Consider the following 116,220-nt stretch of genomic DNA (forward strand, 5'->3'; position numbering starts at 1 on the left):
CATCCTGTCCCTGCTAGGACTGCTCTCATCCTTACAGCCCGCTTGATGGTAGTATAATATGGCATTTGTCCCTTTCCTTTGATCTGGGTAGGAGGGGGCCTTGTAGACACAGTATTTCTCATCTAAAAACTGTGCCTGGAACTGGAGATCCTCCTTGTTCTGACTTTCCTCGAATGCTGGAAATTTCTGCCTGAGAAGACCCTGTTTCTTTCCAAGGATTTTCCCCAAGACTAGCATGTGCCCCTGGAACTTCAGGATCCTGAAAACCCATAAGGTCAGCTCTATTTTCATCTGAACTTGGGCTTCACACAGAATCTGGTACTGACTTGGGTTTTTGCAGTCATCTTCCCTGCCCCTTGGCTTTTTTTCTGGAGCTGAAAATAGCTCCTTATGTTTTATTCCCATTTTCATTTTGGAAGGACCCTCTCCGTGTTGTGGCAGGACTGGTGGAGTCTTGCTCATAAGGAGCACGGGTAATTCACTGGCTTGGGCGGGTGGGCTCTTCCCTCCGACTTGGAGATCCTCCAATCGTTTCTGTACCCGCAACATGCTCTCCCGCTTTGGGGCCCCTAGTGTTCTCTCGGTCATAGCAGATGCATTCTTTTTCTAGCTCTTTCTTGCAGCCTGAAGTTTCCCATGCTCCTCTTGGCACAGGCCACTCTCTCTGGCCTCCCTATTAAAGACAAGCACGTAGGAAGGTGTTGGGTCTCCACTGGCCCCACTCTGGCATAATACTCAGAGACCCAGAAGTCAAGCTGCCTGAGGCTAGGCACAATGCAATCAAACAGGACTGGGCTTGTTCACGGGTTCTGTGTCCAATGTTACCAGGAAGGTGATCTTTAAAGCATAGCTATCTTGTGTCTGGATCTTGTGCACTCAACATGCTCAGTGATGTGGGGCATTCCTTGGTTTCTGAAGCCCCTAGGCCCCTTCGATGCCCATCTACCGAATCACAATTTTCCAGGTCACTAGTTCTCACAAAGTCTCCTGATAGTGGTTGAGAAGCAAGGGGCTATTTGGACTTGACTATTTCCCTGGTCTCTTTGATCTCTGACACTAATTTTAAAAATGTAAAGTCACGAATCTTGTACTGCAGTAATTTATTTAAAAGAAAGATTTATCAAATGTCAGGCACATCACCACCATAGTCCTGGAAGCCATCCGTTACTCCATGCAAAGTAACCAAGTCTTGGTCAAGAATCTACACTGTTTCCATTGATCTGAAGAAGTCTTGGTTGTTGCTCAAGTTTTCTTTTCTTTTTTTTTTTAAAGATTTTATTTATTTATTTGACAGACATAGAGACAGCCAGTGAGAGAGGGAACACAAGCAGGGGGAGTGGGAGAGGAAGAAGCAGGCTCCCAGCAGAGGAGCCTGACGTGGGGCTCGATCCCGTAACGCAGGGATCATGCCCTGAGCTGAAGGCAGACGCCCAACCGCTGTGCCACCCAGGCGCCCCTGCTCAAGTTTTCTTTCAAAGATTTGAGAGATTTACTTCTGGCACATACCATGTGCTACATACAGTTGCCCTCCCAGTGGCCAGGTATTGTTACAGTGGAGGTCTTAAAATCAGGAGGAGACATCTCATTCCACTGGCAGCATTCATTTTCTCACTCAATTCACTAACTCACTCAATAAACATTTGTTGAGGGAGGGAAGGAGCTATTCAGAAAAAGATATATGGGAAAAGATGCATGGCAGCTCTCACTTCCACAGGATTTATCCCACTCCTTTCTGTGGGAGCTGGTTGCCCAGTGTGTATACCTTGGTACCTTATTTTGTTTTCTTTTGCTTGAATTCTTGTTTTTCAGCAACTTTGTTCCTCTATGATTGAGGATAAGAATCCATATAACTAAAACAAATGTTTATTGAAGCCCAGTAGAAATGCCTGTTGCCAGGAATACAACTAGGAATAACACAAAGGCCTCACCACTGGAGAAACAGTAGTATGGTGAGGAGACAGAAAAATAACCCCACAATTACGTGGGATACATGTTATTCCCCACAGGGAGGTGTACCGAGTGTTAAGACAACCCTAAAGTTCTCTTTTTCTAAGCAAATAATCAATCCAAAAGAAAGGTGCCAATTAATAACATGTTCAGGAAACAGATTAAGGGAGAACACAGGCCTCAAGTTTCACCAGATTTTTCAAGGGACAACATGTCACTTCTGAAATATAGATGAAGTAAGACCACACGTTTTTACAGTCAAAAAACCTGGTTTGGAATCCTGACTCACTACTTACTAGCTAGAGGAATTCAGTGAGTGAATTAATCTCTTTGAGCCTGAGTTTCCTCATCCATGAAATAGAAACAGTAATTCTTAATTCACAGGATTTTTTGCAAAGGTTAAATTAAATAGGATAATAAATGAATTTTGTAGAGAGCTTCCCACAGAGTCGTTCCGTAAATGATAACTATTATCCCTCTTCAGACTAAGAGGAAGTCTTATAAGACAAACCTGGTTTGGATGCTGATTTGCGTGGACTTTCTGTCTCTTGATTTTTCCAGTTAGGAAATACTGAGCTAAACCAACACGATTTCCTACCTCTATATCTGGCTTTAGGAGACATAGCTAAACTCTAAAGCACATTTTGTGCGATCTAGTCAAGCAGCTGGACCTAGACGTGTTAACTGCGGTGAGGTAGGCTTAATTAGGAAGTCTAGGACTAGGAAACTGTGCGTGCCCTTTTGAAGAAAGAGCAGTAGGTTGAGAAGTGGGAAGAACCAGCCAGAGAATGGACTAAACTGAGGCCATCGGAAGAAGTCTAGACAAGAAGGTGGCATTTGAAATCCAAAAACGGATTAACAAATAACCCATGACCTTAATATTCAGGGTGGATAACTGACTTCAGGAAGATGCAACGGGAGGAGCTGAACGTTCAGCCATGTGCGCAGATAAAGCTCTTGGATACAGGGACCTAAGGGCAGGCAATGTTCTGAGATCCAGGCAGTTTAGAGGATGACATGCCCCTGGAGCTCAGGAGCGAAGCCTCAGTTTGAGGAGGGGTTTGGGAACTTATTAAAAAAAAAAAAATCTTGGAGAATTGGGGTACCAGATAGCTTACAAGCCAGGGTTTCAAACATAGGAGAACAAAGCATTAATGTAACTACTGGCACTGATTCTAGCAACCTTGGCACTACTAACATTTTGGATTGGATAATACTTTCCTGGGGTGGGGGGGAGGGTGGTGGCTGCCATATGCAGTGTAAAATGTTTAGCATAGGCCCTGACTTCTCCCTGCTAGATGCCATTAGTATCCTTTCTCCAAGCTGTGACAATCTAAAATGTCTCTGGTCATTGCCAGGTGTCCCAGTGCAGGGAGGGTGAGAAGATGGGAAGGGGAACATTGCCCTCAGTTGGGAACCACTGGGTTAGATCATGCCTAATAAGAAAGTGCTGCTCCAACTGGTGGAGTCTGGGGTGAGAGGGTCTCAGGGATAATTTGATCCAGAAGAAGTAACAACTGGTGGTGGCCCACTAAGACAGGGTAGCGAGCAGTCTGCCCAGATCCCTGTCCCTGCTACCATTTCTGTGCAGCCTGTCCTGCCTTCATTCCCCTTCTTTTGTCGGAGTAGGCAGTTAGTTGGGTTCTAACAGGATGCCTGGAGGCTGGCAGCAAGGAAGTCATGGCCAGCTCTCAGGAAAGTCAGAGGCCTGTCTGGGAAGCATTCCACAGGAAGCTGGATCAAACCGGACAGGCCCAAGATGCCGTAACAGGAAACCCCTCACCAAATTAGGGAGAAGAAACACAAAATCCTGTTTCCAAGAAATCCTCATCCCAAGTAATGAATGTTCCATGCTCTAGTTAAGAACTGACAATAAAAGATAGAAACCCAAATCCCAGGGTATGCGACCTTTGGGAGTGGGCTGAGTCAAGGGCTCAGGGTCTCCCAAGTTCACTCAGCAACACTCTCAGCATGATTTTGCCTCCAAAGTACTGCCTGCGGGCTTCTGGAATTTCTTTGTTCCACATGCTTGGAAAGCCAAAGTATCAGAGACAGCCCCTCCCTGCCATCAGTGTGGTTTCCAGTGTGAGACCCAGCAGTGGGAGAGTAGATTTCAGCAGCTGTAGACAACTAGGCAGTGTGGTCTTGGTCTCAGGAACAAAGCTGAAAGCAAGAATAGAGCATACGACCTCGAGGCAATATAAAAATAACAGAACTATTAGAGGAAATACCTCTAAAATAATTTGTTGTTAATATTCAATATCTCCAGAGCATCTTCACCACAGAATGAAGGAGTCTGTAATCCTCTGGACTCTGAAATGTTGAAAGGGAGTATTTCAATCCCTACTTCTGTAACACAGAAAGAACCTGACACATCCGTACACCACCCCTGCTCCCTTTGCTGCTTGAAGCATTCTGGGAGCTACTAGGAGTGGAGGCCGTCTTTCAGGGGTGACTGCTGCTTCTGCTTCTTCATGGCAGAGCTGTTTCTGTGCCACGCGCACTCAGGTGTGCTCCGGTAGGTGACTGATACAATGACTTAGGGAACGTCTAGCTAAGAGAAGGTTCCTAGTGAAGATGGCTGGTTTGCTAAAAACCTGTTCCTTCACTCGCACTACATTGTTACTGCCCTTCCACACAACAAGGGACAAACTGATGTACCAAGTATAAAATATGTTCTAAAGCACTTACAACAAAGACAGAAAACAAATGTTTAAAAATAGTTTTGAAGGGGCACCTGGCTGGCTCAGTCAGAAGGGCATGTGACTTGATCTCTGGGGGTTTTTTTTGGTTTTTTTTTTTTTTGTTTTTTTAAGGGTTTTTTAAATTTATTTGACAGAGAGAGAAAGAGAGAGCATAAGCAGGGGTAGTGGCAGGCGGAGGGAGAGGGGCAAGCAGGCTCCCCACTGAGTAGGGAGCCCGACATGGGGCTCAATCCCAGGACCTTGTGGTCATGATGTAAACAAAGGCAGACGCTTAACTGACTGATCCACCCAGGCGCCCGGACCTCAGGGTTGCTAAGTTTGTGCGCACATCAGGTATAGAAATAACCTAAAAATGAAAATAAAATAAAAATAAATTTAAAAAATAAAAATAAAAAAACCTTATCTTTAAAAAAATTTGGAGAGTAACCATAAGAAGCATATAAACAACTTATTCTTACATCTAGGAGGAACACTGTGTTTAAAATAGTAAATTATAGGTTCTCCACTCATAATTTGTCTTTTGTAATCATTTCTTTATTCTGTAAAGAAAGCATGTGTTCTTTAGTCAGCATGTAATTTAGACCAGCCAGCAAGTTATAATTTTTAATTCTGAAAATTAAAGTTTAAGGGATTCTTTGAGAATATGTTTTAAGAGATACAAAGACAGCATGTACCAAGAGGCATTAAAGACTAATCATTTCTGGACTTGGTAAAATTCTTAGAAAAGGAAGATTGTAAAACTGAATTTGTTTCAGGAAAAGTAATTCAGAGACAGAGAATTAATGATGATAAAGGAAAAGACTAAATAGAGTGAGACTAACTAAACTAAATTGAAAATTTAATTCATAACCACTATTAATTATGAATTTAACACAGTTTTAATCTCTAAACATAAAGTTTAAATTATAAATAATACTTAGAATATAAGTACTGATAAAAAGTGGGTAAGAAAGCACTTTATAAACGCATTTGCAACAAAATTTCATATTAACTCATCCAACTAGCAGATCTCTGATATAATTTCCTCAACATATTTGCCCATGTTCTGTACCATGTGAACTTCTTACCCTGACCACATAAACCAATCACCTTTGACCATAGAAGTTGGAATCAGGGGTGTCTCCTGCTCCAAGGACAGTCAATCTGTATTCTTTTCAGTGACCTAGGAGGTGGTCTGGCAAAAAGCATAGCAAAAGTGGAATACAGCATTTATACTCTATTTGCCAAACTACTTAGATTCTTTACCTTAAGAAATTTGAATGTAACACATAAAGAGAAAGTATGTAGTGGGTAGGGTAGAGAAACAAGTTAAATAGACATGGAGAATGAAGAAAAGCAGCAGATGCCATGAGGAAGCTGAAGCTATGAGAGAACGGGATGCTGGTGACCTATGGAATCCGGAATGAGGCAGCAGGGGCCGCCTGGGTGGCTCAGTCGGTTAGGGATCTGCCTGAGGCTCAGGTCCTGATCCCAGGGTCCTAGGTTTGAGCCCCGAGTTGGGCTCCCTGCTCCGTGGGGAGCCTGCTTCTCCCTCTCCCTCTGCTGCTCCCCCCGCTTGTGCTTTCTCTCTCTCTCTCTGTCAAATAAATTTAAAAAGTCTTAAAAAAAAAAAGAGTGAGGCAACTGGTTGGTAGAAGCAGAAGAAATCTTAGCAGAGACATGGAGTAGATGTGTCTTGGTAGCATTTCAGCATCAGATGCGGGAGAGAAGGAAGCAACACACATCTGCTGCTGAGATTCATCAAGAAGTTATGGATGCCAAAGGGCTTTCTAGTTTCCAAACTGCATTCTAGGCTCTGTGAAGCTAAGCTTTTCCAGTATTCTCATAGCGCTCAGCCTTGTGGCTGGAATTCCTTAGTCTCTTATTTTCACAAGCCCTACTGCTTGAGGTAGCTAAAAGAATCTAATTAGTACACCATGTAAAGGAGTTTGGACTTTAATCTGAAAACATTAGAAAATCATAAAAGGGCTTCATACTTCCATTTTAGAAAGAGGACTCTGGGACTAGAGTGGAAAATAAATTAAAAATGGAATAGAGGTAGGGATTGTACATTGGAAACTGTTATTTTAAACCATTGAGGGATGCCTGTCTGGCTCAGTTGGTTAAGCGTCCCACTCTTGGTTTTGGCTCAGGTAATGATCTTAGGGTCATGAGATTGAGCCCCAAGTGGGCTCTGCACCCAGGTCAGAGTCTGCTTGAGATTTCCCCCTTCCTTTCCCTCCCCACTCCGCCCCTTCCCCCACTCATGCACACACGCACTCGCTCTCAAAATAAATAAATAAATAAAATATTTAAACTGGTGAGAGATGATGATTGCCTGAGAATGGAGAAAATGGGTGAATTGAAAGTTACAAAGGGGGATGAATGAACAGAATTTGATTCAGCTTAGATGTAGTAGATGAGGGAGCAGTAAGAGTCAAGTTCGATTCTTAGTTTCCTGATCTGGGAAACCAGACCAGAAACAGATGGATAGTGGCAGCCAATGTCTTTCAATGAGAAAGGTAAAGTATGAAGAGGACCAACTCCCTTTTGGGGAGAAATGTAGGTACCAATGAGACTTCCAGGTAAGGATGTCTAATAAGCTTCATGTCTGGATCTCACACAAGAACTCTGGAGTTACAGGTTTGTGTATAAGAGCTTGATAATCATGATTTTCAGAGATATTCCAGTAACTTTCTTGTTTTATTCCCATAGCACTAAATTCAGGAATGTACTTGGGCATAGCCTAGAGAAGCTAAGATTAAAGGGTTTTTTCATGTCTGAGTATCTTCTGTAGTGCACCTCAGCTATGATGTCGTGTATTACATAACTCTTGACACTGATGAGCTGCCTTGCCTAAGTGGGATGGTCCCTAGAGAACACTGTGTATAGCACCAGTCTAGCTTTACATATATTAGGGTAGGACCAGAAGTGGAAGTGAAGCTTCTAGAAGTCTGTTATTATGTATTCCAGAATGTCTGAATATTTGGAAGACTTAGAAGCTTGCATTTTCATCTCTTAGCTAATATTACAACCTCATTCCTGTTGTAGTATTTCTATTAATCTGGACATTCTATTGTTATTTGTCACTATGGGGGTTATACAGGGTATTATCAATGGGTTGGTAGTAATTGAAACCATAGGTGTGCATACTAAGATCACTCCAGGAGAATAAATTAAGAAGAAAAGAGAGCAAAAAATAGAATTCTGGAAAATACTAATCTCTAAGGAGTAGGTAGAAGAGAGAAAAGTCCCAGAGGAGAGTAAGTGACTGATGGTGAAATCTGAGGGATTGAACAACTAGAAAGGTAAATTGGGTAATATTTGGATTTCACCATTAACTGAGACAGATGTTTCAGAATGACATTAGGCACGTTTTCTTGTTACACATGAATATATGCTCATTACTTATTTAAAATACATTTTCTAAAAGATTCACAAAAAAGGTTGAGAAAAAGGCCTGGGTTTCCTAGTTTTCAACTAGGATGTTAAACCTTGTTGATAATTAAGTCTATTTAGAATTTAATAAAAGATAGTGTGAGTGATATCACAGAAGAACTACATATATATATATAAAATATATAGAGACCATATATATCATCTATTTATATATTCTGTAATATAATAGACCATATATAAATGGTCTATTTAAAAATATTGACTTATTGGGTGGCTCCATGGCACAATGGATAGTTCATTAGACTTCTAAAACATTGGCTTACTTCGTAATGTGTGCCAAGCATTGTGCATTACCTGAAACATCTCATTATATACTAGAAATGCCTCATGAGGAAGGCACTCGGATTTCCTTCTTTTAAAGATGTGGAAACTGGGGCACCTGGGTGGCTCAGTCAGTTAGGCGTTTGACTCTTGATTTCAGCTCAGGTCATGATCTCAGGGCTGTGAGATCGAGTTCCTGCATCGGGCTGAGCAGTCAGTCTGCTTGAGATTCCCTCCCTTTCTCTCTGCCTCTCCCGCATTCTCTCTCTCTCTCTCTCTCTCTCCTTTTTTCTCTTTCAAATAAATAAATAAATAAATAAGTCTTAAAAAAATAAAGGTGTGGAAACTGAAGATTAAAGAGATTAATTTTCTAGAGTCATCCAAGTAGTAACTAACAGGGCTGACATTCAAATGTAAAGTCTTTTGACTTCAGAACCTGAAGCCTAACTACTACCTAATAATGCTATGAAAGCATTACTCAAGGTAATAAGAGGTTAAATTGAGCAGGCATTTATTAATGTAATTTTCAATGAAGACAGTTTATGCAGCTATAGAAGACCATTTCACACTTACACCCACATTTATAGATATACCACAATTTTGACAGTACTTCCTGAGAGACTTGGTACATTAGTATGTATTTGAATAATTTTTGCTACTAAAAGAGAAATGATTGTTTTTCAGAATGCTAACTCCTGTGTTTAGCCGATTTCTTAACTTGTAGAATCAAAAATGATTTTTACTCCTGCTAACTTTGGTTTTGGCATAAAGCCATGCACTGTTTCTTTGGCAGTACAATCTCCCTGGGCATATGTACATAGAAAACTATTTGTTTTTGTTTTTTAAAAGAAATTTACAGAATACTGGTTATAGATAATTGTTACACCTTAAGAAAATTTTGGCTTTTCAAATCATAAATATTATTTTAAATTAATGAATTCCAATTGCATTTCCTCAATTGTATATATATGTGTATATATATATATAGTTTTAAAGATTTTATTTATTTATTTGACAGAGAGAGAGACAGGCAGCGAGAGAGGGAACACGAACAGGGGGAGTGGGAGAGGAAGAACCAGGCTCCCAGCGGAGCAGGGAGCCGGATGGGGGGCTGGAGGGGAGGTAGGGNCGGGTGGGGGTGGGGGGGCTCGACACCAGAACTCTAGGATCAGGCCCTGAGCCACCTAGGCGCCCCTCCCTCAATTATATATAACAGAGATATAAAGGACTCTAAGAAAGATGATTTTGAATCAATCATGCCAAAGTTACTAATAAAAAAAATGAAATTTCAAAAGAAAAACTGGCCACATAGGGAAAGGCACTGGGCAGAAGCTTGATGGTAGATTATGAGCCAAGATCATTTTTTTTTTTTTTTTTGGGGTCGGNTTTTTTTTTTTGAGGTCGGTGGAGGGAAGGGATAATTGGGTGTTGGGCATTAGGAAGAGCACTTGAGGTAATGAGCACTGGGTATCATATGCAAATGATGAATCACTAAATTCTACCCTTGAAACTAGTAATACAGTGTATGTTAACTAAGATGAATTAAAATAAAGAATTAAAACAAGGGGCTCAGTGGGTTGGGGGTCTGCCTTCTCTTGGGTCAGATTCCAGCATCCTGGGATCGAGTCTCGGTTGGGCTTCTTGCTCAGTGGGGAGTCGGCTTCTCCCTCTGCCTGCAGTTCTGCCTGCTTGTGTGCGCGTGCTCTCTCTCTCTGACAAATAAATAAGTAAATAAATATAAATCGTTTAAAAAAGAATTAAAGACTTAAAACAAGAGTATCATTTTTAAAAGCTCCCCAAGACCTCAAGAATGTCTGCCGCATGTTCTACCTAAGCTTTTTTTTTTTTCTAAATTCACAGCTTTAATACATAAAGCTTATACTATAGAAGCTGTCAAATTTCCCAAAGTTGTGTAATAGGCACAAATGATCCAAACTACTTTTTTTTTTTTTTAAAGATTTTTATTTGTTTATTCGACAGAGATAGAGACAGCCAGCGAGAGAGGGAACACAAGCAGGGGGAGTGGGAGAGGAAGAAGCAGGCTCATAGCAGAGGAGCCTGATGTGGGGCTCCATCCCATAAAGCCGGGATCACGCCCTGAGCCGAAGGCAGAAGCTTAACCGCTGTGCCACCCAGGCGCCCCCAAACTACTGTTCTGAGAGCTTACTAACGTCACCTGCTACCTTCATTCATCCTCGCTTCACTTCTCAGATGGAAAAAAGAAATTAGTTTACAAAGTGTTGCGGCGCAAGGCCTTGTTTCACAGCCAAACCTTGCTGCCCACTGACAATCTCACAGTCCACTGTCCTTCCTACTGCAAAGATGTCATCAGCTCGGTTGTCTGAAGGTGTTCATTTCTTCATCTACCCCTACCCTAGTTCAGGCTTTCCCTCTACCTTTCTCTGCTTCCTACTCAGTAGCTGCAAGATGTCTTGGGCAAAAGCATACTGAACTGGATCTTCGGAGAAGCAGATGATTTTTCTGTTTACTTTTGCCTCACATTTATTTGCTACCTAATGAAGACTTTTATATCGGTTTCTTGTTTGAGCATCAAAACTGTTTTTAGTAGGGCATTCATTCATTCATGTATTTATTGATCATCGGCAATGTGCCAACAACTGTTCTAAGTGCTGGAGATACAGCTTGGAACAGAACAGAGGTTAAGAAAAAAAGCCCCAATGCTTCTGAAACTCCTTTTAGCCCGGAGACTTGTGGTAAAAGGGGCGGGGCAGATCTCGCAGCGCCTGGCAGGTGAAAGGAGGAATTCTTTTACTTTGGGCGAAATGGAAAGACAGTGGAGGTTTTGAAACAAAGGGTAGTTTTATCTTCCATTTTCCAGATCAGGGAAATAAATGACTACGCAGTAATCACCTGTATGCTTCGTACAACTCTGTGGAGGAACTGCAATTTAGGTACTCAGGAGGGAAAAAAATTAACAGGAGGTAGGCGTTGACTTGGTGCCCCTAGCCCAGAGATTCGAGGGGGCAGAAATGAAGAGGGCAAGACAGATGAAGATTAAGCCAAAAGGAAGCAAATTGTTTACACCGAAATACAATTTAGCTCAAACATACGCCAAGAGATAGGCCAAGAGATACATGGCTTCGTTCAGACAGCAGTCACCCTAAAAAAGCAAATTTAGACGAGGCAAACAGTGGCCCAAGTAGAGCTGGGGAACGGGGCTTCTCCCGGAACTCGGCCTGCCCCGAACGTGACCACGCCCCCGGCCCCGCCCCGCCTGAGGCTCACCGCCCCAGTTGGTCGCGGCGGGGGCGGTGGCCGCGGTGCCCGGAAGTGCGGCTGACGTGTCCCGGCCGCGCTCGGAATTGTGGGCGACTCGGCTAATGGCGTCGGCGAGTCTGGAGGGCTTGGGGAGCCAGCGCTGAAGCTTTTTGCCAGGTCGGCTGGTGACGAACTGTGTGGCCGGACCCCGTGGTAGCGGGAGGGACCTGCCCGCCTTGTGGGCTCCTCGGCCAGAGCCAGCGGAGCCTAGGGGGGCGGGGCGACTGCGGGGCGCGGGGTGGGGGGGTCGCCTCGGATAGGAGCCGCGAGAATTGCGAGGAGGCTGCGGGGGGCGCTCGGGTACGCTCCGGGTTCGCAGCCCAGGCCCGGCCGAGCCCCGCGGAGCGCAGAGGCGGGCTGCCGAAGGGCCAGAGACGCCAGGAGGGAGCTGCCTGTCGCCCGGAGGAGCTGACAGTGCCGGAGTTCGTTTGCGCCGCTCAGATACTGGATTGTAGTTTGGTGGATCATGTCCGGCACCAACAGCCCCGAGGCGGTGAAGAAGCTCCTGGAGAATATGCAGAGCGATTTACGGGCCTTGTCTCTGGAATGCAAGAAGAAATTCCCACCTGTCAAAGAGGTAAGCTTTGGGCGGTGTCAGGAGAAGGTACGGTGAGCCCGTCCTGTTTATCAGACCCAGTCCTTCACTCCCAAACTCCTGTCCTAATTTTCATTTGGCCCTCACCTTTCCAGATTTACGAGTCGGTGGGTTGTACCACAGGCGCGTTTTATAGGTTCCTTTGAAGACGACTGGGGCGCTTTGATTTTCTCTACTCTGTCCTCAGCATTTGGGAATGAACTTCGCGGAGTGAGCCGAATCAGCTAATTCAGCTGGATGTATCTTTTTCTAGCCTTTTCTGGCCTTTTTCAAACTTGAAACTAGCCAAGCCTGAATTGAAAAACTTATGTTTGTTGCTTCTGAAAACTGTTATCCATCGTTGTGGTAAAATCTCTGCTCCTCACGTTTATAGTATGTATCACTTAGTGGGAAGTAGTTTTCCTTCTTGTCTTGTGTCATGCCACTTAACTTTTGTGTCCATACTATGAAGTATGAGTAAATTGTGCAGTCTCTTAACTTATGACAAATATTGAAGGCCCACAATTATCATGTTAAGCCTTGTTATCAACAATACTGTAATGGGACGTTTGGGTTTAGGGTTAAATTCAGTACACCTTGGCATATATCAATGCCTATTAACCTCTTCAAGCTTCAGCTTTCTTTCATATGTAAAAAGGGTTAAAGGGTGGATTTATTAGATTATGACTGGAAAGTTGTCAGAGCAAAAAGGGTGTTATTAAAGAGGCTTCGATTAATAATATATATAAATTCTCCAAATATTTCCTAAATTGAAAATTTTAACTTAATCACTATTGACCTTTTCTCTTAAGATGTCATTTTCTCTTAAGCTTTTTAAAATCCCATCTCATTTTCCTTTCTTATACCTGAAATATTTCAGTGATATTTTTGTAAAAGCAATTATTTTTATTCCTATTTAATGTAGTTTGGTATACCAGCAATTTCATTTACTATTTAGGATTCACTGAAAGTTCACTAAGGAATTTTGGAATGTTTTCATGTTGATTTAAATGTTTTGCCTTTACTATTATAAAGGTTTTGTAATTAAATCTTATCCAGTAAAGTTTGGATTTTAGGCTTCCAGGGAACCTTAACTTTTCTGTAAGTGCTTTTGGTCTCCTCAGTCTTCAACAAACTCCATTTAGTATTTCTTTAATAAAGTAAGCAAATATTACCCAATGGTGGGAACCTGATGTGCCACTTTTGGAAAGATGACTCATAATACGTTTTATTTCAGATACTCAATAGCTTGTGATACAGATTTTCATTATTTTCTCTATATCCTTTTCTGTTGAAAGTTAAAATAAATAATTTTAAAGAATTAAGGAGTTTTAAAGAATTTTAAAGAATCAGGCTGTTCTGATTTTAGGAGAAATGCTCGTTTATAAAATGTTAAATCCATTTTATAATTTTAACAGTAATTTATAGAACTGACTGTTCCCAGCTCTTATAATTTATGTAGAGAATGGGATTTCTCTTATTACACATAAAGGGCTTTGTGGACTTGCTTGAGAATTTAATAATAATTACATTTTTTTTTTTTGAAAATGCATTCAGAATTCCAAACAGGTAACTTAGAAAATTTTAGAACTCAGTCCATCTAATCTAGGAACTTTCAATAAAGCTCATTAGCTTTTTTACTTGAACATAGGCCAAAGAGATACTTAGTGATTGCACCTACTCTTTGAGGTAATGGCAAAAATAATTCTTGGTGTGATAATCCCTGATACATAATTTCCTGTATAGTACCTACTCCATAAGAATTTGTTGAATGTAAGAACTTTGACTCCTTAACCAGTGGAACTTCTAATATACTTAGGGGCCCACTTTAGGAATTGGAAAATGATCATTACTATGTCACAAGTTTAAAACAAGAATGAAGTAGTTAGTCTAAGAATGATTCTTTAGGATGGACCCTTGACTTTTAAGAAATATTTTGGTTAAATTAAATTTTTCCTGGTAAATTAATAGTGCCAAATTTTGGCTTTTGTTCGCTGGGACCTGGTACGTTTTTATTTTATTTATTTTGGGAATGGGTAGAGGATGGTGCTTGGTAGACCTTAAGGCAAAGCCTTTCTCAGCATAAGAAGGTTTTCCATCTCTATACTGGTTTTCCTAGTTAACACTCTCCCAATATCTTCACAGTTATTAATTGAAAAATACTTATTTTGAACTACTTATAAGGATACTCAAGAACTCAATGCAGTACAGCGGTGATTGCATATGTGCTTTGGAAGGGGTGTCTCCTTCCCCAGTACCTTTTAAACAAGGTAGAATGAAGTGATAACCTTTTATATTTAGTCTTTAAGTTTCTAGTAATTTCTACTTTTTTTGATCATGGTGCTTACAGAAGAAAAGAGTATTGGTAAAGGATAGTGCCTTATTTATTCATTGAGAAAGATTTTATTTACTTATTTGTCAGAGAGAGAGAGAGCACGCACACACAAGCAGGGGGAGTGGCAGGCAGGGGAAGAAGCAGGCTCCCTGCCGAACAAGGGGCCTGATGCAGGACTCCATCCCAGGACCCTGGGATCAGGACCCAAACTGAAGGCAGACACTTAACAGACTGAGCCACCCAGATGTCCCTTATTTATTGATATTCTTATCTTTGGATTTTCTACATGGTTTTCTCCATCTTGGTTTTTTCATTTATAAATCTATCCTTTGCATATTAACTTGTTTTAATAGAGCTATAACTTCATTGTCATTTTATAATTAAAGTAGTAATTCAATAATAACAACAATACATTCCTTCTGCTTGTATTCCTGCTTATTTTTCTTAGTCCTTAAATATAAATCTTAATGCTTCAGCACTGTAAGTTTTTTAGCACAAGTGTGCTAGCTAATTTGTTGTGGAATATTTGTATGAAAAATGTTTTCTTTGCTTTAAAAATGACTTTAAAGCTTTGTAAAATCATTTCTGTATAATTGAAATTCAGTGCCTTCAGAGGGAGTAATCTCTGAAGTTTTATGTTTATGTATTTAATGAATAAAACATTCTGTTTGCAAACATTACTCTGGAAACAAATGAGGGGGATCTAACTGAGATTGGAAGTATGGTCAGAGAGAATTTGTAATTCTTGAGTTGAGCCTTAATAGGATGAGCAGAAGCTAGCCAGCAGAAGAAGGGGAGAGGGTCATTCCAGGCAGAGGAAATAGCATATGTTTATATTTCATGTCAAATAAATTTCATGCTGAAATTTAATGGGAGCCATTAAAGCTTTTTAAGAGAGGGAATTATATGATAAATTCATATTTAGTAACATTTTCTTTCTTTTTTAAAAAGATTTTATTTATTTATTTGAGAGAGAGGGAAAGAGAGAACACAAGCAGGGGGAGTGGGAGAAGCAGGCTCCCCTCTGAGCAGGGAGCCCGACGTGGGGCTCAATCCCAGGACCCCGGTACCATGACCTGAACTGAAGGCAGATGCTTAACTGACTGAGCCACCCATGCGCCCCTTAGTAACATTTTCATAACAGTATTGGTGGGAAGAATTAGAGGGGACTGAGATTGAGGCAAAGAGAGCAAATTTAAAAAATGATGATTGCCTGCATGAAGGTAGCAGTAGAGGAAGACAGAAGGTTATGGTGGGCATGTGTGAAAGAGAGAGCATGGATTAAAAAGAGACTTAACAGGTAAAGAGAATTACCAGGGCATGGTGACCTTCTGTAAAACGTAGAGAGAGAAATCTGTGATCCCTCCCAGGTTCTGGCTTGGGAAACTGGATAGATCGCTAAGAGAAGGAACATAAGAGTGGGCAATGTTTTTGGGTAAAATGAGTAGTCCTGAATATAATAAGTTTAAGATTTATATGTGACATCCATGTGGAACTGACCAGTAGGAGTTTGAAAATGATGGTTTGGTTCTCAAGGGGAAGGTCTAGAATTTCAGATTGAGAAGTATCAGTTTACACATGATAGTAGAAACCATAGGAGTAGATAAAAAGAGTCTGGAAGAGTGACAGAGGAAGGGAAAAAGAAAAAATGAATTTGAATGTGATAAATTTGAATGAGGGACATTGTGGGGAGATAGGAAGTTGTGGACAGTTTGGCCTATGACCTCTATTCTTGGTAAGGTAGGAAACAAGCTTATTGCTAGGAGTAATTAGTGATGAGAGGAGTGATGGGTAGAAAGTTTGAGGGGAGCAGTGGATCACTTTGGAGAAGTGGAGGAGAAATTGACTTGGGACACTGAAGAGTCTTGGCAGAAAAAGTGTTTGAAATGATGATAGATGGTGAGATCTTTGTTGTATTCCTAAAGAAGGAAATCCAACAAAACTTTGATTGGAAGAAGGTGGAAGGGTTAAGGTACTAGGAGCACCAATCTAATCAAACAGCAGTAGAGCTGAGGAGTGGGAGAGCTAGAAGGATATTGGATTTCAGATTGCCAAGTTAGGCTGCCCTAGAGGATGATGAAGTCCAAGGAATGGGTGGTAGAAGAGGAAGGGAATGAAGATCATTTGAGTTGAGGTGGTCAGAATTAGGGTTTTGAATGGATTTTTTTCTCTCCTTTTTAAAGACGTGGAATCAGTAAAGGTGTAAATAATAAAAAAGTGCAAGTAGTCTTCCAATGCCATGTACTTTGTTTTGTTTCCTCTTGTGTATTTGGGCTTGATAAGAGTTAGTTGGCAGGGATTTTTGCCTTAAAAAGCAAAAGCTCCTGTAGTGAGTTCCTCAGTGCCCAGTGTTTTCATGTGTTAGCTTGGTGAGAGAGATGCCTTTTACTTACCATGACAGGTAGGGAGAAGATCTCATTTTCAGGACCTTTCGACAGTGAAGAATGAGGGCTGGATAATGTTTGTATGCTTAATTGGAGCTGTTTTGGTTTAGTATTTTATAAGGTACTGTAGTTCTTTTTTTCTGTTGATGTTGGTTGGACAAATTTACTCATGACACAACCAGTTGTATTCTTTCTTTCATAAGCGTAATAGAATAAGTTGATATTTTATATACTGATTTAAAAAAACTTGCTAACCCCAGTCACATAAATGTGACGTTATGGTAAGGAGTTAGAAATCATTTTGGTCAAGGCTTACTTTCCTATATAATGCAGTTTTAGATAATTGTGTTAGGCGAGTGGCCTTTGGCCTTTCTTTCTTTTCTTTTTCTCTTTTCTCCTTTGTCTCTGCTCTATGACTTTATTTTTTTTATTTTTATATTTATTTATTTACTTATTTACTTATTTACCTACTTATTTATTTATTTATTTTTAAAGATTTTATTTATTCATTCGACAGAGAGAGAGACAGCCAGCGAGGGAGGGAACACAAGCAGGGGGAGTGGGAGAGGAAGAAGCAGACTGCCAGTGGAAGAGCCTGACGTGGGGCTCGATCCCAGAACGCCGGGATCACGCCCTGAGTCGAAGGCAGACGTTTAGTGACTGAGCCACCCAGGCGCCCCTTTCTATGACTTTATTCCAGAAAATTTACATTAGACTCCTAAGGTCTCATTAAATTCATTTTCTTCTGATAAATGGTTTAGATGTTAACTTCAAGATTAATATAAGCAGAGACATTTCCACTAGGACTTCTAGGAAAATTTTCTAGATTACTGCAGTATTCTAAGGGTGTTTTACAGGGAGAGTTCTTTAAAAAGCTTTTGGTTAGTCTATAATATGTTTTAGACATTTATGAAAGTACCATAACCAATGAAATTTATTGTTAAAGTATAAAACATTATTTTTGACTAAGTTTTTGATCATTGTATTTTTACTTTTGTGAAGAAAATGAATGAGAACAAAGATCAGTGAAAACATATTTTAATCAAATGTATTGATTATCTTATCACCGTTCTTTGGCGATACAGAAGAATAAAAGACATTGTTGTGGCTTATAAACCAAAAAGAAAGACATAATTCAAAAATGGAATTATTTTCTTTTTTTCTTTTATATAAGTAGAGCTTATTTTCAGTCATGTTCAAAACATTGGGTTTTGCTATCACTCTTACAATTTAATAGGAATTTGTTAGTGTCCTAAGTGTTAAAGCATGGTAGGAAATACAAAAATGAATGAGAGACTGCTTTTATATTTGTGAAGTTAACTCAGTGTTGAGTAAAATATTGTCTTTTCATTAGGCTGGGTAGGGACTTTGCATCCATTGATTCTGTTGCAAAATGCTATTTTAATTTTACAGATCAGGAAATTCCATTTTTTTCTTGGTTCAGTAACATGCCTAAGTTAGTAAAGTTAGAAAGTGGAAGAACTGGGATGTGAATCCCTGTGCATCCATCTGCAACTCCTCTCCGTTATATCATACTGCAAAATGCCTTTTAAACATACTTAACTTGTTTTTATCATTGTTCGCATTCCTCTTCGTTGCTTCATTATTTGTTACTATTCATCATTCTTTCCATGTTGCAGTTCTCTCAGTTTGAAGTTTGTAGTACTCTACTTTCCTGTTTCTCCTGGCTCTTTCAATATTCTTCTCCTTTTGTTTTTAAGTGTATCCCAAGTTCTGTTTCCAGGCCTCTTCTTCATGCTCATCCCTTAGCACTGGCATCTCCTTACTCCCCTGCTGCTGGCCTTACCCCAATAGTGATGACTCTGATGTCTACTGCATGGACTCTGCTGTCTTTACTGAGCATAGACCTGTGATTCCAGCTGTCCGTCGAGCACATCTACCAGAATATCTTTCCCACATGTGAAATAGGACTTCTTGTAATTGAACTTATTTATCTCAAAACCTGCCCTTTCCCCTCATTTCATTTGTTCTGTTGGTGGCATTTATCACTGTTGCTTACCTTAGTCACATTTGGCCATCATCTCCCTCCTGCTGTCTTTATTCACTGTCACCTGTTCCTTCTCACTCTGTAATTTCCAATATACCTCTTCTTTTTTCTCTTTTATCAGCTTATTATTTTAGTTCCAGGTTTCAAATGCCTGGCCTTTCATATGCATTAATGGCAGAAAAGATAAACCATTCTACATGTAACCACTAGCTTAATATACTTAAGCAGCTCAGAAACCCTCAGTGGCTACTCTATACTTAAAGGACCCGTTAGCATAGCGTTTAAGACCCTCCTTGATTGTCTTGAGCTTCCTTTCTAGCGTCATCACCCTCAACTTTTCTTCATACACCTTCATACTTCAGCTGAGGTGTATTACCTGCTATTTATTCTCCAAATACGTGCTCCTGCTTCCCTCTTCCATGTTTCTGAGGTTCCTTTTGCGGACCCAGTGTCACCTTCTCCTATCTTTTTAAAATTAAAATCCTGCCTTTCGTTTATTCCCATTTTAAATGTTGCTTATCCATTTTTTGCATGAATGAATCAACTTTACAGATAATTTTCTTTTTTCTTTTAAAGATTTATTTATTAGAGAGAGAGAGCGCGTGCACATATGGGGTGGGGGGAGGGTCAGAGGGAGAGAGCCAGAGAGAGAATCTCAAGCAGAGTTTGCGCTGAGTACGGAGCCTGATGCAGGGCTTGATCCCACCACCGTGAGACACGACCCTGAGATCACACCTGAGCTGAAACCAAGAGTTGGATGTCCAACTGACTGTGCCACCCAGGTGCCCCCAGATAATTTTCTGATTTCTTTTCTCATTCCCTTCATTTCTTCATGAAATAGTTTTTGAGTACCTGCTGGGTGCCATGTACCAGTCGTTGCTAGAGCAAAAACCGTTAGGCTCCTGCTCAGGATTGTCAAGCTAATATGTTTTCCTCTGTTTTCTTAACTTTCATTTAAACTTATTTTATAAGTTATTTCCTTATAACTCTTACATTTTACCTTCTGTTATAGTTATTTTAGGGGTTTTTTTTGGTCTTGTTTTTTTGTCTAAATAGCACCTTAAGGGTAAGTTTTGCATCTTGTTTACAACTTTATACTTTATACTTATCTATGACACAGATATGGATAGACTATTAATTTATCTCGGAATCAAAATAGTGTCTGGCAAATTCGAATCTTTTACTGACATCTGGTATCTAGCATGCTATAGGACTGATTTTGGAAACTGTTAAGATCAGACTAGGTAGAATTCAGAGTCAAGACAAATGACATCGGTATTTATGGTGGTTCAGTTAGACCAATTTTTGTTGATGCTGAAGCAGAAAGAAATATTGAATTTGAACATATAGGGGGTACAGAGAGTCATAGTGAAGAGGAAAAGAGCTTGAAAATGATGGTAGAAGTAATCTCAGTGATGACAGAGTGGCTCTGTAAGAACTTTACCCAACAGAGTTTGAGATAGGATGTGTGAGTATAACAAAGTATGTATAATGATTTCAGTTTCCTTGAATTTTTGTTTGTTTTTCTTTACCCAGATTTTTATTGTAAGTCAGCTATGGTTTGTACCTCTTCAAAGTATACGTGGAATCAGACCACTTCTTATTGTCTCAATCACTATCACCTTGGTTATGATCTTTTGCATACCATCATCTTTTGCGTACATTATTGCAGTCATCTTCTCGATTTTGCTGCATATTGTACTCACCTGAAGATTTGAAAAAATACTGATGCCTAGCTCCCATTGGCATTCTTTGGAATGTGTTGCAACCTGGGCATCAGGATTTTTTTAAGCCTTTGGTGTTTCTGATACGCATTGACTCAAATAATTAGAAAATCAGTCATCTTTCCCTGAAGAATTTTATTTTGACTATATTTCTGCTTGTAGCCGCTTTCATTTAATTTGGGACATTTCTATTTCTTAAAGTTGTAGAAGTAAGTCCTAGTGTGTAAGGCTTCTTAGTTGTGAGCAATGAAAGCTGACTCTGGCTGATTTAGCAGAAATGAAGTTTACTGATATATATTGAGTGGCTCACATAATTGGTAGAGCCAGCTTTAGAGAAAGTGCAGAAACAAAGGGAAGCTAAACAGCTAGAACCTGCTGTTGTCTGCTGAGCAAGTGACTGGATAGCTGAGATGGCACTGGCCCCTCTGCTGCTGTTACTGCCCTTGGAAAGTAGGTGTTGTCTCTATTGCTGTCATCAGAAAGAATTTTCTCTTGTCTCTGCTTTTCTTTGTCATTAGCCTCCATATTCAAAATCCCTGCTACTAGATGTGTCTGTTTGGATTAGAATCTGGCATTTTCAATTTTTAAGTGGAAAATAAGCTCTATCTTGCATCAAAACTCATGAAGTTGGGAAATCTCCAGACACAGGCAAGGGCTTCACATGCTTGGAAATCAACAAAATGACAAAAGGTCATGTGCTATACATAGTATAGCCTACACTGTGGTATTTATTTTATGCATATGTCCAGTGCTCCTCAAACTAAGAACCCATAGGACACTGGTGTTTTTCCACAATTATTTATTTTTTTTTAAAGATTTTATTTATTTATTTGACAGAGATAGAGACAGCCAGTGACAGAAGGAACACAAGCAGGGGGAGTGGGAGAGGAAGAAGCAGGCTCATAGTGGAGGAGCCTGATGGGCTCGATCCCATAATGCCGGGATCACGCCCTGAGCCGAAGGCAGACGCTTAACCGCTGTGCCACCCAGGCACACCTTTCCACAATTATTTTTAAACCTTTAGAACCTGCTATCACTTGTTCCTTAGCAAGCAGTAAGAGATAACAAAATAAATGAGCATGTAGCAAGCAAATTAATAGGAAAACTTAGACGTATAACTTACAAATATATATTATTTTTGGAAGTGTGGAGACCAGTATAAGTATAAAATAGGCATGTTTCTTGATAGTGAAAATGCTCTGAGTTTCTGTGGTGGAAGTTATATATCAATGTTATATGTCAGCACTGTCCAATAGAAATATAATGTGGACCATAAATGCAATCCATATGTGTAATTTTAAATTGCATTAAAAATAAAAAGAAATAGGCATTTAATTTTAAAAGTATATAGTTTAACCCTATATATTCAAAATATTGTTTCAAATTTAATCAATGTAAATATTTAAGGGATAGTTTACATTTCCTTCTCATACTAAGTCTTCAAAACCTAGTGTTTATTTTATACTTAGAGTACAGCTCAATTCAGACTAACCTCATATAGAATGCTGAATAGTGAGCGACATGTAAATGGCTACTGTATTGGACAGCGCAGTTCTGTGGCTTTATGTAAAATGCTGTATAACTTCCAAATGCTGCCAGCTAAATGTACTTTTGATGCAGTGTTTTAGGTGCCTTATGAAAATCTAAAGGGTGTTTAAAAAAATGTAAACTTAAAGTAATGACAAAGTTCTTGATTATTCATTCTCTTTGAATCCAAAACAGTTTTACTTGATTTTTCAGTGTTTTGCAATTTTTTTTAATGGTGGGGATGGAGATATGAAATGGGGAGGAGAAACCTAGCTTTTTTCATTAGGCTTTGTTTTTGTTTATTATTTTTATATTTTATGAGCATTTCAATTGATGAGGGATTAGATGTGCCTTAGGCAGAGAAAGGCAACATGCTGCAGGGCTGAGTTTGCATGTGAATAATAAAGTGAATCATATTTTACTACATTTAATGTTTATGGCACTACTAGACTTTAGTTTCTGAAGTTTTGAAAATAAAAAAAGATAATAGTGATCATATATGGTTTCTTTCCCTAGATAATTCATGTTGATAGTAAGTTTTATGTTCTAATTATTTTTATTCTTGCAGGCTGCTGAATCAGGAATAATAAAAGTTAAAACAATAGCTGCACGAAACACCGAAATTTTGGCAGGTAATTTTTTGCTTAAAAATTCAACAATTAATGAAAATTTCACTAATAATAAAAGTAGAATCTTTAAAAAACAGAAAACAGCCGTCAGTTTTCTGTAGCATCTCCTTCATGCCCTAGCATGCTGTATATAATGATAAAGAACTTGTAAAAGTCCTTAACTTGAACTAATTGGGTTTGCCAAGGGTGAATGTTATAAAATTCTCTGAAATCAGAAAGGTTAAAACTACTAACTTCTTACAGGCAAGGATTTGCATTCTCCTCCACATCTTGTCTATCACCTAGGACATACCTTACACATAAAAGGCATTCAATTAATATTTGTTGTGCTGAATGGAATGAAAGATTGTTTCTCAGTCCACCTTCCAAAATCTATTTTATCTTTATATATAATATAAACAGGTGATAGTGTAGTATTATAAATTTAGTAGTACTATATGAGTTTTGAATCCTAGGATTAAGATAGTATGGCCATGAAGAAAGAATGGGAGTGGGGTGCAGAAAAGAAAAAAATGTTTTCTTACATTTTCTTGATTGAACCTGGTTTTCAAGGAGGAATTTCAGGAGTTCCTCTTTGGCACTCTTTTTGATACTCAGTCTACTTCTTTCTTTTCTTTGGTGCCTTTTGTTCTTGCCTCTGTAATGAACATGGAAAAGGAAACTGGCATTTTCTAGCATTTGTTACATGTGAGACATTTGTGCCACTCTAATATAAAGACAACTTTGTGGGGAAGTATTTTTATTTTATAGTAGAGCATGTTGAGATGCAAAGAGATAAAGTTACTTGATTAAGATCACATGATAAGTGGTGGAACTAGATTTAAATCCAGGGCTGTTCAGAGCCCATGTTCTTCCCACTACAGTATGCTGCCATGGTATTGTGAGGTTTCCACACTAGCTACTCCCTCCCAAGGGTTTATAGTTAACCATTGCTTGCTTCACTGATCCTTCAGTCTGCATTTCCAGTTCCAGTGGTGCTATTGCTCTCAGTTGGTTATCGGAGAAAAGCAGTCCTGTTAAGTTAATTGACATAAAATCCAAATAGTGAAGAATCTCTCTCTCATAAATCTCTTTACCTTTTTAAAAGTGATACCAGAAAATCCCTAATTGGTGGACTCTCAAAGAGTATTACAAAATGAAGACTTTTGGGGGCAGTTTTACAGGTGGAAGGTGGATTTCACTTGGGCTTATTGGGCTTTGCTGGACATTTGCCCTTAGGGTGAGCTCTCCTGTGTTGCATCTGTTTCTCACAGCTTCTTCTCTGATTTTGAACAATCTGTTGAAACTCTAAATAGTTTTATAACATTATTCACAGCACTGAATAATACTCTGTGCATTTTGAGAAGGGGTATAGTAAGTGGTGGGTAAAGGCAAAGGTAGGTATGGTTGGATTGGGAGGGTGGGCTAGTGGGTTTTGGAGATGCATGTTGGGTGGATTAGCTACTGTGAGGAAACTAATGTTTAAAGATAAATTGTGAGCTGGATGTTTTTAAGTTAGCTAATCGTAATAGAATATCATTACAAATACTAACTTTTGCTACTATAATTGCTGATATCATGGTAAGTCCTTAGTTACTCACCAGCAATAGAAGTTTTCATTGGGTCTGTAGCTGATGGAAGATTTTTTTTAAAGAGACTGATTTCTTCAGAGGATCACTGTCTGGTGCTGAGTTCTATACCAAAGTAAAATGTCTGATTGGTTAATCTTAAGAACGAGTAAGAAAAATTTTGTCTCCGTCAGTGAGTTTAATGTATAGGTGGGCTGTTCATTTTAATTCAGTTAGCTTTATTCAAATCATACTAGAACTAATCTTTATGCACATACAATTACTAGTTCATGCTTTAAGATCCAAGTCATGGATAGTGTCCAGAGCCATGTACTCGAGGAGCTATGTTAGCACTTAAACTGTTTCCTAGCATTTTTTACCAAGTACCGATAGCAGTTGATACTTTAAAATCTATAGCTTTTTAGACCGCTGTCACCTTGAAAGTCAAAGGCTCTCAAGAACAAAGAAAAATACATAGTTTCTAAACTACTTAGAGTACAGTTGATACTAAGAAAAATTTATAGTTAACTTTTTAAAATTTTTAATTTCATGAGAAGTATTTACTTTTCCTTAGTTCTAGAAACTGTAGGTTACTAGTTTTGTGCTATAATGGATGTTAAAGATACCAAACAATGGAGGAGTTGCAAATGAAATGGGATATTGAATTCTCAGATATCTCTACATATTCAGAAAATGTAAAGGGTTGCCATGAAAATCAGAACCCTTAATTAGCATTAACTAGTCTGACCAGTGATATTCAGCATAGGTTTCTAGCCAGCTTTAGTTTTCTTAGATTTATTTTCCAAGGGAAGGTTATTTACATTGCAGAATAAATCTTTGCTTTACATCTCCCCTTCTTTTAAGCATCCTCCTTTAATGCTTATTTTTCTTTGTTTTCACTGCTGTCATGAATGCTGACATAAGTGGGAATGCTATGCCAGGTAATGTCAGCATCGATTCAGATATACAGATCATTATTTCAAAATTTCCTTTTTCTTTAAAGATAAAACTCTGCAAATGAGACATAGCAACATCAAGTTTTTCATTTACAAGGGCAGATGCCTTAATCTTACACTTGACTACCATATATTACAAAATGTTTTTATTAAGCCAGCTTATAGTATACTTGAGGTTGACTGAGAAGACTTGTGTTATACAAAAATTACATAAACAGAAGATCTGCTTTTTGAATATTTGAAACAAGGAAACCAGTGAAGTTGTAATATCTTAAAATTGTGTATTTAACCCATACGCAAAACCACAATGGTTACATCTACCTTTGGCTGCTTTCAGCTACTGTCAGTATACATATAGAATTTTCACATAGATGATCATTATGTATGATTTATGTTCTTTTCTCACAGTCCCTCACCTTTTTCATATCTACATGGTCTTATTACTAAAAGGTCTTCAAGTAGCTATGAGTAAATATACTTTGGAATTATTTTCTGATGTTAAAAGGTAATTTATCTGCTGATTTTATTTAGTATTGTCTATCTTATCAATACATATGCTTGTGATATTTTACAAACATCTGTAGAATATATCATAAATACATTCTTAAGGAAATAATTATGTAAGAATCACTAGGAGAGATGCAAAGATGAGTAGTGTAACTCACCTATAATCTACATGGAAATATAAGAAGTATACTTGAAAATACATATGTATGCCTGCTGTTCGTTTTGTTTAGTTTACCTGCTTTTCCATTTGCCTTTTGAAGTGCTTTGCCAGAAATTTTCTCTTCTAGAGAACATACTCACCTGAAGTCAGGACCAATATCTTACTCTTCCTTATATTGCTAGTAGTTAGCATGTTACATAGGAAATAGTAAGCCCTCATTAAATGTAGGCTAATAGTGAGTGAGTCACTCCAAAATGCAAGTAAGTCTCTTAGTGCTGCCTCTCCTGTGTTTTTCTACTTCCCAGTCTTTACTGTAATTTTACATGTTATGGTGATTCAGGTAGATGAGTTTTGTCATGCCTAGTTCATATTGGCCAGGTAACAGAGTAATGAAGGAAACAGACCCTAAATGAGAATTTTAGTACTGTGGTAAATGCCAAGATGGAAATGTAGACAGGCTTATTATTAATAGGAGCATGGAGAAGGCACCCAACTCAGCCTGGGAATCTGAAGCTGAGTCTCAAAGCTTAAAAAGGAGTTAGCCAGGCAAATAAGGTGTAGAAGTGGAAAGTAAAGCAGATCACTTGAATATATGAAGTATAAAACAGTTTGGTCTATTTGGATACACTATTCAAGTATTGCCATTGTGTGACTTCCTGAGCTGCTTGATGGAAGAATTTGAATCAGGGCAGTGGCACACATTCATTTTAATGTTTTTATGTAAACTATTCTTTTTTTTTTTTTTTTTAAAGATTTTATTTATTTGTTTGACAGAGATAGAGACAGCCAGTGAGAGAGGGAACACAAGCAGGGGGAGTGGGAGAGGAAGAAGCAGGCTCCCAGCAGAGGAGCCTGACGTGGGGCTCGATCCCATAACGCCGGGATCACGCCCTGAGCCGAAGGCAGACGCTTAACCGCTGTGCCACCCAGGCGCCCCTATGTAAACTATTCTGACAGCAGTGTGGAAGGTATATTTCAGTATACCATCAGTAACTGTACTGATTGTAGAGGTCTGTTGGTAGCCTAGTTCTATAATCCAGGCTAAATGACCAAGGGGGCTGTAACTACTTCCATGCTTACAAGTTAACCTAGTGGGCCAGAGATTGCATAGTTTCTCTACAACATAATGTGTTCTTATTTATTTATTCTTTTTTTTCCTTGGATTTTTAAAAACTTTTTAAACTTTTAATTTGTATTCTTATATCATCAAGTACTTTCCATTGATGCTGTCTTTTCTAATTTTTTAAAATTGCTTCATAATATTATAGCAAGTGATTGTAGCTTATTTAACTTATTTGTACCTTTATGTTAGACATGTTTCAGTATTTGGAATTACTTTTTTAATATAAATTTCTAGAAATGAAATTACTAAATCAAATGTATGAACATGGTCTTGGAATTTGTCACCATAGTGCTTTCTGAAAAGATAAAAGTTTATGCCTTTACCAGCAGTATGTGAGTGTATTTTTATAACATCCTTGCCTGATTATTATTTAAAAAAATCTTTTTGGGAATTGAACAAATGACTTCTTATTTTAATTGACATTTGTCTTCAATGTTGAACATTTTCCTCCAAATATATTATTTCCTTTTTTCATTTTACGTTTATTTCTTTGAGTTTTTTGTTTTCTTATCAAATTATTTGAGCTGTTTCTATAGGAGAAGTTTTTGACTTCCCATCATGTTTATATTTTCTACAAGTAATTTACCTTTTAATTTTTTATCTAGATGTTTTTAATTTTTACATAATCTAACTTTTTTATTTGTTGTGTTGCACTTAGGGAGCCCTTCTCCTTCCACATGGTAGATAGTCGTTCTTATTTTCTTTTAGGTTTAATTTTTTTCTTAATTAATAATATGTAGAGTGACATGAAGACCTAGATTTTTTTCTTTTGCAAAATTACTAACCGATTGTACTAGCATCATTTGTTGAATAATCCTTCCTTTTCATATAATGTGCTTTTAATATGAAACTGTCCATATTTTATTTGTCCTCCTATTCTTGAGTCACTTAAAGTATTTTCAGATCTTTTGAACCATTAAAATATTTTTTAATGTTGTTAGAAATGTCAGTCTTTTTCATAATTAAATTTTAAAGGGTTTTGAGGATAGCAGTCATGTCTACATCACATTTTATTTCTTTCACAAGAATTACAATTTGTTATTTAATGACCATTAAAATTCACCATAATGAAACTTTTATTAACCCCCATTAATGTGATTCATAGTGGGGTATCCTAGTTTAATTCTTTCTTTCCAGGATAAAAACTACAATTATGCAGTGAAACTGCTCAGAGCAAGGAAACCCCTAGGATATGGGGACCTGCTGGACCTCTTCCAGGTGTGTGAAAGTGTATCATTTGCTCTCACAGTTATAAAATTTGGAAATAAAATATACTTATCAGACATAGTGTTATTCTATTAAAGAAGTTATATTTATTAAAGAACTTAGGTAAAACATAAACTTTTTTTTTCTGACCCCCTAAAAGCCTGTCTTTATATTTTAAAGGAAATTGAAAGAGTTTTGATTAAAAAGAGTTGACCTTTTTCTCCTTTTCCTGGGATGATTTTTAAAAATGATTAGAGCAAAGTGTCTTTATTGCTCTACAGCTTTTTCCTCAATATGATTTCTAAAGTCTAAGCCCATAGAAAGGTTTTTATATAAAGCTACATTTAAATAGCATGTCATTAAAGTTATTGTATATAAAGAGAGAGCACCTGTCTCTCAGAAGAGCAAGATTAATTTCTGTTTAAAACTACTGTCACTTTTAAAAGAAGAAAAAACCTAACTTTTTTTTTTGTGATGATCTGTCTTATGCATTGTGATCTGGATATGGTAGTTGTTTTCGTTTTCACACTATGCTTCAAAAGACAACAGATCAATAGGTTGTATCTTTTTTGTTATTGATTATTCTGGATAACATAGTCCTTTTTGATTGTTTTATTCTTATGTAAACTGGGAGAAAAAGAAAATGGGAAGGAGGCAAGAGAGAGATGTTTGATTCCTTTGCGTTACATTAAAATAAAATTTATAAACATTATTATTTATTAATTTTTTATTAAGTGGGCTCCAGTGCAGGGACTGAACTTACTCCCCTGAGATCTAGAGTTGGACATTTAACCTACTGAGCCATGTTGATGCCCTTAAAAATTATTTTTAATACTATTTTAATTTATCCTGACTTGAGACACCTGGGTAACTGTGACTGACCTGTATACAACATTTCATTGAAATTCACCTTATTTTATTCATTCTTAGCTGCACAGATTTTTCACGTTTTAGTATTCCTTAAATTGATGGCATCTTAGAATCATTGTGGGCCAGGTAGTATGGAGGTGTCTTTTTTGGTGGATATTGTTTCGTGAACTTGTTTATAGTTATTCATATTATTATTTCATCATTTGAGTTATGTGCATTGTTGATATCCCAGAAGTTTGACTCCTATTTAAAATGTCACCCTAATTGTACAGAAATTTTCTGTTGACAATTTATAGTAAGGTCAGAAAAGCACCAGCATCAATATGTGTGGAATGGGTGACATTGGCTTAGAAGGTGATCTCAGATACAATAATGAAGTACTCTTTTAAGAAATGAGGCATCCAAACAATCTGGTTATAAAATGGGCAGAAGATCTATATAGACATTTTTCCAAAGAAGACATACAGATGGCCAACAGGTATATGAAAAAATGCTCGACATCATTAATCATCAGGGAAATGCACACAAAATTTCACAATGAGATATCACCTTATAGCTGTCACAATAGCTGTTATCAAAGAGACAAGAGATAACTAATGGCCTTGATGGATGAAATTATGAAGAACAATTCTAAGTGATTAGAAAGTATTATATCATAGTTTGACAGAATTAATTGGCACCGATTTTTCTTTGTGATACTCGAGTGTGTCTTGAAGTCATTGTCATTAGAGATTCAAGAAAGTACATTTTTTTTCCTTCTATAAAGACAGTTTCTTTTCTTCATTTATCTGAAGACTTTAGGCAGACAGCATTACAGGTCATTGGTTCCCCTTGGATACTTTTAATGGTTTTAACTTCAATGTGCATTAAGTGCTGTTTACGTTAAAGAGTGGCAGCATAAAGTTGTGGGAAGAATAGCAAACCAGGAGTTAGAAGACCTATTTTAAAAATCTGGCTTTACCACTTACTTACTGTGCACTTGAGCCAAATCAGGCTCTATAAACTCTCTGATTATTGTGATACTCAAATGAGAAACGTTAACATGATAAAAATGATAAATGCATCTTGTTACTATTAGAAACTTTTTGTTTACCTGAACAGCATTTAATGACTAGGCATGTTCAGCAGAGTTAGGGGTAGCCTCATACTTCAGAGATTCTGACAGGATTGAATATGGTAGCATATTTACTGCCTCAGAATATTATTTTTTTTAGCTTTAGTGTCCTTTTTAACCATTTATATAAATGTTTCGAAACATTGTTATGGAAAATTTGTGACTCTGGGTTTGAATAGAAACTTTTATGCTTAAGAAAGCAAGGAAGTAAGGCAAGGAGCCCTTTTGGAAACACTGGTCTTTGCCAGTCATATTTGCCATCTCTTAGCTGTGTTAAATCAGTAATTTATGCTGGCATACTGAGGGACTTCGCAGAGTATGCCATAGGAGATTATGGGCTTTATTTAGCATAACTATAAAGGGAGCTTTGAGAGAAGAAAGGTGGGGATTTAAATGATGAAATTAATGTTAACACTGGTTTTACATTTTTAATGGTGACTGTGGATGACTTTCTAAAAATTTCTTTTGAAAAACATGTTAAAACTTATATATATATATATATGTCTTAATTACAAGTCTTAACCTCAAAAAATAATTGATGGATGTAGTACCTTTGAAAACCATATGCCGAACACATAAGTTCTCTTTCCTTGAAATTCCATGTTACCTATTTAAATTCCCTGAGGATGACACACCTGTCTTATTCATATTTGTATAGCCATTAAATAAGTGTATACTGATTTAATTTCATTTCGTAAATTTAAATAGGTATTATTCAGTTTGTGCATTTTCTAACTCTTTACATTTTTGTTCCTACTTTAAAACTTATGAAAGAATTGGCTTGGTGGGAGGAGTTAAATTAAGATTTGGAATTACAGCATGTGCATCCAATTAACTTAAAGTAATGCTTTAGTAATAAGAGGAATAATGTTATTGTTTTTAATGAGTTTATTTCTTGAAGAAATTAGGGCTGTATAAATTCACAGCATGTAATGAAATTTTAAGTATCTTCTGAACATTAAGAAGGGTGACGGGGATGATGTATATACTATTTTTAATTACTGTCTCCTGCTCTAGAATATTAATTCTTTTTCATATTTCCCCTTCTGCACTGTTGAAGAAATAGAGTGCTTCTCTGAAGCAGGGTAGAACTTCTGAGAAGTTGTCCTTTTTTTTTTTTTTTTTTTTTTTAAATTTTTTTTTTTTTTTTTNTTATTTGACAGAGAGAGAGACAGCCAGAGAGGAAAGGGAACACAAGGAGGGGGAGTGGGAGAGGAAGAAGCAGGCTCCCAGCGGAGAAGCCTGATGCGGGGCTCAATCCCAGAATCCTGGGATCACACCCTGAGCCGAAGGCAGACGCTTAATGACTGAGCCACCTAGGCACCCCTGAGAAGTTGTCCTTAAAGAGTTTATAGCAGGAGATGGAGGAAAACCAAAAGACAGTCCTAGGAGAAAAGCATGGGAGAGCTGTAGCTAAGGGGGTGGTTTAGATACGGAGTCTGTAGTATGTATCTAAAGTATTAACTCTTACTGCTTGATTTCTATTTTAGTATTTACATAAAGTGGTTTTTATTAAGATTGTTAATACTAGTTATAAATATATAAATGTATTTCTGCTTGTGAATTAGATTTAATAATTTATCTTATATGTGTTCTAAATACAGCTTTGAAAGAGAACAGCTCAGAGGTTGTTCAGCCGTTTCTAATGGGCTGTGGAACCAAGGAGCCAAAGATTACTCAGCTATGTTTGGCCGCCATTCAGAGACTCATGTCACATGAAGTCGTGTCTGAGGTAATGTGAAGATTTTATCTCAATTGTGCAACCTAAGAATCAAATCAGGAGTTTTTATTAGGGGAGAATGAAGCATAACTGATAATTTAATGTAAAACAATTTATGTGCTTGAAGGACATGGCTTAATTTTAAAAGATGACCGAATTTTCTCACCATTAAAGCCTCATGAATAATAAATAAAGATGAAGTGCATTTTGTCGTGTCATGATTAGGAAGTCACTGTTCAGTAATACAGATCAGTGTCATTGAAGAGAATATAATTTTTTTTAAAAAGGAAAAACGATTTTCCTAGATTATTTGAAGTGATAATTTGTTGTTCGTTAATTTAAATGAATCGTTTGTATCTAACCTTACTATGTTAAAACAAGGAAGAACATTTCATCACTATGAATCTGCATCCTGTTTTCAAATGTAATCCTTAACTTTGTACTCCATAAGTTACTTTAATAGAAGTGATATATTCTTTTGCCTTTAATATAACATTCTAAACAATGTCAAATTTAATTGACTTTATAAATGTGTTGTTAATTTGAGTTGCATTTTGTTTTTTGTATACACATTATAAATGGAATAATACATGAAACATTAGCAGTCTCAGTTAATTTGCATAGGCCTATAAAGGTCCAAATGACATATACCCATATTGTAGAAATGATCTTTGATTTTTGACTAGGTATCTCAGCTGCATGCAGCAATTTGCATATATTCAGATGGTATATTTTAAAGAAATTTATTTTTTTGAGAAGAAAATTCATTAGCTGTGAATCTCAAATTAGTTGAGAGATGTGTTTTGATCTATAGATCTAGAAACATGGGTTTTGTTATTATGATCAAGAGATTCTCTCCAGGTGGGGTAATATTTGTACATCTTTTTTTCTATCTAGGGACCTAATCATATTTTATTTGCTGACAATAATTCAGATAATTATTTTACAGACTGCAGCTGGAAATATAATTAATATGCTTTGGCAGCTGATGGAAAACAGTCTTGAAGAACTTAAGCTACTTCAAACAGTTCTTGTTCTTTTAACAACCAATACAGTAGTTCATGATGAGTCACTCTCTAAGGTAGGAAACCTGTTGTCAAAGTTCATAAGTGCTTTGAGACAGTATTTGAATAAGCTTGCTGAAAGAGGAAAGCCTGGTACTGTTTGTACCAAAAGCAACTTCCTTGTAGCTGTCATGATAATGGACATTGCACGTTAAAAACCACTGGTGCCTTATTTTCCCCAGATTAGACTTGAAATCAGGTTAAGGTAATTGAGCAGAGCCTGTTGGGAATAGCTAACAGGCTTAGTCATGAATAGGAAATGAAAAGAGAAAACTAGCAGAAAAATAGGAATAGAGAGAATAAAATATGTTTGCAGGTATCCGTATTCTCCTCATTGCATTGCGTATTCCTGTGAAAGCTCTTCCTTTCCACCTTTTAAAAGTAATTTTACACGTATGTGATATGTAAGCCAGAGAGTTTAAATCTCTTTCTTAAGTAGTTGGAAAACTGACCTTTTGGCATTTATACTAGATAAAGCTGCATGTATGGTAGGGGTTTCTCATTTCTTCCGCATTCCTACACTCTTTGGAACATGTTAACAGCTGTTCTGTTATTTATTTCACTCTTTAAAAAGTTTTTTTTTTTAACTATGAAATATTTCTAAAGAACAAAGTACAGAGAGTAATATGAAGAACAATCATTAGTTAATGGTTTATTTAAGAAATTTGTTGGACTGTCAGTAATAGTTGTTACAATTTGCATACCTTTAATGATGGGTGGCCAATAAAGTAGAAAAGTAGACTGTCACATTAAGCTGTATATATGCTTTCTAGAGAGTATATCTTTTTTAGTTATTCATTGATGTTCTTAGGTCATAATGAGATTTTACTCAGTTGCAAATAGCTTATTCTTTTAAGCTACCTGCTTTATAAAATATTTTATGTGTTCTTGTGTATTCTTTTGTATGTCCTCCCTTTTGGTTTCTAGCTATCAAATTATTGTTCTGATACAATATATATAAGAGTTTATAAAATGCTGTCATTTAACCTACCAAAGCAGTAAGAACTGATTATAGCTTAAAATTAAATGTAGGGCTTGCTTAGTATGTTGGTTAATTTGGAAATGTAATATTTTAGGATAAAAAGTGAAGTATAGAGAAATAATACAAAATTGAGTAATATGAAAGCTTCTACATAACATATGCCTTTATGTTGAAATTTAAACAGTAATGTTGGTATCAAAAGCCTGTTTCCTTTAAAATTTTAATGTAATTAATATGATAAGGCATAGAATTTAGACTACCATTATGTTTTTCTCCAAGCATCGCTTCTTTTAAAACTAAAACTTTTAGAAAAGCATGTAGGAGAAAATTTTTGTGACCTTGGGGTAGAGATTTCTTAGGTAGATAAAAAATCTCTGAACCATAGAAGAAGCCACAGTATGGGGAAAATATTCATAAATATCTCACAAAGAACTTTTATCTAGAATGTTTAAAAAACTTTTACAACTCATTCATAAGATAATCACCCAAGACAAAAAAACGGACACATTTTTTTTAAAGATTTATTTCTTTATTTAAGAAAGAGAGTGAGTGAGTGGGTAGAGGGGCAAAGGGAAAGAATCTCAAGCAGACTCCTCATTGATTGTGGAGCTGGATGCAGGGCTCGATCTCACGACCCTGAAATCATGACCTGAGTGGAAATCAAGAGTCGGACGCTTAACCAACTGAGCCACCCCGGCACCCCTGCACAAATTTTTTTATAGACCCTTCACAAAATAAGATGGCTAATGAATACATGGAAAGTGGCTCAGCATCATTAGTTATCAGGGAAAAGCAAATTAAAACCACAAAGAGGTATCATTACACATCCATTAGAGTAGCTAAAATTGAAAAAGACCAACCGTATCAAGTATTGTTGATGATGTGGGAAAGAGCCGAATTCATACATACTGCTGGTAGGAGGATAAAATTGTAAAATCACTTTGGAGAACTAGCATTTTCTTAAAAAGTTTAACCTATACTTACTGTGTGATCCAGCCTTTTTCACTTCTAGTTATTTATCCAAGGTAAATGAAAACACATGTCTTTTTAAAGATTTGTATATGATCACGGCAGCTTTATTCACAATGGCTAAAAACTGGAAGCAACTCAAATATCCATCAGCAGATGAATGGATAAGCAAAAGATTTGGTATACCTACACTGTGAAATACTATTCAGGAATCAAAAAGTACAAACTACTGATTCAAAGAACGACATGGATGAATTTTAAAGATATTACAAGTAAAAGAAATCAGACACAAAAACAGTGCATACTGACTGATGAAACACTATTTGAGGAAAATGCCAGCATGTCTGTAGTGAAAAAGACAAGATGGTGGTTGCCTGGAGCCAAGGGTGAAGGAAAAAATGGAGTGCAGAAGAACACAGAAGACTTTTAGGGTGATGAAACTGCCTTGTATCTCGATTGTGCCAGGGGTTTCATGGGTGAATGTAACTATGCGCACTCATCAAGTTAAATACCTTGAAGAGATACGGTTTATTGTATATAAATTACACCTTAACCTGAAGTTGATTTTTAAAAAGAAAGAAGGACTCCTTTTAAAAAATTATAATTTTATTCATTTATATGCTTAGCATTTTTATATATTATTTCTCCAGATGACTTAGTGATATAACAAACTTTGAGTACTTGTTATTTGCAAAACAAGTCATTCTGGGGAAATAAAGCACAATGCTTATTTGAGAGAGAAAGAGAGACAGTGACAGTGAAAGAGAGCAGGAGCAAGGAGGAGAGGGAGGAGCAGACTCCCGCTGAGCAGGAAGCCCAACCTGGGGCCTGATCCCAGGACCCTGGGGTCATGACCTGAGCTGAAGGCAGACGCTTAACCAACGGAGCCACCCAGGTGCCCCATCACAACACATTTTTACATACATATAAAAGAGCCAAGTTATGAAAGGCGTATTTCACATTATCTTACCTAATCTTATGTGGCTGTATATTTACAGACTTTGAATTATTTCACAGTCCAAGGATTTTAGTGGTTTTATTGTATAAGAGGGTAGGACTTCTAGTATCTGTGATTGGAACAGCCAAACATGATTTACTTAGTTTTGGATTACATCAAATAAAATAGTTATTCTGTTCTTCAGTCCTGTTTCACTAAATGAAAATTGTTTTTTTAGGCCATTGTTCTTTGTTTTCGACTACACTTCACAAAAGATAATATTACAAATAATACAGCTGCTGCTACCGTGCGACAAGTTGTTACTGTTGTTTTTGAGAGGATGGTTGCTGAAGATGAACGACACAGAGGTAGAGTGATAAAAGTGGTTTCCTTTTCACAATGTGTGGTTCTTCTATCCATGATTTCTCTTTTGATTTTCGGTCTTTGCTCTGTGAACTTAGGCTGCCTAAAAACTAGGATACTTTAAAAAATATATTTATTTTACCAATATTATGATATTAACAGTGGCAGTTCAAAAAACTAAATCTCCAACAGTGTTATCACCCCAAGAATAAACTCTTTATTTTCCATGTGTATTTCTAATTATGTGTAATTTCATGTTTTATATCAAATATTGATTGCATTATATGTAGTTTTAGCCAAACATTACATTATGTGAATTTTTCATGTTATTCTTTTTTTTTTGTAATTTAAATTTTATTTATTTATTTTTTTTAAAAGATTTTATTTATTTATTTGACAGAGATAGAGACAGCCAGCGAGAGAGGGAACACAAGCAGGGGGAGAGGGAGAGGAAGAAGCAGGCTCATAGCGGAGGAGCCCGATGTGGGGCTTGATCCCAGAATGCCGGGATCACGCCCTGGGCCGATGGCAGACGCTTTAACTGCTGTGCCACCCAGGCGCCCCTAAATTTTATTTATTTTTAATAAAAATTTTATTTATTTATTTGAGAGAGGGAGAGAGCGAGCAAGCGAGCACCAGCGGGGGAAGGGAGAGGGAGAAGCTGAGTCTTGCTGAGCAGGGAGCCCAGGACCCTGGGATCATGACCTGAGCTGAAGGCAGACACTTAACTGACTGAGCCACCCAGGCGCCCTGTAATTTAAATTTTGCCGAATGTACTATGTTTTGTGACTATTCTACAGTTTAATGAACTAGTTTCCTGTTGGACACTTACATTGTGTTTAGTATTTTAGCACTTTTTTGTGTGTCCTCCTACATATTTTTTCATTTGAATTACTTCTTTAAATTTCCAAGAGTAGGTTTCCCTCACATGAATTTTTGTCTGTGCCTATTAGCATGTGTTGATGAAGGATATTTATGTAATGTAAACATTAGTCTTTTCATATTTTTATCCAATACCTTTATTGTAATTTTAAACATCTTTTTCTTTGTCATTTTAAAAAATTTTCTAAAAACTTAGAAACATGTAAGAGAGCTGAAGATACTGTCTCTGTTGTAGTTTTTAAAGTTGGTAACTTTTAACTATAGAAATTATGTTTTATTCATTTGTTATTATATGAAAAGTAAATTATTCCCCATGAGTAGTTGAAAAGATCATAAGGTGCTACCATCATGAGCAACCTATCTGCTTTATGTACTCAAGAAGCAAAAGATAAAAGTATCTTTCCCTTTTACATAGGGAAAATCCCTACGTAATCCCCCCACCTCCAACTCTTAATGTTATGCTGTCATTTCGTTTGAGGTTCTTTTGGTATTACTGATAAAAAATGGCAATACTAGTAAGTAATGGTAATGCTGCCTATTCTAATAATTTCTTTACTTTTTCTGAAGTTAACCATTGGTCAGTTTTACCCATCAGTTTCAGGCATTCTTAATCTGTTGGTTTATTAGACTATTTCCACTTTGGAGTATTGGTTTTTCTGCTTTTTTCCCAGGGTAAATGCAGGTTGAATTCTAGAGTTTGAAATACTAAGGAATTAAAGTTAGAGGATAAAACAGGGCAGTTCTTCAGTTTGGATGGGTTATATATTCATAACTTCAGTGTGATTCCTGGATTGGTAGTTTTAGCTGTGTGTCTCTAAAGACCAGTATCTCATTTAATGCTTTCTAATAAGGTGGAAATACTTAGAACCTCATTTTTTTCCCAAGTAATCATTAAGTCAACATTTATTCAAAACAGGCTGTCATAAATTACAGAAAATGATATTAGTATTCAAAGAAATGCTGAGTTGGGAAGCAATTTTCTAGCTGACAGTCACTCAATACCTATAACTGACATAGTAATTGTGGTAGATCAAGTAGTTAATTCTTTTGTTTATGCTGAGATGATCCAGGAATTAACCATGTGGTAAACTTTTATATATTTGATATTTAAAGGCACATTCAAAGATTATGTGAATTTCAAATACATAAAGGGATTGGGGAATGGGAGACTGGGAAAATCAAATATATGGATAAAGATGCTAAGCTTATTAAAGTGACGTAAGATAGTAATGGGTAGTTTTTATGGCATTTTATATAAAAATAAATTCTTAATGTTTTTTCTCATTTTGGAGGTGTAGTTCTGAGCCTACATTTAAAGTTTATAATTTCACAAACAAGTATTTATTTTAAATAGTATATGTGATTTATTACAAGTCATTATAAACCCCTAAAACCCATCTTACTTTGATTGCAGGTATTACAGAACAACCAGTACTGGTTCAAGGAAATAGTAACAGAAGATCTGTCAGCACGCTCAAACCTTGTGCTAAAGATGCATATATGCTTTTCCAGGTATTTCAGTTGATAAAAATAATTTTTACTACAGAATATAGTTTTGTGTGAATTTTTGATTTTGGAATTTTATATCTGATTTGATTTTTCAAGTATCGGTTTTTTAAATTGTCAAATTTTAAGTGTCAAAAGTTATATTTCAAAAATGTTCTAAAACATTAAAGAGCATCTATAGCTAAGGAACATGATAAAATATTACATTTCACTTTAAGGAGGTAAAATGAATTAAGCCTAGAACCAGAAAAAAGGGCATATTAGGAATGACTAGTAAAAATAATTCCTTTAACATAAAAATTTAACTAATAAGCCTTTGGTCTACTTTATATAATTTAATATACAAATACCTGATGTTTATGTTACTCGTCATGAATATATCTTTTAAGTAAAATAAAATTTATCTGCACTGAAAATTTTGTTAGTTTTTTATTAAAGGGTTATTTTAAGTGCTTTTTACATTAAAAGACTATTAATCATTTATCTGTGCACCTTATATATTGTCAATATAGTTATATGAGTCTTTAAAAGTTTACTTATATAATCAAGTATATAGTTTTTCAGAATTGAATTACCAGTGCTAAGGAGTAAAAACAACTATATAAGAAGAGATAACTTTTAAAAATTTTAGAAATTTTGAAAAGCACATGTCATTCCAGGATGTGAATGTTTTATTTATTTTTTATTTATTTTTTGACTTATTTTCCCAGGACCTTTGTCAGTTGGTTAATGCTGATGCCCCTTACTGGCTAGTAGGCATGACAGAAATGACTCGAACATTTGGCCTTGAATTACTTGAGTCAGTCCTGAATGATTTTCCACAGGTCTTTTTACAAGTAAGCCATTTGTGGTATCTTGCAACAAAATTAATCATAATTTTTTTACAGATATTTTTCAAGAAAGTAACATGTATTCTCCCACGTTGGGGGATTGAAAGAATTACAGCTTTAGACTTTAGACATGTGATATTTAGTATTATCTTACATTATTGTGGTGCCCTAACACTGAAATTTTAACATTAGAAGAAATCCCTAGAGACCATCTAGTGAGGCATTTCCCAACATGGGGGATGTGTGAGGGAAATTTGGTATGTGAGCTGTTTTTTATAATACTTAAAAACTGAAAAATTGTTACTTATTTTTACTTGTTTATATGTAGCTATGTGCTTTTGGAAAAAAGAAGTAGTCAACGGTTAATAAATTTAACTTTCAATACAAAATATTTCAACATAGACAGTTAATAGAGGGAAAATTAAGAAAGAATCCAAACTTCTAATTTAACGTGCAAGAAGCTAAAGTCTAAAATTGATTCAGTGATTTACATAGGGTTCCTTAGTTATTAGCAGATCTTGAACTAAAATTTAGATCTTTTTACTACTAACCTAGTTCCTTTCCCTACCATATTGCTTCCCTAAACCATCTATTTTATCCTCACTCTCACTTACAAAATGTGTGAATCATATGCCACAATAGTAGAGGAACCTTTAGCCCAGAAATTGGAACTGAAATTTTTATTATATGGTTGATAATTTGGGGGCATGGAGATCACAATGACTAATGAAAATAGTTTGAATAGAGTTGGGATGGTTCCTGGTGGTTATGAAGGAAGCCAATTGTAGTCAGTTGAGTGGTGAGGGGGAAGAAGTGGATAGATAAAACTTAAGAATTGTCTGTAATATTTATCAGTTAACCAATATATAAATTAGTGAAGCATAAAAATGTACATTTGTAGTCAAAGGAACTAACTGTAGATAAGTGAATAGAATTTCAGATAGTCAACTCTTAAGATGCCATTTTGGGGGCAAAGAATTAGAAAGTATGTAATTAAAGTGCATATAAAAGTCTGGAAGAGGGGCGCCTGGGTAGCGCAGTCGTTAAGCGTCTGCCTTCGGCTCAGGGCGTGATCCCGGTGTTCCGGGATCGAGCCCCACATCGGGCTCATCCGCTGGGAGCCTGCTTCTTCCTCTCCCACTCCCCCTGCTGTGTTCCCTCTCTCGCTGGCTGTCTCTGTCACATAAATAAAAATAAAATCTTTAAAAAAAAAAAAAAAAAAGTCTGGAAGAATGTACATTTGGAAGTTAGAGATGATAAAATAACTTATCTCCAGGAAGTGAGATTAGGCAAGGCTTTTATTTTTTATCTTTTCACTTACTGATATTTTCTCATTTTTTTCCTCTAATGAATCTGATTTTTATAAAGAGACATTTAAAAAATCCTGATTTTGAGCAAATAAATTCAGAGCAAATAAATTTCTCTGTGCCTTTTTTTCCTTTTCTGTAAGATTAAAGGATTAGATTGATTTTTATGATTTTTATCTTATTCTCAGCCTCAGTGATATTTGGATGATTAAAAGAACAAAATAATGTATATTTGAAGTTAGACATTAAATATACACTGGACTTCATACTATCAGTAAAATGGGGCACTTTTGGCTAAGACAGGCAGGGAATTAACAGTTAAGGAAGGTATAATGTGCATAATATGCCATGACTATGAGTAAAATTTAAGAATCCTTTGCAAGATTTACCAGACTTCAAAATAATTACGCAGGGCACCTGGCTGGCTTAGTTGAGGAGCATGTGACTCTTGATCTTGGGGTCATGAGTTTAAGTGCCATGGTGGGTGTAGAGATTGAAGAGACAAAAACTTTAAAAAAATAAAGTAATTATACTTATTTGTCATTGAGTGTTTTTAAAAATCAGTTGTGTTCTGTTCATGCAATTTAAGTAGAACAAAATAATAAGTTAATTATTAAATCTTCTATGCATGAATGGAATTGTTATCTTGGCAAAGTAAAATTAATGAATTATATAACATTTTATTTATCTGGTGTTCTCTCAGCTGCCTATTTTAAATGCTTTAGCTGTTTGAATTTTTGTAATCTGGCTTCTTTATTCTGTTCTTTATGTTTTTAATTGCTGGTGTCCTACCAAAATCACAATTCCTAATAATAGACCACTTAATTTCAAATCATTAAATGTTCCTTTTTAAATTAGATTCTTTTTAAGACTTTTTGAAATATTGGTGATCATTTTGATCTTACACTCTGAAAGAGCAGCACTAATTTCAGAGTTGTGTGTAAACTCTAGAATAATAAGCTAAACGTATAATAAAGCTAAATTATTCATACTGATTATTAGTAAGTTTTATTTGCTAGTAAGACTGTGTTTTAAAAGTATTAAGTACAAACTAAGTTAATTCTTTCTTTCTTTTTTTTTTTAATCCTTGCAAATAGCACCAAGAGTTTAGTTTCCTTCTCAAAGAAAGGGTATGTCCTCTTGTGATAAAACTCTTTTCTCCAAATATAAAGTTCAGACAAGGTTCCAGCTCTTCATCTTCTCCGGCACCAGTTGAAAAACCGTATTTTCCTATCTGCATGCGTTTGCTGAGAGTAGTATCTGTTCTGATTAAGCAGTTTTACAGCCTTTTGGTAAGTGCTAATTTCATGTGTGTTTGCATGTGGAATCACATGTAGTGCTCTTTTTAAATGATGATTTGTTTTAATGCATTCAGCTTTTTTGCTTCAGAATTTCTTTTATAGTAGTTATAAACACGCTGAGTGAGCTAAAAGAGAATACAGACAGTTAAATGAAATCAAGAAAGTGGTGTATGAACAAAATGAGAATATCAATAAAGAGATAGAAACTATAAAGAAAGATAAAACAAAAATCTAAAGCAGAAGAATACAGTAACTGAATTGAAAAACTCACTAGAGGGGATCAACAGTAGACTAGGTCAGTAGACTAGAAGAAAGAATAAACAAACTTGAAGACAAGTCATTTACAATTTCCAGGTCAGGGGAGCAAAAAAAAAAAAAAAGAAGAGCCTCTAAGGGACTTAGGGCATACCATCCAGCAGACCAAGATAAACATGTCTAGTAAAAATGCACTGGGTTACACTCACACTCATAACACCTCAGACATCAGACATATGGATTTTTTCCCCCACATCGACCAGTTCTCTGACAGCCACATAGTCTACATTTCAATTCAGTTCTGACACTAACCAGAATTAGCACAGACCCTGAAGTTAAGGACTCTCGCAAGTAGTAGGTTACCCGCTTAACCAGAAATTCTAACTTGGCTCTATATGGGAAGTTCCCACAACCTCCTCTTTGGGTTTGATAATTTACTAAAGAACCTAGGAAAAAACGGTTTACTTATTATTGCCTGTTTATTACAAAGGATATTTTAAAGGATACCACTGAACAGGCAGATGAAGAGATTCATAGAACAAGGTATGGAAAAGTCCCAAGAGCAGGCAGGAGCTTCTGTCCCCATGAAGTTGGGGTGTGCAACTCTCTTGGCATGTATATGTGTTCACCAACCTGGAAGCTCCCTAAACTCTGTACTTAAGGATTTTTATAGTGTTTTCATCATGTGGGCATGATTGATTATTAACTCAGTTTCTACCACTCTCCCTTCAGTGAATGAGGGGTGGGGGCTGAAAGTCTCAAGCTTCTAATTATGGTGGTTTTTTCTGGTCTCCAGCCCCTGTCCTGCAATCCAACAAGAATTGCCTTATTAGAATGGGAAGATACTATTCACATAGGAAATTCCAAGAGACTTAGGAGCTCTGTGTCAGATGCTCCTATCACTCAGGAAATTATGAGGATTTTAGGAGCTCTGTGGCAGAAACCAGGAGCAGAGACCAATGTATATATTTCTTATTACTTCACAATACATTATGGGAGTCTCAAATGAGGAAAGAAAGGGGCAGAGAGCTCTCATGATTTATTTACTTATTTGAGAGAGATAGAGCATGCAAGCTGGAGGAGGGGCAGAGGGAGAGAGAGAATCTCAAACAGATCTGCACCAAGCACAGTTGTGGATCCTGACATGGGGCTCATTCTCACAACCCTGATATCATGATCTGAGCCAAAATGAAGAGTCAGATGCTTACTGACTGAACCAACGAGGCGCCCCAAAGATTTTATATATTTTTTGCAAATCTCTTTAATGTCTGGCTTAATAGAAGATAGCTAGATTTTCATATCTTCTGTTTTCATTCTGTTGTGGTAATGTTGTTTTGGTTGAAGCATATGAAGAAAATCTGGCTTCTCAAAGTTATGTAGTTGGAAAAGGTAGAATTATCTTCATGGGTATTAATATTATCTCAATGGTGGATATTCTTTGATACTGCACCAAACTGGACTAGTGACGGTTTAAAGGTGTAGGATCTGAAACCTTAGTAATGACATTTACATACTGTGTTACATTTAAATTCATTGATTCATCTTTTGCTCTGATTGTAATTTTTATCTATACACGATTTTGTAATATGTATTTTAGTTTTGCGGATATTACAAATGTTAACACTTCATACAATACCAAAAATGGTGTATGTTAATCACTAACTATTTATCAGATAAATCTCCTGTTATTAAGAAGTTGTCAAGGTCACAGTGGTAGATAAATAATACTAATTTTTGTTTGACAGCTTGAATCTTATCATTGGCAACAAATACCGTCATTTGTTTCCCTTAAAGCGACAAGCTTACTTTGTTCATTTTTTTTTTTTAAGATTTTATTTATTTATTTGACAGAAAGATAGCCTGCGAGAGAGGGAACACAGCAGGGGAGTGGGAGAGGAAGAAGCAGGCTCCCAGCAGAGGAGCCCGATGTGGGACTCGATCGGAACGCCGGGATCACGCCCTGAGCCGAAGGCAGACGCTAAACGACTGCGCTACCCAGGCGCCCTACTTTGTTCATTTTTGCCAAAGTGTCTGCAATATACACAAGCCTAAATAGTCATAGTTTACCATTTGCTCTTTTGGTTAAAATGGTGTTCCATAGGGGATATAAGTGATTAGATCAGCCCCGAACTGTGCTTTTCCTCCAGACAACCATTGTACTTTGATACATAGCAAAAGTGCTTCATATGTATTCTCATTTCGTCACACAGAAAATTAAAAAAGACATGCACTTATAGGTCAGACTTAAGAAAATCAATAATTTAATTTTATTTTTTATTTATGCTATTTTTTTTTCTTTGTAGTTCTTCAGTGAAACAGACNCTACCGATCATCCTAGTTCTTATGTTCCATAGATGAGAGAAATCATATGATAATTGTCTTTCTCTGCTTGACTTATTTCACTTAGCATTATCTCCTCCAGTGCCGTCCATGTTGCAGCAAATGTTGAGAATTCGTTCTTTCTGATAGCTGAGTAATATTCCATTGTATATATGGACCACAGCTTCTTAATCCAGTCATCTGTTGAAGGGCATCTCGGCTCCTTCCATGATTTGGCTATTGTGGACAATGCAGCTATGAACATTTGGGGTGCATATGGCCCTTCTCTTTACTACGTCTGTATCTTTGGGGTAAACACCCAGTAGTGCAATGGCTGGGTCATATAGTGCCTTGATTCTTGATAAAGCTGTTTTACCCACCATTGCTTTTGTACCGTCAGTACAAATGTCAATGCACTGAAAATGGCAAGTAATATTTTACATTATTATAAAAATAATTGTGACCTCACTTTGACCCCACTTTGGGGAATCATTGAACTAGAGAATCTGTTCTCCCCCAGTATTCATCAGCTTTTCTTGTTCTGTCAAGTAGCTCAGGGGTGAAGACAACTGATACTCAAAGGTTAGTTCTGTTAATATATCTAGAGTGATTAGAGGAAACTGGAATGCCCCAGTCATTCAGAAAGAGTTATAATAAAGCTAGTATACTATATTCTTTCTCTTTTTTATCATCTGAACTAGGTGCTTCTCTGTCCTCTGAATCATTAGGCTTTGTTCCCAGATATCTTTTTAAGGAAGATATGTTTAAGGAATTTATGAAACTTAGTTATAAGTGGCCAGTGTATCTCTCTTCTGCCTTTGACTCACTGCTTTTAAAAAGGAAGGAATGGGGCTAAATTGACTTAATCCTACCTAATTTTCTACTTCACATACATGTTCCAACAAAGGATCTTAGCACTAACAAATCCGTTAGCTATAAGGTTGTTAACTGTTACCAGGCCTTGAGAAGTAGACTCCTGCATTTAAATATTCTATCAGACTTTCTTTATTGTGTCCTAAGCTAACAGTTATCTTATGTACATAATCCATCAGAAATCCATGTGATACTGTGATTAGAATTTCTACTGGGATGACTTTGATTAATCTTAAGCATCAGTTGTCTCTTGACTACTGTGCATTACCAAAAGACTGTAGGAATTCAGAAACATTCATCACTCTGCATGCTTATAATGGAGTTCATGAAGTATCTTCATGCCACAAGGAATTGGACTTAGGCCATAGATACCAATCTTAATACCTGTTTCCCTATGAGTTCGACCTCTTGGGGAAAAGGCTTAACAGATTCACAGCAGGCGCCTTCCATTGAGAACAATGCAATGCCCTCAACATGAGTTCTGTGATCAGACATTCACACTTGGCAGGGAGGGAGGAATGGAGAACAAAGTTCCAGACCTCAGGAGAGAGGCTCTCCTTTACCGAAATCACAAGGTTTTAGTGCCTACAGTATAAATTTATTGTTTGATTTGTGCTCTAATCTCTCTCCCAGAGGAGAGAAAATGATATACTCTTCAAGGCAAGTTTTATAACAATATTTCCTTTGGTTGTGATATAATATAAAGTGATTTAAAGCCTTTGTTTTCTGGCCTCAAAACCTAGCCGATGAGCCTTCAGTTCTACCACATTTATATTTCACTTTCATTCTAAAGTAGGTAGTGTACATTTGGAGGACCCACTAATGTTAAAACTCTGTAGTAGATAAAACTTGTGCAGTGAGTCACCAGCATGATTCTTTTTCAGTTCTTTACTAAAAGGACCATTTGTTTAGAAAAAATAATGTGCTCTGCATTTGCATGGCATTTTATCATGTTTGGGAGATGTTTTTATTCTTACAGTTTTCTCATTTGATTTCTCAAAGATGTAGATACTTTTATACTTTATTTATAAGAAGGTTGTGTAGCTTGGCATCCACTCAGTTGGTGGATAAAGAAGCTGAGCCTATCTGATTTCTGATCTAGTGCTTTTCAACTGTCTCATGATTAGGACAGTGCTAAGCCTCTGTTTTATGACTTCCCCAATCATAGCAGTCCACGAGTAACGTTTTTAATTACCCCTCCTGCTTTATCCTCATGATTATGTTCTAATTTTAAGCATTCAGTTAACAGTACTGAAAGGCATTAGAGAATACCAGCTGCTAAGACTTTGGGCAACATCCTGAGGGCTGCTATGTTCCTGAAATTTCTTGCCCCATATGATGCTCGCTTATTTCAGGGTACCCCCAGATAACTCGTCCAATAGTGTGTCGCAGTTGGTGTAAAAGGAGGCTTCCGTTTGGCCTAGTAATCACAATGTGAGGTTCTTAGCTCCCAGAGGTCCTGCTGTGTCCTCAGTTAGTGTACAACGGAAGCAATCCATTAACCTTTGAAAAACCTGGTTATTTTTTCTGGTCGTTTATGCATTTATCAGGCATTTAATACATAATGTTGAGAATGTGCTTCAAACATTTTTATTTACAAAGAGCTTGCAGAGATGATGGTTTATATTAATAATAATGGTAATGATAACTAATACTTATAAAGTGAAACTATGTACCAGGCCTTGTTCTAAGTACTTTATGTATCTTATACCTGTCAACTGCTGCAGATTCCTTTTTGTTTTCCTACTAGAAAATTTATATTAAACGTGCTTAGGCTTATTGCAGCTTTCTGTTTAAGCAGCAAAAGAACATATAGAAAAACTTGTGGTATTATTGAAGAGTAGAGCATATATCCTATCAGCAGTTTACATGATATATGCTACCTGCGAGGAATGAGGATTGTGTGATGGTGCATAGTGCTTTCTAAAGAATAAGGGTAGGGGCGCCTGGGTGGCTCAGCCATTAAGAGTCTGACTTCGGCTCAGGTCATGATCCCAGGGTCCTGGGATTGAGCCCCGCATCGGGCTCCCTGCTTGGTGGGAAGCCTAGTTCTCCCTCTCCCACTCCCCTTGCTTGTGTTTCCTCTCTTGCTGTCTCTGTCAGTCAAATAAATAAATAAAATCTTAAAAAAAAAAGAATAAAGGTAAAAGATTAACCATATTAGCAGATCACTAGTGTGTTTTCAGGGATGTAGAGAGACACTGATTATTTTTACTCTTAGTTTTTCCTATGTAACTGTTTTTCCCTTCTTTTTCTGTACTCCCCGTTAAGAATTTTAATTTATTTAAAATTGGAAGCTTTTATTGTTTTATCCATAACACTAAGAAAAAGATTGTAATTTATAAATTCTCATCTTAGATTTAAAGAAATATTATTAAAAAATCTTTTTAGGTAACTGAATGTGAGATATTTCTGTCACTTCTGGTGAAATTTCTGGATGCAGATAAACCACAGTGGTTACGAGCTGTTGCAGTAGAATCAATACACAGACTGTGTGTGCAGCCTCAGCTCTTAAGGTAAAATCTCAGCAATATTTTGTTAAATAGATAGGTTAATGTTCGCTAGTAGGAAGAGCTTAAATATTTATGCCCAAATATTAGTGATTTCTAAACAAAGAAAATTGTGTATTATATGTATAAGGAGGGGTAGTGGTGTGAGTGTGGAAAACAATCGAGAGGTGGGCAAAAAAATATGGGTAGTAATTGCCATCAATCCAAATTTATTGGTTAACATGGCCAAGATGATCTTTTTAATAACATTGGGCTCAGTCTGAAACTTTGTACTAACTTAGTAAAATCATCAGGCGTGATGTTTTAAGTATAGCAGTCAGAGTGGTACATCAACATTACTTGCTATAAAAAATGTTTAAAATTTTTAATATATTGAAATGTTTTTCTCAGAAACATTTAAAATTATTTTACAGGTCATTTTGTCAGTCCTATGATATGAAACAGCATTCTACCAAGGTTTTTCGTGATATTGTGAATGCCCTGGGATCTTTTATACAGTCCTTGTTTCTTGTCCCTCCTACTGGAAATCCTGCTACAACAAACCAAGCTGGTAAAGGCTAATTCATATTTTGTTTTTTTTATATTCTGCCATGATTTACTGTATTCACTATTCTGAGAGGATATTTTATAGAAATTTTGTGACTGGAAAAATCTGGATTACCTTAATGCATTTGGAGTAAAGACTTGACTTAAAGAATATTCAGTCTCATTGAGGCAGCTATGTTTATTTCTTTCCAGAATATGTTTCCTTCTCTGGTATACTTTCAGTTTCTCTAATCACATAAGAGTTTAGATGCTTATCTTCATTTTAGAAGAATCTTCATTTGGGGGTGCCTGGGTGACTCAGTTAAGTGTCTGCCTTTGGCTCAGGTCATGGTCCCAGAATGCCTGCTTGTGCTTTCTCTGTCTCTCAAATAAATAAAAAAATCTTAAAAAAAAGGGGGGGGGAGGATCTTCATTTTGTGCCTCTCCTTAAAAAATCCGGTTCACCACCTTAGGAGATTGTTAATTAGTCTCTTTTAACAAAATAGGTAAACTTGATTTAAGCTTGTTTGGAAATCAGCGTATGGCTTCTTATTTCTCTTTGCCTTCTTTATATTTATCTTCCACTTTTTACTATCTGATTAATGGTTTCTTCTTTATTTTCACCTCTGATAAAAAATGGTCTAACAAAAGATATAAAGTTTGTCAGTAGTTTTACTTACTAGTTCCTTTTTTATAAAAAAGGAAATGGTATTCTGGGGATATAGAGTCTCTAATAGCCAAAGCAGGATTAATAAACTTCATTTATTCGTGTAGTAGCCATTCTTTTTTTTTTTTTTTAAAGATTTTATTTATTTATTTGACAGAGAGAGACAGCCAGCGAGAGAGGGAACACAAGCAGGGGGAGTGGGAGAGGAAGAAGCAGGCTCCTAGCAGAGGAGCCTGATGTGGGGCTCGATCCCAGAACGCTGGGATCACGCCCTGAGCCGAAGGCAGACGCTTAACGACTGCGCCACCCTGGCACCCCATGTAGTATCCATTCTTATAGAACAAAATTTTTTTAGTTGAACCAAATGTTTGTATATTACGGATTTGTAATTAACTAGTAAATTGGGTATCTTTGCTTTCTTCCCCTTATCTAATAGGAAACAATAACTCAGGTGGCTCCGTCTCAGCACCAGCTAACTCAGGAATGTTGGGGATTGGCGGAGGTGTTACTTTGCTACCAGCATTTGAATATAGAGGAACTTGGATACCTATCTTGACTATAACAGTACAAGGCAGTGCAAAAGCCACCTAGTAAGTAGTTAGTAGCTTTATTTTGTGATGAATGATGCCATTGGGATTATTTTATCCTAAAATGTTTCTGTATCATACTTTGAATGTTTTAAACCTAGAAATTCCAATTCAATTTAGAACTAATTCAATTCTAATTCAATTTAGAACTAATTTTCTCTTGTCATATGTTGAGAATTTTATGTAGGATAGTTTTTGTTTGTTTTCTTTTGTACTATTTGTTGATGTGTTAATGTTAACAGTATTGTGAAACAAAATGTGGCTTCTTGATCTGAGAACCTATTTAGATGTTGTATATGGCTTTTTAATTTAAGTATATGACTTCAGACTTAGGTCTTCTAATACTAACTGAGTTACCAGCAGCAAATTAGTTAACCTTTTTTAAAATCTCAGTTTCTTCACCTATAAAATAAGAGTAGTGATATATGTACCTTTCAGGATTCTATAGGTGAGAAAAGTTATTTTAACTGTGTAGCTAATTACGTTTTTAGAGTTTAACACACTCAAGTTTAATTAACTTAAAGTGTTTAATGGATTCCATATGTGTTATTTTTATTTTCATTAGCCATTTCAGTTTAACAAATAAATATTTGGCAGGTATTGTTGATTTTTTCTTAAGTCAGAGTGAACTACAGTGCTACAGAGGTAAAGCAATCAATCCTACATGGATTTAACACTACTGTATTACTGTGAGGCAACTAATACATTTTGAATGCTTGGCATGTATAATTAAAACACTATCCTGATGACAGTAAATCAGAACTCAAAGTGTGAAGCAGAGTCTCTGACTAGTTTATTTGTTGTTTGTTCGTTTAAATTTGAGTATAGTTGACACACATTACATAAGTTTCAGGTATACAATACAACATAGTGATTTGACAAGTTTATACATTATGTTGTGTTCACCACAAGTGTAGCTGCCATCTGTCCTTTTACATCACTGTAACAATATCATTGACTATATTCCTTATGCTGTGCCTTTTATTCCTGTCACTTACTCATTCCATTACTAGAGGTGTGTCTCCCACTCCCCTTCACCCATGTGCGCAATCCCTACTTGCTGACTAGTTTAAATGATAAATTTATATGGTATGTCAGTCTGCATAGTATAATCATGATATCTTGCTATGCAGCTTTTTTTTTGCTTAAAATTATGAGAGTATAGAATCATAGAGGACTGAAATATTTAACTAAAATTCATTGTTATTCTTAGTCATTTAAAAGATATTAAAGTTACCTAGTCTCATAATAAGCTTTTGCTTGCTACAGAGGCTAGTGACTCAAGTATACTAGAGTATCAAATTTAAAAGAAATCGGATTTCTAGCACTGAAGAGACAATAATCTCATTCATTTCCTTACCTCATTTTATAAATTGAAAAAACCCCAACATAGAACTAGTTGCCCTCATTAAACTTACATTTTAGTGAGTGAGGTAGTCAATAAGTGTTCAGATAAACATATAATATCACCTTGGGTAATGGTTAATTCTTTGAAGAAAAAACAAATTAAAGGGATAGAGAGTGACCAAAATAAAGATGAGGACAGGAATGATTTTTGAGGAAATAAGATGAGCAAATACATAATTAACAGCAAGAGAGTGAAGATGTGTGTCTAAGGAAGAAGAATTAAAACAAATAAATGACAAGAGAGTAAATACTTGGCAAAGTTGTACAAATTACTTTTTATTAATAAAATGGAAGTCTGAAACCAATTGTTTATTGATAATTTAACCCTTACCAATTAAGAGAGTTGGATTTTAACTAGTTCTGCTACTAAATAATATGATTATGAGTACAGCGCATTATTTCACTTGAAGGCAATGTTAGGACTAAATCTCTAAAGGAACATCTAGTTTTTGTTTTTTTTTTTTTAGTATTATACACACTGAGATTACTCACCTCTGAAATCAAAAATGGCCAGAAAATATTGGGTTTTGTTTTGCACATGGATTAGTATTTTTCCATTGAAGCCTCCCTGTTGAATTGGCATCTTTTATTCATTTGTTGTGAGATTCACTGTCAAGTTATCTTCACTATTTTCAGTATCAAGCACATTATTTCACTTGAAGGCGTACATGTAAATCTTGATTGTATATTCTGTTCTTTTATTGATTTTTAAGTATATAATCATTTGAATACTTAAGTAATGTACAGACAAGTGGTTTTGACGTAAGTATTGTTTACATATTCTTTCTGATTAATTACACTATGGCTGCTTTCAAAGTTGGGCTTGTGACAGTTTTGCAACTTTACCTTAAATTTAAAAATATTTAAATAAATGGGTTACATTTTATCTAAAACTGGAATTTGTGTACAGTTCTAATAAAATAGCCCTGAAATATTGAGGTAAGGAGGTGTGGGCTTTGTTTTAGGTTGTGGTGTAAATAAAAATAAGCATAAATCACCTTTTTCTCTTAACTATTCTAGCACTTAAGGCCTTTACCATAGCATTTGGGGATTAGAGTTTGGGATATTTAGGATTATTTTCTTTGTTTTAGATGCATTTTCTCAGTAGAGCATTTGTTCTTTGAGAATAGAGATTTGTCTGAAAAAATGCTTAGCACTCATAGGCTCAATGTGTGGCTCAAAAAGGCTCATTGGCTTGGCAACGATTAAACCCATAAACTTTACCTCCTTGTTTGAGCTTAGATCTTTTTGATCAGTAATATAAATATATTTTTATTGATTACCTAAATTTTAAAATCCTCGGAGCTGGCACATACTAGGGGTTAAATTGATAGGCTTTAGAGTCAGACTGTGTTAAGAACTGTTGATGGATAATTGTGTCACTTTAGTTCTTAGTTTCATCCTATCTCTATCTCTTAGGGGGTTTGTGAGGAGTTAAACAAGACAGTGTACATAAAAAAATCCCTTAGAGTCCCAGGCCAGGAGTTATTGCACAAAAAATGATAGCTGTTCATAGGTGTTGTTATTGTTTATTCTGAGTTTTGCATTTCTTTACAAATTACCTACCTCTAGTCTTGATTATCATTCAGCAACTTTTAGAATTTGAGGTTGGAAATCTCTTTTATTAGCTTATTGTAATCTTTAATGATTTCACTTTTGTTTTTGAGATGTAATCCACATATCATAAAACTCAGCCTTCCACAGTATACATTTTTTGGTTTTACTGTATTCAGAAGCTATGTAACAATAAGCACCTTTACTTCAAGGCCTTTTTCATCATCCCAGAAAGAAACCCATACTCATTATTAGTCATTTCCCAGTCTCCCTTTCCCGTTCCCCTAGCAACCACTGATCTATTTTGCATTTCTACTAATTTGCCATTCTGGATATTTCATATAAATGTAATCATACAATAAATACTCTTTTGTTTAAGCTTCTTTGACTCAGCATGTTTTGAAGATTCATCTGTGTTGTAGGATATGTCAGTACTTCATTTCTTTTTATGGCTAAATAACATTCCAGTATGGATGTACTGTATTTTGTTTATCCATCAATTGATGGGTATTTGGATTGCTTCCACTTTTTGGCTTTTAGAGATAATGCTGCTATGAGCATTTATGTACAACTTTTTTCTTAGACATATGTTTTCATTTCTCATGGATATATATACCTAGGAGTAGAATTGTTGAGTCATATATTACTCTATATTTAACTTTGTGAAGAGCTGCTAAACTATTTTCCCAACTGACTGTATCATTTTATAGTCCCACTGACAGTGTATGGGAGTTCAAATTTCTCCATATCCTCAGCAGTACTTGTTACTGTCTATTGATTATTGTTACAGTCTTTTGATTATAGCCATCCTAGTGGACATTAAGTGTTATCTTACCATATTTCAATTTGCATTTCTCTAAATACTGATGGCGTTGAGTATATCATTCATGTGCTTATTGCCTATTTATATATCATCTTGGGAGAAATGTCTTTTCAGATCCTTTGCTTCTTTTTAATTGAGTTATCTTTTTATTATTTTGTTCTCAGTGTTCTTATATATTCTGGATCTTTAGTTCCTTATCAGATACATGATTTGCAAAAATTTTCTATTCTGTGGATTGTCTTTCGTTTTCTTAATAGTGGCCTTTGAAGCACAATAGTTTTTAATGTTGATGAATTCAGTTTATCTATTTTTTCCTTTGTTTCTTGTGCTTTTGATATCCTATCTAATAAATCACACTACCTAATGTGAGGTCATGAAGATTTTTTGCCCATGTTTTCTTCTAAGAGTTTTTAGTTTAGCTCTTACATTTAGGTCATTGATTAATTTTGAGTTAATTTTTGTATGTGATATGAGGTAAAGATCATCATTCATTTACATGTGAATATCCAGTTATTCCAGTACCACCAGTTCTTTTTCCATTGAATTATCTTGACAGATTTCAATTTTAAGGAATTTAAAACCATAACTCCTTATTTGCCGTGATTTAAGACAAAAGATTTGTTATCTTTCCTTTTGCAAACTTTGTTCTAACTATGGGGTAGAAACCTCTAAAATTTGAGTTTGACATATTGATGCTCTGAGTATTATTCTAACCCGTTGGCAGATTGTGTCTGAGATGATAGCTAAGCTGGGTATTTCACAGTAATACTTTCTCAGTGTGAAAATATCTTCGTTTATAGGATTGATTTGATTTTATAGTACCTTATTTTGAAAGCACCGGAGTCAGAGTTTGGGAAATTTTATAATCCATTTAGTCTTACTCTATTTTATATGTAAGCCTTTATTTCTCTAATACCAACAATTAAAATATTGGCACATTTAGGGGGAGAGCCAAAAAGTACACTATTAAAATAATTAGTTATGACAGTGGTCGGGTCTTAATTTTTCTAATCAGTTTCTTAGAATACTGAGAAGGGATCCCTCTTCCAAATGAAACAAACTCAGTAATGTCCATTCACTTTTTCTATTCTGTTGCTCCTGTTGCTCTTAATTTCTGTGAACTACAAATACTTTTATATATTTTCATCATCTTGGCTTTTAATTAGCGTTCTGATTTTTTTCTTAATTTCAGCCTTGAGATGTTGGACAAAGTTGAGCCCCCAACTATACCAGAAGGTTATGCTATGTCTGTGGCGTTCCATTGTTTGCTTGATCTTGTACGTGGAATCACTAGTATGATCGAAGGAGAGTTAGGAGAGGTTGAAACAGAATGTCAGACTACTACAGAAGCAGCTTCTTCACCAACACAGTCATCAGAACAGCAAGACTTACAGTCAACATCAGACCAAATGGATAAGGAAATAGGTATATTGACGTCTGTATTTTTAATTTTTATTTTGAAATAATTTGAAATTTACAGAAAAGTTACAGAAATACTCAAGTTCCCGTATATCCTTCACCCTGATTTCCCAATTGTTAACACTACCCTATTTGTGTTATTCAGATACATCACTATACTTTTCTCCTGAACTATTTGAGAATAAATTGCAGACATGATGCCCCACTTCCACTTAATACTTCAGTGTTTTCTTAAAAATAAGGACAGTTTCCTAATATAACTACGGTACAATCCCATCATAAATTTAGCATCAACCCAGTATTATCTTATCTCAGACCTCATTCAAATTTTACCATTTGCCCAGGTGATGTCTTTTATGTTCTGGGATCACATGTTGAATTTAGTTTGATATTGCTATACTGTCCTTAAATCTAGAACACTTCTTTGGTTTTTTCTTATATGACCTTGACATTTTTGAAGAGTACAGGCTAGTCAGTTTAGGTTTGTCTCTTTTTTCCTTATAACTAGATTCAGCTTACTCATTTTTGCTAGGGCTACCATAGAAATATTGCTGTGTCAAACTTAGTCTGTCAACACAGCAGGAGCATACAATTATCAGTATGTCTCATTATTGGTAATGTTAATTTTTATAATTTGGTTAATGTGATGTCTGGCTGGTTTCTTCAGTGTAAGAAGAATTATGAACTTTTTGTGAAGAAATATTTTGAGACCTCTGCTGTAAAAGAGAGCTTTCCCTTCTCTCCCATTTATTTTTTTTTAAATTTACTCATTTATATTAGTATGGATTCTTGGATTTCTATTTTATTTGAAAGGTTACAATATGATTATCATTATTTGGTTTAACACTCAGATTGTTCCTGATATGGCCAGTGGGACCCCTTTCAAACTGGCCACTGTTTTCTGAGCACTTTCTCACTATCTCACACAGCAAAATATTCGCAGCTCATCTTGGATCTTTCTTGCCAAGCCCAGTTATTTTTCTAAGGGGCCCTCGCTCCTTTTAGTTTAGTATTTAGAAACTAACACATGTGCACTAGTGTGCTTCTTACTACTTGAAAAGGAAATACGCACACACAAACACAAGCACACATCTCTTTACATTTTAAAAATGTTTGTCTAAAAATGTCTAAATGAGGTTTCTCCAGGTCAATACCACAAGGCTTATTTTTAACTTTCCATGTTTGCAATTACCTTCTCCAAAAGTGAGAATTGGTCCCAGTTTATTCAGTGGATTTACTCATTTGCTCGATTCCCAGTGTATAGAAATCAGTCTCTTGGCTGAACAGCTTGTTCACTGGTCACAGAGGCTAGAAGTTTGGCCCAATGAAGGGGAAAGGGAATAGGAACTGGTATTACACATACACACACACAGACACACAGACACACACACACACACACACACACACACACACAGATAACAGTTGATTTGTGTACTGAAAGATCCTACCATTGATATTTTAAAACAACTTAAAGACCTGAATTCTGAAACTGGTTTGGTTTTTAAGTTTTCATTTTTTCAAATGTATTTTAAATATTAGAGCTTTAGTATTTAATAATTGAGTTCATAGAATATGTAATGTATTGTGAAATGACTAGGAAGGTTTTAGAATGAGGTATTGTCAAATATTGTGCTATCCATAATGATCATGAAGTATTGTATGTTTTTGTCCTTTAAGTTAGTAGAGCTGTTTGGGAAGAAATGGTGAATGCCTGCTGGTGTGGTTTACTTGCTGCTCTCTCACTCCTCCTTGATGCCAGGTATTAAGTCTTTATAATTTTTTTATTCCGCGTGTCAGTTAATAAGAAACAAACTTTAAATATTGACTTAAATTGGTCCTAAAATTATATCTTAATGTTAGCTTTTTATATATATTGAACATTATTCTTTTTTTGCCACCTCCCCCTCCTTCATCTTGTTCTTGCCCTGCTCCCCACCAGAATAGTTGTCATGATGTTTTAATGGAAAATACAATCCTAAAATTAAAGAATGCCTTTTTCACTTCAAGCCTTATCGCTACTTCTACAGTGATGATAATTATCAATCTCTGGTTTTTTTCCCGTAATGACAGGATTTACTGATTTTAAAATGCTTGATATTTAAGTTAAATGAGTGCATTACCATTTTCTTCAATAATGAATATATGTATTATATATTGCTTTTACCCAGTTAAGATTTTCAGGTATTATGTTGATTAGCTAAAATCCCTTCTTAAATATATTGGTTTTGATAATATTTTTGTATAGCTTTTCTTACAACTTCACTGAATACCTAATTCCATGTCATGTTTGCAGTATAATTAAACATAAATTAATCATATTAAATAAAATACTTTATCTTTTCAGCACAGATGAAGCTGCCACCGAGAATATTTTAAAAGCTGAATTGACTATGGCTGCTCTTTGTGGAAGACTGGGCCTTGTAACTTCAAGAGACGCCTTTATAACTGCAATATGCAAAGGTTCCCTGCCTCCCCATTATGCTCTTACTGTACTGAATACCACCACTGCAGCCACACTTTCCAACAAATGTAAGACTTTAGCTTATTCACAGTTTTTTTCATCTAGTGGAGTGACATGGTGTAGAGAAAAGATTGTAGAAATTCTGAGTTCAAACCTCTGCTGTTTCACTCACTGACTCTGTGACCTCAGTGAGAAGTTAATGACTTAGAGTTACAATTACTTCTGTTTCTTTAAAACAATGGGGGTTTTAAATACCAATGTTAAGTAAGGAGTTAATAAAATAATACCAATTTTAAACAATAATTGTGAAGATAGAAGAAAATAAATCTGGAAGTCTTTTGTAAACTATATCACACTGTCGAAATCGTGGTTTTTATTTTTTTTAATGGAACTAGTAGAACAATAATGCTTGCAACCACTTAGATTAACATTGTTTTTTTCCTTGTCGAATACTTTGAAAACACTCAAGTTTGTTACATGTAATATAAATATGTTTCAATATGATATTTAGTTTTCAAACTGAAAATGTGAAAATTGGCCTCTAACTAGAAAAGTTTACTGAGAATGCATGTTAAAATACTTAGTGTGTCCTAATTCTGTTTTGCTTGTGAAAAAGTCTGCCGATGTTTTATAATTTTAAAAAGTTATATAGAAAATTACTTTACTTGGAATTTGTTTAACTCATCTTGGTTTTTTGTTTTTTGTTTTTTTTAAAGATTTTATTTATTCACTCGACAGAGATAGAGACAGCCAGCGAGAGAGGAAACACAAGCAGGGGGAGTGGGAGAGGAAGAAGCAGGCTCATAGTGGAGGAGCCCGATGTGGGGCTCGATCCCATAACGCCGGGATCACGCCCTGAGCCGAAGGCAGACGCTTAACCGCTGTGCCACCCAGGCGCCCCTCATCTTGGTTTTTATACCTCCTGAGTTTTAAAAATGTTTGCATATAGATAATAGATAACTATATAAGTGTCATGGTTGAACTTAGTGTAATCAAATTAGTGTTTTAAAATACAACATTACTGGGGTGCGTGGGTGGCTCAGATGGTTAACATATGCCTTCGGCTCAATTTGTGATCTCAGGGTCCTGGGATTGAGCCCTGCATTGGGCTCCATGCTCAGTGGGGAGTCTGCTTCTCTTTCTCCCTTCTCTCTCTCCCTTCTGTCTCTCTGCCTCCCCCATCCCCTGCTCTTGTGCACACACTCTCTCTCTCTAATGAATAAAAAAGACAATATAAAACAAAATAAAATAATAACATTACTTTGAATGCAGTGTGAGAAGTATATCTTAATTATTTAAGCTTTCCTTTGTGTTCTAGCATATTCCATTCAGGGCCAAAGTGTTATGATGATAAGTCCATCAAGTGAATCTCACCAGCAAGTTGTGGCAGTGGGTCAGCCTCTGGCAGTCCAGCCTCAGGGAACAGTAATGGTAAAGCACTTTTCTTACCTTGGTTACCAACTAACTATCCAGCATACCTTTTGTACCTTTCTTTTTGTGTTTGCCAAATTTATCATTATAGTTACTTGCTTTTTTTTTCCTGGATGATTGATACCTTAGCAGTTGACACTATCATAAGCAATTATGATAACACAACTTTTTTTCCCCTGGAAAGTAATTTATTTCAATCATCTTTTTAGTAGTAACTATTACAGCAGTTTAGTTCCAACCAAGGATCATGGCTATAATATATATCTTACAGATATATTCTGAAATAATGTAATTAGGATAAAAATGGTTTACATGGCTTCCTTTTGATATAGAACAACTCTGGGACATTTGATTTCTACAAAATGTTAATTCAGAGGAATCAGAAAAAAAGGAAAGTGTAAATCATGATCTGCCATTTCTTCTTGTGGTATTCTTAAAACATTATTTTCCAGTGAATTACCAGCAGTAAGGACCAAATTAAAAGAAATATGTTCTCCATGATGATAATAATGATGATAATGATGGCAACTAATATTTATTGAATTTTGTTTTACCTGATTTAATGCCCTCAGCTCTTTACATTCTAAAGAAATGAAATGATGGGTAGAGAGGTTAATTTGACTAAGGCTGTGGTAGTTCCATGACTTGAACTCAGCCATTGTGACTCCAGGCCAATGTCAAACTGTCCTTTATGCAGTGTTTCTTAATATTTGTTTGCAGGTAGATTTTCAAAATCACGATGTAAACCAATATGACATGCCCATTTATCTATACCTCTTTAAACGCTTTTGTTTAAAAAAAGTAATATCTGTAAGCTTTTATATTATTTGTTAAAGGTAAAGTAAAATCAAGTCTGTAAGCTTTTATATTATTTGTTAAAGGTAAAGTAAAGTCAATTCTGTAAGCTTTTATATTATTTGTTAAAACTCCTTACTTAACCTTCCCCATCTGGAATCTCTATATAATATATGTATATATATGATAACAAAACTTTGAAGCAAATTAATTTGTTCTATACAAAACCACCCAAACCCATTTACTTAATACTTTTTTTTTATTTCAAAAAATACTTGAATATGATAATGCTGCTTTACAAGAATGTATAACAGTTCTTACAATTATATCTTTTTAAAAATATATATAGCTCACTTCCAAAAATATCCAGTGTATGAGGACTTTACTTAACTTGGCACACTGCCATGGAGCTGTTCTTGGAACATCATGGCAACTTGTCTTGGCAACTCTACAGGTATGTTGTAGGCTCTGTGTCAGAGGTCAGTGTTGTTTTTATAGCTAAGTGCTAACAATTAAATTAAGCAATGCCTATTGGTGCTCTGGGCAGGCCTAAAGAATAGGCAGTAAGTTTGAAGAAAGAAAAGTTAGAAAGGAAGAAAGTCATGGCTTATATTTTACAAGGGATGGAATGCTTCTCTTAATGGCCTAAGTTCTACATCCTATGCTTGGTGTAAGAAGTATTTTATATGAATAGTAATAACTAACTTAAATTTAGTTATTGGAAACCTATTTCTGACTTTAATTTTAATCACTACTGATTTTTAATTTTAGTTATTAGAATTTTTATAATTTTATAAATTTCTTTATTTTTTTTCCTTTAATTTTACAGCATCTTGTGTGGATTCTGGGATTAAAGCCTAGTAGTGGTGGTGCCTTGAAACCTGGGAGAGCTGTAGAAGGACCCAGTACAGTAAGCTCTATTTAGTTTTACTCAATTTGTGCCTCCTGAAATGTTGTTATGTTACATTTAATTGTATTCTTTTCTTAGGTTCTAACAACAGCAGTGATGACAGATTTACCAGTGATTTCCAATATACTTTCAAGATTGTTTGAAAGCTCACAGTAAGAATCAGATTTTAAAACTGATAGAAATATTATTAGTGTATATTTTAGATCAGAATGTTTTATTTCTTCATTTTCATTATAGGTATCTTGATGACGTATCATTGCATCATTTAATAAATGCACTTTGCTCCTTATCCCTAGAAGCAATGGATATGGCCTATGGAAATAATAAGGTGTGATATTCTATCTTTCTGTTTTAAATATGGTACATTATTGAGTTAAATAAGGTGTACACTCATTATGATCTTAGTATTTTAGTAGAGGGACTAATGCTTACCTTGCAGGCTATCTCAACTCTATTGAGCTTTTACCATTCAAGGTTGCTATTTGTTGAAGGGGGAGTGAAGAAGACATGATGTGGTTTGTGATATGTCTAATAAGTATTATAATTTTAAACTGTGTCTAATTCTCTTGGGTACTGAGTATTTTAAGAAACATTTTGATAAAGAATAAAGGCAATACCACATTTCCATAAAATGTCGCAATAATATTTGTAATTACAATTTATGATTGGGGCAATACAGGATTTAAATCAAGCAATATGTATATGTCTCAGTTTCTCTTGCCTTCATTGGGATGGAAAATAGGGAGCTAATAATTTCTTTCTAAAGGTAATGATTCTCCCTACCTTGAAAATTAAATTTTTGCTTTGCTCATTGACTGAATGAATAGAGCAATACTTTTGAATATTGACATTCAAGAACATTTCTTTCTGTATTCAAAATACCATTTCTATTATACTTGGTAAGCACAGGAATATATGAACTTATTTATATTTTAGAAATTATTTAAAATGTTGGGGCACTGGGTGGCTCAGTCGGTTGAGCATCTGCCTTTGGCTCAGGTCATGATCCTGGAGTCCCAGGATGAAGCCCCACAGTGGGCTCCCTGCTCAGCGGGGAGTCTGCTTCTCCCTCTGTCCCTCACCCTGCTCGTGTTCTCATTCTCTCCATCTCTCTCTCAAATAAATGAATAAAATCTTAAAAAATAAAATGCTTTCTGTGTTTTAAAATAAGTATAGTGTGACCATTTACAAATAAGTGAAGATACCCAGAACACGATTAAAAAGCAGAGAATGCAGCTTTATAACTTGTTTAACATATACCTGTAAGATCCAAAATTATGTTGTTTGCCTAGACCTAAATTATAATTTATACTGTGGATTGTCATCTGTAAGACTGATTTAAAGATTAACTAATAAGGTCTTATTAGGTAGAAGCTTTGTATATTATCGCACATAGCTAGAGAATTACCTAAACATGCAGGTGTTTGAAAATATGTATTATAGTTTACTCCAAGTTAAGGCAAAAATAATACAAAATATAGTGAAGTAATCAATTTCTTGATATCTTTAATAATCCTACATCTTTAAGATTAACTCTTAACACACAAATATATTTTTAATTGAGTACCTTAATGAAATCTGAGCAAGCTTCCATGGTAATATCTTGAGAACTTATGTATTCACTCAGTAACCACAGTATGTTTACTATGTACATGATACTGTGCTAGGAAATACAAAGGAAATACAAGATTTTTACTTTCAAACAGCATTAAACTGTTTGGCTCATGGTTAAGTGGTAAAGTGGTATAAAAGTTTAAATAAAGTCATAGGTACTAAGTGATGTGAGACTTATTTTCTGAATCCTTAGTGTCCTGTTATGGAAGATGTTTTTAGCACATATTTCTCCTAAAAGAATTAAGATTAATTAAGATGAATTAGTTTGTGATTGGAGTTGAATATTGAAGGAATGGTATAATTCAGGTTTGTGGAAATGAAAAGAGAAAATTGTTACAAGAAGTCAAGAACAATGAGAATTGAGAAGAAATAGGAAATTTGGTTATTATTAGTTTATAGTTAACCTGGAAGAATACAATTTCAAGAGAGTGGTAGGAGCAGATGTGATATTTTAGGTAGGCTTAGAGGGAACAATTATTGAGAATAGGGATGCACTGGAATGGAGATTATGTTCTTGAGAATGTGTTCTCATTTCTCTGTTATTGGATTTAATTTTGTAAAGTTTAGTGGTATATGTGGAACAGAAATAAAAGTTTATAAAAATATTCAAGTTTAAAAAATTTTTAAATGGAAGCATAAAACAGTTTATTGTTCAGTTATGCTTTCTATAAAAATTACTGTAAAGTATGCTGATGTTGAAATAAGTAGAAACTTGTACAATTCATTGTTAAAAAATGCTTTATCAATGTCAACTCTTCTGAATGAGTTAAATATTTTAGGGATTAAAGATGTATCTATCAGTGCCCTTAATTGTGGCTGTAAAGTGACCAGTCATCTCATTTTTGGTCCTCATTTCAGAAATTTGTGCTAATGTGTTGAGGAAGTAGCTTATGGTAAAGTTTGCAAATTCTTCCCTACAAGAAGGTGGGGTTGATGATACTTGTGCATATTACCAAGCTCAGTATAACAACAACAAAAATTAAAAAGCAGCTGTTCATAGTTTACTATATGTCAGGCACTTACATTATTTTATTTAATCATTGAAAACAACTTGGTGAGGTTTGGTGGTAGTATCCTCTTTTTTACAGATGAAATATGAAAATAGAGAGCTTAACTAATCTGCCTGGGATCGCCTATTTGGTAAATGTTAGACCTTGGATTTGAACCCACATGAATATCATTCTAGAGCTTGATTCTTAACCACGTCACTAGTGGCTCTAACTTTTGTGTGCATCAAAGTCTGCTGTAGAGTTTTTTCGATTACGCATCTGCCTTTGGCTCAGGTCATGATTCCAGAGTCCTGGGATCGAGCCCTGCATCAGGCTCCCTGCTCAGCTCAGGGGAGTCTGCTTCTCCCTCTCCCTCTGCCCCTGCTCATGTGCTCTCTCTTTCTTTCTTGCTCACTTGCTCACTCACTCAAATAAATAAGATCTTAAAAAAGTCTGGTGTTGAGTTTTTTAAAAATATAAATGCCAGGACCACATTCTAGGCTTCCTGAATAAGAATTTTTGGTTATGAGGCATGGACATCTGTACAGTCTTTCAGATGCCACATGATTCCTGTGTACATCTTGGTGACAATAAGCAGAAGGAAGAGGAGGAAGTAATACTAGGCAACATTTATGGGGACTTACTATATGCCAGATACTTTCTAACATATGGTTGTTTCTGTATATTTTTATCTCCATTTCATAGATTAAAAAACTTTAGTAGAAGTAGTAACTTACTCAGTGTTACATAGCTATTAAGTGGTAGAATTAAAATGAAATCCTAGGCAGTTAGAGGCAGTTCACAGGTATCATGCTGTTTTTACAATGATTCATTTTTCTACCACACAGATTTTTAAGGTACCCACAGCATTAGCACATGCAGGAAGGGTCAGCCTGACCATATTTGTCTCAAAACAATACTGGTTCCCTTTCTGGTTGGTGAAATGCCAGCAACTGAAGAGAGGGGTTTGTCTTCTATTTCTGCTACTTTTCTGTTAGTGTCTAAACTGACAGCTCTGATATCTGCCATATTCCTGACTTCATACTTCTTTCCCCTTCTTTCTGTTGTCCTCTTTCTGCTTTTTTCATACTTCCTGACATTCACACATAAAACCTGGACATTTGAAGACTACAGTAATAAGAATATATATTAGCCTGGGCTGCCATAACAAATTACCACGGACTGAGTGGTTTAAACCACAGAAATGTATTTTTTCATGATTCTGGAGGCTGCAAGTCTGAGATCTAGATGCCAGCATGGTGGTTCTAGTGAGGGCTGTCTTCCTGGATTGAAAGATAGCTGCCTTCTCAGTGTGTCCTCATGTGGTGGGGCAGGAGTGCTCAAGAGCACACTAGCAGGTTCTCAGGTGTCTCTTCTTTTAAGACACTAATCCTGTCTTACCAGAGTTTCACCCTTATGACGTCATTTAACCTAATTACCCCTTATAAGCCTTATCTCCAGATACCATCAACTTCGGGGGGGGGGTGGTGGTTAGGGTTTCAACATAGGAATTTTAAGGGGACACAGTTTAGTCTGTGGCAGAATGCATCTTTCCTTCTGGTCAGAAGACTAGCCATTCTGTGTGTCTGTAATAAGTTTTGAATTTTTCACTATTACCTCATGAAACCATTCTCTTCCTAACCAAATTTTCCAATTAGAAGCTCTTCTGGATACTTGAGGGTGGGCAGAAAGGCTTGTCCCATGATAACTGAGGTTCTGTTAAAATTGGTGCTAACTTTATACTAATTAGATATTAATTGTAGTCATGCTTTTCAGAGTATTGTCAGTTTTATTTACATTTGAGGTAATAAAAATTCTTATAATAGCAAAATGCAATATGTTTTCTCTCTAGGAACCATCTCTTTTTGCTGTTGCCAAATTGTTAGAAACGGGTCTAGTTAACATGCACCGAATAGAAATTCTTTGGAGACCTCTAACTGGCCATCTACTTGAGGTAACTTCTTTTTCTTAAATACCGTGTTTACTTTTTATGAAGAATAAAGACATACACATTGAACTAATGATTCTGGATAACCTTATGAAAAATCAGCATTGCCATTCTTTCCCTTGTACTTATATCCGTATAATTTATCAAGGACTAAAGTTTTATAATAAGTGTTTTGGTGAAGAAATAGGTTGGTTTTTTGGGCTGGCAGTGGGTGATACATCAATGCAATCTCTGAAGGCTTCTGCAGCTGTTAGTTTGGGACCTCTTTCTTTTGTTATGCAGTCTCTTGATCAACCTCAGTTTCAGTGAGTTCTGAAACTTCAAGGCAGTTGGGGCTGAGAGTTAGTAGTAAACACCATGTCTTTACGGCCTCTCCTGTGATTCTGAGATAGCTCTTCTGCAAAGGGAAAAAGTCTGTTTGATATCACTAATTATAGATAGTACCAGGGAATTTCATCTGAATTTGTATACTCTTGTGTCGAGGTTGGAATGATTGGTAATAATTAGCTACTTCTTAGTAACAGCTGCTTCTGTCAGTATACATGTTTATGTGTACTTTAGGTTTAGGTTACCAGGATCATTTTGTATTATTTGAGTAAGCTGGGAAAGGTATTATTCTTAATAAGAAGAACAAATGTGCTTGTCCTTTTCTTTATTTTTTCCATTTTATTGGAATCACTTTTATGAATTATTAAAGGATATGTGCAGATTTCTTTATCATGGACCCTCTCACCAAATAGCACAAAAATAAGTTTTTAAGATTTTAACACAGTATTTGATTATGAGGATAGGCCTAAATTAGGAACCTTGGTGTCAGCTTGCTTCTTTTGTTTACTCTGATGACACAGTTTACTTTTATGACATCCTTTTGTTTCTCTGACTTGTTTAGTTTCATCTTTTATCTTGTGTCTCTCTATTGCTTCCTTTGCCCCTTATACAGAAGGTAAGCTAACTTACATTTTAGATGTAATTTTTCAGTCAGCCCTTATTGATGAACATTTGATGTAATTTTTAAAATGTGAAAGAACAGGGGTGCCTGGGTGGCTCAATCGGTTAAGTGTCTGCCTTCGGCTCAGGTCATGATCCCAGGGCCCTGGGATCAAGCTCCCTGCATTGAGCTCCCTGCTTAGCAGGGAGCCTGCTTCTCCCTCTCCCTCTGCCCTTCCCACTGCTTGGGCTTTGTCTTTCTCTCTCTCTCAAATAAATAAATAAAATCTTTAAAAAAAAATAAAGTGCGAAAGAACAGAAAATGTAATGTTTTAATTTTTCTTTTCTCAAATTAATGTGTGATACATAGCTTAAGTATACAAATTAAATATTTAGTTTTTGTTCAATGTTTCATCTTCAGGTTTGCCAGCATCCAAACTCTCGAATGAGAGAATGGGGAGCAGAAGCTTTAACTTCACTTATTAAAGCAGGATTAACATTTAACCATGATCCTCCACTTTCACAAAACCAGGTAAAAAAAAATTTTTTTTAAAGTAATTCTTAATATAAAATCATCCTCTCCTGTATGTAATTTTTTCTTAATTTATCAAACGGATGATATTCTGAGAATGGGTTTTGTTGCCTAATATTCTTTTTTATATGTAGGCCATGGATATCTTATAGAAGGTTGATATGTCTGGATTTTTAGGATTGTCTTTATTAAAAATTGTAGCAACTTCTTGTGAATGATATGGAATTAAAGCTACTAAATTACCTAGAACTAGTTTCCCAGTGTGGAAGTTTTCCTCTTCATTCACTGCTGAAGCTTTATTTGAAACCCTACTTTATTAGCCTCCTTGCTTTGGTCCTTAACTGTCTGTACTTTTTTCTCTAATTATCCTTACATGGGGAGAAAACAAGTGGTCGAAGAGACAACTACAATAAAATAGATTTTTATTTTTAAATACTTTTGAAAGTTATTTTATTCTTCCAGAGTTTATTTTTGAGTCCCTTGTCCTGACTTCTGTAACCATTCACATATATCTTACACAGTTTTTTAAAAGTCCACCAAAGTTACATTGTTTGAAGATTGAGTAGGAATGAGGCATTTAATAGGCATTTCCATTGCCTTCATTATCTTACTGTATTGTAATTGTATTACTTATTGAGTATGTACGATGTGCCAACTAGTGTATTAGCTCTTGGCATAGAATGATAAAGAAGACAGAAAAGATGTATGTTCTTATAGAATTTAATGAATTTTTTCTACAGAATTTTAGTGATTTCGTATTTTTTCCTCTAAGTTTTTTGAAAAGAAAACCCTGCTCCATATCCTTAACGTTCAGCTTAATACCTGGCACATAGTGAAAGCTAAAACGTTTTTTCAGTCAGCAAACCAAATAAGTGAGTCCTTGAAGAGAAAAAAGTTAAAAATGAAGCAAGTGCTTTCAGATACTGAAAGGACCAGAACAGAGTGCTTTTTTTTTTTTTTTAACTCCGACGGTTTCCAGTAGTTTTATACCATCTTTTTTTTTTTAAGATTTTATTTATTTATTCGACAGAGATAGAGACAGCCAGCGAGAGAGGGAACACAAGCAGGGGGAGTGGGAGAGGAAGAAGCAGGCTCATAGCGGAAGAGCCTGATGTGGGGCTCGATCCCATAACGCCGGGATCACGCCCTGAGCCTAAGGCAGACGCCTAACCGCTGTGCCACCCAGGCGCCCCTCCAGTAGTTTTATACCGTCTTTGTTAATGTCTACCATACTTAATTTTTAGGAGTATTAAGAATTTTAAATTTAAATACTCATGATATATATTAACAGAGTAAATGAAAGTTGATTTTGGAAATTGGGGATTGTTTTCCTCTCTCCAAATATAGCTAGATTTAAATAGATATATTTTCTTTAGTGAGATTACTTTCATATAGGTCTTTAATTAGTATCTTTTTTTTAAAAAAAAGTTTTAAATTATTTTTTGCTTGGGGTCTTTAATTAGTGTCTTTTGATATAGGATCACTCTCCATTTAATCCAAAATCTTGACATGTTGAAGACTGGTTTTTATTTTCTCTTATTTTAAAAAAAGAGGACAAAATAAACCTCTGGTGATAACAGTTAGAGAATCATATTCAGTGTTTTAGTTTTAGAAAAGTTTCTAATACTATTATAGTCTGAGTGGAGGTGAATTTCAATTTAAAAAGCAACAGTAAAGCCTTCTGTCTTTTTGAGCCTCTCTTCCTAATTAGTTTCTTGCCCTCTTTTCAGAGGCTGCAATTGCTTTTACTGAACCCATTAAAGGAGATGTCCAGTATTAACCATCCAGATATCCGACTCAAGCAATTAGAATGTGTGTTGCAGATTCTTCAGAGTCAGGGAGACAGTCTTGGGCCTGGATGGCCATTAGTGCTTGGAGTCATGGGAGCAATCAGAAATGATCAAGGGTAAGTGTTTAAAATTAACATCCAAAAAGTAATAAAGAGGGATTTCATCCTAAAATTTTGCAGAAGTGGTAATTTTTTATGTATGCCCTTCCTGGCTAAGATCTAGAATTGTTTTTCTTAATCCTACCCCCAGTGACTTTAGTGAATTATCAGGGCTCACCGTTGTTTTGGAAGGATAGAAAAATTGCTGTTTACTTGACATTTGACATTTGTACAAGACTTCAGGGTTGTTTATAGGGCAAATGCACCAAGCTAACAAATTTTGTAACACATCCAAAGATTGGGTTTTGTATTATTAAAATAAGCATTGGTAAGATGTGAATTAACACTTAGGACTTAATTCTCAGCATATATTGGGAAATCTAAGAAGTTGCTTTTAAGAGACTTTTAAAAATTTGTTCATTTATTTTGTGCCTTGTATATTCTAAATACTATGCTTGCTAGTTACTCTGATTATACAGGTAAATGGCTCTTGCTCTAAAAGTAGAATCTCAGGGAAAAGGAATAAGCTCTGTAAGTGGAATCCTAATGAGAATAGTCTGTTATGCCACAAAAGAATAGGATTCCAGTGGTAGGGGCCTATGTCCCTGGAGGAGGGCAGAGCCAAAATTATGAAGGACCTTACATGCTTTTATAAACTATTTGGATTTATCTTCAGTACATTTGAGAGGCATTTTAGGAGTTTTAAGCAGAGTAGCGGTGTGATCTGATGTGCATCTCAGATATATCACTGTGGCAGCATCATGGGGGGTGGATGGGAAATGAGAGAACCTGCAGTGTTCTCTAGAAATAGAGAGTAAGAATGATGATTGGAGCTACTTAGCAGATTGATTATGGGTGTGAAGGATGATACAGGAAATAGAATAAGGAATGACTCCCATATTTCTAATTTAGGCAGGTTAATGAATGATGGTATTATTAACTAAGTAGTAAATACTGAAGGAAGAGCAAAGTGGACTTACTTAGTTTAAGGTAGAACATTGCAGTGGAGAGGTCTATCAAATGTTTGCATGTATTTGTCTCATTCTGCAGCAGAACTCATACTATCTTGTATGATGACTGGTTGAGTTTTATATGATTGAGATGCTTGGACTATTATGGAAAATTAATTTTTCTCATTTATTTGTAGTAATCTTCTTAAATACTACAAAATACTGAGATGATTAAAGTGGAAAGAGATCTGCCATAGCTTAAATCAAGCTTAAATTTCTTCTTCTAGTCTGCAATGCAGTTATAAAATAGGGCTTCATTGTGGGATGAAATTAATTAGTACATGTAAAACAGGAAGTGCATGATATAGCAAACAGTCAATAAGTTTTAGCTATTGGGGCTCCTGGGGGCGGGCTCGGTCATTTGGGCATCTCTTTTTTTTTTTTTTTTTTAAAGATTTTATTTATTTATTCGACAGAGNAGAGACAGCCAGCGAGAGAGGGAACACAAGCAGGGGGAGTGGGAGAGGAAGAAGCAGGCTCATAGCAGAAGAGCCTGATGTGGGGCTCGATCCCATAACGCCGGGATCACGCCCTGAGCTGAAGGCAGACGCTTAACCGCTGTGCCACCCAGGCGCCCCTGGGCATCTGACTCTTGATTTCCGCTTGGTTTGGGGTCTCAGGGTCGTGAGATCGAGCCCTGCATCAGCATGGAGTTTGNGACAGAGATAGAGACAGCCAGCGAGAGAGGGAACACAAGCAGGGGGAGTGGGAGAGGAAGAAGCAGGCTCATAGCAGAGGAGCCTGATGTGGGGCTCGATCCCATAACGCCGGGATCACGCCCTGAGCTGAAGGCAGACGCTTAACCGCTGTGCCACCCAGGCGCCCCTGGGCATCTGACTCTTGATTTCCGCTTGGTTTGGGGTCTCAGGGTCGTGAGATCGAGCCCTGCATCAGCATGGAGTTTGCTTGTACTTCTCCCTCCCCTTGCTTGCGTGCTTTCTCTCTCTCCCTTTTTCCTCTCTCTCAAATAAGTAAATAAAAATAAGAAAAAATAAAAAAATAAGTGTTAGCTGTTATAATTTATTTTCATTATTATTTTCACCACTAGAATTAGAATTGTGGATATAGTGGTGAGAAAGTAGCTATAGGCAATTTCCTTTTGTCATTAATGTCTAAATTGTATTTGGCTAGTCGATACAAAATTCTTCTTTGTTTTTATTTGTTAATTTGTTCAAGTATCTGTTTCTCTTTTACATTTATGTAAATATTGAAATACCATATGACCTGTATTAGGGAAGATTTTCTTTTTTTTTTTTTTTTTTTTTTTTAAAGATTTTTTATTTATTTATTCGACAGAGAGAGAGACAGCCAGCGAGAGAGGGAACACAAGCAGGGGGAGTGGGAGAGGAAGAAGCAGGCTCATAGCAGAAGAGCCTGATGTGGGGGCTCGATCCCATAACGCCGGGATCACGCCCTGAGCTGAAGGCAGACGCTTAACCGCTGTGCCACCCAGGCGCCCCTAGGGAAGATTTTCTTGTTCAATTTTTAAAATAGAATTTAACTTGGTTAAAATTATTGTAAGGTGTGTGTTTTTACTTGTATTTCTTTTAAATGAATGAGTATAATTTTTTTTTTCGTTTTTTTCAGAGAATCCTTGATACGAACTGCATTCCAGTGTCTTCAGTTGGTCGTGACAGATTTTCTACCAACAATGCCTTGCACGTGCCTGCAGATTGTTGTAGATGTTGCAGGTAGCTTTGGACTTCATAACCAAGAACTTAATATTAGTTTGACTTCAATAGGTTTATTGGTAAGTATTATTGCCTTTCTGGTGATCATATAATTTAGAAATCACTGGTATGCTGTTAAGAATGAATGCTAAGAGAAAAGGCTTTTGGCTTTAGAGGGGTTGTTTAAATGACTTTTAATTACTGAACTTCTATTTTGCATGAAGGGTTAAATGACATAATTTAAGAATTACTTCATTAATAACAGACTATTTGGAATAATTTTGATATATCGAGCTGAAATTTAGCCTTAAAAGGTTTGTCATGAGAGGATTTAGTAAACAGGTAATAGTACATACAAGGAAAGTATTCAGTTGACACTAGTGTAAAGATTAACTGACTTTTAATATTGTTTCAGTAGCAACATTTCCATATACTACTTATTTAGTAAATAAAGCTCCAATAAAAAGGTTTACTGTATACACAGGGCTTTGCTATATACACAGTCCTATAGTTTATCAGCACTGCTTTATTAGCAATTAGAAGGCAATATGTTAATGGAAGAGCTTTGACTATGGAAACAGATATACTTGTATTTTAATTCTGTGTGCCTCTTGTTCTGTAATTATTGACGTCATGAGCCTTATTTTACTCATCTTGAATGTAGAAGTAAAATCTATTATACGATATTAATATTACATAAGTAAACAGATAGAAAGCTGTTCCCAATAGAAATGTATTCAAAGGCAATTATTTAGATTCTTTTAAATGTTTATTATAAACCAGAAGTTTTTAAAGTCAAATATTCCTTACAAGCTGGAAAAATTACTATTAAAAATGTAATTATAGGAAAGAAAATAAGCATGTGTCTAGAATTGCTCCCAAAGAGTAGTTAATTCAGTGTTGATTAAATTACTGCTAGGTGTCACCTCCTTTATGTTTATGTTCATAGGATTCTCTGCATTTTTATCATTGGCATAATTCTCATTAATTCATACACCACATACTGTGGCTGAGAATGAAGGCAAAAGATATGTTTGGATATAGTAATTACTCTTATAAAATTACAAAATATCATTAAATGATAAGGAATTGTTAACAATTTTTTGGTGTCATAATGGTATCATGGTTATTTTTTTAAAGCCTTTAGTGGAAATTATAAAATTTAGTCACGACATAAATATGACAGAATGTTAACAATTGGTTTTCTGTATGTCAATATATTGATACATTTCCCCTGTTTTTCTGTATGTTCTTGAAATGTTTCATAATAAAAGTCTTTGAAAATATTTATGTTAGCTCATGATTGTTTCCTCAAATTCTCCTGAAATCAGATGGAGGCATGTGACAGAGATGTTTTTTAATCTGTTCTACTAGAAAAGGAATTACTGAAGTGGCTTTTAAAAGTTTGATTCTGAAAGGTAGAGCAGCCGTGTGTTGCGTATTTATTTATGTGTTTAAAATAAAATACGTGAGTGAAATGGCATTTTTCTACTTTGCTTTTTAGTGGAATATTTCAGATTATTTTTTCCAAAGAGGGGAAACTATTGAAAAAGAATTAAATAAAGAAGAGGCAGCACAGCAAAAACAGGCAGAAGAGAAAGGAGTTGTTTTAAACCGGCCTTTCCATCCTGCACCACCGTTTGATTGCTTGTGGTTGTGTCTTTATGCAAAATTGGGTGAACTATGTGTGGACCCCCGTCCTGCTGTGAGGAAGAGTGCAGGACAAACTCTGTTTTCAACAATTGGTGCCCATGGAACTTTATTACAGCACTCGACGTGGCACACTGTTATTTGGAAGGTACTGTAGATTAGCTTGAGTTGCTAGCTTTCGAGACAAATTTTTAAATTTTTCAGTTAATATTGTTCCTATTAATTTTTAAAGAAGAATTTACATGCATTTGTGCTTTTGATAAAGCAGAATGTTAGTTTTGTCATACTTTAAATTGTACCTCACACAGAATAAATTACATATTGAAAGCCTGTTCTCTCTTCTTCTGTCTTCATCCCTTATTATCTCTTTCTGACTTCTGCCTTTGCCTTTTGCTTTTTTCTTCCTGTTTCCCCAAAACCACATAATTCAAATGTAATCAGCTAAGAATTTTATAAATAAAAGAATATCAATAATAGTGAAATTTACTTGCAGGATCACCAAATAGAAGTAACCTCTAATTGGTAAATTCTATATGTTTTTTCATTAAATACACAGTTTCACTTCTTCTTTTTCTTCTTTGTTTTTTTAATATTTTATTTTTAAGTAATCTCTCCACCCAACGTGGGGCTTGAACTCATAATCCTGAGACCAAAAGTCACATGCTCTACTGACTGAGCCAGCCAGGTGTGCCCCTTTCTTTTTCTTTTTCACCCTCTTTTTAAAAACTTTCTTACGGTGCACCTGGGTGGCTCAGTTGGGCATCCGACTCTTGGATTTAGGCTCAGGTCATGATCTCACGGTTGTGAGATCAGGCCCCGCATCAGGGGCTCTGTACTCAGTGTGGAGTTTGCTTGGATCTCTCTCTTCCTCTCCCTTTGCCCCTCCCCAGGCTTGTGTGCAGGGGCGCTCTCTCTCTCTCTCAAAATAAATATTTTTTAAGAACTTTAAGAACTTTTTACAAAGCCAACAGCTTATTAGTGAGCATCCCCTCTTTGCTAAAAGCTTTCCTTTTTGTTCCATCTATTCTATTTAAATAAAAATCTTTGTATCATTCACTGCTTTTGTGAATTTATGAGATCAGTAAGTTTGACAATAGGCTGCATAGTAAATCTTAATTGTATTTAACAGTTTGTCTTCAATTTAATAAAAATATTCCACAGTGTCTTCTTAAAAAATTAATAATGTATATCCACTAATAAAAATAATTAAAATCCCTTCTTCCTGTGTGTTGTTTCAGCTCCATCCACTGGCTCCACCTCTTCAGATCACTAGCATGCTTAAGCCTCCCTTACTATTTTAAAAAACAAACTGATATTTTCTCTGATTCCTATTTTCCTCTAAACAGCTTAATTGTTAATCTTACTGCCTAATTGTCAGTGATTTTTTTTTCCTTCCTCACCTCCCCTGCATTCTCTTTTTTTTTTTTTTTTTTTAAAGATTTTATTTATTTATTTGACAGAGATAGAGACAGCCAGCGAGAGAGGGAACACAAGCAGGGGGAGTGGGAGAGGAAGAAGCAGGCTCATAGCGGAGGAGCCTGATATGGGGCTCGATCCCACAACGCCGGGATCACGCCCTGAGCCGAAGGCAGACTCCTAACCGCTGTGCCACCCAGGCGCCCCTCCCCTGCATTCTCTTGACCCTTTAATATGATTTCCAGATTATTCTACTTAAGAGTCTCTTAAACCTTAAGGTAACAGAATCACCTAGACGACTTGTTCAAGCACAGATTCCTGAGCCACCAGCTCCTGCCTCCCAGAATTTCTGATTTTTCTGAGCCCCCTGGTTTGGGGTCTGATAATTTGCATGTCTATGAGTTTCCCACGTGATGCTAATGCTATTGGTTCTGAATCCATATTTTGAGAACCACAGAAATTGTTCATAGGCTACAGGTGGTCTTCTGATTGCCAAGGTTTTCACCCTAAATTCAGTTCTATTTCTACTCATTTTTATTTTTTTGTAGCATTTAATACCGTTGATTATTTTCTCCTTGAAATTTATCTTCCCTCGGATTCTGTTTCACAGAATGCTTCTGCTTGTCTTTCCAGTTTTTTAAAATTTTTTTCTTCAGTTCCTTCCCCTGAATCTACTCTTCAAATGTAAACATTCTCCAAGTCCCAAATACTTCTTCAGATGCTCTATTGATACCCCAGCTCAACAAGTCTTAGAAAATATTCTATCCAAAAATATTCTATCCAGTTAAAAATTTTTTTCATATTCTGGGACGTCTGGGTGGCTCAGTGGGTTAAGCATCTGCCTTCAGCTGAGGTTATGATCCCAGGGTCCTGGGAGTGAGTCCCGCATCCGGCTCCTTGCTCATCAGGGAGCCTGCTTCTCCCTCTGCCTGCCGTCCCCTCTGCTTGTGTGCACACTCTCTCTCTCTCTCTGACAAATAAATAAAATCTTTAAAAAAACTTTCTTTTCATATTCCATGACTTTAAGGATAATATATCTCTACTGTTAAATTTTTCTTTTTTTTTTTTTATAATTCTTTTTTTTTTTTTTTTTAAGATTTTATTTATTTATTCGACAGAGATAGAGACAGCTAGCGAGAGAGGGAACACAAGCAGGGGGAGTGGGAGAGGAAGAAGCAGGCTCATAGCAGAAGAGCCTGATGTGGGGCTCGAACCCATAACGCCGGGATCACGCCCTGAGCCGAAGGCAGAAGCCCAACCGCTGTGCCACCCAGGCGCCCCTCTACTGTTAAATTTTTCTAATATACAAGATTGATCTGTCAGGTATAATTTCTTGTTGATAGTTTCTAACTGCTATGCTATTACTTAAGCTATGTTATTTTTATGTGCATTTTTATAAATATTCAGGTTCTCTTTCATCTGCTGGACCGAGTTCGGGAGTCTTCTACCACTGCAGACAAAGAAAAGATTGAGTCTGGAGGTGGCAATATTCTCATTCACCATTCAAGGGACACAGCAGAGAAACAGTGGGCAGAGACATGGGTTTTAACATTGGCCGGTGTAGCAAGAATCTTCAACACTAGAAGATATTTATTGCAACCTTTAGGTATATATACATTTTTCCCCCCGGTTATATAAGTAATTCATGTTAAAGGAAATTTGGAAAATACAGAAGATCTTTAAAAAATTTATGTATGGTGCTACTGCTCAAGTATAATCAGTCTTAACTGCCAGTCTTTATGTGTGGTGTGTGGATGACGTTTTCATTCATTTCATTGAGAAAATATGTAATGTACCTCATATGGACTAGCTTCTAGGGGATCCAGGGATGAGTAAAATACACAGCATCCTTGTTGTCATGGGCCTGAGGGAATAACTAATTACATAAATGCAAAATTGCTACAGTGATAAATGTTACAAAAGAGTGGTGCTTTGTAAGCTTATAATACGTAATTGACCCAGCCTATGAGATCCAGGTAGGCTTCCCTAAGAAAGCAGTATTTTACCTGAGATCTGAAGGGGGAGTAGTAGTTCATCAGGCAACGGTAAGACAAAATGTGAAGAGTTTTACAGGCAGAGAGAACGTGTACTTGTCAATAGTACTGAGATTAAGAAACCCAGTGTAGATTGTACCTTCAATTCTGATGGTAGTGATGGTGGTGGTAGAAAAAAATTAACAGAAATGCTTTTTTATACAATTATGAGCATGCTATACATATTCTTGCATTTTTACAAGTTATTATTTTACATTTAGCTTTTTGTTCCTGTTTATGTTAAAACGTAAGCATACTTATTCTTTCCATCAGCATTTTTATATAGTATTCTTCATGTTCATTTTTTTCTTTTTTTTTCCAGAAATAATCTATAGTGTCTGATCCATTTTGCACTCCTAGAGCTTACTATATAATATATATGTAAAAATCCTAGTTTTTAATTTTCACATAAAATTTACATGAAATGTACCAGTCTTAACTGTACATTTGCTGAGTTTTGACAAAATAAGTATCATTTTTAATACTTCCATGATAGTTACTTTATTTTAAAAGCTAAAACCTACTAGATAAAGATCTAATTTTTTAAAAATGAAGACATAAGGCAGTTTATGTAGCTTCGATAATTTTTTATAATTTGAAGATTAGAGAATGTGTTTTATTATCTTAGGATAATGTTCATATTTTTAATATAACCATGTACAATGTATAATTATATCTAGTCTTTTAGAAAGAGGACTTTTTCCTAGACATAGAGTTATATTAATAGAGGAATTGCAGGGTTTTTCCCCTTATGGTATGAAATATTCTGAGATTAAGTCACCATTCTGGTTGCTAAATGTAATGTTTCATCTGACTTCTGAACTGGGATGGCAACAGACAGAAGTGTTTTGTTTAGCTGTTTTGATAGTTTTTAAATGTAATATGTCAAAACTCTTTGAACAGTTTATTAAAAATCTGTGTTTTCAATTGTGTGTAAATTATACCTCAATTTTAATAAAAAAAAAAGAGTGTAGAGGAAGAGACATATAACTGGCCAGGTATTATTTTTTTGTCCTATAAAGGCAGAGTAGCACTTACTGTTTCATACCAGGATGACTTCCAGCTTTCCTAAACTGAATGCTTCCTCAGGCATATGGGTTTATCTCTTCTTTAAAAATTTAGTCATTTATAGCCTTTGGGAAGTGACTTTAAACCTTATTATTTAAGTATTTCATAGCCAACGTATGTCATTCTGCTTTGGAAAATATCAGTTCTTCTGATTTGGTGTTATTTAAATGCAAGTATGTGGGGTACCTGGGTGGCTCAGTCGGTTAAGCATCTGCTTTCGGTTCAGGTCATGATCCCGGGGTCCTGGGATTGAGCCCCTCGTTGGGCACCCTGCTCAGCAGGGAGTCTGCTTTTCCCTCTCCCTCCCCCCTGCTTGTGCTCTTGCTTGATCTCCCTCTCTTTCTCTTAAATGAATACATAAAAAAATCTTAAAAAAAGTAAGTGCAAGTATATGTGGGTAATAATCCATGGTATTAAAGTTGTTAGGCTAGATTGCTGGAGGAACGAGGTCATTTTTGCTGGGCTTCATAGAAACAAACTACATGTTGCTATAAAGAGCTTCAGTATAAATGTGCTTAATTGGTCATAGGAATAGAACAAGAGATTGGATTGATCAGTGGAAACCAACAACTACCATTTAGCCCATGCTCTGCTGATGGTGGGTCAGCAGACTCAGTTTCACATGAGAGGGACAAATTTAGACTCATTCTAAAAAGGCAGTCTGTTTTTTATGGTACGGTTTCTTCTGGTGACTCCTTGTAATTGGGGAAAAATGTTTAAGAAAATTCTACAACAACAACAACAAAAAAGAAGGAAAATTCTGCAAATATAAATTATGTAAATATGAAAACCAAGGTGTAAAGGTAAGATTTTATGAGTATAGCATAGTTTATTTTAAACATTTAGACCTATAAAAAAACACACATTTATTCAGTTATAATTTGTAACTTTTCCCATATTTTTAAGAATGAGAACATCTTAAGATCTTATTAATGAAGATAGATGGATAGATCAGCGTTGTTACCAAAGAGCTTTTGTTTTTACCCTCTTAAGTTTTTATTCTGTTCTCCTTAGGCAGAAATACCAGGAAATAGTGTAAACATATGTACATACATTTATAGAGTTCTGTTTTTAGAACCAAAATATTGATATATTCATTATCCTCTTCTTGGTGTCCTTTGTTCTATATTTGAAAAAAATTTTTTACTGGAGTTTTGGGTTTCATTGATTTTAATTCACATTGTTTGTATCTTAATACCTAAGCAAATTTTCCTAGTTGTATAGGAATTTAAGTAGAAAAATAAAGCAAACATTCTGAAGTGTGCAGTAGTAAGAAAAATCTTGATTACTTTGATAGATTTTGTTTTTCTCTTCCTAATATAGGAGATTTTTCAAGAGCATGGGATGTTCTTCTTGACCATGTACAGTCAGCAGCACTCAGCAAAAACAATGAAGTATCTCTGGCTGCACTGAAAAGCTTCCAGGAAATTTTACAGATTGTGTCCCCCGTCAGAGACTCAGATAAGCCCGAGACACCACCTGTAGTTAATGTACCTGTGCCTGTCCTTATAGGGTCCATATCAGGCCCTGGCCTGAGCAGACCATTTGTAAGAACAGATTCTATTGGAGAGAGACTTGGAAGATGCAATAGCTCTGAGGCACCTGTAGTTACTGATGAGCTTGAAGATTTGAATCTCTGGTGGGCTGCATGGAATACCTGGTATAGAATTGGATCTGAAAGCACTAAGCCTCCTACTACTTTTGACAAACTGACTTTCATTCCCAGCCAGCCTTTCCTTACAGCTTTAATTCAGATATTTCCGGCTCTCTACCAACACATAAAAACTGGTTTCAACATGGATGACTTGCAAAAGCTGGGAGTCATACTGCACAGTGCTGTGTCAGTCCCGATAAGCTCAGATGCATCCCCTTTCATTCTTCCATCTTATACTGAAGCAGTTTTGACAAGTTTACAGGAAGCTGTGCTTACAGCTTTAGATGTTCTTCAAAAGGTAATAGAATTTCAGTGTCTATCAAAACAATAATGCATGTGGTTTGCTGGAAGTGTTTTAGTTTGCTGTATATTTTCTGAGATAAATTCTGGATCATCAAGATTGTTGTATATGTATACTTTGTGTAAATTCAAGATTGTAAGCATCCAGTTATTTTAAAAACATACGGTTTTCTGATGTATTTGAGAAGGTGATTCAGGTTTGTTTTGAGTGTTTTTCAGAAACTGTCTATATCTTCTTGTTTTCTTTCACCAGCATTTTTGGTTTGATCTTGCAGCTCTTCACAAGAGGATATACTTTTCTGAATAACAACTTTAGTGAAGTACTTCTGTAATTAGAAAATTAATAAACTATGGGATCATTAATATATATTTTCATTGTATGTAAATTTAGCTCTGGAACTGTTAGTAGCCTATATTTTAAAAAAAGAAGTAAGAATAAATTTATGAAGTATTTTCCTCACAGAAATTTTAAAAAGATATATCTTACCTGTTGTGTTTTGTTACTGCAAAAAGTTATTAAGGTAGGCATTGGGTATTATATAAGACTGATGAATCACTGATCTCTCCCTCTGAAACTGATTAATTATATGTTAATTAATTGAATTTAAATAAAAAATTAAAAACTGAATAGGAAAAAAATTAAAAAATTAAAAATAAACAGACCTAAGCATCACTGAGTAAATCCCAGTTAGCAGGCAAACCCAGATCAAAATCAAAGAATTCTTTAAACTGTCAAGATAATTGTTAGCACAATTCACAACAAACAAAATGCTAAACAGAAGAGTGCCAGCTGAGGAGCCAGCAATGCCAACAAAGTTGCTATGACATTCTAACAAAATTAAAATGGAACTAGATTCTGATTACACATGTGTTAATCAGATTTGTGTACCTCAATTCATGTTTTCTAATTAACTGCATTATATCCAGCTGGAATGATGAAAACTTCCACAGTAAAAGTAGTGGTTTCTGTTACACCATAATACCTCTTCACTGGCTCTGGAGGAAGTCCAGCTGAGCAGTAATTCCTTGATCTCTTTAACCCTAGTTACATTGTGTAGAGAAACAAATTGTGTAGAAACTTAAAATTTAAGAGAATCTGACATTTAAAAAACTTCATTGTAGGGATATCAGCTTTCAACAATTGAAATCAAAATAGCTATTTTTATTTTCAGTAGAGAAATTAAACTAGCCTGTCAGTACCTACTTTTCCCCCCCTTGATTGACCATACACATAGGTTCCTTATGGAGTGGCCTGGAAGAAATTGAAAAATTATTCTGTCAGAAAAGCAAAGCAAAGCACAGGCCTTATGGGATGTCTTTAATCTAGAACGGTCATTCAGATGTTTGATTCAGCTTTTTATAAACAAAGATGAAACAATGAACCTCCAAAATTCTTTTCAATAAAAAGAGTACATAATTTTATTTTTAAAAGTTCTGCTTTAGCAATGACAGAACAAATAGAATCATTTATTCCAGCTACTAGGAGTTTGTTCTGAGCTTTTCACTGGCTTTGAAAACAATATATACATACCTTCAATCTGAAACTTAGGAAACTGTTGCTGTTTATTTATATCAGTTGATACCATTTTGCGTTACTAATTTTCACTCTAGCTATTCGTTATTACTTTTGTGATTATCTAAATGATATTTCATAGTACTTGAATATGAGTCAAACATGGTATCTTTAATATTTGCTAAGAGAAAAAATTAGCATATTTCATTTTCAGTAGAAGTGTTTCTGTATTTTCTCCCACAGGTGTCAAGAAAATTTTTTCACAGTAAAATTTACTTACTTTGGGACTTTATCCTTAAATTAATAAGCTATCCAAAAAAACACATTTTATTGATTAAAGATCATTTCCTTCATAAAACCTCATTTTTGATTCCACGTTTACCCTTATGTAGTTTAGGGCTTCAGGGTCACAGTTTTCTCTTGGTTTTTAAATCACTGGTTCCCACCAAATTGACCTAGTTATGTATGCTAATTGATTTTTTTTTTTGGCCAAGATATTTTGGCATGTGTGGGACCTGAGAATTTAGTTACCTGTTTTTCCTAAGTTCTGAGATCGGGAGACTGCATCTGTCTTATTTATTCCTAAACCTCCTAAAGTCAGATGGCTGGATACTGTATCTGCCTCCATCATCAAGGCTGCTCTAGAGTAGTACTCCAGGAACACCGTCACATTGTGTGTGAATGGTGCCCTTGGAGTTGTGCGGTGAAGCCCTGCCTGCTACTCAATGGGGCAAGTTTTGGAATCTCTTGATATAACAGCTTGTTAATCTGTAAAATGAAAATAATAGATCCACAGCTTTTTTCTCATTAAATGGGATTTGTGAGGCATTTACTGCCTAGCACAGTTAAACATTCAGTAAATGTTAGCTAGTACTGTCTTCATCAAGTTCCCTGTCAAAGGTCTTAGTATATCGGGGGAGAGGGCAAAAAAAAGTCTTAGTATATGTAGGTGCTGAAGGAATTATGTTGAAGGACTTAAAAAGAGAAACCTTGAACCATGCGAGGTTGGATGTCCATTTTCTGTTCTTGTTTTCACATGTAGTTTTCAAACTGTAATAATAAGAAATGTCCAGATTGCTGACTGATTCTTAACTTTTGGACTAAAATCTGTTATCAGTTCATACTATAGTTTTTTCTGATATACAAACTTAAGAATACTGAAGAAAAACCAATAATATCTTTTTCTTAGACAGGGTTTCTTTTAAAAAAATGTCAGTTCCATATTACGCATTTTAAGATCCTAGAATTGCTTATTAAGTCAACTATAACACTACCGTATGTTTTCTTTTTATAAAGGACCACTGAAACTCAAAGTGTATAGTCACAGTCATTATTTGGTGCTAAGATATTTCCAGAGAAATTGTAATACTTAGTTTTCTAAGGTAACCACACAGGCTTTTTCTCTTTTTTAGTCATTGAAAATTAAGAATCCACTTGGTATAATTATTTCTTTTCCACAGTAATTACTGCTTCTTTACTTCTAAGAGTTAAGACTCAGCAAGAGGTTAATAAAGAAGAAAGTGAAACTTAACAGAAGCAGTCAGTAGAGTGAATTTTTTTAGGCATTCAAGTTCTCTATTTACTATTACTGAGAAAAATAACCAAATATTGAGAGATAGTATTAGATATCTTTACTTTTTTTACATTGTAGTTACAAGATGATCTGACTTAGGTATGGCAGCATTTTGCTTATCCACTTTATATTTCAAAACTCTTTAAAACTTAAGTTGTAACTAAGTGGTTACATCTTCTCTCAGGGAAAATAAAATTAATATATTATCTGACAGGTTAAAAAAGCCATGGATTGCAGAAAAACATAAGTGTGTGCATCTTTTTAAAAAAATTCCTTAAAATTTTGAAATGCTTTCAATTTTGATTTAGTACGTTGAGGGTACCTCAAGTGCAGAATGACCATGCTTTTTGTTTTGTAAAGCACAAATTTATTTTAGACATTACATAAATAATATCATTAAATATTTTTCCCACAGAGAAAAAGAAACACTAAAATATGTAAAAGGACAAGGGGAGAAAACACACTCGTGGCTAGGAAAAAATGAAAATATTAAGATTTATTTTAAGTACTTTCAACATACCTGAAGTAATTAAAATCTGCAGTGTCAGGATATGCATTTTACTCTTTGTTTTATCAAATTGTTTATAGCAATAGGTTTAGTTTCTATTAATTTTTAAAAATTTTCTTACTGCAAATCAAGTCTGTATATTCAGGTACGTTAGACATTAAATATGCACTGCCCTGTTAAAAAGGGCAGTTATTTTAGAAACAGACTTTCATACATGACTTATTTTCCCAACTATAATACACATGATTATTTGTTAAAGTCAGAAGACTAAGCATAGTGCAGAAATCAGCTGTCATTTCAATGAACTGATACTATCACTTAAATAGAAGTCAGTATCAGTCAATATCATCTGGGTCAGTGAAGCATTCTTTATGGTCTAATGGCTGTATTATTGAACAAATGATCCGATCGTGGAACCTCAGGACTGCCTGGGACTCCTCTCCAAGTGCTTGTCCTTTTTCTAGTCTGTTAAGTAGTAAATCACACTTTCCATTAAAAAGCATTTTTTAGCTGATTAACACATTTAGCTTATACTTTATTCAATAATAGTTTAAAATAGCTATGTCCTTCAGGGCTTATAAAAGATTGTATAATACTTATATAAAATAGGACAGTTTTTAAGATTCTTTGGTTAAATACATATACAGTGAAGAACTTAACTAGAGTTCAGGTTATACATTCTGTTTGTTCATATTTTGCTTTTATAGGCCATCTGTGTGGGGCCAGAAAACATGCAGATAATGTATCCAGCTATATTTGATCAGTTACTGGCATTTGTGGAATTTTCCTGTAAACCTCCACAGTATGGACAGCTGGAAACAAAGCACATTGCAAATGCAAAATATAATCAGGTGATTTACTTTAAATTGTATTTTCTCTGTAAGATTTCATGGCTTATAAACAGTTCCACTTAAGATGGACTTTGAGTATCTCAGAAACTTTTCATTCACAAATTAACTTTCATATGTCTGTTAACAGTTCAAGCTGAAAAGAAACACTATTTGAACAACCTTTTCTGTGTTCCTTTTTTTTCTTTTTTATGGCTTTCCTTTCCCAAGTAGTTCTCTAGCAAGTTTGGCCTTTCATGTTACATTTTTCTTCAAAGTTCCTTTCTTGACTGCCCCATCCCATTACAAAATGGCTTCTAAATCCCTAAGCCTAATCTTGTCTAAAATAAATACCTGCAATGCAAAATGAAGAAATCTGTGTGTACTAAAGAAGTTGTCTGCTGCTGGTGTGAAATTTAGTTGGATTTTACCTAAAAGATTTTTATAGCCATAGTTGGCAAATTTTGGCTTAGGGGAAAAGTAAATTTCTGAATGCATGCACAGGCTGATTTTTGTTCATTCAACATTAAATTATAATTTTACGTGGTCCGAAAAGTAGTTTTAAAATGTGTATTAACTTTTCTCATTCTATTTGTCTTGCAACACAATGGAATCACAATAGATCCAACTATTTGCACCGGTGAGTTAAATTTCCTAAAATTGTCCTAACCTATTGGCAACAGATAAAATACATCTTTCCCATTTTTTGATAGAATGCTATCTGTGCTTTTTCTGATAGTTTTAATTTTTGCCTGGCTGAAAATTGTTCTTTCATGAAGTACATATCTGTTTGAAAACTTTGCATGTAATATAATCTGACCTAAAACCAAGGACTGAACTTTAAGACAACGAAGGTTTCTCTTTGAAAACAATATAATTTAATTTAATCTCATTTATTTTTAACTCCATGTGAAAATATTACTTTTTAGGCGGAATGGGTAGCCTTGAATTATGTACCATTTGCTGAAAGGTCTTTAGAAGTAGTTGTGGATTTATACCAAAAAACAGCCTGTCACAAAGCAGTCGTGAATGAGAAAGTACTCCAGAATATTATTAAGGTATCTTTTTCTTTTTAATTTCTATTCTTTGATGATAACAGTATTACTGAAATTACTCTTTAGGTAATAATATATTATCATATATTGAGATAAATGGAAAATATTTATATTATTATTTATAGGGAATTTTCTCCAACATTCATGGATAGTATTTAGGAAAGCCATTCCCAGTATGAAAAGTTTTTTTTTAATGAAAAATATTTTAAAGTAAGTATGAATTAGATTTTTTACAATTCTTAAATTATGCCACAAGTCAATGAAGAATCCTTTCTTAGGACCGTACTTCCCATACTTCAAGGTCAATGAGCATTTAGCGGGAAAATTCACAGCACATCAGTTTAACTGATCCTATGTATTTTTAAGTCCATTCTCTAGTGTATGGACAACCATTTTTAAAACTCATCTCTTGTTGATTGTGTCTGATTCCTCCAAAGTTCATTTCTTGTTTTTTCCTTTGTTTTGAAGGGCAAAACTGAACCTTTCCTTCTATTTACTGAACAAATATAGGCCAATATGAACTGTCTTCTCTCAAGGAAGAGCCTTTCTCGGTTCCAAAGCCCATCCTTCTCTTTGTTTCCCTCCTTTTCTCTTTCCCTCTTTCTTTGTCGGTGATTCTTTCTTTCGTTTTCCTTTTAGCCTTGTAAACCGTTATCTTGGAACAATGATTAAGCCCTTTATTTAAGAACTTTCTCTCACTTTACTTCCTACTCAAATGGCCATCCTCTTTCAACTTTCCTTTTTTTCCAAATTCCTTTACTTTAAACAGCTTGTGTCCTTCACCTAGCCGCCGCTCACTCTCAACCCACTTCATGCAGGCTTACTTTCATTCTGTGCTTCAGAAATGACTTAAAGTTTAGAAGATCAAATCTTTAAATCCGGTGTCCTTTCTAATTATCTTCCCTATTATATGGTATTGCCCTTGCCTTCTTTAAACTCTTTCTTCCCTTGACTTTTGTTGTACTCTTTCTACTCCCCATTCACCCCATCACAACTGTTCTCGCTCATTTATTGAGAATAGTTTTTAAGCACCTCTGTTGCCAGGTACTAACTTAATAGTAGGGGTTAAAAATGAATAAGATAATTCTTACTTTTAATAATTCAATAAAGGGAATATAGATAGGCAAACAAAAATAATAATATAGTATGTTAAGTCCTAAGTGAAGACCACACAGTGGATTCAGAGAGACCTGCCTTAGAATAGTGCCTTGCTCTTTACTTGCTGCTGTATGATTTTAGGTAAATGAACCTGTCAGAGTATTACTCATCTGTAAAAGAAGGTTAATACCAATACCACTTACATGTCTGAACTATGACCGTAGGAGTTCATTCTGAATCACCAAATTAGTTCTTTAATGGTTTATAGGAACCTACCTCAAAAGCTGACCGGTTAAAAAGTAAGTCTCAACATGGTAGTCACTATACATAACTCAGATGCTTTACTCCTGTATTCCCAAGGGTTAAAGAATAAACGGTCTTTTTAATTAACAGTTTACTGAAATACCTTGGAAATGGAAAAAGGGTACATTAAAATGTTGGAGTAGAATATAAAATTCAAAGAATTTTAGAGAGAAAACATAAGACTTCAAAGTATTGGTGCTTTAGGTTATGTTTACCTAACCAATAATGAAAAAAGCAAGGTATTGATCTCTCTTAGATGGGAGAACCCCATCAGTCAAATTATTTTCTGCTAGGAAAACTATGGCAAAATGTTCTAATTCCATAACAGCAAGTTGAGAGAGGCTACAAAATTTAAGTTTACTACTCCTATCTTAACCTTTCAGTTAACATCCTTTTATTTTATGATGAGAAACTGAAGTTCAAAAGGTTGTTACTTATTCAAGGCCATTGTTTATAAAATGGAGACAGAATATCTTTCTAGGCAGTATATTTGAGGACTGTGTCTGAAAATTGATCTTTCTAGAAAATAACATCCTTTTAAAAGTGGAAATACCTATGCTATTATTCTTTTCTGCTTTAGTTTTTTTTAAGTAATTAAAGTTGTGTGTATATATTTTAATTAATACATATCTTAAACTGTCTTTATTTTCACAGACACTTAGGGTTCCTCTCAGTTTGAAATATTCCTGCCCTTCTGAAAGCACATGGAAATTAGCAGTATCTTCTCTCCTCAGAGTTCTTTCTATTGGGCTACCTGTTGCCCGGCAGCATGCGTCTTCTGGAAAATTTGACAGTATGTGGCCAGAACTAGCCAATACTTTTGAAGACTTTCTCTTTACTAAAAGGTCAGCTCATTCAGTTTTACAATTGTAAGACAATCTCTCAAAAAGTATATAATACCTGCAATTGATCTAAAAACAGTATTTCTCATTTCATTAACAAAGTAATTATTAAGATTGCTCCATTGTATACAAAGCACAACTGATTAAACATTTATCCACTAAGTACATTATCTGTGAGCAAATGGAGATTTTTGCTTTTCACAGTGTTTTTAGTTTTAAGGCAGGAATCTATAAAACTATATGGATGCATCATAATTAAGGTTTTAACTCAGTGAAGCTAAGAAGATCTGTTTTATAAATCTGCTGCCCATTTGATATTGCAAAAGGAAAACAATTTCAGAAAATCAGTATTTTACCAGAATAATATGATTAGTGGCCAGCTCTTCAAGATGTTAGGTTTGGCAAAGAAGAGTGGAATTTTCACTATGTGATATCCACCTGAGAGCTTATGTTTATGGATCCCCTTTTGACCCCTCACTGAGTGAGAGTAGGATAATTAGAACACACACTAAATTTTCTGAAGGAGGAATCTTCTGTGGGTTAACTTAAATTTTGCTGTGTGAAAGCATATCTGGTATTTCAAAATTGAAAGTAATGACATCCTAATTGCTGTTTCCACAAATGGTCAGATTTTGTTTTACTTTCTTTTGTTATTTATCATCTCTAGAAATCTTATAGATACCAATGCAAGTGTACTCTTTGTATTTGCAAAAAATTAATAGGGACTCACAAAGCATATTCAAACAAATTATGTTTTTATCTTTAACCCTGAAAATTTGAGTTCCTCTGTGGACTCCATTGCCTAAAATCACTATGTTAATCTGTATGAATTAGATAGGTTTAGAAATTTACACTTTTCTTTTTCTTTCCCAGTTATCTGTTTGTATATGCAGATTTTAGATTGGGTTTTTTTGGCAATGAGTAAAAGTTCTTTAAGAATTTCTTTTCCTGGGGCACCTCAGTTGGTTAAGTGTCTGCCTTTGGCTGAGGTCATGATCCCAGAGTCCAGTGATTGAGCCCTGCATCAAGCTCCCTGCTAAGTGGGGAGTCTGCTTCTCCCTCTGCCCTATACCCCGCTTGTGCTCTTCTCTCTCTCTCTCTCTCTCTTGCTTTCTCTCACTTTCTCTTGAATAAATAAAATCTTAAAAAGAAAAAAGAATTTCTTTACTATGGCTGAGTCTTCCACCATCTTACTTATTCTCAACTTTCTTGTTGAATATTCTTATTTTATTAAATTCAGTTTTATAAAATCATTTTTGTGTGTTTGTTGCAGGAAAGTAGAAAATGAAATCAAAGTCCTAATAATAGATACTGTACATCTTATCTCATTTTGTGTTAATGCAACTGTACTATAATTTCATTGCAGTCTTTTGTCCAGCCATGGCCCTACTTACATTAAAGATTTGACTATACTGGGTATGTTGAAAAATCACATTGCTTAAGAAGCAGCCAGTATAGTGCACTGACTGAGGAGCTGGGCCACCTGGATTCAAATCCCAACAGTTACTTTGTAACTGAGATGTTTTCATCTATTAAGTAGGAATGATAATGCTACCTAACTCAAGGGTTATGAGGGTTAAGTCACTTAAAATAAGTGACTGCATAGAGTATTATGTCACTTACTTTATTTTTATTTTTTTAGAGGGAGTAGGTCCAGGGGTGGCAGAGGGAGAGGGCGAGAGAGAATTTAAGCAGGCTCCATGCCCAGTGTGAAGCCCAGCACGGGGTTCTTTCTAACGGTCCTGAGATCATGACTTGAGCCGAAATCAAGAATTGGATGCTTAACTGACTTAGCCACCCAGGCACCCGAGTATTAAGTCACTTAAAATAAGCGACTGCTTAGAGTACTACCTGGCACATGAGTGCTTTTAAAATGCTTGCTACCACTTTTATTATCCTCATTGTTATTTCTTTTCTTTAAGAGAAAGTGATGTTATCTGTATCCTTTCCCATGAATCGGCCATATTTTAAACCAGAATTTTAAAGACCCAAATTCTAAATTACTGGGAGTAGAAATTTACTTGTAAATTTGGAATTGCTTATAATGGCTAGAAAATAATAAAGGTACTAAATTCTGCTGTCAGTAACACAGAATCAGCATTCTAAGTTGTGATTATTCTAGTTACAGATTTTTAAGCCTTCTGCTACCCTATTTTGAGAATCAGGAGACCCATGACCTACTTTGGATTGTGCCACCTACTTTCTGTTGACCTTGAAATGGTTGTTTCCCTTCAGTAGACATCATTTTTTTCTTAATTATAAGATGAAATGAATTGATTAGTTGTAAAAGTCCACTAGTTTATATATTTTGACTTAAGTTTTTCATCAGTGTGAAACAGCTAATATGAATAAAACCAGTTTTAGATTTTATTTCATAGTCCAAAAATATTTTAAGGCTCAGATTGAAAGCTTTCATTGGTTAGTTAAAAATGCAGTGCTCACGAAGAGAACTTAAAAATGATGCATATTTTTAGTTTCATGAGAAGGCTTTGTTTTTTGTTTTTCAAATGATTACTTTGGAAATCACAAAATTTTATTTTATGTCACATATATACTTGTTCTATAACTGAAGTCCATCACTAGTATTTGAACAGTAAGGTGGTGTTTCAGAATGTTGCTTGGAGTAACAAGACTTAGGTTTTTAGATAATACTAATATTTGAGTATATTTAATGTTGGAACGTTTATAAATCCTTTAACTTAATTAATATATACTGTAAGACTGTGAATAATCATGCCTTTCTCTGATATTTCTTAGCTTTTTTTTTTTTTTTTTTGGTCTTAAGCTATTTTGTCAAGGCAGTATAATAACAAAGAAATACAAATAAAACCAAAATTAGCTAGAAGAAAACAAAGGCTTTGGACATTATTGAGGACTGTGATAGTAAATACTTTAAATGAGAGGAAGAAAAAACATGATTAAAGATGAAAAACATAAATACTGTGATCTGGTAGACCCTTCAGGTTTATTAGGAATTCAGTCATCCTTAGAGTACTGAAACATGGTATTTATCCTGTAGAATACACTTGGGCTAGTGAGAATTCATACAATTAATGGTCAGTGGACCTTAAATTTAAAATCACTAAGTAGTACTCAAAAGAAATCAGGTGAAACATATTCACACAGAAACTTGTTCACTAATGTTCATAGCAGTATTTTTTCATAATAGCTAAAAAATAAAAACACTCCTAATGTTTATCACCTGTTGAGTGGATAAATTAAATGTGGTATGTCTATAGAATGGAATATTCAGCCATTAAAGGGATAAAATACTGATGCATGCATGCTACAATATAGATGAATCATGAAGATGTTACGCTAAGTGAAAGAAACCAGACACAAAAGGCCATATATTGTCTGATCTCATTTATATAGTATCTGCACAATAGGCAAATGCATAGAGACAAAGTAGATTAATGGCCACGGGTGGGAGGAGGAGACAATGAGGAGTGACTGCTGAAAGTACAGAATGTCTTTCACGAGTGATGAAAATATTCTAGAATTAGAAGTGGCACAACTTTGTGAATATACTAAAAAACTCTGAATTATATACTTTAAAAGGTGATTTTATGGTATATGAAATTGTATCTCAATACATTTTTTAAATGTACCATGCAGAGAGAACTGACAGAAAATACAAATAATACTTTAAGTCAGCTTGAAGGCTCTTTTTTTCAAATAAAGATTTGTAAAAAATAATTTTAAAAAAATCATTAACTTACTAACCTAGTCTTAGAGAATTAAGGATCTTACATGGCCCATTTCTACCTGCAATATTGACAGTCTCTGTCAGTAGTTACTGTGCAATCTCATAGGGTAATACAAATAAAGCTCTTAGTACATTGGTCGGCTCTGTAATTTTAGCTGTTATTATTGTAATAATCATTAACATCTGATTCTCAGCTGTTTTTAAGTAGTTCATTCAGTGTTTCATAAGTTTAAGACTCTTATTAAGAGTCACACGGTTTAGAATTTACCATGGTTCTCTCAGAATGTTGATTTCTACTGATAGTGCTGGAACAATTTTCTGCTTTTTTTTTCCAGATGTTCTCTCTTTTATTGTAAAGATCTTTAATATATTGTGTTTATTACAAATTAGTGATTAATGGGCAGTCTCTGAGTGAGTAGTTCAGCAGATAACCAAGACATTCTTAAGTCAGTGGCAATATAAGTGAATTCAGGTATCATCACAGTGGTAATTTTTGTTGTTACTGCAGGTGATAGTAATATCCTCACTTGTTATTGTTTTTTCATTCATTAGTACTGAAAGGAATTTAGTTTTACAGATTTTATTTAGGTCAAGATTGGACCAAGGAATTTAGTTTTACAGATTTTATTTAGGTCAAGATTGGACCAAGATTTTATTTAGGTCAAGATTGGACCATTTTTGTGGCTAGAAGTTCACGCTTGTAATTAGTGTAGTAACTTATACTAATAACTTTAATTAAAATACTGTTCTTTTAAATAAATGGTAATCTCCAACCTGGATGAGAAAATACTTTTTGTTGTTTGAATACTATTTATTTTCAGGGGATATTTTACCTTTTTTTTTTAATTTTTAATTTTTTTTTTTTAAGGATTTTATTTATTTGACAGAGACACAGCAAGAGAGGGAACACAAGCAGGGGGAGTGGGAGAGGGTGAAGCAGGTTTCCCACTGAGCAGGGAGCCAGATGCGGGGCTTGATCCCAGGACCCTGGGATCATGACCTGAGGTGAAGGCAGACGCTTAACCACTGAGCCACCCAGGCGCACCTTACCTTTTAAAAATCAAGTATTTTATTTGTTTATTTTATTTTATTTTTTTTTTAGCATACCTCCAGATAATCTCTCTATTCAGGAATTTCAAAGAAATGAAAGTATTGATGTTGAGGTGAGGAAACTATTTAAAACATTTTCCCATAACCATTTGTGCAAACCAAGTAGTAGAAATGTTGAAACTATAAAATTGCCAAAAGAAAAAGTAAAGTAATAGATTTAAGATTGAACCTAAAAGCAGTAAAACTCTCACAAAGATTAAAGGTTAGTTTTGAAAGCACTGACATGATTTCCTTATATTTGTTAGCTTTGTGTCTAAATAATTGTGTCCATTTAATAATTTTAAAAAGCAGTTGATTCAGTAAAGTCTTTTGGTTATTGAGCATGTATTTGAGAGTTTGCTCTATAGTTTGGCAAACCACGTGTTTGTGGTTCAAACTAACAATAAGTTGTTTAGATTTTTTTTTTTTAAAGTAGGCTCTATGCCCAACGTGGGGCTTGACCTCGTGACGCTGAAAGTGTTGTGTAGTCTTCCGACTGAGCCAGCCAGGCGCCCTAGATTTTTGTTTTTAACCAGCTGTAGGAAGAGCCTCTAGAACTCTGGAGGCACATAATGAGTGTTTTTTAAAGGATATATGTTTTTGATTGTAAATGGAGTTTAGAGAAGTAGTTTTTTGGTTATGGGGTTTTTGTTGGGGGAGGTGTTTTGATGATTTTCCTTTAAGTGGGTAAAGGATCTTTTAAGTAAATCAAATAAATAAACTACTTTAAAGTGTAAATGAAAAGTATATGCATCATATACATATAAAATACTGCCTTTTGTCCATTAGTGTTTTGAAACTCCTGTAAATTTTTCTTCAAAGGGTGAAATAATATATTATTTCAAAGGGTGAAATAATATATTAGAAATGAGCTGTTTAGCAAAAATGAATATAACTTTACTTTCTCTTTTGGCTTGTTGTTTATGGTTATAAAAATGTGATTTAACTTTTATTCTTAATTCTGTTTTGTATATTCTAACATGGCTTTGCTTCATATAAGATCAACATTTATTAAAATGGTTGCATGGTAAACAGTTTATAGTATTGACTATTTTGTAGTTTATTATTATTAAAAAAATAAAATAAATTTATTATTATTATTACTAAGACAGATGAAGGAAATAGTGTACTCATCCTGTATGTTAACATTAAAATATTTATGTACTTTATTAAGGAAGATTCTTTAATTGATTTTCTTTTAAAATAAAATTTAGATTTTACTCTGGAAATTGTCATTTGAGTTGGTCTTTTTCAAGGAAAAAAATGCATTTGAGTTTGCCTCTTTTGTTTTAGGTAGTTCAGCTTATCAGCACTGAGATACTACCTTATGCCAATTTTATTCCTAAGGAATTTGTCGGTCAGATAATGACTATGCTTAATAAGGGCTCAATACACTCTCAGTCATCTTCATTTACAGGTATGTTATTTTAATGATTTATTAAAAATGGTAGTATTGAAGTACTTTGAAAGAAGCTGATTATAGAAATGTTTAGTCCTGTGATTGTAGTAAAATGTAAACTGGAGAATAGTAAGGTAAATTTTAAGAATGTGATAGAACATTAAGTTTTATGAGGGGAAAATGTGAATATTCTGTGAATTATGTGTTATGAATTAAATTGCAGAGCACTTAGGAAATCTGCCTAAGTCACTGTTGGCTAACACAAGTTAACAGTTTTGTGAAGTCATGGATTATTAGGAAGTAATGAGTATATATTCTGCCACCTAGCAGTTGGCTGACTTCTTTGAGTCTTAGTTTTGTCATCTGTGAAATGAAGATATTAATATCAATTGCTCGGAGTTATAAATTACAGTTAGTCAATTAAAACAAATATATGCCTTAACATTTGTTAATGGAACTAAATTTAGTAAATGCTTACTTATATGCAGGGTATTATGCTAGAATGTTACCACTTTCCTCACAACATTTTTAGGAGGATAGTTCCCACCATATTGCAGAGGGGAAATGGGTTTAGAAAGGTTGGAAAAATTATCCGTAATCTAAAGGCTGGAAGCCAAATTCATCCTTAAAAAGAACTCCATGCTACTTTTCATTTTATCACGCTACCTTATTAGGAGGTAATACTTAAATTGCTTTTTGCTATTTCTCTTTTTCTAAACCTGTTCTCAATTGTTAAATGTAATTGTGTGGTATCATAACATGATTTTTGTCTGAGATGATTAAAAAATTATAAATTTGTGCCATGCATGTCCTTAAGCCCCAGAATTTACCAGAGCCATGACTAACTTCTGCTAAACTGTGCTGAACACTTTAAAGAGCATGTAAATGTGCACAGTTTGGCCACTAGGTGTCTCTCATACTGCTTACTTCACAAACTACAGTTCTTTTTCCCAGCCCAGATAAGTGATTAAAGTGATCTGATAAAGTGCAGATTTAATGAACATGAAAATCTCAGGAAAAACTTAAATCCTACTTATATTAATACAGTCAACTTTTTATTAAGAGTATATAAAAATTTCTAGATACACTTTTATAAAAACATCTTACAAACAATATTTATAATCAAATGTAAATATTTTAAGCTAAATAAGGACTACTGAGTTGCCATGTATACTTTTTCAAGCAGTTTCTGATACCTCTTGCCATTTATAGTATTAAATATACCAAGACAAGGAAGGTACGTGGACACTCTTCCAGTGGCTTTGCCATAGGACACAGACATCTCCGTTTGAACTCGGAGGGCTTTTTTAAACATACATAAAGAAATCCTTCTGTGCTAAACTGGACCAACCTATAAAGACTTAGGTTCCAGTGATCATTTTGGTCCACCACTCTTAAGTATGACCTGATAGCCAAAGCTTTCAGGGAAAATTTCCAACACGAAAGAGAAAAACCAAAACAAATGAAGAGGGAGTAAAAGAAACTCAGAGGAAATGTAAATTCAGGGCCACAGAAACATTCTGCCCCCAAAAAGCATAATTATAATTAGGATGTTCAAAGAGATAAAAGATTTTACATCCCTGAAACAGAAAATGCTATTAAGAAGGCTCAATCAGTACAAGAGCGAGCTCATAGAAACTAAAAATGTGAGTACTGAAATAACAAGTCCAGTGAAGGGTTGCAAAAAAATATAAGGAAATAACCCCGAAAGCAGAGAAAGACAAAAAAGTGGGCAATATGAGAAGAAAGAAAGAGAATGAAGTCTAACATCTGACAATAGGTGTTCCAGAAAGAGGAAATATAGAGTAAAGCTAAAAGAGGAAATTATCAAAGACATAAACTGAAGAAATCAGTCTCCAGATTAAAAATGGTCACTCGGTAACCAGAACAATGAGAGAAGAAAGATCCACAGGAGATCCACAAATTTCATGTTGTCATGAAATTTCATAGTACTTGGGCTATAGAGAAGATTCTGTAAGATTTCAGAAAGAAAAGAAAAAAGGCCAACACAAAAGAATTTTGTCAAGATGATACTAGACTTCTCAGTAGCAGGATTGGATGCTAAAAGACGTGGATGCAGTGGTTTCAGAGTTGCAATCGGAAAGGATTTTTAACATGGAGTTTCATACGTAAGCCCACTGTTGTCAGAATTTAAGTGTAGAATGGTAATTCTCAAATGTCACATGCATTATAATCAGCTCCAAGGGCAAGCTATTGCTGGGTTGTAGTCTGAGCTTCTGATGCAATAGGTCTGGGGTGGGATATGAAAATTTGCATTGCTAATGAGTTCTCTGGTGGTGCTGATGCTGCTAGGTACCACTCTTTGAATACCACAGTGAAGTAATGACATTTTCAGAAATGCAAGTCCTGAAAATTTTTATTTCCTATTCAGTCTTTCTCAGGTACTCCAGAATGTGCTTCATGAGAACATAGGAGTAAACCAAAGAAACAGAAGGCATGGATATAGGAAGTGAGGTATAGAACAAGAGAGAATGAAAATAATTCTGAGGGTGTGGCAAAGACTAGTTCAAGGATATAGCTGGACAGCAGGTCTAGAGAGCAGCTAGTCCACGCAAGAACAGAGGTCTGGCTCTGGGAAAGATGTTGACAAGAGGAAGGAAGAAAAGGAGGGAGGGAGGAAGAAGAAAGAAGGAAAGAAAGAAAGAAAGAGAGAGAGAGAGAGAGGAAAGAAAGAAAAGAAAGAAAGAAAGAAAGAAAGAAAGAAAGAAAGAAAGAAAGAAAGAAAGAAAGAAAATCGCAAGTTTGACCTTGTGGAAAACTATTGAGAACTATTTTATAGTGCTGTCAAAGGGTATAAAAAGACAAAGATACGAAAAATATTATGTAGAAGTGGTAAGAGTGGACCGTCTTGCCTTGTTTTTGATCTTGCAAGGGGGAAAATATATATGCTGTTAGCTGTAAGTTTTTCATAGATGCCTTTCATCAATTGAAGGATTTCCTTCTGTTTCTAGTTGGCTTAAGATTTGTTACCATTAAGGTTATTAATTTAACATTTTGTTAACCATCAATAATTGTTAATTTTACAGAAGCAGAGATTGATATTCGTTTGAGAGAGGAGTTTTCTAAAATGTGTTTTGAAACATTGCTCCAGTTTTCCTTCAGTAATAAAGTCACAACACCTCAAGAAGGCTACATCTCACGAATGGCACTCTCAGTGCTTTTAAAGAGATCTCAAGATGTGCTTCATCGCTATATAGAGGATGAAAGATTAAGTGGTAAATGCCCTCTTCCAAGGTATAGATTTTATTTTATAGACGAAGGAAATGTTATCATACTTACTACTAATAATAAAAGCTCTGAGCACCAAGTTGTTTATAAGTGATCTGAACGTAACCTGAAGCTGTTGATAATTTTATTTATATTATACAGTGTAAATATTCATAAGTTTTGCTGCAGATATATTAGTGTGTTTTATTATGGGGTGCTCTTTCAGTCTTCTCATGGTGGTTAAGTAGTATATATGTACCAAATTTCCTTTTTGGATTTAAAAGAAAATTTTGAATTCTAAAATATGCCTTCTAGGATTTCTGGATAAGGACATGTGGATCTGTATGACCACATGAGTGTGAATCTCTCTTGAGAGAAAATAATAGATAAATCATACTCTAGGAACTTCCTAGTTTGTTTTATAGTTATTTTTAGATTTCTCTGTAAGTCAGCTAGCCATGCCTTAGATCTTCTTTTCATCTGATTTGCTTAATTAAGCCTTTGTTCCTAAACTAATTTGCTTCCCATTTAGCCAAGCTGTGTCAGTAGAATGGACTCTAGGCCTTTCTGCTAAGCCAAGGCTAATCAGAGTTGGGGTAGAAATCAGAATTTAAAAAAAAATGCTATCATAAATTAGGGTTATGTCGCCAATCTATTTTTTAATCTGGGAATTAGAGTTTAAGGCAAAACAAATGAAACAAAATAAAATTGGAAGACAAAGTTGTCAAAGCCAGAAAAGTGACGAAATTCATTATGGGTTCCATCTCATATAAGGTAGTATTAGAGAGGTAAATTACCAGCCCTAAATCTTTGTGTACATTCTTATTTACTTAGAATAAATTTTTGGAGTGAGAATTGACTTGTCAGAAGATAAAGACATTTTAAAAGCTTTTGATGTGTATTACAAATTGCCTACCAGAGACTTCTACCAATTTACATTCTCCTAGGAGCATATAAATGTCCTTTTCCTCAGTTTTTAGTATTTTAAAATTATTTGCCAGTTTATGATTTATCTTTTTAAAGTTTGATGAATGAAATATAGTTACATAGTAGTTTGCTGTTGTTTTTTTAATTATCAATGCTTATTAGTCACTTATATTTCTATTTTTGGGATCCACTGTATTTTGAATTTTTTTTTTTAAGATTTTATTTATTCGACAGAGATAGAGACAGCCAGGGAGAGAGGGAACGCAAGCAGGGGGAGTGGGAGAGGGAAGAAGCAGGCTCATAGCAGAAGAGCCTGATGTGGGGCTTGATCCCATAACGCCGGGATCACGCCCTGAGCCAAAGGCAGATATTTAACCACTGTGCCACCCAGGCGCCCCTGTATTTTGAATTTCTAAAACATAAATTATACCTTCTCATATTCAGATTTATATATGAAAAGGTTCCAAAGACAGGTGTTGGTAATTTGGTTATGGGCAAAATTGAAAATTGATTTATCAGAATAGATCTCTGAAGTATACTTGAAAAAGCAGTAATAAAGTTGCTTTGCTTGGAATATTTTTTATTTATTAGATTGTAACATTATTTGATTTCGGAAAGCAATTTTTTCTTGTTTTTTTGTTTTTTTAGTGTTTATTGCTTTTAAATTGAGTCTTATTTATAGTTGTCCTATAAAAGTGTTGTATCATCCTGTGACTCAGTATCATTACATTATTTTCTAAACTATATCGCAAAGCAATAACATTCTTCTATGCTTAAAAAGGGAGACTTGAAATATACTCTGTCATAGTATTAGAAAAATCTTTTTTGTAGAATGAAAACACAGATTCATATCAGGACTGAGGAGGCTATGTAGGGAGAAAGAAGGGAATCAAGCTTCTCTTGTTGATCCTTTACTCCCAAGTTCATTCTTCATTGCTAATGTCTCCAAATAGTCCTGCTTTAGGATTAATTTTGAGCATGTATCTTTGGTTGTATTAGAAAGTTAAATAAGTACTATTGTAATTTTTTTCCCACCCCAGTACTATTGTAATTTTTAAAAAAGATTATTTAAAAAAGCTTAAAGCCCAACACGGGGCTTGACCTCATGACCCTGAGATCACAGTGAGCTGAAACCAAGTGTTTGACGCTTAACCAACTGTGCCACCCAGGCATCCCTGTACTATTGTAATTTTAAGTGTCCTTTTAACAGCATGATAAAATATATGCCAGGAGGTACTAGTAGTCTTTATTTCCATTTAAACTTTGGCAAATCCCTTTTAGCACTAACTAGTTAAGAAGAAAAAAAAAAACTACTTGTAGAGAAGCTTTAAAAGCATGTATAAAATGTCTTAAATTTAAATAGTTATGTGAAATATCTTACAAATAAATTCAGATTTGCCTGAATAGATGCCCCCATTTTGAAATTGATAACTTATGTAAGAATAACTATAAATCTTATTTACACACTGAAGTACATATTAATAAAATAATTTTTTCTTTTATAAGAATTTCAAACTAACAGTAACTTTGCATTGTTTTGTGTGCAGTATTTTTCTAAAGTATATCTATCTACTTGTATAAACCATAAAAAACACACATGGCATATCTTGAAATCCTGATGGAAATAATTTCCCATCTCTTTTTTAGGCAACAAGTGACAGAAATCATATTTGTTTTAAAAGCAGTCAGTACTCTCATTGATTCACTTAAGAAAACTCAGCCTGAGAATGGTAAGTGCTTAGAAACTCAGTTATTCTAAACTCATAGCATTTATGTTCTATTTCTGATGTACTTTTCTATTATTATTAAGTTAACTGAATTTTAGGAACATAGCAGCTATTAGGCTTTCTTTTTTCCAGTCCTTATGACAGCAAAGAATCAAGTGCATTAGATGTCAATTAAGTAAAATTAATTTGTAATGTTTTAGGTTCTTCATGTTAAGTAACAGTTTGGTTTCTTTTTTTCTTTTAACTAAGTTGGTCTGAATTCAGGATGTTACATGGATAATTCATAGTTCATAGATTTTTAATGCAGAACATCACTTAGTTTTTGGGTAGGTATAGGCTTCCAACCTACGTGTGTACTGAATTACAGTATAAGTATGAACTGTACAACTTTGAATCATTTTATGGCTTTACCTCATTTGTTTCCCCTTTCTGTAACTCATTCCTCTTCTGTCCATTCTTTACATTATTGCCAGAAATGATTTTTCCAAAAGTGAAGCTTTGATCATTCATTTTCCCATCTTTGTAAAACAAAAAATTTTCATTTACCATTACATGCCAAATGCAAAGAGTACTCCTGTCAGACCCCATTAGATTTTTGGTTTATTGCCACTAGATATCATGTATCCTATTTTCCCACCAAACTAAAATTCTCAGTCTACCCAAGTATTCCCAACCTTTTGCTTATTTCATTCTCCTGCCTACGTCTACCTAATTCAAATATCACTCCACTTTTAAGCCCTGTCTTTAATCCTTAATGGTGAGGGATTTTTCATTGAACTCCTAGCTGTTTTATGTGTACCTTTTCCTTAAAGCATTCTACATGTATTACAGTTACATACACACATGACTCCATTCCCTTAACTTGTAAACCTCTTTTGAGAGGCTTTTTGGGCCATGTTTTGTTCTATCTTGAATCCTCTGCATTGCAACGCAAAGTGGTTTGTTCGAGGATGGGATAGAGAGCTGGCACCAGAACATGAGGTAATTGTGTCACTGCACACAGTGGTTCAGTGGACATTTTTTATACAACAAGCCTTTGTTAAAGAAGGAAGTGCATGGCTGATTTATATTCTGGCCCAAGCACCTTTGCAGACTGGCACTTTAAGCAGCATTACTTTTAATACCCAAGAAGGAGATTCCTAATAAATGCCTAATAAATGAGTCATAGGATATTTGTTCCTGGCAGTTATTATATAATAAAAGTAAATACATATTTTTCTGTTTTCAAAATTTACCCATTGGTGCTTTGGCCTAGAAAAGGTGAGTATTATACCAAACCCTAAGGAGCAAATAGATTTATATTTATTCAATCCAAAGGGAGGTATAGAGTTTGTAAGAAAATTGTGGGAGCAATATTCTGACTTCATCCCATCAAGTTCAAATTAGGGTTCTCTTAAAAAATGTTCTGGTTGATATTTCAGAGAGGGAAACCATGCATTAACTTCCTAGTGACCAGTAAAATCTTTATTATAGGATAGAATTGGATTCTTAAAAATATATTTAAGACTTAAACAGGAAATTCTCCAATTCCCATGTTATTGCTATAGTTATATTAAATATAACCAGTGTATTTCAATGCATAGTGCTTGCATTATTTTGCTGGATTTTTAGACAGCTGTCAAGAATTTAAGCAGAATTTGTATAAAGGAAGAAAAGGGAAGGAAAACTCTAACTTTTTTAATCTTTTCTTTTCCTTCCTTCCTTCCTTCCTTCCTTCCTTCCTTCCTTCCTTCCTTCCTTCTTTTCTTTTCCTTTCCTTTTTCTTTTCCTTTTTCCTTTTTCCTTTCCTTTCCTTTCCTTTCCTTTCCTTTCCTTTCCTTTCCGTTCCGTTCCGTTCCGTTCCTTTCCTCTTCTTTACAAAGCCAGTGGGCCCTGAATAGGGCAGTGCAGTAAGGATAGATGATTTAACTTATTTTAAAAAATTGTCTAAGAGAGTTTGAAATGTGGCTCTGGACATATGAAGTGAAATTTAAATGTAACCGTAAATAATGATGATGATATTGTAACATATTAGCAAGCTGTGATAAGCTTCGTTAAGAAACAGAAAAAAAGAAGGTAACTGAGAAAAAGCCAGGCCTTTCCAGTGGAAATATGTTGGATTGCTCATAGCCAGTCCAAAATTAATTCAGGAGGACAGGTACAAGGTTTGGAACCAATGTATACCAAACATTTGTTTAGGACATGTGTCATTTGTTTTAAGGTTTTCTAGGGGGCTCAGAGATGGCATTTGATGGACTTACTTTTAATTTGAGGGAATTTTATTTTTATTGTTTTATTTTATCTTCACTTTAAAATTTGATAAGTAGTAACCTTTCACATGGTTCAAATATTCAAAAACATAAAAAGGCATACAGGGAAAGTTTTAAGATCATCTTTACCCTCTTTTAGATCTGCGTAGTTCTTAACTCACCATAGGCAACCATTTTTATTAGCTTGTGGATCTTTCTGTAAGTTTATTACGTAAATACAAAATACATACTCCAGTATGCCCCCAGTTTTAAATCTAAATGAATATACAAAATAGACCCATACTATATCTACTGTTCTGATACTCTGTTTTTTCCACTTCATATTTTATAGAGATTCTTCCATATCAATGTATATAGCTTTCTCATTCCTTTTTGATAGGTAGTCCAAGATGTCCACCAAGATCTATAGTGGATTTTTAAAAAAATATTTTAAGAAATTTGAGTAACTTCCCCTGAGTTTAAGATGTGATCTTAAACAATGTATTTTTGTATTTTCCTGTAATAAACCAAGAATTAATTTTGTCAGTTGACTCTCCATCTGGGGCAATCTAGATAGGTTTCAATCTGTGCAAGCTTTTTTCCTCCTTTTTTTTTATGGTAAAATACACATAAAAATTTACAATCAGCCATTTTTAAGTGTACAGTTCAGTGGTATTAAATACATTCGTAATAGTGTACTACCATCAATACCATCCATCTCCATAACTCTTTTCGTCTTGTAACTGGAACTCTACGCTTATTAAACAATAACTTCTTATTCCCCATCTCCAGCTTCTGGCAACCACCATTCTATTTTCTATCACTATGATTTTGACTACTCTGAATATCCCGTATAATTTGAATCATACAGCATTTGTCTTTTTGTGACTGGCTTTTTTCACTTAGTATAATGTAATCATGGTTCGTTCATATTATAGCATGTTGGAGAATTGCCTTTTTAAGACTGAATAATATTCCATTTGTGTGTGTGTGTGTGTGTGTATCATATTTTCCTTATCCATTCATCCATTGGTAGACACTTGGGTTGATTCCACATTTTAGCTATTGTGAATAATGCTGCTGTGAACATGTGTGTACAGAAATCTCTTTAAGACCCTGCTTTCAATTCTTTTGAATATATACCCAGAAGTAGAATTGCTGGATCATATGGTAATTCTATTTTTTATTTTTTTAAAATTTAAAATTTAAAAAAATTTTTTAATTTTTAAGGATTTTGTCTCTCTCCCAAATGAATAAATAGAGAGAGCACAAGCAGGGGAAGAGGCAGAGGGAGAGGGAGAAGCAGACTGCCTGCTGAGCTGGGAGCCCAGCATGGGGCTCGAATCCAAGGTCTGGAGATCATGACCCGAAGGCAGATGCTTACCTATCTGAGCCACCCAAGTGCCCCTCTGTTTTTTATTTTTGAGGAACCACTATATTATTCTCCACTGTGACTGTACCATTTTACATTCCCACCATGAATGAACAAGATTCTAATTTCTCCACATCTTCATGAATACTTGGGTTTTTTTGTTTTTTTTGTCTTCGATTTTGTTGATAGTAGCCATTTTAATGAGTAGGAGGCAGGTCGCATTGTAGTTTTGATTTGCATTTCCCTCATGATTAGTGATGTTGAGTATCTTTTCTTGTATATTATTGGCCATTTGTATATCTCCTTTGGAGAAATGTCTATTCAAACTCTGCACGTTTTTTGAATTGAGGGATTTGTTTTTTGTTGTTGAAGCCTCTTTATCTGCACCTCTGTGATCAGAAGCATTGATCAGAGTGCAGATCCCTGATATTTGGAGGATAGGGTCCTTTTTGCCCACCATGGCCTTCTGCAAGCTGTGTGCTAGCTGCTTCTGGAACACGTGCACATCTGCCGACCGCATGGCTAGGAGCGAGGGATGGGTAGCTGCTACTATGCTAAGACCTGAGATTGACCAAAATTAATCACAATAAATCAAATCTACCTCTGGAAGTTGCAAGCCTTCAGTAGACTCCAGAGTTCTAAAATAGTTGCAGATTCTGCCAATGCAGTTGTTGTCTCGATGAGTAGACAGATTCCTAGTACTTCCTACTCCGCCATTTTTCTAGAATGCTCTCTGTGCAATCTTTTGTCAAATGATTAGTGGAAAGTTTCACAGACACCAGCTGGAGCAGACTATTTAAAACTTCTTAGACTGTTTGTTTTATGTCAGGCAGCACAGTTCTTTTTACAAATAAAATCTGATATGGATTCCCAACTTATAAAATACATAAAAACAGCTCTGGCTTGATATTCCCTTCCTCCCATCGGCCCTACTCCCACTCTGAGGAAGCCCCTGTTTGGGTGAAGTAGGGATTACATGAACAGGTAAGCATTTCCCAATATTAGTACTAAGCAATGATTATTATTATTATTTTTTAGATTTTATTTATTTATTCGACAGAGATAGAGACAGCCAGTGAGAGAGGGAACACAAGCAGGGGGAGTGGGAGAGGAAGAAGCAGGCTTATAGCAGAGGAGCCTGATGTGGGGCTTGATCCCATAACACCGGGATCACGCCCTGAGCCGAAGGCAGACACTTAACCGCTGTGCCACGCAGGCGCCCCCTAAGCAATGATTATTAATTATGATGAGTGATGTCAGTAGATACGGAATATAAAAAAGTTCCATAACCAAATCAATTTTGGAAGCCCTGAATTAGATGAAGTTAAATCTCTTCTTTTACTGCAGGTTTTTAATAAATTCATGTGAATTATGACTCCCCAAAAAGGAAGATAATATATATAACGTGTGTCAAACTTACCTGAACATTATTTTTTTTATAAGAAGTATCTTGAAGAACGCTAGTTTGAGAAGTTCATTCCTTTATTCTTCGACAGAAGTTGAGATAAAGAGAAATTGGAGTGAAAGATAGAATTAAAGTTCCTTATGCAGAATACAGTAGTCTTTGTTTTATACTGTACTGCCTCCTAGATTTGAGACTTACTCCACAAAGTGTCATACACAAGTACTATCTGACGAAAATCTGTCAGGTGGTTTTATTCCATATTGTACTCTCAGGAATATGCACAGTACTTCCAGGAAAATAGAAATGTAATATGCAGTCTCAGAGTATAAGGAACTTATAAATTAGTTGGGATATAACACTTCTACCCATTCACCAAATAGCATTCAACTATACTAGTTGTCAGTGATAGTGGTGAGGAACACAGACATGTCCCCCCCTCCACTGAAGTTTAAATGTAGTGATATACATTAAAGATTAGAAGCAGTACAAGAGAAGAATGGATCTGTGTGGTCACTTGAGACTAAAATGAGTATCAAGGATGTTACTGGGAAAATCATTTAAATATTTATGTTTTTATTTTTTTTTTAAAGATTTTTTATTTATTTATTAGACAGAGATAGAGACAGCCAGTGAGAGAGGGAACACAAGCAGGGGGAGTGGGAGAGGAAGAAGCAGGCTCATAGCTGAGGAGCCTGACGTGGGGCTCGATCCCACAACGCCGGGATCACGCCCTGAGCTGAAGGCAGACGCTTAACCGCTGTGCCACCCAGGCGCCCCTAAATATTTATGTTTTTAGCATACAATTGCATAAGAAATTGATTTGTTTTGTAATTGTTTTTGAAATATATACCACATTGTCTGGCACTTAACACTGAAAATGACAAAAGTTTGAATTCAGGTTTACTTTGTCAGCTTCCAGGGCCTTCACAAATTGAAGTATCATTTGAAATGGACTTTATCAGATTTCTTGGTATTGATAGGTCTGCACACTGACCATATGTTTTTCCCTCATACCTTATTAAGTATTGCAGGAAATCTTCTGAAGATTAAAAAAAGAAAAGGGTACAAGCTTGTGGAATCTCCGTATTTGGGGATTTTTTTTTCTTTGCCTTGTATTTAAAGGATTGTTTATGTTAATTGGATAATCTCTGCTATTTAAATCCACACGTTTTTGAGATTTTATACTTTTTAATTACAGTTGATGGAAATACATGGGCCCAAGTGATTGCTTTATACCCAACTTTAGTAGAGTGCATCACCTGCTCCTCTGCAGAAGTCTGCTCTGCACTGAAAGAGGCACTAGTTCCTTTTAAGGATTTCATGCAGCCACCAGCATCCAAAGTTCAAAATGGAGAATCTTGACCAGCTACAGTAATTTTAAAGAAGAAAGATATCCACAGAATATTTGATCCTCAGTGAGTCTTCTCTGAGAAGGACACTTCTTACTACAAATAATTCTTGGCAGCTGTTGTTGGCCTCCTCTAAATTGTACTTACCTGAGTTCAGTAATTCATCTTACAAGCTTACATGTCAACAGAGGCTCCTGAATGAGTAGCAGTGGAAGCCTATAGTAAGTTAAACTGATGGAGAGAGAGTTAATACTACAACATACCTGCTACTTTATCTTCAATTGGTCATTTCAAAGTGAGCTTATGTACAGTTTGTGGTGTATGTGTTAATGATGTACTTTTTAAGAAGAAAGAAAAGATATTTCATTCAGTCAGATTTATTAGGCTGGTGTTTTTGCACCCTTTTTTGAGTACAAAAGTGTACTAAAATTTTATGCAAGATGGTACTGTAACATTCCATATTATCTATAACCAGCCTTTGTAAACAAAGGGAACTGATAAACTTGTGTGTATAATAAATGGTACAGTTCTGTATAAAATAGTTGCATTTATTATTTAAATTTTTAAAATATTGATAATGTTAAATGCTTGAGGCTGTATTTATTATTAATACAAAATTGTTTGCTTACATTTTACTTATAATTTGCCTTCTTAAGCGGCTCACCATATGATCATGCAGTTATCTCAGTGCTTATTTTAAATGTTTTTACTAGTGACTATTGAACATCTGACCAGAAAGGTCATGTGTACATAGCAGCAAATAGTTGATGATTTGCTGATTTTGCAACTTTGAAGTATAGCTTAATTAGCTTAATACATTGGGATACATTGTAGCGCTCTGACTCCATCATACCTCATTTCTTTAAATATCTTTCCCAGCTTTCACATAAGTCTGTCTGCTTTTATATTTGGTGTCTGAATTTAAAAGACTTTTCATATTATATTTCTACTGATTTTTCCCCCACTGATTAAGCATTTATCACTGTCTTTGAATTATGACCCAGGCAAGATGATTCCAGATTTCCTAAATTTGCCTGTGAAGCTTTCGTTCGTTTCAGTGTTTCATTTTGTAATGTCTTCTCAAGAAGAAAAATAACTATGCTAACCCATAAATATAAAATGTGTGTGTATTCTAAAACAATGAGAAGTGTATTTTTGGAGATAGTGAAGCATTTAGAAGTACAGTAAACTTTCTGTCATGGAGTAAATTGCTAATTTTGTTTCACTTTCCTCTCTTAGTGAAGAAAAATGCTCTTGAGTACATTAACTTAATTGTTTCTTAAAAAACTACCCTAGTTCACTGTATTTTTTATTTAATGGATTATGGTATTATATTTTTCTTAAATTTTCATAAACATGTGAAGATGCAAGGTGTTTAAAACAATGATTAAGAAATCATAATGGTTTCAGTATTATGTTAGTGTGCTGGAAGTCCTTTGATTTTAATAGAATTTATACATTTCAGCCTCTCAAATAATTACAAAACTAGGAGAAGATACTAGAACTGAGTAATAGGTGAGATACAATTTTGAGGCTATTGTAATTGTGTAATTATTTAATTTGCACTATTATCCGTAAACATGGTAAGGTCTTTTTTGGAGGGGATATTATTTTTATTTATGTGAATTAATGAATTTCTATTTCATAATTTCACCTAAAATTAAGGTAAAATAACGGCATTTCCTAGATTCTGTCTTCAGCATTTTCCTGAAAGTTCCAAAAAAAAAAAAATCATTCAAGCTGTGTATTTAGTTTATTTCCTATATTTGGATATGTTAAGTTGGGGATTAGAAAAATTTGTATATCACTGACAGACTAGTGAAATAGAATAATAACAAGGGTAGTGTGACAGTTAAGTAACGTTAAAAATACTGCCGTGAATTTACATGAAGTGAAAATGTTTATTCTTGAGAAATAATGGATCAGTTGCAATCATAAAAATTATTCTCCATTGAAAGTTAAACATGAGTCAAAGGTATATAGCATACATTTGTATAAATTGAGTAACTTTAGCTAATATCATATTAGCTTTCAGTATCAGGACCATTCCCTACAGATCAAAGCATAAATGTGTTAATACTGTATAATATGGTAACCAGTGCCAGTCTTAGTGACAAGCAAAGTGGGCTGCTCCCATGGTGATATAATTTGACAGATTTTTCCTCCCAGAATATCTGCATTTTCTAAAATATCCTGATCCCTGGAGAGGTTAACACAGTGCCCATATTTTGTTAGTATGAAGTGGATTCTCTAGTGACTAGGGGAACTGAGCTGTATAAGATTACTAGATGCTAAGAGATTATAAAAAAGGAAGTTCCTAATGCTAAAATCACTTTACAGCGCAACTGAGACTATGACTAGTCGTTGAACCATTAGTAAGAATGTTCTCTGGAATGCGTATACTAAATACAATGAGTTTTAAGCCTCACATCATTTTTTGTCACTGACAGTGCCTATCTTAAATAGATTGCCAGACAACAGGTATATTCCAGCATTGGATTATAATCCTTTTCTGACCTTTTTTCCATTATAAAAGAAACAAACTAATTTTCAACTTTGAACAGCTTTTTATTTTCCTATAATGCTACCACTGCCAAAAAGGAAAAACAAATAGGTAATTTTGTAGTGTCTCATTTAGTATTTCTTTTTTTCTTTTTTTTAAAGATTTTATTTATTTATTTGACAGAGATAGAGACAGCCAGCGAGAGAGGGAACACAAGCAGGGGGAGTGGGAGAGGAAGAAGCAGGCTCGTAGCAGAGGAGCCTGATGTGGGGCTCGATCCCAGAACGCCGGGATCACGCCCTGAGCCGAAGGCAGACGCTTAACCGCTGTGCCACCCAGGCGCCCCTAGTATTTCTTGATAACTAGTGTTAACGTTTTGTTAGTTTAACTGTATACATTTGTGAGTAGCATTTATTTATTAGGAGCCTGTAGAAGCCAAAAGAAAAAGAAAATGCATAAAAGCCTGGCTTGGAGGAAACCACTTTTCACTTGCTTTCATTTTTAATTTTATGATACTAATAGCTATGTTGTTTTTTTTTTTTTTTAAGCGTTTTTACTTATTTTTTTAGAGAGAGGGCATGTGAGGAGGGGTGAGAAGGGGCAGAGGGAGAGGGAGAGAGAGAATCTTAAGCAGGCTCTGCACTGGGCACGCTCGATCTCACAACCCTGAGGTCATGACCCGAGTGGCAGTCGAGATGCTTATAGGACTGCGAGATGCTTATAGGACTGCGCTACCCAGGTGCCCCAGCTATGTTGTTTATTGCCTGTTTTCCCCCATGTAAGTATTAATTGAACTCTCGCCATATTCCTTGTTATATTTAGCCCCAGAAGGAAGAGATGAACAATTTACATATGTATTTTATTCTGAAGAATAACACTCATTTAAATTAATTCTGTAACAAGCCAACAACAACAACTAGGTTGTCTTTTCTCACTGTAATCGTAGAGTATTTTGCTCCTCGTCACAGTTTGGTACCAGTAGCCACAGGTAACCATAAAGCCAAAGGGTCAGTTAAGAAACTGAGAGTGTGGGGTACCTGGCTGGCTCAGTCAGTAGAGCATATGACTCTGACTCTTGGGATTGTGAGTTCAAGCCATGCATTGAGTGTAGAGATTGCTTTAAAAAAAAAAAAAAAGGGTGAAGCAGTATAGTGTAGAAATCACTCGGAAATATTAATGGGATTGTCATTGTTACACTCGTGTTACTGAAGAACAGTTTAGTTATTATATAATCCAATATAAATAGTCTCCCCAAATGTAGTCTGATTCAGACGAGCAGCCAAATTCTCAAGAGACTACTATAGGTGGAGTCTGTGTGGTCCGGCAGAATACTTTCAGGAACCCACCTAACCTGTGATTGCTATATAATTTAATAGTGGAGATTTAGAAGCCACAGAATTAATGTAAGGCCAAGAATATTGTGAATTACTGTTTGTTTTTTTTTTTAATCGAACACTGCCACAATGTGAACAAAAATAGTCTCATGAAAGCATTGCCAGCAGCCTAATATGTCCTTCAGATTTCTACAGATTAGGTTTGACATTATGGCAGATGTGCTGATCTTGTATAAACTACCACATTTTATTGTGCTTAGTGTTGCTCGGGTGTATGTTAGAGTGGATTTTGTTTTTTTGGTGGTTTTTTAAATTACTATTGATGATAACAGGTGTTCATACCACATGGAGTGTTACTGACTTTTGTATTATGGGAAAATAGTTTTTAGTACTGTTTAGTACTAAGAATCACTTGAATTAAAATTTTTGTATCTGGCAAGTAGAGTAGTGCTTTCAATTTAAAAAGTTTTTGAAGATTGGGAAAGAAAGGTATAATGTCTTCGTATCTTGATTTATTTAAAAACTATTTCAAAGAAGTTAGATAAATACCGGTTTCTTATAAATCAAGCACTTAATTTTGAATACACTAGCAGTGTTGGCTCTCTTTAAAGATTTTTGTATATCCATTTAGAGGGAGAGAGAGCATGCTTGAGCGGGGACAGAGGGAGAGAGAGAGAATCTCAAGTAGACTCTGGACTGAGTGAGAGCCCGACGTGGGGCTTAATCCCACAACCTTGAGATCACAACCTGAGCCAAAATCAAGAGTCAGCTGCCTAACGGACTGAGCCACCCAGTGTTGGCTCTCTTTAAAGGAGCTCACGGTGAGTCCTCTTAGGAACACTTAGGAATCTAGACTTGTGAGGCAATGAGGAGTGGAGGCTCTCCCTCTTCAACTTTAGGCATGTGTACTTGGCTGGCTCAGTTGATCATGTGACTCTTGATGTTGGGGTCCTGAGTTTGAGCCCCATGTTGGGCACAGAGTTTACTTAAAAATAAAAAACAGTAACAAAAACCCCCAGTTAATCATAACTTTAAAAATGTGAACTTTTCAAAGCCTCTATTATTTAATCTCTAAAACAGATATGATAATTAATGAGTTACTAACTCTTTGGAGAAAAATAACACATAGTTTGAACTTAGATATGATTTCCTAATGACATTGTTAGGTTAACTATTCAAGTTTTTGATAAATTTATTACTCTATCTTGAGAACTTTGACCATATAATTTTCTCCCACATCCTTTCTTTGCTTTGCCTTCACTCCTTTTAAAAAAATTCTGTTTGCCTTACCATCTTCTTTTTTTATACTTTCCCCTAGTTTTTTTCTCCTTTCCGTTCCTCTTTTATTTTCTGCCTCTTCTGTTCCAGGTCTTCCTTTAATTTCACCTATACTTTGTTCAAAAAGAAGCGGAGCTATTAGTGGTAGGACCAATGTCAGCTGTCTTTTTATTAAATGAGATTCTGGAAGTACCTTCTGCTTTGGCCACTGTTGCTTTTTTGTCAAGGTGAAGTCCCCCTGCCATTTCAGAGTAGCTGAACAAGTTCAAGTAATGACTGTAGCTTCTGCTATCTGTCTGAAACCACAGGATTCAGCAGCCAGGATGCTTACAAATGGGATTGCTATAAATACGATGAATTCAGCAGCTAAACTTGGAACAGTCATGTCTTTTCTGTTATATAGATAGGGATTTATACCACTTTTCTGAAAGAGAGTCTTTAAAATCTGTTTAAATGAGGTTTTAAAAATTATTTTGTCTTTTTTGGAGGGGGGTTTCCTTTGTTTTTAGAGGCAAGTGCTTTGAACTATTAGCTTTATGTTATCTAAATATTACTTATTTATAATATTTATACTGCCTACTTTCAGAAGCATTTGAGGCAGCATATTGCCCATATATTTCAGTTGTTTCTAATTTTCTGTCGCAAAACAGCATTCTTTGGAGAAGAGTTACAGTGTTACAGTACACATCTCTAAGTCTTTCTAGAGTGTACGTGGTATCCCTGTGCTTCTTGCTTACAGTGACACAGAAGTCAGTTGAAATGTTCCTAATTACACCATAGGATTGAATCTAGGCCCTCAGGTAAGAAAAAAATAATTTTTTTATCGTTGAATTCTGAGACCATTTTCAGTTGCTGCAAATGTCGCTATATTAAGTTTTATTTTAAACTAACATTCAATAAGGAATGTAACCAGGGAAGAGCTGCTAAACTGTGCCATTATTTGAGAAACTATTGCAATATAATAACAACTCCTTCTTTCTATGAAGTTTTACTAGATGGGAAAAAATTCCAAAGCTGTAACATTGCAATCTTATTCTTTTTATCTAGAAAAATAAAATAGAATATTAGGCTTCAGACCCAACTGTGCAAATTGCATTTGCTTTCCAGCTTTTACTACCTCTGTGTCATAATTTTAACACATAACATATAACTCCTGTCTCTTAGGCAGTTACCATATGGTGTTTATGTCAGACTGGATATATTTATCTAATTTTGTGAGATTCTTTTTTAGCTCCCAACACAGTTCTTGAAAGTAATACTGCTGTTGTTACACTTTCTCCTTACAATTTTTATGTTGTTGAGATGTATCAGTTATATATTATAATCATGAAAGTCTCTTGGCCTCAAACCCCAGTTTTCTTTGTGGCCTAGGATAGATTTTTCACAAAAACTGCATAGTTATAGCTGTGATTACATAGATTTTTAATTTGCTTTACAGTTATCACTCAGCACGATTCTAGGTTTTTAATTATGTTCCAGCACTACTGGTTTTCTCAGTGTAACTTAAAATCATAACCACTTTGACAGTTTACTTTCAGATCTGATAAATTATTCATTTTTTTCTTTAATATATTTTGTTTGCTTTCTCATCCCCATAAGGTTCAGCACGTTAGAGACAACCCACATAATTGGCTCTGGTTAAAGACTTCATAAGTAATGATTCAAATATGTTTAGGATGGTTTATATATATAGTCAAATTGGAAAAACTTTTATACAATGGAATAGTAGGGACGTGTTTTGAGAGCTTTGTTGAAACTATTAATATGTAAAATAAAAATTAAAAGAATATACAATCAGAAGAACATTATCAAGTATCTCTCAGCTGTTTGGAAAGAAAGTAGATTTAGAACTTTGTATAAAAATTCTAGGTCAAGTAAAAAACAATCCTCATGTGGATTATGCCCTTTTAATCATGTATTTTGTTTTATAAGCATTCCTATTTATTTTTAATTTAGTGAGGCTAATATTGCATAAAGGCTGAAGTGACTTGCCTAGAGTCACACAGTCTGTGCATTAGCATGTGTTGCTTCAAAAGCAGTTTTTTTCCCACTACAGCATGCTAGTTTCACATCTTAAAAAAATTTTCTCCATTAAAATTCAAGCCTTACTAAAATAAGTCTAAAATACTCTTCAGACAGTTATTTCTATGAATAGGCATTCGGACATAACAAAGAACTTCAAATACTGTAAGACAAGATTTGTCTAATGGCTGTGACCTCCAGAGCTGTGTTGGGTTTTTATTATTGGTCCAGGACAGTTTAAAATATCTGACTGATTTGTAGTTTGTTTTAAGAGGTTATATTATAAGCAGTAGCATAGTGATGAAGAGCCCTGAGTCTGGGGTCAGATTTTCTAAGTTCAAATCCCAGCTCTGTGTGACCTCAGGGAAGTTAATTAATCTGTTTTGGTTTTCTCATCTGTAAATTGGATTTAATAGTGGTGTTTTAACTCAGATGTTTATTAGGATTTAAAAAGGAGTGTTGTAAAGCACTGTCCCTAGCACCTAGGTTGATGTTACACAAATAAAATACACTTTTGATACACATCATCCAAGACACGAGCAGAAAACCTGTGCCTTCTCACAAGACCGCTTTTTTACCTCTTATTGGACAACCACTGTGTATTACGAACTACTGTATGCTCATAACTGTCCTTTCTATATGCACAAGTCACTAGGAGCTCTTAGGTACTTATAGCTACTTGAGGAAACCATATACATAAAATAATACAAGACTATATAAAGTACTCGTGTCCTTGATATTTTAGTTTCCGTTATTTGTTGGGCATTCTGTTAGTCTCTGTCCTCATGGAATTTAGTTTTGAAGGAAATACAGATCTTTAACAAGTGTGCAAAGTACTGTGAAAGACAACTACAGAGATCTATGGGATCACAAAGTAGGGAACTTTGGCCTAGCCTTCCGTGGCTTAGGGTATTCTTGCTGCTAGTATTCAAAACAAAAATCAGTTTTAAAAAAATGAACCGGCTTGATAGAGATAGGATTTTCAATGGGCCTTGATGGGTGGGTAGATTTTTGCATGGGTCCAAAGGATCTTGGATGGTATTTCAGGTAAAAAATAATGTAAGCAAGGCATACTGTGAAATATGAGGTACATTTTCAGTGTGTTGTGTGGAACAAGGTTGACTATAGGGGACTGAGGCCCATTGATGAAATTCTTTTGAGAGTCAAGCAGACTAGATTTCAGATGGCAGGAGCTTGGAGTGATTATTTTTGGGAGTAAATTATGAAACTAAGGAAGATAAACTTGCAGCTATAAGCAGGATAGAGTCGAAGGAATATAGAGCAGGGAAAGCTGAGGTAAAAGCTGCTGCAATTTGCTTGCTGTGTGATCATGATGAAGGATTGGTAAGCTGAGTGCAGTCACACTGGGAAAGCCTTAGATTCTGTATATTATGGCTGGAGCAAAGATTGTTGATAAGAGTATACCATATCTGGATGAGTACATTGGTATCAGCACTGTCAAAAACAGTTTAATTGTGGAAAGGAATTGGGTGTACCTGAAGTAGTATAGCGACTAAATTTAGTTGGAAACTTCATTGCTCTAATATATCTGTATACTATAGACCAAACAACTGAAAATTTGAATTTGAAAATATGTACTATTATGACAGATGACATTCGCTATGAATGTAGGATAATGGGGTCCACTGTGCACTGAATGAAAAGTGGAGGGTGATGCCATGGCAGCCCAGTCATTGTTTATCGGGACAGGGTGGTACGAATCATAATGAAACTATTAGTAAAGTTTCTGCAGACTTTCTGGTAAGCATCATTGTGATGCATAGTCAAATTTCTGCTTTTGTCAAGTAAAGCATTTAATTGCAGGTGTGTTCTATATACACACAAAAACAAATACATATACAGAAATGCACACATAAAATTCAGAAATAAATTTTATTAATTGGAAATATTTCACAGTGACATCCCAGGGAGCTACCTTTAGTAGTTGCTTTAAAATGCTCAATAAGCGTTAACATTGAGCTCTGTTAGTGGATAGTAAGGTGTATTCTATTTTTTGAATTTGCGTATTACACACAAATGTATCTTATTTCGAATTATGTCAGGCAGGGCTTGTAATTTGAAAACTTGTTTGGGAAATTGTGTCCCATCACTAATACTATACAGAACAGAAACGAAAAGACAGTGTTACGTAATCTTTACTTTGCAAGGAGACTCTTGGTCGTAAGGAACTTCTATTCAAAATTATACTGTGGTTTTAAGGGGGGGGAATATTACTCTTTCAAAAAGAAATTATACACGAATGTCCTTTATGCACTGTTATCGTATTTTAGAGTCTGGACCTTAGACCTGTTGCCACCATTAAAGGACCAAACTGCGCAGAAGTCAGTCCCACGTCTGAACACAGTCTTCAATTCCTATGGAGATTCCTTACTTTTGTTATGTGTAGTCTGCATTTGCAGAAGCGTGATGACTAACAGGGTTACCAGATTTAACAGATAAAAATAAAGGACGCCCAGGTGAATATGAATTCCAAATAATTTTTTTAAAGTACAAACACTAAAAATTACTAAAATTTGTTTACCTGAAATTTGTTAACCGGATGTTCTGTATTACATCGGGCAAACTCTGCTCACTTCCTCTTTAAGATGATTTGTTAACTTCTTACAGAAATCTCTATGTGAGGCAAAAAGTAACTTCCCTGGACCAACAGCAAATAAGGCTCAAGTCAGGAGGCCTTCTCCCAAACTTGGCCTTTAAAAAAAAAAAAAAAAAGACAACCCACCCATTAGTCCCAGGAGCCTGCGCATTAAAGCGAGCTGTGCAGCAGCTTTCCCGCCGGTTTTCTGCGAAATGCAGCACAGTGGGTACCCGCAGGGTGGAGCGCAAATGGCCGTGTCCTTGCGGGGTAGGAAAGGAGGTGCCGGAAACTTTGAACTCTGGCCAGAGTACAACGTGTCCACTTAGACGGCGGTAAGTGCCGCCATTTTCTTTGAGGGCAAAGACCGGGAGACGTTAGGGGCTCCACTTTGCCCCGTTAAGCTCACTTGGGGGGCACGGCTTATGGCCTCAGCACTTTGGTGACGTGAAATTGGGGTCCCCCTTTGGGGGCTGATTTCTAGTGACACGTCGAAACTTGCCAAGGCGGGGAAACGGGACGCCGCCTCTATCCCGGATGTAAGATGGCGGCGCGGGGGGGCGGACTGGCGGGGCGGTCACGTGGTGGGGAGTAGCGCGCGAGCCTCCTTAAGTGATCTCTATGGTTCGTCCGGACGCACAGGAGCAGCGGAGCGCGAGACGGGCCGTGTGTCCTCGCGCGCACCGACCTACCGCCGCTGCCACCCGGCCTGCCGCCCGGCTCGGTTTCAGTTTTACGGGGCTTTTGTTTTATTCTCGCCTCCTGCAGAGGTGTACGGGATTTCCCCTAAGGGTGCTGGGGAACGGGTGGCCTCGGGACTTCCGGGCTGTGCCTAGGTTTCTTATCACGGTGCGGGAGCGGGTGTCCTCTGCGAGAAGCGCCCGAAGCGTTCGCCCGAGCGGAGAGCCGGCCCGGCGCCGGGTGCAGGGAGCGTGGCGGCGGCGG

At 35.5% G+C, this 116,220-nt stretch overlaps 1 protein-coding gene across 10 annotated transcripts; it reads left to right on the top strand.

The window, feature by feature from the left end:
- Positions 1–11,668: 11,668 nt before the first annotated feature.
- On the top strand, positions 11,669–107,499 carry MON2 (MON2 homolog, regulator of endosome-to-Golgi trafficking). 10 transcript variants are annotated; one of them, XM_002919596.4, is made up of 35 exons: positions 11,670–12,207; positions 22,751–22,814; positions 31,899–32,026; positions 32,964–33,095; positions 36,205–36,334; positions 38,626–38,723; positions 39,428–39,553; positions 41,952–42,146; positions 47,994–48,118; positions 48,526–48,662; positions 49,741–49,894; positions 54,868–55,100; positions 56,772–56,853; positions 57,439–57,623; positions 58,874–58,986; positions 60,131–60,235; positions 60,611–60,691; positions 60,770–60,843; positions 60,929–61,019; positions 65,147–65,248; positions 66,591–66,701; positions 68,432–68,607; positions 71,187–71,349; positions 72,774–73,067; positions 75,743–75,941; positions 78,760–79,388; positions 83,692–83,835; positions 84,434–84,451; positions 84,741–84,869; positions 86,922–87,112; positions 91,921–91,981; positions 93,201–93,324; positions 96,354–96,561; positions 99,109–99,191; positions 105,392–107,499. In XM_002919596.4, the coding sequence occupies exons 1-35, from the start codon at positions 12,097–12,099 to the stop codon at positions 105,553–105,555; spliced, it is 5,160 nt and encodes a 1,719-aa protein (XP_002919642.1). In that variant the 5' UTR covers positions 11,670–12,096; the 3' UTR covers positions 105,556–107,499. The 10 variants fall into 10 exon arrangements, 5 of the variants coding, with proteins under 5 accessions (XP_002919642.1, XP_011223740.1, XP_034500181.1 ...); XM_019800053.2 differs by lacking the exon at positions 11,670–12,207 and adding an exon at positions 28,242–28,322 and having other exon boundaries at positions 22,763–22,814; XM_011225438.3 differs by lacking the exon at positions 84,434–84,451.
- The last annotated feature ends 8,721 nt before the right edge of the window (positions 107,500–116,220 follow it).

This window comes from Ailuropoda melanoleuca, chromosome 15 (genome assembly GCF_002007445.2).
Source record: "Ailuropoda melanoleuca isolate Jingjing chromosome 15, ASM200744v2, whole genome shotgun sequence".
Lineage (NCBI taxonomy): Eukaryota > Metazoa > Chordata > Mammalia > Carnivora > Ursidae > Ailuropoda > Ailuropoda melanoleuca.

What these genes read in the sequence shown, in the direction of transcription:
- MON2 (XM_002919596.4), top strand. Translation starts at nt 12,097, where the DNA reads ATGTCCGGCACCAACAGCCCCGAGGCGGTGAAGAAGCTCCTGGAGAAT. An exon ending in TTCCACAGGTCTTTTTACAA is followed by an intron (nt 39,554 to 41,951) that starts GTAAGCCATTTG and finishes CCTTGCAAATAG; the next exon opens with CACCAAGAGTTTAGTTTCCT. An exon ending in CTGTAGAAGGACCCAGTACA is followed by an intron (nt 60,692 to 60,769) that starts GTAAGCTCTATT and finishes TTCTTTTCTTAG; the next exon opens with GTTCTAACAACAGCAGTGAT.